Source organism: Leptodactylus fuscus, chromosome 10 (assembly GCF_031893055.1).
Source record: "Leptodactylus fuscus isolate aLepFus1 chromosome 10, aLepFus1.hap2, whole genome shotgun sequence".
Lineage (NCBI taxonomy): Eukaryota > Metazoa > Chordata > Amphibia > Anura > Leptodactylidae > Leptodactylus > Leptodactylus fuscus.
Window position 1 is genome coordinate 87,509,844 of NC_134274.1, and position 144,179 is coordinate 87,654,022.

General features: G+C 46.2%; 6 protein-coding genes and 1 long non-coding RNA gene across 7 annotated transcripts in view; 5 read left to right on the forward strand and 2 right to left on the reverse strand.

The window, feature by feature from the left end:
* Positions 1–15,238: 15,238 nt before the first annotated feature.
* On the reverse strand, positions 15,239–16,486 carry LOC142219247 (uncharacterized). The gene is made up of 4 exons (XM_075288191.1): positions 16,392–16,486; positions 16,011–16,266; positions 15,577–15,671; positions 15,239–15,493 (listed from the first exon to the last, which is right to left on the reverse strand). The coding sequence occupies exons 1-4, from the start codon at positions 16,467–16,469 to the stop codon at positions 15,239–15,241; spliced, it is 684 nt and encodes a 227-aa protein (XP_075144292.1). The 5' UTR covers positions 16,470–16,486.
* Positions 16,487–23,753: 7,267 nt separating this feature from the next.
* Positions 23,754–33,887, forward strand: LOC142219338 (uncharacterized). Its single transcript, XM_075288316.1, has 7 exons — positions 23,754–23,854; positions 29,631–29,735; positions 29,861–30,052; positions 30,145–30,268; positions 30,459–30,553; positions 30,632–30,731; positions 32,023–33,887. Exons 2-7 carry the CDS (start codon positions 29,664–29,666, stop codon positions 33,342–33,344), a joined length of 1,905 nt encoding a protein of 634 aa, XP_075144417.1. The 5' UTR covers positions 23,754–23,854; positions 29,631–29,663; the 3' UTR covers positions 33,345–33,887.
* A 13,524-nt stretch (positions 33,888–47,411) lies between these two features.
* Positions 47,412–81,368, forward strand: LOC142219330 (uncharacterized). Its single transcript, XM_075288306.1, has 15 exons — positions 47,412–47,453; positions 49,497–49,620; positions 63,078–63,139; positions 63,234–63,315; positions 63,395–63,495; positions 63,614–63,728; positions 68,116–68,177; positions 68,271–68,352; positions 68,432–68,532; positions 68,651–68,762; positions 72,602–72,663; positions 72,758–72,839; positions 72,919–73,019; positions 73,138–73,252; positions 79,435–81,368. Exons 2-15 carry the CDS (start codon positions 49,536–49,538, stop codon positions 81,255–81,257), a joined length of 2,985 nt encoding a protein of 994 aa, XP_075144407.1. The 5' UTR covers positions 47,412–47,453; positions 49,497–49,535; the 3' UTR covers positions 81,258–81,368.
* Positions 81,369–99,386: 18,018 nt separating this feature from the next.
* LOC142219368 (uncharacterized) lies at positions 99,387–102,615 on the reverse strand. The gene is made up of 3 exons (XR_012717550.1): positions 102,558–102,615; positions 101,300–101,356; positions 99,387–99,434 (listed from the first exon to the last, which is right to left on the reverse strand). It is a non-coding gene; the product is annotated as an uncharacterized LOC142219368 (long non-coding RNA).
* A 2,553-nt stretch (positions 102,616–105,168) lies between these two features.
* The window catches only part of LOC142219351 (uncharacterized), a 53,998-nt gene continuing 14,987 nt past the window's right edge, over positions 105,169–144,179 (forward strand). The window contains exons 1-3 of the mRNA XM_075288343.1: positions 105,169–105,288; positions 105,414–105,608; positions 105,701–105,824. Coding sequence (XP_075144444.1) covers positions 105,211–105,288; positions 105,414–105,608; positions 105,701–105,824 — 397 coding nt within the window. The 5' untranslated portion in view covers positions 105,169–105,210. The remainder of the gene's footprint in view (positions 105,289–105,413; positions 105,609–105,700; positions 105,825–144,179) is intronic.
* LOC142183180 (uncharacterized) lies at positions 110,272–113,563 on the forward strand. Its single transcript, XM_075258120.1, has 3 exons — positions 110,272–110,329; positions 110,710–111,100; positions 112,877–113,563. Exons 1-3 carry the CDS (start codon positions 110,272–110,274, stop codon positions 113,535–113,537), a joined length of 1,110 nt encoding a protein of 369 aa, XP_075114221.1. The 3' UTR covers positions 113,538–113,563.
* LOC142183181 (uncharacterized) overlaps positions 121,492–144,179 on the forward strand; it is a 23,176-nt gene continuing 488 nt past the window's right edge. The window contains exons 1-13 of the mRNA XM_075258121.1: positions 121,492–121,562; positions 124,018–124,142; positions 124,223–124,363; positions 124,449–124,527; positions 124,609–124,730; positions 124,823–124,931; positions 125,109–125,962; positions 138,184–138,306; positions 138,706–138,867; positions 138,963–139,047; positions 139,130–139,218; positions 139,301–139,412; positions 140,182–144,179. The exon at positions 140,182–144,179 is cut by the window's right edge and continues 488 nt beyond it. Coding sequence (XP_075114222.1) covers positions 124,029–124,142; positions 124,223–124,363; positions 124,449–124,527; positions 124,609–124,730; positions 124,823–124,931; positions 125,109–125,962; positions 138,184–138,306; positions 138,706–138,867; positions 138,963–139,047; positions 139,130–139,218; positions 139,301–139,412; positions 140,182–141,134 — 2,943 coding nt within the window. The 5' untranslated portion in view covers positions 121,492–121,562; positions 124,018–124,028 and the 3' untranslated portion in view covers positions 141,135–144,179. The remainder of the gene's footprint in view (positions 121,563–124,017; positions 124,143–124,222; positions 124,364–124,448; positions 124,528–124,608; positions 124,731–124,822; positions 124,932–125,108; positions 125,963–138,183; positions 138,307–138,705; positions 138,868–138,962; positions 139,048–139,129; positions 139,219–139,300; positions 139,413–140,181) is intronic.

Below are 144,179 nucleotides of genomic sequence, written 5' to 3' on the forward strand. Positions count from 1 at the left end.
CCCTGTGACTCCGTACTAGTAACAGTGACCCCTCCTATACTGACCCCTGTGACTCTGTACTAGTAACAGTGACCCCTCCAATACTGACCCCTGTGACTCCGTACTAGTAACAGTGACCCCTCCTATACTGACCCCTGTGACTCTGTACTAGTAACAGTGACCCCTCCAATACTGACCCCTGTGACTCCGTACTAGTAACAGTGACCCCTCCTATACTGACCCTTGTGACTCCGTACTAGTAACAGTGACCCCTCCTATACTGACCCTTGTGACTCCTTACTAGTAACAGTGACCCCTCCTATACTGACCCCTGTGACTCCGTACTAGTAACAGTGACCCCTCCTATACTGATCCCTGTGACTCCGTACTAGTAACAGTGACCCCTACTATACTGACCCCTGTGACTCCGTACTAGTAACAGTGACCCCTCCAATACTGACCCCTGTGACTCCGTACTAGTAACAGTGACCCCTCCTATACTGACCCTTGTGACTCCGTACTAGTAACAGTGACCCCTCCTATACTGACCCCTGTGACTCTGTACTAGTAACAGTGACCCCTCCAATACTGACCCCTGTGACTCTGTACTAGTAACAGTGACCCCTCCAATACTGACCCCTGTGACTCTGTACTAGTAACAGTGACCCCTCCTATACTGACCCCTGTGACTCCGTACTAGTAACAGTGACCCCTCCTATACTGACCCCTGTGACTCCGTACTAGTAACAGTGACCCCTCCTATACTGACCCCTGTGACTCTGTACTAGTAACAGTGACCCCTCCTATACTGACCCCTGTGACTCCGTACTAGTAACAGTGACCCCTCCTATACTGACCCCTGTGACTCTGTACTAGTAACAGTGACCCCTCCAATACTGACCCCTGTGACTCTGTACTAGTAACAGTGACCCCTCCTATACTGACCCCTGTGACTCTGTACTAGTAACAGTGACCCCTCCAATACTGACCCCTGTGACTCTGTACTAGTAACAGTGACCCCTCCTATACTGACCCCTGTGACTCTGTACTAGTAACAGTGACCCCTCCTATACTGACCCTTGTGACTCCGTACTAGTAAGTGACCCCTCCAATACTGACCCCTGTGACTCCGTACTAGTAACAGTGACCCCTCCAATACTGACCCCTGTGACTCCGTACTAGTAACAGTGACCCCTCCTATACTGACCCCTGTGACTCCGTACTAGTAACAGTGACCCCTCCTATACTGACCCTTGTGACTCTGTACTAGTAACAGTGACCCCTCCAATACTGACCCCTGTGACTCCGTACTAGTAACAGTGACCCCTCCTATACTGACCCCTGTGACTCTGTACTAGTAACAGTGACCCCTCCAATACTGACCCCTGTGACTCCGTACTAGTAACAGTGACCCCTCCTATACTGACCCTTGTGACTCCGTACTAGTAACAGTGACCCCTCCTATACTGACCCTTGTGACTCCTTACTAGTAACAGTGACCCCTCCTATACTGACCCCTGTGACTCCGTACTAGTAACAGTGACCCCTCCTATACTGATCCCTGTGACTCCGTACTAGTAACAGTGACCCCTACTATACTGACCCCTGTGACTCCGTACTAGTAACAGTGACCCCTCCAATACTGACCCCTGTGACTCCGTACTAGTAACAGTGACCCCTCCTATACTGACCCTTGTGACTCCGTACTAGTAACAGTGACCCCTCCTATACTGACCCCTGTGACTCTGTACTAGTAACAGTGACCCCTCCAATACTGACCCCTGTGACTCTGTACTAGTAACAGTGACCCCTCCTATACTGACCCCTGTGACTCCGTACTAGTAACAGTGACCCCTCCTATACTGACCCCTGTGACTCCGTACTAGTAACAGTGACCCCTCCTATACTGACCCCTGTGACTCTGTACTAGTAACAGTGACCCCTCCTATACTGACCCCTGTGACTCCGTACTAGTAACAGTGACCCCTCCTATACTGACCCCTGTGACTCTGTACTAGTAACAGTGACCCCTCCAATACTGACCCCTGTGACTCTGTACTAGTAACAGTGACCCCTCCTATACTGACCCCTGTGACTCTGTACTAGTAACAGTGACCCCTCCAATACTGACCCCTGTGACTCTGTACTAGTAACAGTGACCCCTCCAATACTGACCCCTGTGACTCTGTACTAGTAACAGTGACCCCTCCAATACTGACCCCTGTGACTCCGTACTAGTAACAGTGACCCCTCCTATACTGACCCCTGTGACTCTGTACTAGTAACAGTGACCCCTCCAATACTGACCCCTGTGACTCTGTACTAGTAACAGTGACCCCTCCAATACTGACCCCTGTGACTCCGTACTAGTAACAGTGACCCCTCCAATACTGACCCCTGTGACTCCGTACTAGTAACAGTGACCCCTCCTATACTGACCCCTGTGACTCTGTACTAGTAACAGTGACCCCTCCAATACTGACCCCTGTGACTCTGTACTAGTAACAGTGACCCCTCCTATACTGACCCCTGTGACTCCTTACTAGTAACAGTGACCCCTCCAATACTGACCCCTGTGACTCCGTACTAGTAACAGTGACCCCTCCTATACTGACCCTTGTGACTCCTTACTAGTAACAGTGACCCCTCCTATACTGACCCTTGTGACTCCGTACTAGTAACAGTGACCCCTCCTATACTGACCCCTGTGACTCCGTACTAGTAACAGTGACTCCTCCTATACTGACCCCTGTGACTCCGTACTAGTAACAGTGACCCCTCCTATACTGACCCCTGTGACTCTGTACTAGTAACAGTGACCCCTCCTATACTGACCCCTGTGACTCCATACTAGTAACAGTGACCCCTCCTATACTGACCCCTGTGACTCCGTACTAGTAACAGTGACCCCTCCAATACAGACCCCTGTGACTCCATACTAGTAACAGTGACCCCTCCTACACTGACCCCTGTGACTCCGTACTAGTAACAGTGACCCCTCCTATACTGACCCTTGTGACTCCGTACTAGTAACAGTGACCCCTCCAATACTGACCCCTGTGACTCCGTACTAGTAACAGTGACCCCTCCTATACTGACCCCTGTGACTCCGTACTAGTAACAGTGACCCCTCCTATACTGACCCCTGTGACTCCGTACTAGTAACAGTGACCCCTCCAATACTGACCCCTGTGACTCCGTACTAGTAACAGTGACCCCTCCAATACAGACCCCTGTGACTCCATACTAGTAACAGTGACCCCTCCTATACTGACCCCTGTGACTCCGTACTAGTAACAGTGACCCCTCCTATACTGACCCTTGTGACTCCGTACTAGTAACAGTGACCCCTCCAATACTGACCCCTGTGACTCCGTACTAGTAACAGTGAGCCCTCCTATACTGACCCCTGTGACTCCGTACTAGTAACAGTGACCCCTCCTATACTGACCCCTGTGACTCTGTACTAGTAACAGTGACCCCTCCTATACTGACCCCTGTGACTCTGTACTAGTAACAGTGACCCCTCCTACACTGACCCCTGTGACTCCGTACTAGTAATAGTGACCCCTCCTATACTGACCCCTGTGACTCCGTACTAGTAACAGTGACCCCTCCTATACTGACCCCTGTGACTCCGTACTAGTAACAGTGACCCCTCCTATACTGACCCCTGTGACTCCGTACTAGTAACAGTGACCCCTCCTATACTGACCCCTGTGACTCCGTACTAGTAACAGTGACCCCTCCTATACTGACCCCTGTGACTCCGTACTAGTAACAGTGACCCCTCCTATACTGACCCTTGTGACTCGTTACTAGTAACAGTGAGCCCTCCTATACTGACCCCTGTGACTCCATACTAGTAACAGTGACCCCTCCTATACTGACCCCTGTGACTCTGTACTAGTAACAGTGACCCCTCCTATACTGACCCCTGTGACTCCATACTAGTGACAGTGACCCCTCCTATACTGACCCCTGTGACTCCATACTAGTGACAGTGACCCCTCCTATACTGACCCCTGTGACTCCGTACTAGTAACAGTGACTCCTCCTATACTGACCCCTGTGACTCTGTACTAGTAACAGTGACCCCTCCTATACTGACCCCTGTGACTCTGTACTAGTAACAGTGACCCCTCCTATACTGACCCCTGTGACTCCATACTAGTGATAGTGACCCCTCCTATACTGACCCCTGTGACTCCATACTAGTGACAGTGACCCCTCCTATACTGACCCCTGTGACTCCGTACTAGTAACAGTGACTCCTCCTATACTGACCCCTGTGACTCTGTACTAGTAACAGTGACCCCTCCTATACTGACCCCTGTGACTCCGTACTAGTAACAGTGACCCCTCCTATACTGACCCCTGTGACTCTGTACTAGTAACAGTGACCCCTCCTATACTGACCCCTGTGACTCTGTACTAGTAACAGTGACCCCTCCTACACTGACCCCTGTGACTCCGTACTAGTAATAGTGACCCCTCCTATACTGACCCCTGTGACTCCGTACTAGTAACAGTGACCCCTCCTATACTGACCCCTGTGACTCCGTACTAGTAACAGTGACCCCTCCTATACTGACCCCTGTGACTCCGTACTAGTAACAGTGACCCCTCCTATACTGACCCCTGTGACTCCATACTAGTGACAGTGACCCCTCCTATACTGACCCCTGTGACTCCTTACTAGTAACAGTGACCCCTCCTATCCTGACCCCTGTGACTCCTTACTAGTAACAGTGACCCCTCCTATACTGACCCCTGTGACTCCGTACTAGTAACAGTGACCCCTCCTATACTGACCCCCGTGACTCCGTACTAGTAACAGTGACCCCTCCTATACAGACTCCTGTGACTCCGTACTAGTAACAGTGACCCCTCCTATACTGACCCCTGTGACTCCATACTAGTAACAGTGACCCCTCCTATACTGAACCCTGTGACTCCATACTAGTAACAGTGACCCCTCCTATACTGACCCCTGTGACTCCATACTAGTAACAGTGACCCCTCCTATACTGACCCTTGTGACTCCGTACTAGTAACAGTGACCCCTCCTATACTGACCCCTGTGACTCCATACTAGTAACAGTGACCCCTCCTATACTGACCCCTGTGACTCCATACTAGTAACAGTGACCCCTCCTATACTGACCCCTGTGACTCCATACTAGTAACAGTGACCCCTCCTATACTGACCCTTGTGACTCCGTACTAGTAACAGTGACCCCTCCTATACTGACCCCTGTGACTCCGTACTAGTAACAGTGACCCCTCCTATACTGACCCCTGTGACTCCATACTAGTAACAGTGACCCCTCCTATACTGACCCCTGTGACTCCATACTAGTAACAGTGACCCCTCCTATACTGACCCTTGTGACTCCGTACTAGTAACAGTGACCCCTCCTATACTGACCCCTGTGACTCCATACTAGTAACAGTGACCCCTCCTATACTGACCCTTGTGACTCCGTACTAGTAACAGTGACCCCTCCTATACTGACCCTTGTGACTCCGTACTAGTAACAGTGACCCCTCCTATACTGACCCCTGTGACTCTGTACTAGTAACAGTGACCCCTCCAATACTGACCCCTGTGACTCTGTACTAGTAACAGTGACCCCTCCAATACTGACCCCTGTGACTCTGTACTAGTAACAGTGACCCCTCCAATACTGACCCCTGTGACTCCGTACTAGTAACAGTGACCCCTCCTATACTGACCCCTGTGACTCTGTACTAGTAACAGTGACCCCTCCAATACTGACCCTTGTGACTCCGTACTAGTAAGAGTGACCCCTCCTATACTGACCCCTGTGACTCCGTACTAGTAAGTGACCCCTCCTATACTGACCCCTGTGACTCCGTACTAGTAACAGTGACCCCTCCTATACTGACCCCTGTGACTCCGTACTAGTAACAGTGACCCCTCCTATACTGACCCCTGTGACTCCGTACTAGTAACAGTGACCCCTCCAATACTGACCCTTGTGACTCCGTACTAGTAACAGTGACCCCTCCAATTCTGACCCCTGTGACTCTGTACTAGTAACAGTGACCCCTCCTATACTGACCCCTGTGACTCCGTACTAGTAACAGTGACCCCTCCAATTCTGACCCCTGTGACTCTGTACTAGTAACAGTGACCCCTCCTATACTGACCCCTGTGACTCTGTACTAGTAACAGTGACCCCTCCTATACTGACCCCTGTGACTCTGTACTAGTAACAGTGACCCCTCCTATACTGACCCCTGTGACTCCGTACTAGTAACAGTGACCCCTCCTATACTGACCCCTGTGACTCTGTACTAGTAACAGTGACCCCTCCTATACTGACCCTTGTGACTCCGTACTAGTAAGTGACCCCTCCAATACTGACCCCTGTGACTCCGTACTAGTAACAGTGACCCCTCCTATACTGACCCCTGTGACTCCGTACTAGTAACAGTGACCCCTCCTATACTGACCCCTGTGACTCTGTACTAGTAACAGTGACCCCTCCAATACTGACCCCTGTGACTCCGTACTAGTAACAGTGACCCCTCCTATACTGACCCCTGTGACTCTGTACTAGTAACAGTGACCCCTCCAATACTGACCCCTGTGACTCCGTACTAGTAACAGTGACCCCTCCTATACTGACCCTTGTGACTCCGTACTAGTAACAGTGACCCCTCCTATACTGACCCTTGTGACTCCTTACTAGTAACAGTGACCCCTCCTATACTGACCCCTGTGACTCCGTACTAGTAACAGTGACCCCTCCTATACTGATCCCTGTGACTCCGTACTAGTAACAGTGACCCCTACTATACTGACCCCTGTGACTCCGTACTAGTAACAGTGACCCCTCCAATACTGACCCCTGTGACTCCGTACTAGTAACAGTGACCCCTCCTATACTGACCCTTGTGACTCCGTACTAGTAACAGTGACCCCTCCTATACTGACCCCTGTGACTCTGTACTAGTAACAGTGACCCCTCCAATACTGACCCCTGTGACTCTGTACTAGTAACAGTGACCCCTCCAATACTGACCCCTGTGACTCTGTACTAGTAACAGTGACCCCTCCTATACTGACCCCTGTGACTCCGTACTAGTAACAGTGACCCCTCCTATACTGACCCCTGTGACTCTGTACTAGTAACAGTGACCCCTCCAATACTGACCCCTGTGACTCTGTACTAGTAACAGTGACCCCTCCAATACTGACCCCTGTGACTCTGTACTAGTAACAGTGACCCCTCCAATACTGACCCCTGTGACTCCGTACTAGTAACAGTGACCCCTCCTATACTGACCCCTGTGACTCTGTACTAGTAACAGTGACCCCTCCAATACTGACCCCTGTGACTCTGTACTAGTAACAGTGACCCCTCCAATACTGACCCCTGTGACTCTGTACTAGTAACAGTGACCCCTCCAATACTGACCCCTGTGACTCCGTACTAGTAACAGTGACCCCTCCAATACTGACCCCTGTGACTCCGTACTAGTAACAGTGACCCCTCCTATACTGACCCCTGTGACTCTGTACTAGTAACAGTGACCCCTCCAATACTGACCCCTGTGACTCTGTACTAGTAACAGTGACCCCTCCTATACTGACCCCTGTGACTCCTTACTAGTAACAGTGACCCCTCCAATACTGACCCCTGTGACTCCGTACTAGTAACAGTGACCCCTCCTATACTGACCCTTGTGACTCCTTACTAGTAACAGTGACCCCTCCTATACTGACCCTTGTGACTCCGTACTAGTAACAGTGACCCCTCCTATACTGACCCTTGTGACTCCTTACTAGTAACAGTGACCCCTCCTATACTGACCCCTGTGACTCCGTACTAGTAACAGTGACTCCTCCTATACTGACCCCTGTGACTCCGTACTAGTAACAGTGACCCCTCCTATACTGACCCCTGTGACTCTGTACTAGTAACAGTGACCCCTCCTATACTGACCCCTGTGACTCCATACTAGTAACAGTGACCCCTCCTATACTGACCCCTGTGACTCCGTACTAGTAACAGTGACCCCTCCAATACAGACCCCTGTGACTCCATACTAGTAACAGTGACCCCTCCTACACTGACCCCTGTGACTCCGTACTAGTAACAGTGACCCCTCCTATACTGACCCTTGTGACTCCGTACTAGTAACAGTGACCCCTCCAATACTGACCCCTGTGACTCCGTACTAGTAACAGTGACCCCTCCTATACTGACCCCTGTGACTCCGTACTAGTAACAGTGACCCCTCCTATACTGACCCCTGTGACTCCGTACTAGTAACAGTGACCCCTCCAATACTGACCCCTGTGACTCCGTACTAGTAACAGTGACCCCTCCAATACAGACCCCTGTGACTCCATACTAGTAACAGTGACCCCTCCTATACTGACCCTTGTGACTCCGTACTAGTAACAGTGACCCCTCCAATACTGACCCCTGTGACTCCGTACTAGTAACAGTGAGCCCTCCTATACTGACCCCTGTGACTCCGTACTAGTAACAGTGACCCCTCCTATACTGACCCCTGTGACTCCATACTAGTAACAATGACCCCTCCTATACTGACCCCTGTGACTCTGTACTAGTAACAGTGACCCCTCCTATACTGACCCCTGTGACTCTGTACTAGTAACAGTGACCCCTCCTATACTGACCCCTGTGACTCCGTACTAGTAACAGTGACCCCTCCTACACTGACCCCTGTGACTCCGTACTAGTAATAGTGACCCCTCCTATACTGACCCCTGTGACTCCGTACTAGTAACAGTGACCCCTCCTATACTGACCCCTGTGACTCCGTACTAGTAACAGTGACCCCTCCTATACTGACCCCTGTGACTCCGTACTAGTAACAGTGACCCCTCCTATACTGACCCCTGTGACTCTGTACTAGTAACAGTGACCCCTCCTATACTGACCCCTGTGACTCCATACTAGTAACAGTGACCCCTCCTATACTGACCCCTGTGACTCTGTACTAGTAACAGTGACCCCTCCTATACTGACCCCTGTGACTCCATACTAGTAACAGTGACCCCTCCTATACTGACCCCTGTGACTCCATACTAGTGACAGTGACCCCTCCTATACTGACCCCTGTGACTCCATACTAGTGACAGTGACCCCTCCTATACTGACCCCTGTGACTCCGTACTAGTAACAGTGACTCCTCCTATACTGACCCCTGTGACTCTGTACTAGTAACAGTGACCCCTCCTATACTGACCCCTGTGACTCCGTACTAGTAACAGTGACCCCTCCAATACAGACCCCTGTGACTCCATACTAGTAACAGTGACCCCTCCTACACTGACCCCTGTGACTCCGTACTAGTAACAGTGACCCCTCCTATACTGACCCTTGTGACTCCGTACTAGTAACAGTGACCCCTCCAATACTGACCCCTGTGACTCCGTACTAGTAACAGTGACCCCTCCTATACTGACCCCTGTGACTCCGTACTAGTAACAGTGACCCCTCCTATACTGACCCCTGTGACTCCGTACTAGTAACAGTGACCCCTCCAATACTGACCCCTGTGACTCCGTACTAGTAACAGTGACCCCTCCAATACAGACCCCTGTGACTCCATACTAGTAACAGTGACCCCTCCTATACTGACCCTTGTGACTCCGTACTAGTAACAGTGACCCCTCCAATACTGACCCCTGTGACTCCGTACTAGTAACAGTGAGCCCTCCTATACTGACCCCTGTGACTCCGTACTAGTAACAGTGACCCCTCCTATACTGACCCCTGTGACTCCATACTAGTAACAATGACCCCTCCTATACTGACCCCTGTGACTCTGTACTAGTAACAGTGACCCCTCCTATACTGACCCCTGTGACTCTGTACTAGTAACAGTGACCCCTCCTACACTGACCCCTGTGACTCCGTACTAGTAATAGTGACCCCTCCTATACTGACCCCTGTGACTCCGTACTAGTAACAGTGACCCCTCCTATACTGACCCCTGTGACTCCGTACTAGTAACAGTGACCCCTCCTATACTGACCCCTGTGACTCCGTACTAGTAACAGTGACCCCTCCTATACTGACCCCTGTGACTCTGTACTAGTAACAGTGACCCCTCCTATACTGACCCCTGTGACTCCATACTAGTAACAGTGACCCCTCCTATACTGACCCCTGTGACTCTGTACTAGTAACAGTGACCCCTCCTATACTGACCCCTGTGACTCCATACTAGTGACAGTGACCCCTCCTATACTGACCCCTGTGACTCCATACTAGTGACAGTGACCCCTCCTATACTGACCCCTGTGACTCCATACTAGTGACAGTGACCCCTCCTATACTGACCCCTGTGACTCCGTACTAGTAACAGTGACTCCTCCTATACTGACCCCTGTGACTCTGTACTAGTAACAGTGACCCCTCCTATACTGACCCCTGTGACTCCGTACTAGTAACAGTGACCCCTCCTATACTGACCCCTGTGACTCTGTACTAGTAACAGTGACCCCTCCAATACAGACCCCTGTGACTCCGTACTAGTAACAGTGACCCCTCCTATACTGACCCCTGTGACTCCGTACTAGTAACAGTGACCCCTCCTATACTGACCCCTGTGACTCCGTACTAGTAACAGTGACCCCTCCTATACTGACCCCTGTGACTCCATACTAGTGACAGTGACCCCTCCTATACTGACCCCTGTGACTCCTTACTAGTAACAGTGACCCCTCCTATCCTGACCCCTGTGACTCCTTACTAGTAACAGTGACCCCTTCTATACTGACCCCTGTGACTCCGTACTAGTAACAGTGACCCCTCCTATACTGACCCCCGTGACTCCGTACTAGTAACAGTGACCCCTCCTATACAGACTCCTGTGACTCCGTACTAGTAACAGTGACCCCTCCTATACTGACCCCTGTGACTCCATACTAGTAACAGTGACCCCTCCTATACTGACCCCTGTGACTCCATACTAGTAACAGTGACCCCTCCTATACTGACCCCTGTGACTCCATACTAGTAACAGTGACCCCTCCTATACTGACCCTTGTGACTCCGTACTAGTAACAGTGACCCCTCCTATACTGACCCCTGTGACTCCATACTAGTAACAGTGACCCCTCCTATACTGACCCCTGTGACTCCATACTAGTAACAGTGACCCCTCCTATACTGACCCCTGTGACTCCATACTAGTAACAGTGACCCCTCCTATACTGACCCTTGTGACTCCGTACTAGTAACAGTGACCCCTCCTATACTGACCCCTGTGACTCCGTACTAGTAACAGTGACCCCTCCTATACTGACCCCTGTGACTCCATACTAGTAACAGTGACCCCTCCTATACTGACCCCTGTGACTCCATACTAGTAACAGTGACCCCTCCTATACTGACCCTTGTGACTCCGTACTAGTAACAGTGACCCCTCCTATACTGACCCCTGTGACTCCATACTAGTAACAGTGACCCCTCCTATACTGACCCTTGTGACTCCGTACTAGTAACAGTGACCCCTCCTATACTGACCCCTGTGACTCCGTACTAGTAACAGTGACCCCTCCTATACTGACCCTTGTGACTCCGTACTAGTAACAGTGACCCCTCCTATACTGACCCTTGTGACTCCGTACTAGTAACAGTGACCCCTCCTATACTGACCCCTGTGACTCCGTACTAGTAACAGTGACCCCTCCTATACTGACCCCTGTGACTCCGTACTAGTAACAGTGACCCCTCCTATACTGACCCCTGTGACTCCGTACTAGTAAGTGACGCCTCCAATACTGACCCTTGTGACTCCGTACTAGTAACAGTGACCCCTCCTATACTGACCCCTGTGACTCCGTACTAGTAACAGTGACCCCTCCTATACTGACCCCTGTGACTCCGTACTAGTAACAGTGACCCCTCCTATACTGATCCCTGTGACTCCGTACTAGTAACAGTGACCCCTCCTATACTGACCCCTGTGACTCCGTACTAGTAAGTGACGCCTCCAATACTGACCCTTGTGACTCCGTACTAGTAACAGTGACCCCTCCTATACTGACCCCTGTGACTCCGTACTAGTAACAGTGACCCCTCCTATACTGACCCCTGTGACTCCGTACTAGTAACAGTGACCCCTCCTATACAGACTCCTGTGACTCCGTACTAGTAACAGTGACCCCTCCTATACTGACCCCTGTGACTCCGTACTAGTAACAGTGACCCCTCCTATACAGACTCCTGTGACTCCGTACTAGTAACAGTGACCCCTCCTATACTGACCCCTGTGACTCCGTACTAGTAACAGTGACCCCTCCTATACAGACTCCTGTGACTCCGTACTAGTAACAGTGACCCCTCCTATACTGACCCCTGTGACTCCGTACTAGTAACAGTGACCCCTCCAATACTGACTCCTGTGACTCCGTACTAGTAACAGTGACCCCTCCTATACTGATCCCTGTGACTCCGTACTAGTAACAGTGACCCCTCCTATACTGACCCTTGTGACTCCGTACTAGTAACAGTGACCCCTCCTATACTGACCCTTGTGACTCCGTACTAGTAACAGTGACCCCTCCTATACTGACCCCTGTGACTCCGTACTAGTAACAGTGACCCCTCCTATACTGACCCCTGTGACTCCATACTAGTGACAGTGACCCCTCCTATACTGACCCCTGTGACTCCATACTAGTGACAGTGACCCCTCCTATACTGACCCCTGTGACTCCATACTAGTAACAGTGACCCCTCCTATACTGACCCCTGTGACTCCGTACTAGTAACAGTGACTCCTCCTATACTGACCCCTGTGACTCCATACTAGTAACAGTGACCCCTCCTATACTGACCCCTGTGACTCTGTACTAGTAACAGTGACCCCTCCTATACTGACCCCTGTGACTCCATACTAGTGACAGTGACCCCTCCTATACTGACCCCTGTGACTCCGTACTAGTAACAGAGACCCCTCCTATACTGACCCCTGTGACTCCGTACTAGCAACAGTGACTCCTCCTATACTGACCCCTGTGACTCTGTACTAGTAACAGTGACCCCTCCTATACTGACCCCTGTGACTCCATACTAGTGACAGTGACCCCTCCTATACTGACCCCTGTGACTCCGTACTAGTAACAGAGACCCCTCCTATACTGACCCCTGTGACTCCATACTAGTGACAGTGACCCCTCCTATACTGACCCCTGTGACTCCGTACTAGTAACAGAGACCCCTCCTATACTGACCCCTGTGACTCCATACTAGTGACAGTGACCCCTCCTATACTGACCCCTGTGACTCTGTACTAGTAACAGTGACCCCTCCTATACTGACCCCTGTGACTCCATACTAGTGACAGTGACCCCTCCTATACTGACCCCTGTGACTCCGTACTAGTAACAGAGACCCCTCCTATACTGACCCCTGTGACTCCATACTAGTGACAGTGACCCCTCCTATACTGACCCCTGTGACTCCGTACTAGTAACAGAGACCCCTCCTATACTGACCCCTGTGACTCCATACTAGTAACAGTGACCCCTCCTATACTGACCCCTGTGACTCTGTACTAGTAACAGTGACCCCTCCTATACTGACCCCTGTGACTCCATACTAGTGACAGTGACCCCTCCTATACTGACCCCTGTGACTCCGTACTAGTAACAGAGACCCCTCCTATACTGACCCCTGTGACTCCGTACTAGCAACAGAGACCCCTCCTATACTGACCCCTGTGACTCCGTACTAGCAACAGTGACTCCTCCTATACTGACCCCTGTGACTCCGTACTAGTAACAGTGACTCCTCCTATACTGACCCCTGTGACTCCGTACTAGTAACAGTGACCCCTCCTATACTGACCCCTGTGACTCCGTACTAGTAACAGTGACCCCTCCTATACTGACCCCTGTGACTCCGTACTAGTAACAGTGACCCCTCCTATACTGACCCCTGTGACTCCGTACTAGTAAGTGACCCCTCCAATACTGACCCTTGTGACTCCGTACTAGTAACAGTGACCCCTCCAATACTGACCCCTGTGACTCCGTACTAGTAACAGTGACCCCTCCTATACTGACCCCTGTGACTCTGTACTAGTAACAGTGACCCCTCCTATACTGACCCCTGTGACTCCGTACTAGTAACAGTGACCCCTCCAATACTGACCCTTGTGACTCCTTACTAGTAACAGTGACCCCTCCTATACTGCCCCCTGTGACTCCGTACTAGTAACATTGACCCCTCCAATACTGACCCCTGTGACTCCGTACTAGTAACAGTGACCTCTCCTATACTGATCCCTGTGACTCCGTACTAGTAACAGTGACCCCTCCTATACTGACCCCTGTGTCTCCGTACTAGTAAGTGACCCCTCCGATACTGACCCCTGTGACTCCGTACTAGTAACAGTGACTCCTCCTATACTGACCCCTGTGACTCCGTACTAGTAACAGTGACCCCTCCTATACTGACCCCTGTGACTCTGTACTAGTAACAGTGACCCCTCCTATACTGACCCTGTGACTCTGTACTAGTAACAGTGACCCCTCCTATACTGACCCCTGTGACTCCGTACTAGTAACAGTGACCCCTCCTATACTGACCCCTGTGACTCCTTACTAGTAACAGTGACCCCTCCTATACTGACCCCTGTGACTCCGTACTAGTAACAGTGACTCCTCCTATACTGACCCCTGTGACTCCGTACTAGTAACAGTGACCCCTCCTATACTGACCCCTGTGACTCCTTACTAGCAACAGTGACTCCTCCTATACTGACCCTTGTGACTCCGTACTAGTAACAGTGACCCCTCCTATATTGACCCCTGTGACTCTGTACTAGTAACAGTGACCCCTTTTATACTGACCCCTGTGACTCCGTACTAGTAACAGTGACCCCTCCTATACTGACCCCTGTGACTCCATACTAGTGACAGTGACCCCTCCTATACTGACTCCTGTGACTCCTTACTAGCAACAGTGACTCCTCCTATACTGACCCCTGTGACTCTGTACTAGTAACAGTGACCCCTCCTATACTGACCCCTGTGACTCCGTACTAGTAACAGTGACCCCTCCTATACTGACCCCTGTGACTCTGTACTAGTAACAGTGACCCCTTTTATACTGACCCCTGTGACTCCGTACTAGTAACAGTGACCCCTCCTATACTAACCCCTGTGATATTCCGCCAGTCATGGTGACCCAGTAATAAGCAGCCATTCCTGGCAATGTTCCCTTTTGTAGAGTCAGGAGGAGACTGGTAGACATGTCATTACTGTAATGGCCAGACGCCTCCTCCATACGACTGTGTGGTGCTGGGGGGTAGCCATAGTAGTCAGGGGTGGCAGTATGGCCTCTGAAATCATCTGATCATGTGCCCCATATTTGTTACTACAACCTGTGCCGATCTCCGCTTCCTCCTCCTTATAATGGCCGTCCTCCCTGCTGTCCGTCTCCTCCTCATCTATAACTTCAACTTTAATATCAAGCAGATCTTCATCCTGAATGGCAGAGAGAGAAGAACAACTTTGGTTTCATGAATGGTGGCAGAAGATCCTCATCATGTTGTCTCCATGGACATTACCTGATGATCCCGAGGTAGACTGAGATCTTCTGGAGAGTCCTGGGCACACAGAGGACTCGGACATCTCCCTGGTGGACTCTGCTCACGGGATCCATCTGTAGGACACACAAAGGGACTCAATGCAATGGGGGGGATTCATCGGAGAACTGGAGCAGAGGAGCGACACTGATGGTGGGGCTTTACTGGCGCCAAATGTGAACCCTAAGCCCCGATCTGCTCCTCACCCACCACATTATCTGAATGGGGGCAGGGCAGGAAGACCAATAGATTGCGTATAACTCATTTCTCATCATAAATCTCTTTTCCTTCTCCAATCTAGAATGACAATGTGCTAGCCCTAATAATTGTGATCCATTGTGTATATGATACAGATAATGGGGGGGGGGGAAGGGACTAGGGGCCCCTCCATACTGCCCCCTACCACCACCTCTTACCTGGTGATGTGAGGGGCCGCTGGTCGTCCATTGTGATGTTCTGATACACATCCTCATCATCCTCTCCAGACAGCAGATCAATCATCTTATTTATTAGTGCTAGGACTTCCTGCATTGTGCTCTTATCAGGTATCAGTGAGTGAGGTGAAGGCTCCATGATGGGGCTCGGGCTCCTGCTCCATCCTCCTGACTCATGGGGGGGGCGGCTGCTGGGGGTCACATACTTATCAGATGTCTTCTTCACTACTGTGTAGTCCTGAGTATGGAGAGACCCTGATAAATATCACTATAGACATTCCCACAATCCCTCACCTCTCCGCTCCTGTGTTATTACTAGAGAGAAGAGTCAGCTCATGGGACAGATTTCCCACAATCCCTCACCTCTCCGCTCAGCAGGTAGATGATCTCCAGGCTCAGGGTTATTAATCTCCCAGTCATGTGACTCTGGTCCTTGTCCATTCTCAGTCATGTGATCTAAAATGTATCAATGAATTTGTCAAAGAACAAGATCTGTCCCCAGGTGCGTTGTTTTACTCTCCGTGTCTGTCCTTAAGTGTCCGTTACAAAAGATGTCCGACTTTTCAAGCAGACAGAAAAACCTGCCGTAGGTTTTTCTGTCTGCTTGAAAAGTCAGACATCTTTGGGAACGGACACTTAAGGACAGACATGGAGTGTAAAACAACGCACCCAATCTCCATTTACAGTCCTATGAAAAAGTTTGGGCACCCCTATTAATCTTAATCATTTTTAGTTCTAAATATTTTGGTGTTTGCAGCAGCCATTTCAGTTTGATATATCTAATAACTGATGGACACAGTAATATTTCAGGATTGAAATGAGGTTTATTGTACTAACACAAAATGCGCAATATGCATTAAACCAAAATTTCACCGGTGCAAAAGTATGGGCACCTCAACAGAACAGTGCCAGTAATATTTAGTAGATCCTCCTTTTGCAAAGATAACAGCCTCTAGTCGCTTCCTGTAGCTTTTAATCAGTTCCTGGATCCTGGATGAAGGGATTTTGGACAAACAATTCAAGTTCAGTTAAGTTAGATGGTCGCCGAGCATGGACAGCCCGCTTCCAATCATCCCACAGATGTTCAATGATATTCAGGTCTGGGGACTGGGATGGCCATTCCAGAACATTGTCATTGTTCCTCTGCATGAATGCCTGAGGATTTGGAGCGGTGTTTTGGATCATTGTCTTGCTGAAATATCCATTCCCGGCGTAACTTCAACTTCGTCACTGATTCTTGAACATTATTCTCAAGAATCTGCTGATACTGAGTGGAATCCATGCGACCCTCAACTTTAATAAGATTCCCGGTGCCGGCATTGGCCACACAGCCCCAAAGCATGATGGAACCTCCACCAAATCTTACAGTGGGTAGCATGTGTTTTTCTTGGAATGCTGTTTCTTTTTGGACGCCATGCATAACGCCTTTTTTTTATAACCAAACAACTCAATCTTTGTTTCCAAAATGAAGCTGCCTTGTCCAAATGTGCTTTTTCATACCTCAGGCAACTCTATTTGTGGCGTACGTGCAGAAACGGCTTCTTTCTCATCACTCTCCCATACAGCTTCTATTTGTACAAAGTGCGCTGTATAGTTGACCGATGCACAGTGACACCATCTGCAGCAAGATGATGCTGCAGCTCTTTGGAGGTGGTCTGTGGATTGTCCTTGACTGTTCTCACCATTCTTCTTCTCTGCCTTTCTGATATTTTTCTTGGCCTGCCACTTCTGGGCTTAACAAGAACTGTCCCTGTGGTCTTCCATTTCCTTACTATGTTCCTCACAGTGGAAACTGACAGGTTAAATCTCTGAGACAACGTTTTGTATCCTTCCCCTGAACAACTATGTTGAACAATCTTTGTTTTCAGATCATTTGAGAGCGGGCTGTCCATGCTCGGCGACCATCAAACTTAACTGAACTTGAATTGTTTTGTAGAAAGAAATGGTCCAAAATACCTTCATCCAGGATCCAGGAACTGATTAAAAGCTACAGGAAGCGACTAGAGGCTGTTATCTTTGCAAAAGGAGGATGTACTAAATATTAATGTCACTTTTCTGTTGAGGTGCCCATACTTTTGCACCGGTCAAATTTTGGTTTAATGCATATTGCGCATTTTCTGTTAGTACAATAAACCTCATTTCTATCCTGAAATAATACTGTGTCCATCAGTTATTAGATATATCAAACTGAAATGGCTGCTGCAAACACCAAAATATTTAGAACTAAAAATGATTAAGATTAATAGGGGTGCCCAAACTTTTTCATAGGACTGTATATCAATGCAAAATGTCATGGACGCAGCGAGTGCCCGATGCTAATGTCTGCGCAAGATTTTGAACAGACATTAGCAGTGGACACCGACGGTAGTGTGAACGCCCCCTAATCAGGAAAGAAGGACACTATATATATATATATATATATATATATATATATATATATATATATATATATACAGTCCTATGAAAAAGTTTGGGCACCCCTATTAATCTTAATCATTTTTAGTTCTAAATATTTTGGTGTTTGCAGCAGCCATTTCAGTCTGATATATCTAATAACTGATGGACACAGTAATATTTCAGGATTGTAATGAGGTTTATTGTACTAACAGAAAATGCGCAATATGCATTAAACCAAAATTTGACCGGTGCAAAAATATGGGCACCTCAACAGAAAAGTGACATTAATATTTAGTACATCCTCCTTTTGCAAAGATAACAGCCTCTAGTCGCTTCCTGTAGCTTTTAATCAGTTCCTGGATCCTGGATAAAGGTATTTTGGACAAACAATTCAAGTTCAGTTAAGTTTGATGGTCGCCGAGCATGGACAGCCCGCTCTCAAATGATCTGAAAACAAAGATTGTTCAACATAGTTGTTCAGGGGAAGGATACAAAACGTTGTCTCAGAGATTTAACCTGTCAGTTTCCACTGTGAGGAACATAGTAAGGAAATGGAAGACCACAGGGACAGTTCTTGTTAAGCCCAGAAGTGGCAGGCCAAGAAAAATATCAGAAAGGCAGAGAAGAAGAATGGTGAGAACAGTCAAGGACAATCCACAGACCACCTCCAAAGAGCTGCAGCATCATCTTGCTGCAGATGGTGTCACTGTGCATCGGTCAACTATACAGCGCACTTTGCACAAGGAGAAGCTGTATGGGAGAGTGATGAGAAAGAAGCTGTTTCTGCACGTACGCCACAAATAGAGTTGCCTGAGGTATGAAAAAGCACATTTGGACAAGGCAGCTTCATTTTGGAAACAAAAATTGAGTTGTTTGGTTATAAAAAAAGGCGTTATGCATGGCGTCCAAAAAGAAACAGCATTCCAAGAAAAACACATGCTACCCACTGTAAAATTTGGTGGAGGTTCCATCTTTCTTTGGGGCTGTGTGGCCAATGCCGGCATCGGGAATCTTGTTAAAGTTGAGGGTCGCATGGATTCCACTCAGTATCAGCAGATTCTTGAGAATAATATTCAAGAATCAGTGACGAAGTTGAAGTTACGCCGGGGATGGATATTTCAGCAAGACAATGATCCAAAACACCGCTCCAAATCCTCAGGCATTCATGCAGAGGAACAATTACAATGTTCTGGAATGGCCATCCCAGTCCCCAGACCTGAATATCATTGACCATCTGTGGGATGATTTGAAGCGGGCTGTCCATGCTCGGCCACCATCTAACTTAACTGAACTTGAATTGTTTGTCCAACATACCTTTATCCAGGATCCAGGAACTGATTAAAAGCTACAGGAAGCGACTAGAGGCTGTTATCTTTACAAAAGGAGGATCTACTAAATATTAATGTCACTTTTCTGTTGAGGTGCCCATACTTTTGCACCGGTCAAATTTTGGTTTAATGCATATTGCACATTTTCTGTTAGTACAATAAACCTCATTTCAATCCTGAAATATTACTGTGTCCATCAGTTATTAGATATATCAAACTGAAATGGCTGTTGCAAATACCAAAATATTTAGAACTAAAAATGATTAAGATTAATAGGGGTGCCCAAACTTTTTCATAGGACTGTATATATATATATATATATATATATATATATATATATATATATATATATATATATATATATCAGCTGTTACCTCCTCACTCACTTTCCTCCCCGTGCTCTCCACTTCCTGGTTGTGCGTTCCAAGCCTCCTTCTGAGTACATTCCTCTCACGTGATGTCATTCTGATGATTTGATTGGTCTCCTCCCTCCGGCTCTTACAGCTCACTGTCACATCCAACTAACACAGGAACATTCCCATGTGGACAGAAGAGGTGCAAAACCTGCCCGCACATACTGACCCCTGACAGGACAGAGATACCAAACTCTAACAGGGAATATAAGACCCCAGGTACGTTCACCTGTAACACCGCATGTAGTGTATGTAATAATGTGCACCAAGTGTCCCACTGATAATCTGTATGATGGAGAGACCGGACAGCAGCTCAGAATGCGGAGGAACTCACATCGCCATACAATGAGAGAACGAAGACTGGACCTTCCCATATCAGAACATTTCTGCAATGAGGATCAGAATATCACCGATTACATGAGAATGTCGGTTTTAAGAGGGAATTTTAAATTAAGGAAAGAGCGACGGATTTATGAGTATAAACTTATGACCCGGCTTCACATACTGGAGAAGGGTTAAATCTGTCACATGGATTTATGGCATCTTACAGAAATCACTGACCTGAGAACTGATAAGAACCTGTAAGTGTTTACACTGTTGACCATCATCTCCTCCTCACTCTGCTCCGCTCAGTCGGCCTCAATGACACTGCGCTCTCCTGGTTCTCCTCTTATCTCTCAGACCGCACTTTCAGTGTATCATTCGCGGGCTCTGTTTCTTCCCCTCTTTCCCTTGCTGTTGGGGTTCCTCAGGGCTCGGTCCTAGGCCCCCTGCTCTTCTCTCTCTACACAGCCCCCATTGGACAAACCATCGCCAGATTTGGCTCCAGGTACCATCTTTATGCTGATGACACCCAATTATACACATCTTCCCGTGACATCATCCCTGCACTCATACAGAACACCAGTGACTGTCTCTCTGCTGTCTCTAATATCATGTCCTCGCTCTATCTGACACTAAATCTCTCTAAGACTGAACTACTACTGTTTCCACCATCTAATAGATCTGTCCCTGATATATCCATTGCAGTCTCAGGCCTTACTATAACTCCTAGGCAGTAGGCCCGCTGCCTCGGGGTCATGTGTGACGCAGACCTTTCCTTCACCCCTCATATTGAATCACTCGCACGTTCATGTCACCTCCACCTCAAAAACATCTCCAGAATACACCCTTTCCTTACCAGAGATACACTAAAGACACTTATTGTCTCTCTGATTCATTCTCGCCTTGACTACTGTAACTCCTTACTAATCGGTCTCACTAAACTCTCCCCTCTACAATCTATTCTGAATGCAGCGGCCAGGCTCATCTATCAGGCTAGACGCTACAGCGAGGCCTCCGGTCTGTGCCGGTCACTACAGCGAGGCCTCGGGTCTGTGCCAGTCACTACAGCGAGGCCTCCGGTCTGTGCCGGTCACTACAGCGAGGCCTCCGGTCTGTGCCGGTCACTACAGCGAGGCCTCCGGTCTGTGCCGGTCGCTACAGCGAGGCCTCGGGTCTGTGCCGGTCGCTACAGCGAGGCCTCGGGTCTGTGCCGGTCACTACGGCGAGTCCTCCGGTCTGTGCCGGTCGCTACAGCGAGGCCTCGGGTCTGTGCCGGTCGCTACAGCGAGGCCTCCGGTCTGTGCCGGTCACTACAGCGAGACCTCGGGTCTGTGCCGGTCACTACAGCGAGGCCTCGGGTCTGTGCCAGTCACTACAGCGAGGCCTCGGGTCTGTGCCGGTCACTACAGCGAGGCCTCCGGTCTGTGCCGGTTCCTACAGCGAGGCCTCGGGTCTGTGCTGGTCACTACAGCGAGGCCTCCGGTCTGTGCCGGTCACTACAGCGAGGCCTCCGGTCTGTGCCGGTCACTACAGCGAGGCCTCCGGTCTGTGCCGGTCACTACAGCGAGGCCTCCGGTCTGTGCCGGTCACTACAGCGAGGCCTCCGGTCTGTGCCGGTCACTACAGCGCGGCCTCCAGTCTGTGCCAGTCACTACAGCGAGGCCTCGGGTCTGTGCCGGTCACTACAGCGAGGCCTCGGGTCTGTGCCGGTCACTACAGCGAGGCCTCGGGTCTGTGCCGGTCACTACAGCGAGGCCTCCGGTCTGTGCCGGACACTACAGCGAGGCCTCCGGTCTGTGCCGGTCACTACAGCGAGGCCTCCGGTCTGTGCCGGTCACTACAGCGAGGCCTCTGGTCTGTGCCGGTCACTACAGCGAGGCCTCCAGTCTGTGCCGGTCACTACAGCGAGGCCTCCAGTCTGTGCCGGTCACTACAGCGATGCCTCCGGTCTGTGCCGGTCACTACAGCGAGGCCTCCGGTCTGTGCCGGTCACTACAGCGAGGCCTCCGGTCTGTGCCAGTCGTTACATTGGCTGCCTATTCATTATAGAATAAAATATAAAGTTCTCCCCCTCCCCCACAAGGCTCTCCATAATGCCGCACCTCCATACATCTCCGTCTACCGCCCAACCCCCGCTCTCCGCTCACTCAATGACCTAACACTTCCATCCTCTATTATCAGAACCTCCCCCGCTCGTATACAAGACTTCTCCCGAGCTGCACCACTTCTCTGGAATGCTCTACCCCGGACAATCAGATTAACTCCCAATTTCTACAATTTCAAACACAAACTAAAGACGCATCTTATCAGACCGGCCGATCACAATGTCTAACGTAAACCCTTCACCCTCCTCTGTCCCCGCCCCCACATTACCCCACATGATATGAGGCCATCTCAGGGTAACTTTATAGGTCCGAGCTCCATCCACATGTTACAGGACACGACTGGTGACGGCTCATAAAGTCTTATGTTTGTGTAATGACAGTCACCTCTATTACAAAAGTGTCTGACCCCTGTATAAGCAATGCCGCCCCTGCTACCTCTTGTGTCACCCCCTCTACCTCATAGATTGTAAGCTCTGGTGAGCAGGGCCCTCAGTCCCATTGTGTGAAATGACTTTCTTTGTAATGTATCTGTCTGTATCTGAACCCTACAAATTGTACAGCGCTGAGGACTATGTTGGCGCTATAGAAATAAAATGTATTATTATTATTAACCCTCTCCCCTTCCTCTTAGAATTCTCTCCCTATGTGTCCTTTGTGTACTGTATATAAATCTGCTCCTTCAGAAATGGTTTTAAATTTACTTGAGAAAGGAGCCAAGAGATCCGAACCGTTGTAATCTGTCATCATTATTAGTCAGCCATTAAAAAGGGATCAACTACTGAAGACTCACAAGATTTTTATATATTTCCTACCCACTGGCTAACACGGTACGAGAACAGACATTTTCCTTATACTTAGAACTACAACATCATGGCCGCTGCCGCTATTTTAAAGATAATAGATTATAATCCTTGGGACGACAAAAAAATGGCGGCAATGTGCAGGGAGACTGACGTCACGGGCGCCTAATTAATATTCATAAACACGCCCCCCCCCCTCCTGTACAAGCTGTGTCGCAGCTCCCACCTCAGCCAGCAGAGGGCGGTGATGACTCCTTACTCGGCTCAGAAACTCTGGCAATGTATCCTGGGACTTGTAGTCTAAGCCGAGGCGGCAACAGAGAGGAGAAAGGACTACAAGTCCCAGAAGGGGGAGCAGACAGTGGGCTGTACCAACTGGATAATGTAACAGGGGAGCAGCTACTGAGGGAGGAATCATAAGGAGGCTCGAAACGCATGAATAGGAAGTAGTGAGAACAGGTACAGTATGTGATATATATATATACAGGGGGAGCAGACTGTAGTGTAATATATATATATATACAGGGGGAGCAGACTGTAGTGTAATATAGATATACAGGAGGAGCAGACTGTAGTGTAATATATATATATATATATATATATATATATATATATATATACAGAAGGAGCAGACTGTAGTGTAATCCTACTAATAATGTTTGCATGTTTGTGAGTTTGGATGTTTGTTCCTCAATCACGCTAAAACGCCTGGACGGATTTGCGTGCAATTTTCCACAAACATAGTTTTCCCTTAGGATTGAGTCACAGGCTACTTTTGGTGCCACTAAACAACATGGCTTCCTAGCAGGAGACTCACAAAAGCAGGACTCCTAGCCCCAGCTATAGATACACACACACTGCCTGGCATTTCCTGCCTCAACCTGCCTGCACACTCCTTACTGTCACCTCAGGAGTCGCCCTCACTCTACTCACTCACATTTACATATAGCTTTCCACTATATAACACATCACATTGTCTGTATCACTACATACACAATACAACACATCACATTGTCTGTATCACTACAAACACAATATAACACATCACATTGTCTGTATCACTACAAACACAATATTACACATCACATTGTCTGTATCACTACATACACAATATAACACATCACATTGTCTGTATTACTACATACACAATATAACACATCACATTGTCTGTATTACTACATACACAATATAACACATCACATTGTCTGTATCACAACATACACAATATAACACATCACATTGTCTGTATTACTACATACACAATATAACACATCACATTGTATTACTACATACACAATATAACACATCACACTGTCTGTATCACTACATACACAATACAACACATCACATCGTCTGTATCACTACATACACAATATAACACATCACATTGTCTGTATCACTACATACACAATATAACACATCACATTGTCTGTATCACTACATACACAATATAACACATCACATTGTCTGTATTACTACATACACAATATAACACATCACATTGTCTGTATCACTACATACACAATACAACACATAACATCGTCTGTATTACTACATAAACAATATTACACATCACATTGTCTGTATCACTACATACACAATATAACACATCACATTGTATCACTACATACACAATATACCACATCACATTGTCTGTATTACTACATACACAATATAACACATCACATTGTCTGTATTACTACATACACAATATAACACATCACATTGTATCACTACATACACAATATAACACATCACATTGTCTGTATCACTACATACACAATATAACACATCACATTGTATCACTACATACACAGTATAACACATCACATTGTCTGTATTACTACATACACAATATAACACATCACATTGTCTGTATCACTACATACACAATATAACACATCACATTGTCTGGATCACTACATACACAATGTGATATGTTATATTGTGTATGTAGTGATACAGTGTGATGTGTTATATTGTGTATGTAGTAATACAGACAGTGTGATCTGTTATATTGTGTATGTAGTGATACAGACAATGTGATGTGTTGTATTGTGTATGTATAGTGGAAAGCTATATGTAAATGTGAGTGAGTAGAGTGACGGCGACTCCTGAGGTGACAGTAAGGAGTGTGCAGGCAGGTTGAGGCAGGAAATGCCAGGCAGTGTGTGTGAGTCTATAGCTGGGGCTAGGAGTCCTGCATTTGTGAGTCTCCTGCTAGGAAGCCATGTTGTTTAGTGGCACCAAAAGTAGCCTGTGACTCAATCCTAAGGGAAAACTATGTTTGTGGAAAATCCGTCCAGGCGTTTTAGCGTGATTGAGGAACAAACATCCAAACACACAAACTTTCACATTTATAATATTAGTAGGATATATATATATACTAGCTGGTACCCGCGACTTCGTCTGTGGTGATTGTAGCAGTGGGTATATACAGGTGCGGGTAAGGTTTTCGTACTGTGTATAAGGTATGGGATATGAAATGTAAGTTTGTATCTTGTTTTTGCTTAAATTCAGAGAATCCGTGAGACTTTTGTGTTGCAGTTACTTTGTATTTGAGCTGCTATATATACGGTGTTGTGAGAAACTTTACATAGTGACTTTGGGACAGAAGTATTTGAAGTTAACCCTTTCCCGCCGATGGCATTTTTTGATTTTCGTTTTTGACTCCCCTCCTTCTAAACCCCATAACCTTTTTTATTTCTCCACTCCCAGAGCCATATGAGGTCTTAATGTTTCTGGGACAAATTTTTCTTCATGATGCCACCATTATTTATTCTATATAATGTACTGGGAAGCAGGGAAAAAATTCAGAATGGGGTGGATTTGAAGAAAAAATGCATTTCTGCGACTTTCTTACGGGCTTTGGTTTTACGGCGTTCACTGTGCAACCAAATTGACATGTCCCCTGTATTCTGTGTTTCGTTACGATTCCGGGGATACCAAATTTATATGGTTTTATTTACATTTTGACCCCTTTAAAAAATCCAAAACTATGTTAAAAAATTTTTTTTTTTGAAAAGTCGCCATATTCCGACAGTCGTAACTTTTTTATACGTGCGTGTACGGGGATGCATAGGGTGTCTTTTTTGCGGGACCGGGTGTACTTTGTAGTTCTACCATTTTCGGGAAATGTTATTGCTTTGATCACTTTTTATTCAAATTTTTATCAGAATCAAAACAGTGAAAAAACGGCGGTTTGGCACTTTTGACCATTTTTCCCGCTACGGCGTTTACCGGACAGGAAAAATATTTGTATAGCTTTGTAGAGCGGGCGATTTCGGACGTGGGGATACCTAACATGTATGTGTTTCATAGTTTTTAACTACTTTTATATGTGTTCTAGGGAAAAGGGGGTGATTTGAATTTTTAATCCTTTTTATTTGTTTTTATTTTTTTTTTACTTTTTTTTAAAAAAATTTTTTTGCATTTATTAGACCGCCTAGGGGTATTGACATGGGTGGGCGGTGTCGCGGATTGTCAGAGCGGTGGGGGTCGGCAAACATGGCTGCTCCAGAGTGTTAAAGAGCGCCTCCTGGAGTATCGGTAAGGTGAGGGGCAAAGTGGTAAAGTATATGTATATGAGATTGTGTGGGGTTAGGGGCGAGGCTGTAGAGGGCAATAGGAATTTTGTGGCTTGCTATGGTCCAAAGTGTGTGAGATTGCAGAGATGGTGGTGTGAGTTTGGGTTTTGTGGGGGTCCTGGCACAAACGTATGTGCGCTATTGTGACGAAAAGTAGCCTATTGCGCAATCGGGTGTATTAACTATGTTTGTGGAAACTTTCAGCCAAATCGGTCGAGCGGGTTTTGCGTGATTGAGGAACAAACATCCGAACATCCAAATCTCACAAACCCACAAACTTTCACATTTATAATATTAATAGGATATATATATATATATATATATATATATATATATATATATATATACAGGAGATACACAGGAAGATGTGTATAATTGGGTGTCGTCAGCATAAAGATGGTACCTGAGACCAAATCTGGCGATGGTTTGTCCAATGGGGGCTGTGTAGAGAGAGAAGAGCAGGGGGCCGAGGACCGAGCCCTGAGGAACCCCAACAGCAAGGGAAAGAGGGGAAGAAACAGAGCCCACAAATGATAGACTGAAGGTGCGGTCTGAGAGATAAGAGGAGAACCAGGAGAGCGCAGTGTCCATGAGGCCGACTGAGCGGAGCATAGTGAGGAGGAGATGATGGTCAACAGTGTCAAAAGCTGCAGAGAGGTCCAGAAGAATAAGAAGAGAGAAGTCACCATTGGATTTAGCCATTAGGAGATCATTGGAGACTTTTGTGAGAGCCGTTTCAGTAGAGTGCAGAGCGCGGAAACCAGATTGTAAGGGGTCAAGCAGAGAGTTAGCGGATTAAACGAAATACAGGAGGAGCAGACTGTAGTGTAATATATATATATTATATAATATATATATATTACAGGAGGAGTAGACTGTATTAAAACCTTCCCGAACACCTGATTTATCTTCGTACCAAATTTGGTGAAGATTGGTCCAGTCATTTGGTGACACCTTAAGAACAGAAAAGAATGGCCCTCATCTTCAGTAGTCTCCAAGATGGCTGACTAAGCTAATCGGAGTCGTTGATCATCTGGTTGGCAATTTGTGGGAATTGCCTTGGATTCTGACACATACGATCTGGACAGTTTTTGTTCGCGCTCCATCAGAGAATATGTCAAGTCAGACTCTTTTTCGCACTCGGTGATACAGTAGGGTTTGGTGCTCAGGGGTTGGGACATCAGCTTTGCAAATATGGCAGAGACCGAAAAGAGGCGAGGGCTTCAAGATGAGGATAGTTCCTCTAACCAGTTATGGTCTCTAAATGGGTGATTGTAAGAATGAGAGATGAGGTCTTCTGTAGGTCAGGAGGGGATGAGGTCTTCTGTAGGTCAGGAGGGAATGAGGTCTTCTGTAGGTCAGGAGGGGATGAGGTCTTCTGTAGGTCAGGAGGGGATGAGGTCTTCTGTAGGTCAGGAGGGGATGAGGTCTTCTGTAGGTCAGGAGGGGATAAGGTCTTCTGTAGGTCAGGAGGGGATGAGGTCTTCTGTAGGTCAGGAGGGGATGAGGTCTTCTGTAGGTCAGGAGTTGATGAGGTCTTCTGTAGGTCAGGAGGGGATGAGGTCTTCTGTAGGTCACGAGGGGATGAGGTCTTCTGTAGGTCACGAGGGGATGAGGTCTTCTGTAGGTCAGGAGGGGATGAGGTCTTCTGTAGGTCAGGAGGGGATGAGGTCTTCTGTAGGTCACGAGGGGATGAGGTCTTCTGTAGGTCACGAGGGGATGAGGTCTTCTGTAGGTCACGAGGGGATGAGGTCTTCTGTAGGTCACGAGGGGATGAGGTCTTCATTGTTGTATGAATGAGTCGCATCTAGCTTGGTATGAGGCCCAAGGGCCATAGAGAGACATGTCATTCTTGTTGGCTGAAAGAGACAATAAGTTCCCTCCAGACTTGGGTCATACCATGAGAAATTTTGGATTTGTCCAGTTTGAGTTGAGGAGACCAGAGGTAGAGAAGGTGAGCCGGTCACCGGAGATATTTTGCGTGTATTGGCCGTGAATTGTTAATAGCTAGGTCAAGCCAACATGTTGTAGTCGTTATGAGGGTCCGGGAGTACAAAACCACCTTGTTCTTTTTGTCTTGAAAGTTTAATGTTAGGTAGGAGGGGCTTATTAAGAGGGTAAAGCCCATATCTTAATCCCCACGACTTTACGGTTGAAGCCCCACGTTGTGAAACGCAACGTTTTTTTATTGCAGATTTTGTAGGTGTTTTTCGTGCCAAAGTCAGGAGCGGCTTGAACAGGAAACCTTAAAAAAGGTCTTTGGCCTTTCCATTGTGGTCAATCCATTCTTGACTTTGGCCCAAAAAATTGCAGTAAAATCTAAAACAAAAGCTGCCAGGCCAAGTGGGCAAAGGACGCCTGGGATAGTCGTGGACGGATCGTAAATAGAACCACCGAGTCATCTGCGAATACATCGGGAACATGATGGAAGGTCGCCAAGGTCGATACTTTATTTTAATTGGTTGTTTATAAATTGTATTCTAACCGTTCTGTTCCTTGGTGTCTCGTACTATTGAGTATTATCACACGGAGCCGAATACAGAGCCGAACACGGAGCCGAATACACAGACGCCGCGGAATGTTCTATTGTGTGGATTAAAAACCAATGTGTATGATGGTACATTATTTTGTTTGTATTTATGGTACAGTCAAGCCGGAAGGAAGATTCCTGTATCCAACCAATGGAGAGGAATCACCTGACCAAGAGGATCCTAAACCTGGCCCTGGAGATCATCTACCTGCTGAGCGGAGAGGTGAGGGATTGTGGGAAATCTGTCCCATGTGCTGACTCTTATCTCTAGTAATAACACCGGAGCGGAGAGGTGAGGGATTGTGGGAATGTCTATAGTGATATTTATCAGGGTCTCTCCATACTCAGGACTACACAGTAGTGAAGAAGACATCTGATAAGTATGTGACCCCCAGCAGCCGCCCCCATGAGTCAGGAGGATGGAGCAGGAGCCGGAGCCCCATCATGGAGCCTTCACCTCACTCACTGATACCTGAGAGCAACAACGAGCAGAAGATCCTGGAGCTGACCAACAAGATGATCTGTCTGCTGAGCGGAGAGGTGAGCGCTGCTGGGAATGCTGGGACATTAGACACTAACACAAGGGATGATGTGTCTGGATGATGATGAGGACGGTATCATTGTGTTGTCAGGTTCCTATAAGGTGTCAGGATGTCACCGTCTATTTCTCCATGGAGGAGTGGGAGTATTTAGAAGGACACAAGGATCTGTACAAGGAGGTGATGATGGACGACCCCCAGACCCCCACATCACCAGGTAAGAGGAGAGATGGTAGAGAGCAGTATGGAGGGGCCCCTAGATCCCCCCATCATCTGACCCCCACATCACCAGGTAAGAGGAGTGATGGTAGAGAGCAGTATGGAGGGGCCCCTAGATCCCCCCCCCCATCATCTGACCATCACATATACTGTACATAATGTATTCAGTCACTGTGTGTGTCCTACAGATGGATCCAATAAGAGAAGTCCACCGGAGAGATGTCCCCGTCCTCTGTATACCCGGGACTGTCCAGGAGATGACTCTGAGCTCCAGGAGGATCAGGTAGGGGGAGTTGAGGTCTCAGGAGGTTTATGACCATTTTATTAAAACAAAGTTATTTAAGTTTTTTTATTCCTTCAGGTTGAAGATCTGATTCATATAAAGGTTGAAGTTACAGAGGAAGATGAGCTGGAGGTGGTGGCCAATGAATATAAGGAGGAGGAGGAAGATCTCAGCCCTGGTTAGTAAGGAGCGTTATATTAGAAGAGACCCATCATCCTCCTCACTATCCTTTTCTACATTTAAGTGAGGTCTGACACTCGGCACCCCCACTAGTCGTCTGATCTCAGAAGCAGGTGGTACCAGGACTATACAGTGTACGGGGCCAGACGCAGATACCTCTCTATGGTATCTATGTTTCGGTTTTGTCATTGAGCTGAATTAGTGCAGCCTTGCACGTCTGCTCCTGACTTACTTAACTGTATAGTTCTGGAGGCCACTGGGAGCAGCCGATCAGTTGGGGGGCCAAGTGTCAGACCTAGTAGGCTGCGGATAGATCCCTCATTCTTCTTTAGTTACTCTGGTTTGGCTATTATACCCCCCCCCCCAAGGCTCCCCCATGTTACTGGGCCCCTTGCACCATTCTGTGGGCCGTCCTTCTTCTGCTGCGGTTGCACCTCTGCTCTTGCAGCAACCCTTCTTCCGTGTCCTCCCTGATTCGTTTGCCGGGCTCCCCCCCCCCCTTTGTACCCCCAAACTGTGTCCTGCGTAGCATCCTCCCACGTGCTACTCAGGGTCCAAAATGCCTTACACGCGGGCTCATACACAGTCGGGCCACCATTCCTGCACCCTACAGTCCCCCCCGGGTTCCCCATGGTCATATACACCTTGCCCGAGGCACGATGGTTGGCTCGCCTGCCGCAGCGTGGCCATGTCTGTTTCTGAAGCAGATTGCAGAGTCGCTGCCACCGTCGACAGAGTCGTTGGGCCCCACAGAGCAGGCGGCATGGCTGCGGCGCTCCGGAGCCCCGAGTAGCCGCCATGTTAGCCGGGTCGCACAGCGGAGAGAGTCCCGCCCACAGACTGCCTTGGACGTATCGGGCCGCACCGCTTCTTCACCGGGCCGCCCAGAGCCTTCCGCGCACCAATGGGAGCGCCGCCGAAAGACCTGTGATAACGCCATCTCAGGTCCTGCAGCGGAAGCAGAATGGCGTTTCGCCGGTCGCGGCGGGGCTGTCGGGGAGTGCACGTCTCGTGAAGTGGCCTATGTTCCTTCCAGCTAAATATCTAGGTGTGTGGAAAATCTGAGCCAAATCCGTTCAGGCGTTTGGCTGTGATAGTGGAAGGAACATAATATTAGTAGGATTCCCTACCGTGCTGTAACATAGTAATGGAGGTATGAGAGCAGGAACGTATATAGCCAAGCCCTGGGGCCAGGGGCAGACCTGCAGAATTGGGAAACTGAGTGTGCAAAGGGTTTGGGATTTCCTTATCTGAGTCAAGCAGTAACTTTTTCGCTGTTGATTTTGCAGGTTTATTAAACCCCTCAGAGGCTTCGCCTTTTATTTCACCACCAGATTGTAAAACAGTCGTGGATTTTCCAGAAGGTTTTCCAGGACAACATTTTTTTCCTCCGGATATATCCTCCGTCCTTCCCAGTAGTGATCTCCTATTTGGTCCCTCGTACCGTGAGGATCCTTCTTTGGATAATTCATTTATTGTCCCCAGTGCAGATGGGAAATTCCACCCCTGTCCCGAGTGTGGCAGGTACTTCAAAAACAGAGCAAATCTTCTTCGACATCTGAGAATTCACACGGGGGAGAAGCCATTTCCGTGCTCGGAGTGTGGGAAATGTTTCACCCAGAAGAGCGGTTACGTCCAGCACATGAGAATTCACACGGGCGAGAAGCCATTTTCTTGCTCTGAATGCGGGAAACGTTTTAGACTGAAGTCTACTCTCGCCCAACATCAGAAGATTCACACGGGAGAGAAGCCGTTTTCATGTTTTGAGTGTGAAAAATGGTTTGTCCGAAAATCTGAACTTTTTCGACACGAGAGAACGTATCACGCAGGCAATAAACTGTTTCTGTGTACAAAGTGCGGGGAAGGCTTTGCTAAGAAATCCGAATTTATACAACATCAAAACGTCCACACAGGCGAGAAGTGTTTCTCGTGTTCTGAGTGCGACAAATGCTTTACGAGAAGATCTAACCTTGTGAAACATCAGAGAGTCCACACCGGGGAGAAGCCATTTTTGTGTTCCGAGTGTGGAAAAAGCTTTGCCAAAAAGTGTAAACTTGTTAAACACTTGAAAATTCACGGTGGGGAGAAACCGTTCTCCTGTTCTGAGTGCGGGAAATGCTTCATGTTAAAGTTTAACCTGGTGACGCATCAAAAAATTCACACCGGGGAAAAGCCGTTCCCTTGTCCCGAATGTGGCAAATGCTTCTCGCGGAAGGCCAACCTTGTGGAACATCAGAGAATCCACATGGGGGTGAAGAGATTCTCCTGCTCTGTCTGCGCAAAACGCTTTTCACATAAAACTGCTGTTGTCCAGCACGAGAGAAGCCACGTGGGAGAAAAACCATTTTCTTGCTCCGAGTGTGGGAAATGTTTTACACGGAAGGCAAGTTTGCTGGAACATCGGAGTATTCACACAGGAGAGAAGCCATTTTCATGCTCCATGTGTGGCAAACGGTTTTCGCACAAGTCGGTCCTTGTTCAGCACGAGCGTTCACACATGGGAGAGAAGCCATTTTCATGTTCCCAGTGTGGAAAGTGTTATACGCGCAAGGCTTACCTTCTCGATCATCAGAAAGCTTGCAAGTTTGTAAAGCCGTCTGTGTCCACGTGAAAAACTGCCATCTGTGTGGACGGAAGATATGAAATGGACTCATTTTGATTTTCAATTCAATGTCTTCTTCTCCGGACAATCTGGACTTCCAGAATCCAGTTCTCATCAAGGACAGACTGACATTCTGCAGGAAGTACGGGGATCTCAGAGGACTGGGGTGAAGGTATCTCCAGACGGTTTGGGACATCTGGAAGAATAGAACAGTGAGCGCTCCCATGAGTCCTGTGTCAGGCCAACAGTAAGATATCCGCACACCATTCATGTGTAGGGTCTCTCACAATTTTACTGATGAACACTGCCATGAATAATTGTTTCTAAGCATCATCCAAGTAGAACTTCTCCCAACCAACCAGGAGACATCTGATGATGAGCATTGCTTTTTCCAGCTTCATGGAGACCATGTCACAAGGTCACAGCGGTGATGAGAACTAAGATGTTCGCTGACAAAACATGGACATTCTGGGACAGTGGCCTAGAAAACGCTCAGACCTTAAAGGGATCCTATCAGTCAGACACAGTTTTTGTAGGTTCCCGCGTCGGAATAGCCTTAAGAAAGGCTATTCGTCTCCTACCTTTCGTCGTCTTCTCCACGCCGCCGTTCGCCTACAATCCCGGTTCTTGTCAGTATGTAAATGAATTCTATCGCAGCACTGGGGACGGGCTCCAGCGCTCAGACAGCACTAGGGGCGTCCCCAATGCTGCCAGAGACCTCTCCAGCACCGCCTCCATCTTCGTCAGCAGCGTCATGTTCAGCTTCTTCCGGCGATGGCTTGTAACTTCTAGGCCTTGGGCCTTGGGCAGCGGAGACTGCGCATGCCCACAGGCCACGAGAAAATGGTTACAATACTGTGCAAGCGGCCATTTTCTCGTGGCCTGTGGGCATGCACAGTCTGCTCTGCTCAAGGCCCGAGGCCTAGAAGTTACAAGTCATTGCCGGAAGAAGAGGCTGAGGATGACGCTGCTGAAGAAGAGGAGGCAGCTCTGGAGAGAGTTCTCTGGCAGCATTGGGGCAGCCCCCAGTGCTGTCTGAGCGCTGGGGCCTGCCCCCAGTGCTGCGAAATAACTCATTTACATATTGACAAGAACCAGGATTGTAGGCGAACGGCGGCACGGAGAAAACGATGAAAGGTAGGAGACAAATAGCCTTTCTTAAGGCTATTCCAACGTGGTACCTACAAAAAATTGCGTCTGACTGATAGGATGCCTTTAATACCATAGAAAACCCGTAGTCAATCCTAAAAAAAGCAGGAAGACAAAAACACAGAAACTGAGAAACTTCAAGCCCTGGTTAGGTAAGAATGGGTTGTCACCAGTCAGGATTTGGCCCAGACGCTGACACAACCTGTTCGGGCCAATTGTAGAAGGCTGGAAAAATAAAGGGTCAAATTGAAGTTTTTAGCACAAGTGCGGGTTATTTCTGCCACCAGCTACGTACTAAAGATCTCCGCCAGGCAAAACAATAATGAGAGACTTCTGAAAAGCTTTACGGGGTTTGTGCCAAAAATTGCCTTTCCATGTTCTAAATTTTGTCTTGTTGAACCTTATGGGTGTCGTGTGGAGGAGAAACCGCTTAAGGCTAAAGCCCGACGTTGCAGAAAAGCAGATTTTTTTTGCAAATTTTGCTGCAGTGTTTTAGGTGGAGCCGTGAGTGCAGGGAGAAGAGCCTGCTTTATATTTCCGATTCCTCTTCTTCACCTCCGGCGTTTGACTCGCAGAAACGCAGCTTCATTTGCTGCAGATTTTGATGCGGTTTTTAGAGCCAAAGTCAGAAGGTAGAAATATAACAGATTCATAGACATTTCCGGGTCTTTTTGTAGCCATTCCAAACCCTCCAGTAAAATCAGCACAAAAAAAGCTGCAATTTACGCAACGCGGGGCCACGACCTAAAGGGGTTTTGTTATCAGATTTGATTGATATCAGATTGGTGTGAGGCCCGGGATCCCCGCTGATCAGCTGGGGGGCCCTACCACTTACGTTCCCTACACAATGTTTCGAGCTGTTCCTACTTCCTGAGCCCTTCTGCCCCTCTCGTCCACTGATCTGATATTAAGGCTAGGTCATCAGTTTTGGTCCGATGGATAACAATTTGCTGTTTGTTTTCTGTCCTCGCTCTGTATCGATGTCTTCCTACATTAAATCATGTTGATCTTTTTATTTCCATCGTTTTCTTTGATTTTTTTGCACCTTTTAGAGCGCACGCTACATGGTTGACAGTCTGTGCAGACATTTCAGCCACTGTCTTTACAGACACGGCCATGCCATCTCCATAGACGTACCCAAGATGTGGATGGTTCATCCTGTGTGTTTAAAGGGGTTATTAAGTTACTGGCATTAATACAAATCACTTCCTAATATATGTCCTGTTTAGGTTCAGCCCCCTTTATCTGATTTATTTTCAGGTCATTGATGTTTTGTTTGTAAGTGCACTATCCCTCCCTGTCAGCAGTTCAACCAGCAAACGAAACCTCACAGCAGCATGTGACCTCGGATGTGGGAGGGATTTATTATTTGTGATTTCATTGCAGGGGGAGAGGGAAGGGGGTACACAGTACACAGTAGTTTGTCCAGAGATTCAGTGCATGTAAATAAAAGGGATATGAGGAGCAGCAAGTACAATAAAGACAAGCAAAGGCTGTGAAGAGTCTATGGAGAGTGTGAGTCTTGTCTTGTGAATCCAATGACAACATGGCTACATCGCGGCCGCTGCAAACAAGATGAAGGACTTTGGTTTCAGCACACCAGGCCTAAGACCCCCTCTTTTTCCAAAAAACCTCCTAGGACCCTGCTGCCCCACCAAAGCGGCTCAATGGACCCGACTATGCCAAGAGTGTGCAAAGCAGTAATCAAAGCAAAAGATGGCTACGTTGAATAACCGAGAATATAAGACAGATTGTCAGTTGTGTCACACTTTTTTGTTACGTATATAATCCCACATGTCTTACTTCTGAGTTTTGATGCCTTCAATGTAAATCTACAATTGTCATAGTCATGGAAATACAGAAAACTCTGCGAATGAGAAGGTGCGGCCAAACTATTGGTCTGTACTGTACATGTTATATATATAATACACAGTGTATGACACTGTCAGGGCTCCTAGGACTATATATATCTATAATACATAGTGTATGACACTGTCAGGGCTCCTAGGACTATATATATCTATAATACATAGTGTATGACACTGTCAGGGCTCCTAGGACTATATATATCTATAATACATAGTGTATGACACTGTCAGGGCTCCTAGGACTATATATATCTATAATACATAGTGTATGACACTGTCAGGGCTCCTAGGACTATATATATCTATAATACATAGTGTATGACACTGTCAGGGCTCCTAGGACTATATATATCTATAATACATAGTGTATGACACTGTCAGGGCTCCTAGGACTATATATATCTATAATACATAGTGTATGACACTGTCAGGGCTCCTAGGACTATATATATCTATAATACATAGTGTATGACACTGTCAGGGCTCCTAGGACTATATATATCTATAATACATAGTGTATGACACTGTCAGGGCTCCTAGGACTATATATATATCTATAATACATAGTGTATGACACTGTCAGGGCTCCTAGGACTATATATATCTATAATACATAGTGTATGACACTGTCAGGACTCCTAGGACTATATATATCTATAATACATAGTGTATGACACTGTCAGGGCTCCTAGGACTATATATATCTATAATACATAGTGTATGACACTGTCAGGACTCCTAGGACTATATACAGTCCTATGAAAAAGTTTGGGCACCCCTATTAATCTTAATCATTTTTAGTTCTAAATATTTTGGTGTTTGCAGCAGCCATTTCAGTTTGATATATCTAATAACTGATGGACACAGTAATATTTCAGGATTGAAATGAGGTTTATTGTACTAAGACAAAATGTGCAATATGCATTAAACCAAAATTTGACCGGTGCAAAAGTATGGGCACCTCAACAGAAAAGTGACATTAATATTTAGTAGATCCTCCTTTTGCAAAGATAACAGCCTCTAGTCGCTTCCTGTAGCTTTTAATCAGTTCCTGGATCCTGGATGAAGGTATTTTGGACCATTCCTCTTTACAAAACAATTCAAGTTCAGTTAAGTTTGATGGTCGCCGAGCATGGACAGCCCGCTCTCAAATGATCTGAAAACAAACATTGTTCAACATAGTTGTTCAGGGGAAGGATACAAAACGTTGTCTCAGAGATTTAACCTGTCAGTTTCCACTGTGAGGAACATAGTAAAGAAATGGAAGACCACAGGGACAGTTCTTGTTAAGCCCAGAAGTGGCAGGCCAAGAAAAATATCAGAAAGGCAGAGAAGAATGGTGAGAAGAGTCAAGGACAATCCACAGACACCTCCAAAGAGCTGCAGCATCATCTTGCTGCAGATGGTGTCACTGTGCATCGGTCAACTATACAGCGCACTTTGCACAAATAGAAGCTGTATGGGAGAGTGATGAGAAAGAAGCCGTTTCTGCACGTACGCCACAAATAGAGTTGCCTGAGGTATGCAAAAGCACATTTGGACAAGCCAGCTTCATTTTGGAAGAAGATCCTGTGAACTGATGAAACAAAGATTGAGTTGTTTGGTCATACAAAAAGGCGTTATGCATGGCATCCAAAAAGAAACAGCATTGCAAGAAAAACACTTGCTACCCACTATAAAATTTGGTGGAGGTTCCATCATGCTTTGGGGCTGTGTGGCCAATGCCGGCACCGGGAATCTTGGTAAAGTTGAGGGTCACATGGATTCCACTCAGTATCAGCAGATTCTTGAGAATAATGTTCAAGAATCAGTGACGAAGTTGAAGTTACGCCGGGGATGGATATTTCAGCAAGACAATGATCCAAAACACCGCTCCAAATCCTCAGGCATTCATGCAGAGGAACAATTACAATGTTCTGGAATGGCCATCCCAGTCCCCAGACCTGAATATCATTGACCATCTGTGGGATCATTTGAGAGCGGGCTGTCCATGCTCGGCCACCATCATACTTAACTGAACTTGAATTGTTTTGTAAAGAGGAATGGTCCAAAATACCTTTATCCAGGATCCAGGAACTGATTAACAGCTACAGGAAGCGACTAGAGGCTGTTATCTTTGCAAAAGGAGGATGTACTAAATATTAATGTCACTTTTCTGTTGAGGTGCCCATATTTTTGCACCGGTCAAATTTTGGTTTAATGCATATTGCGCATTTTCTGTTAGTACAATAAACCTCATTTCAATCCTGAAATATTACTGTGTCCATCAGTTATTAGATATATCAAACTGAAATGGCTGCTGCAAACACCAAAATATTTACAACGAAAAATGATTAAGATTAATAGGGGTGCCCAAACTTTTTCATAGGACTGTATATCTATAATACACAGTGTATGACACTGTCAGGGCTCCTAGGACTATATATATCTATAATACATAGTGTATGACACTGTCAGGACTCCTAGGACTATATATATCTATAATACATAGTGTATGACACTGTCAGGGCTCCTAGGACTATATGTATCTATAATACATAGTGTATGACACTGTCAGGGCTCCTAGGACTATATGTATCTATAATACATAGTGTATGACACTGTCAGGGCTCCTAGGACTATATGTATCTATAATACATAGTGTATGACACTGTCAGGGCTCCTAGGACTATATGTATCTATAATACATAGTGTATGACACTGTCAGGGCTCCTAGGACTATATGTATCTATAATACATAGTGTATGACACTGTCAGGGCTCCTAGGACTATATATATCTATAATACATAGTGTATGACACTGTCAGGGCTCCTAGGACTATATATATCTAAAATACATAGTGTATGACACTGTCAGGGCTCCTAGGACTATATATATATAATACATAGTGTATGACACTGTCAGGGCTCCTAGGACTATATATATCTAAAATACATAGTGTATGACACTGTCAGGGCTCCTAGGACTATATATATCTATAATACATAGTGTATGACACTGTCAGGGCTCCTAGGACTATATGTATCTATAATACATATTGTATGACACTGTCAGGACTCCTAGGACTATATAAACTCACCGGCCACTTTATTAGGTACACGTGTCCAACTGCTCGTTAACACTTAATTTCTAATCAGCCAATCACATGGTGGCAACTCAGTGCATTTCGGCATGTAGACATGGTCAAGACAATCTCCTGCAGTTCAAACCGAGCATCAGTATGGGGAAGAAAGGTGATTTGAGTGCCTTTGAACGTGGCATGGTTGTTGGTGCCAGAAGGGCTGGTCTGAGTATTTCAGAAACTGCTGATCTACTGGGATTTTCACGCACAACCATCTCTAGGGTTTACAGAGAATGGTCCGAAAAAGAAAAAACATCCAGTGAGCGGCAGTTCTGTGGGCGGAAATGCGTTGTTGATGCCAGAGGTCAGAGGAGAATGGCCAGACTGGTTCGAGCTGATAGAAAGGCAACAGTGACTCAAATAGCCACCCGTTACAACCAAGGTAGCCAGAAGAGCATCTCTGAACGCCGCACAGTACGTCCAACTTTGAGGCTACAGATGGGCTACAGCAGCAGAAGACCACACCGGGTGCCACTCCTTTCAGCTAAGAACAGGAAACTGAGGCTACAATTTGCACAAGCTCATCGAAATTGGACAATTGAAGATTGGAAAAACGTTGCCTGGTCTGATGAGTCTCGATTTCTGCTGCGACATTCGGATGGTAGGGTCAGAATTTGGCGTCAACAACATGAAAGCATGGATCCATCCTGCCTTGTATCGGTAACGGTTCAGGCTGGTGGTGGTGGTGTCATGGTGTGGGGAATATTTTCTTGGCACTCTTTGGGCCCCTTGGTACCAATTGAGCATCGTTGCAACGCCAAAGCCTACCTGAGTATTGTTGCTGACCATGTCCATCCCTTTATGACCACAATGTACCCAACATCTGATGGCTACTTTCAGCAGGATAATGCAATGCCATGTCATAAAGCTGGAATCATCTCAGACTGGTTTCTTGAACATGACAATGAGTTCACTGTACTCCAATGGCCTCCACAGTCACCAGATCTCAATCCAATAGAGGAGCATCTTTGGGATGTGGTGGAACGGGAGATTCGCATCATGGATGTGCAGCTGACAAATCTGCGACTGCAACTGTGTGATGCCATCATGTCAATATGGACCAAAATCTCTGAGGAATGCTTCCAGCACCTTGTTGTATCTATGCCACGAAGAATTGAGGCAGTTCTGAAGGCAAAAGGGGGTCCAACCCGTTACTAGCATGGTGTACCTAATAAAGTGGCCGGTGAGTGTATACATATATCTATAATACATAGTGTATGACACTGTCAGGGCTCCTAGGACTATATATATCTATAATACATAGTGTATGACACTGTCAGGGCTCCTAGGACTATATATATCTATAATACATAGTGTATGACACTGTCAGGACTCCTAGGACTATATATATCTATAACTAGCTTTTACCCGCAAGTTCCTCTGCGGTGAGTTGAGTATTGGGCGGACACAGACGTGTGAAACTGTAAAAGTGCTTTAAAAAGTTTGGTGGGCTAGCAAATGTGATTTGATGTGTTATATTGTGTATGTTGTGATACAGACAATGTGATGTGTTATACAGCCTGTGTACAGGAGTATATATGTATCAGGTACTGTATATAGCAGTGATAGGAGATACATGTAATTATATAATATATACAGTCTGTGTACAGGAGTATATATGTATCAGGCTCTGTATATAGCAGTGATAAGATAAGATAAGATAATCCTTTAATAGTCCCACCTTGGGGAAATATGATAGGAGATACATGTAATTATATAGTATATACAGCCTGTGTACAGGAGTATATATGTATCAGGTACTGTATATAGCAGTGATAGGAGATACATGTAATTATATAGTATATACAGCCTGTGTACAGGAGTATATATGTATCAGGAACTGTATATAGCAGTGATAGGAGATACATGTAATTATATAGTATATACAGCCTGTGTACAGGAGTATATATGTATCAGGCACTGTATATAGCAGTGATAGGAGATACATGTAATTATATAGTATATACAGCCTGTGTACAGGGGTATATATGTATCAGGCTCTGTATATAGCAGTGATAGGAGATACATGTAATTATATAGTATATACAGCCTGTGTACAGGAGTATATATGTATCAGGCTCTGTATATAGCAGTGATAGGAGATACATGTAATATATAGTATATACAGCCTGTGTACAGGAGTATATATGTATCAGGTACTGTATATAGCAGTGATAGGAGACACATGTAATATATAGTATATACAGCCTTGTACAGGAGTATATATGTATCAGGTACTGTATATAGCAGTGATAGGAGATACATGTAATTATATAGTATATACAGCCTGTGTACAGGAGTATATATGTATCAGGTACTGTATATAGCAGTGATAGGTAATACATGTAATTATATAGTATATACAGCCTGTGTACAGGAGTATATATGTATCAGGTACTGTATATAGCAGTGATAGGAGATACATGTAATTATATAGTATATACAGCCTGTGTACAGGAGTATATATGTATCAGGCACTGTATATAGCAGTGATAGGTAATACATGTAATTATATAGTATATACAGCCTGTGTACAGGAGTATATATGTATCAGGTACTGTATATAGCAGTGATAGGTAATACATGTAATATATAGTATATACAGTCTGTGTACAGGAGTATATATGTATCAGGTACTGTATATAGCAGTGATAGGAGAAACATGTAATTATATAGTATATACAGCCTGTGTACAGGAGTATATATGTATCAGGTACTGTATATAGCAGTGATAGGTAATACATGTAATTATATAGTATATACAGCCTGTGTACAGGAGTATATATGTATCAGGTACTGTATATAGCAGTGATAGGAGATACATGTAATTATATAGTATATACAGCCTGTGTACAGGAGTATATATGTATCAGGTACTGTATATAGCAGTGATAGGAGATACATGTAATTATATAGTATATACAGCCTGTGTACAGGAGTATATATGTATCAGGTACTGTATATAGCAGTGATAGGAGATACATGTAATATATAGTATATACAGCCTGTGTACAGGAGTATATATGTATCAGGTACTGTATATAGCAGTGATAGGAGATACATGTAATTATATAGTATATACAGCCTGTGTACAGGAGTATATATGTATCAGGTACTGTATATAGCAGTGATAGGAGATACATGTAATTATATAGTATATACAGCCTGTGTACAGGAGTATATATGTATCAGGCACTATATATAGCAGTGATAGATAATACATGTAATTATATAGTATATACAGCCTGTGTACAGGAGTATATATGTATCAGGTACTGTATATAGCAGTGATAGGAGATACATGCAATATATAGTATATACAGCCTTTGTACAGGAGTATATATGTATCAGGTACTGTATATAGCAGTGATAGGAGATACATGTAATTATATAGTATATACAGCCTGTGTACAGGAGTATATATGTATCAGGCACTGTATATAGCAGTGATAGGAGAGACATGTAATTATATAGTATATACTGTCTGTGTACAGGGGTATATATGTATCAGGTACTGTATATAGCAGTGATAGGAGATACATGTAATTATATAGTATATACAGCCTGTGTACAGGAGTATATATGTATCAGGTACTGTATATAGCAGTGATAGGAGATACATGTAATATATAGTATATACAGCCTGTGTACAGGAGTATATATGTATCAGGTACTGTATATAGCAGTGATAGGAGATACATGTAATTATATAGTATATACAGCCTGTGTACAGGAGTATATATGTATCAGGTACTGTATATAGCAGTGATAGGAGATACATGTAATTATATAGTATATACAGTCTGTGTACAGGGGTATATATGTATCAGGTACTGTATATAGCAGTGATAGGAGATACATGTAATATATAGTATATACAGCCTGTGTACAGGAGTATATATGTATCAGGTACTGTATATAGCAGTGATAGGAGATACATGTAATTATATAGTATATACAGCCTGTGTACAGGAGTATATATGTATCAGGCACTGTATATAGCAGTGATAGGAGAGACATGTAATTATATAGTATATACAGTCTGTGTACAGGGGTATATATGTATCAGGTACTGTATATAGCAGTGATAGGAGATACATGTAATATATAGTATATACAGCCTGTGTACAGGAGTATATATGTATCAGGTACTGTATATAGCAGTGATAGGAGATACATGTAATTATATAGTATATACAGCCTGTGTACAGGAGTATATATGTATCAGGTACTGTATATAGCAGTGATAGGAGATACATGTAATTATATAGTATATACAGCCTGTGTACAGGAGTATATATGTATCAGGTACTGTATATAGCAGTGATAGGAGATACATGTAATTATATAGTATATACAGTCTGTGTACAGGGGTATATATGTATCAGGTACTGTATATAGCAGTGATAGGAGATACATGTAATATATAGTATATACAGCCTGTGTACAGGAGTATATATGTATCAGGTACTGTATATAGCAGTGATAGGAGATACATGTAATTATATAGTATATACAGCCTGTGTACAGGAGTATATATGTATCAGGTACTGTATATAGCAGTGATAGGAGATACATGTAATATATAGTATATACAGCCTGTGTACAGGAGTATATATGTATCAGGTACTGTATATAGCAGTGATAGGAGATACATGTAATTATATAGTATATACAGCCTGTGTACAGGAGTATATATGTATCAGGTACTGTATATAGCAGTGATAGGAGATACATGTAATTATATAGTATATACAGCCTGTGTACAGGAGTATATATGTATCAGGTACTGTATATAGCAGTGATAGGAGATACATGTAATTATATAGTATATACAGTCTGTGTACAGGAGTATATATGTATCAGGTACTGTATATAGCAGTGATAGGAGATACATGTAATTATATAGTATATACAGTCTGTGTACAGGAGTATATATGTATCAGGTACTGTATATAGCAGTGATAGGAGATACATGTAATTACAATGTGATGTGTTATATAGTGGAAAGCTATATGTAAATGTGAGTGAGTAGAGTGAGGGCGACTCCTGAGGTGACAGTAAGGGGTGTGCAGGCAGGTTGAGGCAGGAAATGCCAGGCAGTGTGTGTGAGTCTATAGCTGGAGCTAGGAGTCCTGCATTTGTGAGTCTCCTGCTAGGAAGCCATGTTGTTTAGTGGCACCAAAAGTAGCCTGTGACTCAATCCTAAGGGAAAACTATGTTTGTGGAAAATTGCACGCAAATCCGTCCAGGCGTTTTAGCGTGATTGAGGAACAAACATCCAAACTCACAAACATCCAAACAAACAAACTTTCACATTTTCACATTTCGCTCCTAGTACTATATATATCTATAATACATAGTGTATGACACTGTCAGGGCTCCTAGTACTATATATATCTATAATACATAGTGTATGACACTGTCAGGGCTCCTAGGACTATATATATCTATAATATATAGTGTATGACACTGTCAGGGCTCCTAGTACTATATATATCTAAAATACATAGTGTATGACACTGTCAGGGCTCCTAGGACTATATATATATATATCTATAATACATAGTGTATGACACTGTCAGGGCTCCTAGGACTATATATATCTATAATACAAAGTGTATGACACTGTCAGGGCTCCTAGGACTATATATATCTATAATACATAGTGTATGACACTGTCAGGACTCCTAGGACTATATATATCTATAATACATAGTATAAGACACTGTCAGGGCTCCTAGGACTATATATATCTATAATACATAGTGTATGACACTGTCAGGACTCCTAGGACTATATATATCTATAATACATAGTGTATGACACTGTCAGGACTCCTAGGACTATATATATCTATAATACATAGTGTATGACACTGTCAGGACTCCTAGGACTATATATATCTATAATACATAGTGTATGACACTGTCAGGGCTCCTAGGACTATATATATCTATAATACATAGTGTATGACACTGTCAGGACTCCTAGGACTATATATATCTATAATACATAGTGTATGACACTGTCAGGGCTCCTAGGACTATATATATATTTATAATACATAGTGTATGACACTGTCAGGGCTCCTAGGACTATATGTATATATCTATAATACATAGTGTATGACACTGTCAGGGCTCCTAGGACTATATATATCTATAATACATAGTGTATGACACTGTCAGGGCTCCTAGGACTATATATATATCTATAATACATAGTGTATGACACTGTCAGGGCTCCTAGGACTATATATATCTATAATACATAGTGTATGACACTGTCAGGGCTCCTAGGACTGTACATATATATCTATAATACATAGTGTAAGACACTGTCAGGGCTCCTAGGACTATATATATATCTATAATACATAGTGTATGACACTGTCAGGGCTCCTAGGACTATATATATCTATAATACATAGTGTATGACACTGTCAGGGCTCCTAGGACTATATATATATCTATAATACATAGTGTCTGACACTGTCAGGGCTCCTAGGACTATATATCTAAAATACATAGTGTATGACACTGTCAGGGCTCCTAGGACTATATATATCTATAATACATAGTGTATGACACTGTCAGGGCTCCTAGGACTATATATATATATCTATAATACATAGTGTATGACACTGTCAGGGCTCCTAGGACTATATATATCTATAATACATAGTGTATGACACTGTCAGGACTCCTAGGACTATATATGTATATATCTATAATACATAGTGTATGACACTGTCAGGACTCCTAGGACTATATATATCTATAATATATAGTGTATGACACTGTCAGGACTCCTAGGACTGTATATATCTATAATACATAGTGTATGACACTGTCAGGACTCCTAGGACTATATATATCTATAATACATAGTGTATGACACTGTCAGGGTCCTAGGACTATATATATATCTATAATACATAGTGTATGACACTGTCAGGACTCCTAGGACTATATATATCTATAATACATAGTGTATGACACTGTCAGGGCTCCTAGGACTATATATCTATAATACATAGTGTATGACACTGTCAGGACTCCTAGGACTATATATATATATATATATATATTACATAGTGTATGACACTGTCAGGACTCCTAGGACTATATATATATCTATAATACATAGTGTATGACAGTGTCAGGACTCCTAGGACTATATATATCTATAATACATAGTGTATGACACTGTCAGGGCTACTAGGACTATATATATCTATAATACATAGTGTATGACACTGTCAGGACTCCTAGGACTATATATATCTATAATACATAGTGTATGACACTGTCAGGGCTCCTAGGACTATATATATCTATAATACATAGTGTATGACACTGTCAGGGCTCCTAGGACTATATATATATCTATAATACATAGTGTATGACACTGTCAGGACTCCTAGGACTATATATCTATAATACATAGTGTATGACACTGTCGGGCTCCTAGGACTATATATATCTATAATACATAGTGTATGACACTGTCAGGGCTCCTAGGACTATATATATCTATAATACATAGTGTATGACACTGTCAGGACTCCTAGGACTATATATATCTATAATACATAGTGTATGACACTGTCAGGGCTCCTAGGACTATATATATCTATAATACATAGTGTATGACACTGTCAGGGCTCCTAGGACTATATATATCTATAATACATAGTGTATGACACTGTCAGGGCTCCTAGGACTATATATATATCTATAATACATAGTGTATGCCACTGTCAGGGCTCTGCTCACCGTATAGTGGCCAGTAACAGACAGAGCGACCTGCTGAGCCTCTGCTTTATATATAGCACAAGAGCTCCGCCCCCTCAGGTCACATGATCACCACAAGTTTAACCCTCCGTACCACAGCTGAGCTCTGCCCCCTCACATGACTGTGACATCATCACAGGTCCTGCAGACCGTGGAAGTGACTTACGAGAAGGTTGTCGGGTACGTATGTCTGATTGTCAGCGTTGGGTAAAAATCTATATGTGGCCGATAGTTAGTCAGCAGTGTGAACAGACTCCGAAGCGCCTCTTCCCGCTTTGCACTTTTTCTGCCTCCTCTAGGGGTGTATTCACACAGTGCAGTCAAAGCCGCATGGGAAAATATAGCTGATTCACCTGGAAAACTAATACGTTGCGCCAAAGTCTGCGCCAGGACTGCTTATTATGTGCAGAGTTAAAGGGATTGTCCGACCCCAAAGTCGAATGTTCATACTGGTGACGTTTGGGGTTTAGACACCGGGACTGATGTTATGGTGGCGACTGACTATATAGCAGAGACCTATAGCCACATATCACCGTCTCTCGCCCATTACACTCCGCGGCACTCCTATACTGACGCCCTGCGCATGCTTACTCTGCACTTCACCTGTGGTTAGGGCGCTGTTCACACCTGCCACAACTATTTCCTATCACACCATTAACCCCTTCCTGAACTAGTTGTATTTTTAATGACAATATTTACCGTTACAAATAAATTCCTTAAAAACTTGAGAAAGGTATTTGTGCAGTGGAACGGGAAAAATCCCGAAATCCCGACCATTGTTCCTGGGTGTAGTGATTACGGCGCCCCCATCTAGTGAGATGTCTGGGCCTATTACGGCCAGCCTATGTTTTTATACTTTTTGTTACTGATTCTCTCTGGAATCCCCTGGATTCCCTGACCTAAGATGATCCCTGATGTTAGGAGTCCCCGAGGCTCTAGTGTCTCATACTGTAAATAGTCTCAGATGATAGAGCCAGATGGAGGTCGGGATCTCGTGTCCTGGGTCACTGGATCTCTAGTCTGGATTCAATCTGGTAGACGTACAGACGGGATCTTCTGGCCGGCATCCCCCCCATGGACCCGCGGTGTATTGAGCGAGGTCAGCCCCAAAGCCTTCTGACAGCCATTATACATGTACAAGGGTTTGGGCCCTTACGTATCAGTAAGACGCTGCTCCCTCCTATGTGTGGTCACCGGACCCCTGAGTAGAGGGATATGGCAAGTGAACTGTGTGACTTGTTGACCAATTTACTGTATCCATTGACTAACCATGCACCAGTCTCTCTAGCCATCCGTGGTGTTTGTCCATGGGTTCCCAGATGAACCTCCATCAGTCACCATACCGTGGGACTCGGCCCCGGAGGTCCTTCAAGCACAGTTAGGGGGCATTCACACGGAGTAACGCCGGGCGTGTATCACAGCCGTACACGCCGGCGTTACGGCAGACTGCCGAACACTTCCCATTCACTTCAATGGGAGCGCTCGTAAACGCCGCTGTTACGAGCGCTCCCATTGAAGTGAATGGGAAGTGTTTGGCAGTCTGCCGTAACGCCGGCGTGTACGGCTGTAATACACGCCCGGCGTTGCTCCGTGTGAATGCCCCCTAATGGCGCAAACCACACAGCAGTCACACCGAAAATGTTATATAGATTAGGGTTGAGCCGAACTTGAGATTTCAGGAATGATTTTAAAATCCAATTTCCGATCATTTTCCAGCCAATGCCGATCGTGAAGTTTGCTCGATCGCCGAACGGAATCTGATCTTTTCCGATCCCGATCGCTCAACCCTAGTCAATGCTCCCCTATGGGAAAAGTCGCTTTTAGGGTTGAGCCGATCTTGAGGTTTCAAAATGCGATTTCCGATCTTTTTCCAGCCGATCCTGATCGTGAAATTTGCTCGCTCGCCGATCAGGATCTGATCTTTTCGATTCCAATCGCTCAACCCTAAGATAGGTCTCAAAATGACCCCGTTCAGAGGCCTTGTAGAGGGATATAGATATCCCCATGAACTTTCCTCCACTCCAAGATGTCCCTGCAGAGAGTGTCTGATCCATCTACCAAGAACCACATCATCTTACCTGCCCCTCCAAACATCTTGAGACTCCTTGAAGAGGTTCAGCTGGGCACAAAGATTTATGACCTTTCCTTTCCTATGGCCGCCCCCATAATCATGGACAGAAAATAGAATAAAAATGATGTGTTTGGTGATGACTGTGTTGTCAGGTTCCTATAAGGTGTCAGGACATCGCTGTCTATTTCTCCATGGAGGTTTCGGAGTATTTAGAAGGACCCAAGGATCTGTACGAGGAGGTGATGATGGACGGCCAACAGACCCTCACATCACCAGGTAAGAGGAACCTTTTCCAAAAGCAGAGATCAACAACCTCTGGGTCTCCAGCTATTGTAACACTAGAACTCCCAGCATGCTCCAGACACTTCTGTGGGAGTGTTATCACCTGAGCAGGTGTGCATGCTGGGAAGTGTAGTCTCACCACAGCTGGAGACCTCCCGGAATATGGTCGGTAGTGGGTGGGGGGTATTTAATTTAGGTCCTTGCCCACATTTGTACATCTATTTGGTGCCTTTACATATATACGTGTGTGTACTTTGTGACTTTTTGCGCTGTATGATGTCACTTTTGTTGTCTATTTGTTGTCATTTTTGGTTATTTATTAACTGCAATTTTTCTGACCTGTTTGCAGTTGCTTTTTCTTCAGTAGTGGCTATTTATTAAATTGGCGCACTTGTGTTGATCACGTGTTAGTTATTTTAGGAACGCCTTTTCAGCCCCATTGGCTGTTCAGTGAGTGCTGTCTCTTTGGCACCACCAGCTCTAACCTTCAAAAACAGGCTCCGAAATTGCCCGGCACAGATAGAAAGGCATCAAGTTGTAGTGCACAAAGACTGCTCAGCAACAGATCAACATTCAGTCTTTGCCCACTACAGTCTTTGCCCACTACAGTCTTTGCCCACTACAGTCTTTGCCCACTACAGTCTTTGCTCACTACAGTCTTTGCTCACTACAGTCTTTGCTCACTACAGTCTTTGCTCACTACAGTCTTTGCTCACTACAGTCTTTGCTCACTACAGTCTTTGCTCACTACAGTCTTTGCTCACTACAGTCTTTGCTCACTACAGTCTTTGCTCACTACAGTCTTTGCTCACTACAGTCTTTGCTCACTACAGTCTTTGCTCACTACAGTCTTTGCTCACTACAGTCTTTGCACACTACAGTTTTTGCTCACTAGTCTTTGCACACTACAGTCTTTGCCCATAACTTGCTCACTACAGTCTTTGCACACTAGTCTTTGCTCACTACAGTCTTTGCTCACTACAGTCTTTGCTCACTACAGTCTTTGCACATAACTTGCCCACTACAGTCTTTGCCCACTAGTCTTTGCCCACTAGTCTTTGCTCACTACAGTCTTTGCTCACTACAGTCTTTGCTCACTACAGTCTTTGCTCACTACAGTCTTTGCTCACTACAGTCTTTGCTCACTACAGTCTTTGCTCACTACAGTCTTTGCTCACTACAGTCTTTGCTCACTACAGTCTTTGCTCACTACAGTCTTTGCTCACTACAGTCTTTGCACACTACAGTCTTTGCACACTACAGTCTTTGCACACTACAGTCTTTGCACACTACAGTCTTTGCACACTACAGTCTTTGCACACTACAGTCTTTGCACACTACAGTCTTTGCACACTACAGTCTTTGCACACTACAGTCTTTGCACACTACAGTCTTTGCACACTACAGTCTTTGCACACTACAGTCTTTGCACACTACAGTCTTTGCACACTACAGTCTTTGCACACTAGAGTCTTTGCACACTAGAGTCTTTGCACACTAGAGTCTTTGCTCACTACAGTCTTTGCTCACTACAGTCTTTGCTCACTACAGTCTTTGCTCACTACAGTCTTTGCTCACTACAGTCTTTGCTCACTACAGTCTTTGCTCACTACAGTCTTTGCTCACTACAGTCTTTGCTCACTACAGTCTTTGCACACTACAGTTTTTGCTCACTAGTCTTTGCACACTACAGTCTTTGCCCATAACTTGCTCACTACAGTCTTTGCACACTAGTCTTTGCTCACTACAGTCTTTGCTCACTACAGTCTTTGCTCACTACAGTCTTTGCACATAACTTGCCCACTACAGTCTTTGCCCACTAGTCTTTGCCCACTAGTCTTTGCTCACTACAGTCTTTGCTCACTACAGTCTTTGCTCACTACAGTCTTTGCTCACTACAGTCTTTGCTCACTACAGTCTTTGCTCACTACAGTCTTTGCTCACTACAGTCTTTGCTCACTACAGTCTTTGCACACTACAGTTTTTGCTCACTAGTCTTTGCACACTACAGTCTTTGCCCATAACTTGCTCACTACAGTCTTTGCACACTAGTCTTTGCTCACTACAGTCTTTGCTCACTACAGTCTTTGCTCACTACAGTCTTTGCACATAACTTGCCCACTACAGTCTTTGCCCACTAGTCTTTGCCCACTAGTCTTTGCTCACTACAGTCTTTGCTCACTACAGTCTTTGCTCACTACAGTCTTTGCTCACTACAGTCTTTGCTCACTACAGTCTTTGCTCACTACAGTCTTTGCTCACTACAGTCTTTGCTCACTACAGTCTTTGCTCACTACAGTCTTTGCTCACTACAGTCTTTGCTCACTACAGTCTTTGCACACTACAGTCTTTGCACACTACAGTCTTTGCACACTACAGTCTTTGCACACTACAGTCTTTGCACACTACAGTCTTTGCACACTACAGTCTTTGCACACTACAGTCTTTGCACACTACAGTCTTTGCACACTACAGTCTTTGCACACTACAGTCTTTGCACACTACAGTCTTTGCACACTACAGTCTTTGCACACTACAGTCTTTGCACACTACAGTCTTTGCACACTACAGTCTTTGCACACTAGAGTCTTTGCACACTAGAGTCTTTGCACACTAGAGTCTTTGCACACTAGAGTCTTCGCACACTAGAGTCTTTGCTCACTAGTCTTTGCACACTACAGTCTTTGCACATAACTTGCTCACTACAGTCTTTGCACACTACAGTCTTTGCACATAACTTGCCCACTACAGTCTTTGCCCACTACAGTCTTTGCACATAACTTGCACACTACAGTCTTTGCTCACTACAGTCTTTGCTCACTACAGTCTTTGCTCACTACAGTCTTTGCTCACTACAGTCTTTGCTCACTACAGTCTTTGCTCACTACAGTCTTTGCTCACAACTTGCTCACTACAGTCTTTGCTCACTACAGTCTTTGCACATAACTTGCCCACTACAGTCTTTGCCCACTACAGTCTTTGCCCACTACAGTCTTTGCCCACTACAGTCTTTGCCCACTACAGTCTTTGCACATAACTTGCTCACTACAGTCTTTGCTCACTAGTCTTTGCTCACTACAGTCTTTGCTCACTACAGTCTTTGCTCACTACAGTCTTTGCTCACTACAGTCTTTGCTCACTACAGTCTTTGCACACTACAGTCTTTGCACACTACAGTCTTTGCACACTACAGTCTTTGCTCACTAGTCTTTGCACACTACAGTCTTTGCACATAACTTGCTCACTACAGTCTTTGCACACTACAGTCTTTGCACATAACTTGCCCACTACAGTCTTTGCCCACTACAGTCTTTGCACATAACTTGCACACTACAGTCTTTGCTCACTACAGTCTTTGCTCACTACAGTCTTTGCTCACTACAGTCTTTGCTCACTACAGTCTTTGCTCACTGCAGTCTTTGCTCACTGCAGTCTTTGCTCACTGCAGTCTTTGCTCACTGCAGTCTTTGCTCACTACAGTCTTTGCTCACTACAGTCTTTGCTCACTACAGTCTTTGCTCACTACAGTCTTTGCTCACTACAGTCTTTGCTCACTACAGTCTTTGCTCACTACAGTCTTTGCTCATAACTTGCTCACTACAGTCTTTCCACACTACAGTCTTTGCACATAACTTGCACACTACAGTCTTTGCTCACTACAGTCTTTGCACATAACTTGCCCACTGCAGTCTTTGCCCACTACAGTCTTTGCCCACTACAGTCTTTGCCCACTACAGTCTTTGCCCACTACAGTCTTTGCCCACTACAGTCTTTGCCCACTACAGTCTTTGCACATAACTTGCTCACTACAGTCTTTGCTCACTAGTCTTTGCCCACTACAGTCTTTGCACATAACTTGCCCACTACAGTCTTTGCCCACTACAGTCTTTGCCCACTACAGTCTTTGCCCACTACAGTCTTTGCTCACTACAGTCTTTGCACACTACAGTCTTTGCACACTACAGTCTTTGCACACTACAGTCTTTGCACACTACAGTCTTTGCACACTACAGTCTTTGCACACTACAGTCTTTGCACACTACAGTCTTTGCACACTACAGTCTTTGCACACTACAGTCTTTGCACATAACTTGCTCACTACAGTCTTTGCACACTACAGTCTTTGCACATAACTTGCCCACTACAGTCTTTGCCCACTACAGTCTTTGCCCACTACAGTCTTTGCCCACTACAGTCTTTGCCCACTACAGTCTTTGCCCACTACAGTCTTTGCCCACTACAGTCTTTGCCCACTACAGTCTTTGCCCACTACAGTCTTTGCCCACTACAGTCTTTGCCCACTACAGTCTTTGCCCACTACAGTCTTTGCACATAACTTGCACACTACAGTCTTTGCACACTACAGTCTTTGCACACTACAGTCTTTGCACACTACAGTCTTTGCTCACTACAGTCTTTGCACACTAGTCTTTGCACACTACAGTCTTTGCACATAACTTGCTCACTACAGTCTTTGCCCACTACAGTCTTTGCCCACTACAGTCTTTGCCCACTACAGTCTTTGCCCACTACAGTCTTTGCCCACTACAGTCTTTGCCCACTACAGTCTTTGCCCACTACAGTCTTTGCCCACTACAGTCTTTGCCCATAACTTGCTCACTACAGTCTTTGCACACTACAGTCTTTGCACATAACTTGCACACTACAGTCTTTGCTCACTACAGTCTTTGCCCACTACAGTCTTTGCCCACTACAGTCTTTGCCCACTACAGTCTTTGCCCACTACAGTCTTTGCCCATAACTTGCTCACTACAGTCTTTGCTCACTACAGTCTTTGCTCACTACAGTCTTTGCACACTACAGTCTTTGCACACTACAGTCTTTGCACACTACAGTCTTTGCACATAACTTGCACACTACAGTCTTTGCTCACTACAGTCTCTGCACACTACAGTCTCTGCACACTACAGTCTCTGCACACTACAGTCTTTGCACACTACAAGTCGATGCCTGTTATTCACATGAGGCAGAGATTGTGCTCTCACCTTCAGGTCTTCTGTCTGAGCCTTTGTTGCTTTCAGTCCATCTGTGCGATGCGATTTTGGAGCCAGGCCTGTTTTTGAAAGTTGGAGTCAGTGAGAATTAGTCACTGTCATAGTTGAATGTAAACTCTTGTGAGAAGGGTCAGAGCGAGCGCCATCCATAGAGACCATTGTTACTGCCAGGAGATCTGTTCTTGTCACTAAGGTTGATCCTGTTTCCTACTGACATTAACCCTCGTCGCCTTCCTATTGTGGCTCCTAAATTGGTGTCACGACTGTCCTGATTTTACATTACGTTGTTCATATCGTATGTCATCTATACATCTGGTGGTCGCCTATATACCGTATATACTATGTATTCAGTCTAGAGATGAGCGAATACCGTTCGATTGAGTAGGAATTCGATCAAATATCAGGCTATTCGACATATTCCATTTCGAACGAATACCACGCAGTAAAAATTCGTCTCCCCTCCCACCTTCCCTGGCGCTTTTTTTGCACCAATAACTGTGCAGGGGAGGTGGGACAGGAAAGAGGAAATCGTAGGCATCGAAAAAAAATAGGAAAAAGTCATTGGTTGTCGAAATCAGGTGACCTCGGATTTATAAGAATAGTGGCCGCCATGTTTGTGTCTTTTGCGGCTGGGATAGATAGAAAGAGACAATACTAAGGGTCAGAGAGAGATTATAGCTTCTGCTAGGCAGGAAAGAGTCTGAAAACAGCAGCACTGCTTGATGAGTCTATATACACCATCAGCATATACACCATCAGCATATACACCATCAGTATATACACCATCAGCATATACACCATCAGCATATACACCATCAGCATATACACCATCAGTATATACACCATCAGTATATACACCATCAGCATATACACCATCAGCATATACACCATCAGTATATACACCATCAGTATATACACCATCAGCATATACACCATCAGCATATACACCATCAGCATATACACCATCAGCATATACACCATCAGCATATACACCATCAGTATATACACCATCAGTATATACACCATCAGTATATACACCATCAGCATATACTGTACATCATCAGCATATACATCATCAGCATATACATCATCAGCATATACACCATCAGCATATACACCATCAGCGTATACACCATCAGCGTATACACCATCAGCGTATACACCATCAGCGTATACACCATCAGCGTATACACCATCAGCGTATACACCATCAGCGTATACACCATCAGCATACACATCATCAGCATATACACCATCAACGTATACACCATCAGCATATACACCATCAGCGGCGTAACTAGGAATGGTGGAGCCCCGTGGCGAACTTTTGACATGCCCCCCCCCTTCCTGACCGACATCGAAGACCTTGATCGACACCCCCCCCCCACACGCCGCATTCCTGCGTGCTCTATTATGTCCCTCAGTGGCCCCTGCACACAGTATTATCCCCCATAGTGGCCCCTGCACACAGTATTATGCCCCATAGTGGCCCCTGCAACCAGGATTATGCCCCATAGTGACCCCTGCACACAGTATTATGCCCCATAGTGGCCCCTGCAACCAGGATTATGCCCCATAGTGACCCCTGCACACAGTATTATGCCCCATAGTGGCCCCTGCAACCAGGATTATGCCCCATAGTGGCCCCTGCAAACAGTATTATGTCCCATAGTGGCCCCTGCACACAGTATTATGCCCCATAGTGGCCCCTGCACACAGTATTATCCCCCATAGTGGCCCCTGCACACAGTAATATCCCCCATAGTGGCCCCTGCACACAGTATTATGTCCCATAGTGGCTCCTGCACACAGTATTATCCCCCATAGTGGTCCCTGCACACAGTATTATCCCCCATAGTGGTCCCTGCACACAGTATTATGTCCCATAGTGGCCCCTGCACACAGTATTATGTCCCATAGTGGTCCCTGCACACAGAGTTATGTCCCATAGTGGCCCCTGCACACAGTATTATGTCCCATAGTGGCCCCTGCACACAGTATTATCCCTCATAGTGGCCCCTGCACACAGTATTATGTCCCATAGTGTCCCCTGCACACAGTATTATGTCCCATAGTGGCCCCTGCACACAGTATTATGCCCCATAGTGGCCCCTGCACACAGTATTATGCCCCATAGTGGCCCCTGCACACAGTATTATGTCCCATAGTGGCCCCTGCACACAGTATTATGTCCCATAGTGGCCCCTGCACATAGTATTATGCCCCATAGTGGCCCCTGCAACCAGGATTATGCCCCATAGTGGCTCCTGCACACAGTATTATGTCCCATAGTGGCCCCTGCAAACAGTATTATGTCCCATAGTGGCCCCTGCACACAGTATTATGCCCCATAGTGGCCCCTGCACACAGTATTATGTCCCATAGTGGCCCCTGCACACAGTATTATGTCCCATAGTGGCCCCTGCACACAGTATTATGCCCCATAGTGGCCCCTGCACACAGTATTATACCCCATAGTGGCCCCTGCACACAGTATTATGTCCCATAGTGGCCCCTGCACACAGTATTATGTCCCATAGTGGCCCCTGCACACAGTATTATGCCCCATAGTGGCCCCTGCACACAGTATTATGCCCCATAGTGACCCCTGCACACAGTATTATCCCCCATAGTGGCCCCTGCACACAGTATTATGTCCCATAGTGGCCCCTGCACACAGTATTATGCCCCATAGTGACCCCTGCACACAGTATTATCCCCCATAGTGGCCCCTGCACACAGTATTATGCCCCATAGTGGCCCCTGCACACAGTATTATGCCCCATAGTGGCCCCTGCACACAGTATTATGCCCCATAGTGACCCCTGCACACAGTATTATCCCCCATAGTGGCCCCTGCACACAGTATTATGTCCCATAGTGACCCCTGCACACAGTATTATGTCCCATAGTGACCCCTGCACACAGTATTATCCCCCATAGTGACCCCTGCACACAGTATTATCCCCCATAGTGACCCCTGCACACAGTATTATGTCCCATAGTGGCCCCTGCACACAGTATTATGTCCCATAGTGACCCCTGCACACAGTATTATCCCCCATAGTGGCCCCTGCACACAGTATTATCCCCCATAGTGACCCCTGCACACAGTATTATCCCCCATAGTGACCCCTGCACACAGTATTATCCCCCATAGTGGCCCCTGCACACAGTATTATCCCCCATAGTGGCCCCTGCACACAGTATTATGCCCCATAGTGACCCCTGCACACAGTATTATGTCCCATAGTGACCCCTGCACACAGTATTATGTCCCATAGTGGCCCCTGCACACAGTATTATGTCCCATAGTGGCCCCTGCACACAGTATTATCCCCCATAGTGACCCCTGCACACAGTATTATCCCCCATAGTGACCCCTGCACACAGTATTATGTCCCATAGTGGCCCCTGCACACAGTATTATGTCCCATAGTGGCCCCTGCACACAGTATTATCCCCCATAGTGACCCCTGCACACAGTATTATGTCCCATAGTGACCCCTGCACACAGTATTATCCCCCATAGTGACCCCTGCACACAGTATTATCCCCCATAGTGGCCCCTGCACACAGTATTATGTCCCATAGTGACCCCTGCACACAGTATTATGTCCCATAGTGACCCCTGCACACAGTATTATCCCCCATAGTGACCCCTGCACACAGTATTATGTCCCATAGTGGCCCCTGCACACAGTATTATGTCCCATAGTGACCCCTGCACACAGTATTATCCCCCATAGTGGCCCCTGCACACAGTATTATCCCCCATAGTGACCCCTGCACACAGTATTATCCCCCATAGTGACCCCTGCACACAGTATTATCCCCCATAGTGGCCCCTGCACACAGTATTATCCCCCATAGTGGCCCCTGCACACAGTATTATGCCCCATAGTGACCCCTGCACACAGTATTATGTCCCATAGTGACCCCTGCACACAGTAGTATGTCCCATAGTGGCCCCTGCACACAGTATTATGTCCCATAGTGGCCCCTGCACACAGTATTATCCCCCATAGTGACCCCTGCACACAGTATTATCCCCCATAGTGACCCCTGCACACAGTATTATGTCCCATAGTGGCCCCTGCACACAGTATTATCCCCCATAGTGACCCCTGCACACAGTATTATCCCCCATAGTGACCCCTGCACACAGTATTATGTCCCATAGTGACCCCTGCACACAGTATTATCCCCCATAGTGACCCCTGCACACAGTATTATGTCCCATAGTGGCCTCTGCACACAGTATTATGTCCCATAGTGACCCCTGCACACAGTATTATACCCCATTGTGGATCCTGCACACAGTATTATGCCCCATAATGAACACCCATGAACAATTATTATATTCTGGGGTATTTTCAGACCCCAGAGTATAATAATCGGAGACCGAGGGGAGATACAGACATAAACAAAAAGTTACTTACCTGTCTCCGGCTCCGCTGCAGTCTTTGGTGGTGTTGGCCATCTTTAATAACACACGGATGTCACATGACACACCAATTGCAGGCAAGTCTGAATACAAACAATGTGAAGATTACTGATTCATCTACTGACACTGACCTCCCCCTCCTACTACTACACAGATATCAGGACACTGACCTCCCCCTCCTCCTAATACACAGATATCAGGACACTGACCTCCCCCTCCTCCACACCACACATACATACACACTCACACACAGACACACAAACACACACATTCTCCATTCTGCATCTCATATTAATCCCTCCCCTTCATTACCTAGCAGCACATCTCTCCTTCTCTTCATCTCTTGCAGGACTGCATGGGCTATAAAGACACGCCCACCTAGTCATGTGACGGCTGACGTCACACAAGGTCCTACAAGCTTTCCCCCGCTCTTATCTCAGCTACAACAGTTTGTTTGTGATAAGAGCGGGGGTAGTTGTCACCGGGCCCCTAATGTCCAGGGCCCTGTGGCAGCTGCCTCTGCTGCTATGGTAGTAGTTACGCCACTGATCAGCATATACACCATCAGCTTATAGACTCATCCTGCAGAAAGTTCTGAAAACCACTTTTTAGGGCTCAAATTCCGTAGCGCTGGTATACAGTATATAGTTGGGCTGAAGCAACAGAATGGGGCTGAGTCTGTAAACGCTGCTGTGGGAAGTTGAAATTGAAAAGAGGGGTGAAAGAATTATTACTGGTTAGGTAGGGCTGGAATGGCACAGAGGGGCACAAAAAAAGATCTCTGCTTGTGGGCTGAAGCAACAGATTGGGGCATTAACCTGAAATGCAGGTGCACAAATCTAAGTAGCACTGAAAAGAAAGCCTAGACACGCAGGTACTATCATGCAGTTACAAGTAGAAGAGCGGCTCAGCAGGTGACAGTTGGGGTTCATTGTGTACACTCTATGCCAACAAAACGGCTAACTGCGGGGCGTACTTGCACCCCCTCACCAAACTCACCCAAACCTCAGCTGGGGGGAAGCCTCCACTCACCCCAAGGGCCACAGGTCCAACTTCTACATCCAATACATGTAAGGTGCAGAGGGATCGGAGAGGACAGGGCTGTGGTTGGCCAGGTACTCACACAACATGCGCCTATACTTTTCCCTCCTGATGACACTAGGCCCCTCAGTGGCGGTAGTTTGGCCAGGGGGGGGGGCATTAACCCAGACCTTAGAGAGTGTTCCCCTGGTGGGTGTGGACCGGATGGCAGTTGTTAGCCTCTTGGAGGAAATCTCCTCTCTGCCGCCAGCGAGGGTTCACGGAAATATTTCCATCATATTCTGCACCAGTTGCTAGTGGCAATCATTTATGCGATTGTTCCTCTCCCCTACCAGAACAAAAGACGAGATGTTATTTTTATACCGGGGGTTGAGGATTACAAAAATTGAGTATTGGTTGCTCTCCATGATGTGAACTATGCCTTTGTCTCTTGAAAAGCAACCCAACATGAAGTCGGCCATGTGTGCCAGAGTGTTACTTGGCATGACTTTGCTGCCCCCACCGGAAGGGTCACTCTCCATTTCCTCCACTTTCAACTCCCCTTCACACCATCCACACTGAAGCAATGGGGTGCACTGAACTTCCCCCTATTAGCCTCGTGTGGGACAGTGACATCAAATGCCATTTCATCTCCCTCCTCTTCCTCCGTCATCTAGATGTTTTCTGGCTAGCAGAGGCTACTTTAGATGTACGAAAATGGCCGCACTTTCACCAGTATATCCGGCACAATGGGGTAGGTTTTTAAAAACCTTTGCACCAACAAGTTGAAAACATGGGCCATGTGTAGACCATGTTTGAGTCTGGCAAGCTCCAGAGCCACTACCAAGTTCCAGCCATTATCACACACAACCATGCCTGGGCCCAGGTGCATCGGCGAGAAAGACATTGCCGTTTCATCTAGGATGGCATCCCTCACTTCGGGGGCAGTGTGTTTTCTGTCGGCCAAGCTGATGAGCTTCAGCACAACCTACTGACGTCTCCACACGCCAGTGCTGCAGTGTTTACAGCTCACAGGTGGGGTTGATGTTGCAGCGGAGGAAGAGGCTTTCTGAGAACCCCTGGCATGAATTTTGGGCTGGGAGAGGAGATAGGCTGCCCCAATTTGTGAGCCAGGCCCAGCCTCCACTACATTCACCCAGCCTGTCATTATACTGTAGAGAAGCAGTGTCCCTGAGTGCATGCGCTTGTCCAGCTGTCAGTGGTCAAGTGGACCTTAGAGCAATGCCCGCCTGATGTTATGGGACACGTGCTGGCGCAAGGCGGGGCTGGCACACCAAGAGAAGTAGTAACGGCTAGGCGCGGCATAGCGAGGTGCTGCAGCTGCCATCAGGTTACAGAAGGCCTGAGTCTTTATTAGCTTAAACGCCAAAATCTCTAGGGCCAGCAGTTTTGAGATGTGGCTGTTTAAGGCTTGGGCATGTAGGCGGGTTGCACTGTACTTCTGCCTGCGATCAAACACCTGGGAGATTGGGAGTTGCTGGGAAGAGGCGCAAGATGGTACAGGCAAAAGGAGCAGAGGCAAGAAAAGGGAAAGATGAGGGTGAAGTCCCCAAAGTGTCAGAGGCAGATGTGGAGGTGTCCTGGCTGGTGGTCTGGACTGCAGTACCAGCACTGGAAACAGTGGAAGAGTCAGTGTCGGCAACGCCGGCTGACAATTGTCCTGCGTTTGCTCTCTCCCACTGAGCCCAGTGCTTGCCTTACAAATGACGGCACATGCCTGAGGTGGTCAGGTTGCTTTTCTCAGAGCCCCTATTCAGTTTTGAGTTGCACAGTGTGCAAATTGCACTCAGTTTGTCCTCCGCTCATACATTAAAAAAATCTACACACCATGGGTGACTTTTGGGCGAGTGTCTAGTACAGGGAACATCTTGGGCCTTGCTGGCTCTGGCCTGGCTTCTGTGAAGAAGCTGCCCTTTGCCTCTGGACATGCCTCTTCCTCTAGCTACCTTTTTTGGTGCTGCGCTTGCCTCCACATCTACACTGCTTTCCACGCTACACATCACCCCTATCCAGGTTGGGTCCATGTCTCATTGTCCACCACCTCCTCTTCCAATTGCTCACTCTCCTCTTACTGCAAACAGCACATAACCACAGCCTGCCCTGATGGCAACTGTCACGTCATCATCACTGGGGCCGAGAAAGCTTGTTGCAGGTCCACAACCACAAAATTGGCAGGAGGTGGTGGATGCTCCAGTGTTTGGGCATCAGGAGAGAGAAATTAGTCTGTTAGCTTCTTGGATTCGTGAAGTGGTTGAACAGAGTCGAAGAGTGGAAAAGGACCCAAAAACAGCTCCTGGGAGGGGGCAAGGGTGGGATGACTCTGCTGGGAAGATTGAGCATGTTGGAAGGAAGGAGGGGCAGACTATTGGGTATGAACACGACTGCAGGTAGTGGCTGACTGGCTGGTGGAAAAGCAGCTGGAAGCATTATCCGCTAGTCATTGTAACACCTGTTCCTCGTACTCGGGCCTGGTCAGCATTGTAGCCTGCACCCTGCCTAACGCAGCTATCAAGTCAGGAATTGTGATGAGTGCATGCTAATGTTTCTTTAGGTTTAAATTTGTGTTTCTGTCCATATTAATGTAGAGGAAAGAATGTTTCCAAGTATTTTTCCACTTTCATAGATGTTCTAGTGAGCGTGGAAAGTGTCTAGTTGATAGGCTGTGATAGTGGGGTAATCCTGGGACTTGGGCATGTTAGATGCCACCAGACATGCTTCCCCTGCTGTCCCAGTTGCATTCCAGAGGTGTTAGCATAATTTCCTGGGGTGTCATTGTGGACTTGGTGACTCTCCTGAGTCGAATTGTTGTTTCCCCTGAAACGAGCCTTTTTTCCCCATAGACTATAATGGGATTCGATATTCAGTCGAATATTGAGGGGCTACTCGAAACAAATATTGAATATTTCACTACTCGGTTATCTCTAATTCAGTCATTTTGTTTCCTACAGATGCATCAGGTCCCACATCAGAAAGGAGTCCCAGTCCTCACAATATCCTTCACAACCATCAGGTAGATAGAGCCGCGGTCTGCTAAAACATTCCGAGTTAGGTTTGCCGTCGCTTTACCAATGTTCTTTTTCCTGACGTCTGTCTTGTCTGTTCAGGGTGAAGAACTGATTGATATTAAAGCTGAAATCAAAGAAGAAGTTGATGAAGATGAGATGTTCATGAGGACTGATGGGCAGTGTAAGAAGCCTGGTATTAGGTATAATGTAGATATAATAACATATGCACAATGTATTCAGTCACTGTGTGTGTCCTACAGATGGCTCCCATCAGACATGCCCACCAGAGGGATGTCCCCCTCCTCTGTATTCCCAGGATCGTCCAGAGGAATATCCAAGGAATGTCCCGCAGGATCATCAGGTAGACTCAGCCTAGACCCTTACCCAATCTGTATAGGGGGGCATGCACCTCACTGGTATAAATGCCACATAGTCTCATATCATCTGCTGTCTACTGAACTGTAGATCTGTCACATCAGGGTGAAGATCGAACTGACATTAACGTGGAAGTGAAATGCGAAGATGAAGAAGAGACTTATGAGAGGAATGATCTGCAGTGTAAGGAGGAGGAAATGCCTGTAGATATTGGCACAGGTGAGTAATACCGTACGGATTGAGAGGATTATCAAGCGTTAAATATGGATGGCCTAACGCAAGGATAGGTCATTAATATCAGATCGGAGGGTGGACCCAGGGGTGAACCTGCTCCTTTCGCCGCCCGAGCGAAGTACAGAAAGCCGCCCCCACCCCTGTCTGAGGAGGGGGCAGGGCGGGGGCGGGGCTTAGCGGAGGGGGCGTGGTGCCTCAAAAGGGGGCGGGGCTTAGCGCTGTTCGCCGGCAGAGAGCAGGCCCGGAGACTGCCTGCGCTCTGCCTGAGCGTGAAGGGAGGCTGCTGGAGCAGCGCTGCTCCAGTGGCCTCCCCAAACCACCGCTCCGTGCTAAGCCAGTCCAGGACAACTTGTCCTGGACTGGCTTAGGTTAGCAAAAATGCCCCCCCTCCCTGAGGCCCTGGCATAGTGCCGCCTGAAGCACTCGCTTCAGGTCGCCTCATGGGAGGTGCGGCACTGGGTGGACCCTAAAGATCAGGACTGCACTGCAGATAGGCCACAGGAGGAATGAACGTGATGTCACTGGCCAGTAAAGTGGAAGCGGCTGCCCCAACACAGTGTAATGGAGGTGCAGTTATGATAGGCCCCACCATTAAGGAAAACTGAACAGCAAGTGGAGGTATATCAAAATGTGGGGCAAGGACAAGCTGTAAGGCTACAAAGGAAGGTTTATTGGGCTATCTGCTCCCTTGTGTCCTTATATTACCCCATGGTGTGCATCGTGCAACATCCTTTATGGTTTCAAGCCTGGGAGCCTTAAGTAGTCTCTTAACAACTCGACACTGCAGAAGGCCAATAGAGATGAGCGAACAGCGATTGATCGAGTACATGTTCGATCGGACATCACGCTGTTCGCAATGTTCGATTCGATACGAACACCGCGTTGCAAATGCATTTAAAGTTCGATTCCCCTCCTACCTTCCCTGGTGCTTTTTCTGCATCCCCCCCCCCAAACTCAGCCCATATACACTATATACAATTCAATGATTCATCTAGGTTGTCACGGTGTGTACCCACAAAAAATCAGTGGGATATACATTCTAATTCTCAGGCTATAGACGCTTCATCCAGGTTATCATGGTGTGTACCCACCAAAACATCTAAAAATGCGCAAGGCTACCGGTAAGGGATGTGGATGAGGCCATGGGCGAAGCCGGGGGCGTGGGAATGCTGCTGGGGAGCAAGATTGTGGTGAAACCACAGCACATTCCGTGCCTACTCCTCAGGGGCAGCAACCAGTCCCGGCTTGCTGGCCACATTAAGTAGGGTGCAGGGCACAAACCTAACTAGGCCCGAGCACCAGGAACATGTGTTACAATGGCTGGCAGACAATGCTTTCACGACATTATCCACCACTCAGTCAGCCTCTACCTCAACTCCTCCTCCTACACAACATTCTGGTCCGCCTTCCTCCCAAAATGCCCAATCTTGCCAGCAGAGTAATCCCAACTTTCCCTGCTCCCAGGAGCTGTTCTCTGGTCCTTTAACTGTCCCTCTCCCTGTCCCTCCATTTCCCGATTCCACGGAGCTACCAGACAACGTTCTGTGTCCAGATGCCCAAACACTGGAGTCTCCTCCATCTCCTGTTGATTTTGTGGTGGTTAACCAGCAACCCACCCTCAGTGACGATGACGAGACACAGTTGCCATCAGGGCAGCCTGTTGCCATGTGTGGTGTGCAGGAGGAGGAGGCGAGAGAGGAATTGGCAGAGGAGGTGGTGGACGACGAGGACACTGACCCGACCTGAACAGGGTCAAAGCAGGGGAAAGCAGTGTCGATGTTGAGGGAGGTGCAGCACCAAAGAGGGTAGCTAGAGGCAGAGGCATGTCCAGAGGCAGAGGTCAGCTGCTTCGCTGAAGCCATGCCACACCCAGAATGGCCCAAGATGTTCCCTATCATAGCCAGCCCAGAAAAACTCCCCCATCGAAGGCACGTTCCTCGATGGTGTGGAGATTTTTCTCAAAGGTCTCTGCTGCTCACACACCCTGCTCAACATATGTTATCTAGGATTTCAGCGTGTGGTGACCTAGCACAACAGCCGGTGCTTCAGGCAGATGTAGGCATAGCTGGAGGGTTTTCCAGCTAGCAGCCACTACTGTAGACTTACGGAAGTGGCCGCTCTTTCATCAGTAGCTCGTGAACATTGGTGTAAGTTTTTAAAAACGTTAGCACCATCAAGTTGAAAACATGGGCCAGGCGTGGACCGTGTTTGAGTCTGACAAGCTCCAGAGCTGCTACCAGGTTCTGGCCATTATCACAAACAAACAAGCCTGGGCCCAGGTGCGTCAGCGAAAACCACATTGCAGTCTCCTCTAGGATAGCATCCCTCACCTCTGGGGCAGTGTTTTCTATTGGCCAAGCTGATGAGCTTCAGCACGACCTGCTGAGGTCTCTATACACCAGTGCTGCAGAGTTTCCAGCTCGCAGCTGGGGTCAATGTTACGGCGGAGTGGAGGCTTTCTGAGAACCCCTGCCAGGAACCTTGGGCGAGGAGAGGAGATAGTCCGCCCCAGTTTGCCACCCGGTCGCAGCCTCCACTACATTCACCCAGCCTGTCGTTACAGAGATGCAGCGTCCCTGTCCGCATGCACTTGTTCAGGCATCAGTGGTCAAGTAGACCTTCGAGCAATGCGCGGAACTCAGGGCCCGCCTGATGTTAAGAGACACGTGCTGGCGCAAGGCAGGGATGGCACACCAAGAGAAATAGTGACGGCTAGGGGCAGCATAGCGAGGTGCTGTAGCTGTCATCAGGCCTGAGTCTCCACAAGCAGAAACTCCAAAATCTCCAGGGCCAGCAGTTTTGAGATGTGGCCGTTTAAGGCTTGGGCATGTAGGCGGGTTGCACTGTACTTCTGCCTGCGATTAAACACCTAGAAGATTGTGGGTTGCTGGGAAGAGGCACATGATGGCGCAGGCAAAAGGAGCAGAGGCAGGAAAAGGGAAGGATGAGGGTGAAGTCCCCAAAGTGTCAGAGGCAGATGTGGAGGTGTCCTGGCTGGTGGTCTGGACTGTAGCGCCAGCACTGGCAACAGTGGAAGAGTCAGTGACGGCAACGCCGGCTGACAATTGTCCTGCGTTTGCTCTCTCCCACTGAGCCCAGTGCTTGCCTTACAAATGACGGCACATGCCTGAGGTGGTCAGGTTGCTTTTCTCAAAGCCCCTATTCAGTTTTGAGTTGCACAGTGTGCAAATTGCACTCAGTTTGTCCTGCGCTCATACATTAAAAAATCTACACACCATCAAGGGACGTGGCCTCGATGGGTGACTTTTGGGCGAGTGTCTAGTACAGGGAACATCTTGGGCCTTGCTGGCTCTGGCCTGGCTTCTGTGAAGAAGCTGTCCTCTGCCTCTGGACATGCCTCTGCCTTTAGCCACCCTCTTTGGTGCTGCTCTTGCCTCCACATCTACACTGCTTTCCACGCTACACATCACCCCGGTCCAGTTTGGGTCGGTGGCCTCGTCGTCCACCACCTCCTCTTCCAATTGCTCACTCTCCTCTTACTGCAAGCAGCACATAACCACAGCCTGCCCTGATGGCAACTGTGTCTCGTCATCATCACTGAGGCCGAGAAAGCTTGTTGCGGGTCCACAACCACAAAATTGGCAGGAGGTGGTGGATGCTCCAGTGTTTGGGCATCAGGAGAGAGAAATTAGTCTGTTAGCTCCTTGGATTCGTGAAGTGGTTGAATAGAGTCGAAGAGTGGAAATGGACCCAAAAACAGCTCCTGGGAGGGGGCAAGGGAGGGATGACTCTGCTGGGAAGATTGGGCATGTTGGGAGGAAGGACTCTTGGGTATGAACACAACTGCAGGTAGTGGCTGACTGGCTGGTGGAAAAGCAGCTGGAAACATTATCTGCTAGCCATTGTAACACATGTTCCTGGTGCTTGGGCCTCGTCAGTGTTGTAGCCTGCACCCTGCTTAATGCAGCTATCAACTCAGGGATTGTGATGAGCACATACTAATGTTTCTTTAGGTTTAAATTTGTGTTTCTGTCCATATTAATGAAGAGGAAGGAAGGTTTCCAAGTATTTTTCCACTTTCATAGATGTTCTAGTGAGCGTGGAAAGTGTCTAGTTGATAGGCTGTGATAGTGGGGTAATCCTGGGACTTGGGCGTGTTAGATGCCACCAGACATGCTTCCCCTGCTGTCCCAGTTGCATTCCAGAGGTGTTGGCATCATTTCCTGGGGTGTCATTGTGGACTTGGTGACTCTCCTGAGTCGAATTGTGGTTTCCCCTGAAACGAGCCTTTTTTTCCCCATAGACTATAATGGGATTCGATATTCAGTCCAATATTGAGGGGCTACTCGAAATAAATATTGAATATTTCACTACTCGGTCATCTCTAATTCAGTCATTTTGTTTCCTACAGATGCATCAGGTCCCACATCAGAAAGGAGTCCCAGTCCTCACAATGTCCTTCACAACCATCAGGTAGATAGAGCCGCGGTCTGCTAAAACATTCCGAGTTAGGTTTGCCGCCGCTTTACCAATGTTCTTTTCCTGACGTCTGTCTTGTCTGTTCAGGGTGAAGAACTGATTGATATTAAAGCTGAAATCAAAGAAGAAGTTGATGAAGATGAGATGTTCATGAGGACTGATGGGCAGTGTAAGAAGCCTGGTATTAGGTATAATGTAGATATAATGACATATGTACAATGTATTCAGTCACTGTGTGTGTCCTACAGATGGCTCCCATCAGACATGCCCACCAGAGGGATGTCCCCCTCCTCTGTATTCCCAAGATTGTCCAGAGGAATATCCAAGGAATGTCCCGCAGGATCATCAGGTAGACTCAGCCTAGACCCTTACCCAATCTGTATAGGGGGGCATGCACCTCACTGGTATAAATGCCACATAGTCTCATATCATCTGCTGTCTACTGAACTGTAGATCTGTCACATCAGGGTGAAGATCAGACTGACATTAACGTGGAAGTGAAATGGGAAGATGAAGAGATGCGTGAGAGGAGTGATCTGCAGTGTAAGGAGGAGGAAATACCTGTAGATATTGGCACAGGTGAGTAATACCGTACGGATTGAGAGGATTATCAAGCGTTAAATATGGATGGCCTAACGCAAGGATAGGTCATTAATATCAGATCGGAGGGTGGACCCCAAAGATCAGGACTGCACTGCAGATAGGCCACAGGAGGAATGAACGTGATGTCACTGGCCAGTAAAGGGGAAGCGGCTGCCCCCGACACGGAGTAATGGAGGTGCTGATAGGCCCCACCATTAAGGAAAACTGAACAGCAAGTGGAGGTATATCAAAATGTGGGGCAAGGACAAGCTGTAAGGCTACAAAGGAAGGTTTATTGGGCTATCCGCTCCCTTGTGACCTTATATTACCCCATGGTGTGCATCGTGCAATGTCCTTTATGGTTTCAAGCCTGGGAGCCTTAAGTAGTCTAACAACTCGACACTACAGAAGGCCAATAGAGATGAGCAAACCGCGTTCGATCGAGTACATGTTCGATCGGACAACACGCTGTTCGCAATGTTCGATTCGATACGAACACCGCGTTGCAAATGCACTTAAAGTTCGATTCCTCTCCTACCTTCCCTGGCGCTTTTTCTGCACCCCGCCCCCAAACTCAGCCCATATACACTATATACGATTCAACGATTCATCCAGGTTGTCACTGTGTGTACCCACAAAAAATCAGTGGGATTTACATTCTAATTCTCAGGCTATAGACGCTTCATCCAGGTTGTCATGGTGTGTACCCACCAAACCATCTAAAAATGCGCAAGGCTACCGGTAAGGGATGTGGATGAGGCCATGGGCGAAGCCGGGGGCGTGGGAATGCTGCTGGGGAGCAAAGTTGTGGTGAAGCCACAGCACATTCCGTGCCTACTCCTCAGGGGCAGCAACCAGTCCCCGGCTTCCTAGCCACATTAAGTAGGGTGCAGGGCACAAACCTAACTAGGCCCGAGCACTAGGAACATGTGTTACAATGGTTTGCAGACAATGCTTTCATGACAATATCCACCACCCAGTCAGCCTCTACCTCAACTCCTCCTCCTACACAACATTCTGGTCAGCCTTCCTCCCAAAATGCCCAATCTTCCCAGCAGAGTAATCCCAACTTTCCCTGCTCCCAGGAGCTGTTCTCTGGTCCTTTAACTGTCCCTCCATTTCCCGATTCCACGGAGCTACCAGGCGACTTTCTGTGTCCAGATGCCCAAACACTGGAGTCTCCTCCATCTCCTGTTGATTTTGTGGTGGTTGACCAGCAACCCACCCTCAGTGACGATGACGAGACACAGTTGCCATCAGGGCAGCCTGTTGCCATGTGTGGTGTGCAGGAGGAGGAGGCGAGAGAGGAATTGGCAGAGGAGGTGGTGGACGATGAGGATACTGACCCGACCTGGACAGGGGGGATGTCAAGTGGGGAAAGCAGTGTCAATGTTGAGGGAGGTGCAGCACCAAAGAGGGTAGCTAGAGGCAGAGGCATGTCCAGAGGAAGAGGTCAGCTGCTTTGCCGAAGCCAGGCCACACCCAGAATGGCCCAAGATGTTCCCTATCATAGCCAGCCCAGAAAAACTCCCCCATCGAAGGCACGTTCCTCAATGGTGTGGAGATTTTTCTCAAAGGTCTCTGTTGCTCACACACCCTGCTCAACATATGTTATCTAGGATTTCAACGTGTGGTGACCTAGCACAACAGCCGGTGCTTCAGGCAGATGTAGGCATAGCTGGAGGGTTTTCCGGCTAGCAGCCACTACTGTAGACTTACGGAAGTGGCCGCTCTTTCATCAGTGGCTCGTGAACATTGGTGTAAGTTTTTAAAAATTTTAGCACCACCAAGTTGAAAACATGGGTCAGGCGTGGACTGTGTTTGAGTCTGACAAGCTCCAGAGCCGCTACCAGGTTCTGGCCATTATCACAAACAAACAAGCCTGGGCCCAGGTGCATCAGCGAAAACCACATTGCAATCTCCTCTACGATAGCATCCCTCACCTCTGGGGCAGTGTGTTTTCTGTTGGCCAAACTGATGAGCTTCAGCACGACCTGCTGACGTCTCTATACACTAGTGCTGCAGAGTTTCCAGCTCGCAACTGGGGTCAATGTTATGGCGGAGGAGGCTTTCTGAGAACCCCTGCCAGGAATCTTGGGCGGGGAGAAGAGTTAGGCCGCCCCAGTTTGCCACCCGGTCGGAGCCTCCACTACATTCACCCAGCCTGTCATTACAGAGATGCAGCGTCCCTGTCCGCATGCGCTTGTCCAGGCGTCGGTGGTCAAGTGGACCTTAGAGCAATGCGCGGAACTCAGGGCCCACCTGATGTTATGAGTCACGTGCTGGCGCAAGGCAGGGATGGCACACCAAGAGAAATAGTGACGGCTAGGGGCAGCATAGCGAGGTGCTGCAGCTGCCATCAGGCCTGAGTCTCCACAAGCAGAAACGCCAACATCTCCAGGGCCAGCAGTTTTGAGATGTGGCTGTTTAAGGCTTGGGCATGTAGGTGGGTTGCACTGTACTTCTGCCTGCGATCAAACACCTGGGAGATTGTGGGTTGCTGGGAAGAGGCACATGATGGTGCAGGCAAAAGGAGCAGAAGCAGGAAAAGGGGAGGATGAGGGTGAAGTCCCCAAAGTGTCAGAGGCAGATGTGGAGGTGTCAGGTTGCTTTTCTCAGAGCTCCTATTCAGTTTTGAATTGCACAGTGTACAAATTGCACTCAGTTTGTCCTGCGCTCATACATTAAAAAATCTACACACCATCAAGGGACGGTGGCCTCGATGGGTGACTTTTGGGCGAGTGTCTAATACAGGGAACATCTTGGGCCTTGCTGGCTCTGGCCTGGCTTCTGTGAAGCAGCTGTCCTCTGCCTCTGGACATGCCTCTGTCTTTAGCCACCCTTTTTGGTGCTGCTCTTGCCTCCACAGCTACACTGCTTTCCACGCTGCACATAACCCCTGTCCAGTTTGGGTCGGTGGCCTCGTCGTCCACCACCTCCTCTTCCAATTGCTCACTCCTTTTACTGCAAGCAGCACATAACCACAGCCTGCCCTGATGGCAACTGTGTCTCGTCATCATCACTGAGGCCGAGAAAGCTTGTTGCAGGTCCACAACCACAAAATTAGCAGGAGGTGGTGGATGCTCCAGTGTTTGGGCATCAGGAGAGAGAAATTAGTCTGTTAGCTTCTTGGATTCGTGAAGTGGTTGAACAGAGTTGAAGAGTGGAAAAGGACACAAAAACAGCTCCTGGGAGGGGGCAAGGGTGGGATGACTCTGCTGGGAAGATTGGGCATGTTGGGAGGAAGGACTCTTGGGTATGAACACAACTGCAGGTAGTGGCTGACTGGCTGATGGAAAAGCAGCTGGAAACATTATCTGCTAGCCATTGTAACACATGTTCCTGGTGCTTGGGCCTCGTCAGCATTGTAGCCTGCACCCTGCTTAATGCAACTATCAAGTCAGGGATTGTGGTGAGCACATGCTAATGATTCTTTAGGTTTAAATTTGTGTTTCTGTCCATATTAATGTAGAGGAAAGAAGGTTTCCAAGTATTTTTCCACTTTCATAGAGGTTCTAGTGAGCGTGGAAAGTGTCTAGATGATAGGCTGTGATAGTGGGGTAATCCTGGGACTTGGGTGTGTTAGATGCCCCCAGGCATGCTTCCCCTGTTATCCCAGTTGCATTCCAGAGGTGTTAGCATCATTTCCTGGGGTGTCATTGTGGACTTGGTGACTCTCCTGAGTCGAATTGTGGTTTCCCCTGAAACGAGCCTTTTTTCCCCCATAGACTATAATGGGATTCGATACTCAGTCGAATATTGAGGGGCTACTCGAAACAAATATTGAATATTTCACTACTCAGTCATCTCTAATTCAGTCAATTTGTTTCCTACAGATGAATCAGGTCCCACATCAGAAAGGAGTCCCAGTCCTCACAATGTCCTTCACAACCAACAGGTAGATGGAGCCGGGTTCTTCTAAAATATTCCGAGTTAGGTTTGCTGTCGCTTTACCAATGTTCTTTTTCCTGACGTCTGTCTTGTCTGTTTAGGGTGAAGAACTGATTGATATTAAAGCTGAAATCAAAGAAGAAGTTGATGAAGATGAGATGTTCATGAGGACTGATGGGCAGTGTAAGAAGCCTGGTATTAGGTATAATGTAGATATAATAACATATGCACAATGTATTCAGTCACTGTGTGTGTCCTACAGATGGCTCCCATAAGACATGCCCACCAGAGGGATGTCCCCCTCCTCTGTATTCCCAGGATCGTCCAGAGGAATATCCAAGGAATGTCCCGCAGGATCATCAGGTAGACTCAGCCGAGACCCTTACCCAATCTGTATAGGGGGGCATGCACCTCACTGGTATAAATGCCACATAGTCTCATATCATCTGCTGTCTACTGAACTGTAGATCTGTCACATCAGGGTGAAGATCGAACTGACATTAAAATGGAAGTGAAATGGGAAGATAAAGAAGAGATGCGTGAGAGGAGTGATCTGCAGTGTAAGGAGGAGGAAATACCTGTAGATATTGGCACAGGTGAGTAATACCGTACGGATTGAGAGTATCATCTCCGATTCATTTGTGCTTGCACTTAGTTAGAGACAGACATCTGCTGAGGGCTAGTTAGGTTTTAGATTCTGCTAGGCAGGAATAGCAAAGAAGAAGAACCACAACAGCTCTTGTAAGAGCTACACTAAAGGGAGAAGCTGAAACAAGCTTGGCACAGGGTCTACCCACAAACGCTAAAGTGGGATTCACAGCAATTAAACCAGGCTGTATCTGCGCAACCCAGCTTTCCACGGTGGGGATTAAGCTAAGAGAGAAACACTGAAATTGTATTCCCATATACCCTAAATACCCACCCCCCCTCCCCAAAACTCAGCCCTATATACACATCATTCAGGTTGTCACGGTGTGTACCCCCCAAAAAGCACTGGGATATACATTCTAATTCTCAGGCTATAGAAGCTTCATCCAGGTTGTCACGGTGTGTACTCACAAAATCAGTGGGATATACATTCTAATTCTCAAACCATCAAAACCATCTAAAAATGCGCAAGACTACCGGTAAGGGGCGTGGACGAGGCCATGGGCAAGGCCGGGGGCGTGGGAATGCTGCTGGGGAGCAAGGTCGCGGTGAAGCCACAGCGCATTCCGTGCCTACTCCTCAGGGGCAGCAAGCATTGCGCTTCTCCACAGTCCCCGGCTTGCTGACCACATTAAGTAGGGTGCAGGGCACAAACCTAACTAGGCCCGAGCACCAGGAAAATGTGTTACAATGGCTGGCGGATAATGCTTCCACCACATTATCCACCAGCCAATCAGCCTCTACCTCAACTCCTCCTCCTACACAACATTCTGGTCAGCCTTCCTCCCAAAATGCCCAATCTTCCCAGCAGAGTAATCCCAACTTTCCCTGCTCCCAGGAGCTGTTCTCTGGTCCTTTAACTGTCCCTCCATTTCCCGATTCCACGGAGCTACCAGGAGACTTTCTGTGTCCAGATACCCAAACACTAGAGTCTCCTCCATCTCCTGTTGATTTTGTGGTGTTGACCAGCAACCCACCCTCAGTGACGATGACGAGACACAGTCGCCATCAGGGCAGCCTGTTACCATGTGTGGTGTGCTGGAGGAGGAGGCGAGAGAGGAATTGGAAGAGGAGGTGGTGGACGACTAGGACACTGACCTGACCTGGACAGGGGGGATGTCAAGCGAGGAAAGCAATGGCGATGTTGAGGGAGGTGCAGCACCAAAGAGGGTAGCTAGAGGCAGAGGCATGTGCAGAGACAGAGGACAGCTCCTTCGCCAAAGCCAGGCCACACCCAGAATGGCCCAAGATGTTCCCTATCACAGCCAGCCCAGAAAAACTCCCCCATCGAAGGCACATTCCTCGATGGTGTGGAGATTTTTCAAGGAATGCGCGGAGGACAAATATAGTGCGGTTTGCACAATTTGCCACTCAAAACTGAGTAGGGCCTCTGAAAAGAGCAACGTTTCGAACACTTCCGTGCGCCGTCATTGCGAATCCAAGCACTGGACTCAGTGGGAGAGAGCAAACGCAGGACAATAGTCATCCGGCATTGCCGCCACTGACTCTCCCACTGTTGCCAGTGCTGGCGCTGCAGTCCAGAGGACCAGCCAGGACACCACAACATCTGGCTCTGCCACTTTGGGGACTTCTCCCTCATGCTCCACTGTTCCTGTCTTAGCGCCTTCTCCTGCACCATCATTCGCCTCCTCCCAGCAACCCACCATCTATGACATTTGAGCGCAGGCAAAAATACAGTGTTACCCATCCATATGCGCACATCTTCAAACCTCTGGCATTCCGGCTTGTGGAAACTCCGGCCTTCCAGGACCTGATGGCAAGTGCGGCACCTCGCTATGCTGTCCCTAGCCGTCACTTCTTCTCCCGATGTGCCATCCCCGCCTTGCACCAGCATGTGTCACTCAACATCAGGCAGGCCCTAAGTTCCGCGCTTTGCACAATGGTCCACTTGACCACCGACGCGTGGACAAGTGCATGCGGACAGGGACGCTACATTTTACTGACTGCACACTGGGTGAATGTAGTTGAGGCTGAGACTGGGTCACAAACTGGGCCGGTGTACCTCATCTCCCCGCGTATCATTCCTGGCAGGGGCTCTGAAACAACACCCTCCTCCTCCTCTGCCGTTAAATTGACTCCAGCTACGAGCTGGAAACGTTGTAGCACTGGTGTGGGTAGACGTCAGCAGGTCGTGCTGAAGCTCATCAGCTTGGGGGACAGACAACACACTGCCTCCGAGGTGAGGGATGCCCTCCTCGATGAGACGGCAATATGGTTTGAGCCGCTGCACCTGGGCCCAGGCATGGTCGTGTCTGATAACGGCAGGAACCTGGTAGAAGCTCTGGAGCTTGCCAGCCTCCAACATGTTCCATGCCTGGCCCACGTCATTAACCTAGTGGTGCAACGTTTTTTAAAGATATGCCCAAATGTGCACGAGCTACTGGTGAAAGTGCGGCGCTTGTGCACCCACTTTCACAAGTCTACAGTAGCTGCTGCTAGCCTCAAAAAACTCCAGCAACGCCTACATCTGCCCGAACACCAGCTGTTGTGCGGCGTCCCCACACGCTGGAACTCAACATATCATATGTTGAGCAGAGTGGTTGAGCAGCAGAGACCTTTGATGGAGTACCATCTCCAAAACCCTAGGGTGCCACAAAGTCAGCTCCCTCAGTTTCTCAACCATGAATGGATGGGAGACCTATGTGAAATCCTACGGGTGTTTGAGGAGTCCACCAAGAGGGTCAGCTGTGACGATGCACTAGTGAGCGTAACAATCTCGCTCTTGTGTGTGATGCGAGAATCCCTCATTGCCATCAGGGATAACGCAGATCACACTGAGGAGTCAGGGATAGCAGCAGAACCGTCAGAGCAGGAGAGAAGATCCACACATCTGTCCGCTTCACAGCGCTTAATGACAGAGGAGGAAGATGAAGACGTGGCAGATGATATGATTGTGACACAGGAGGCTATCGGGGAAGTTCAATGCGTCCCATTCTTGCAGCGCGGATGCGGCGAAAGGGAAGAGGAGGAAATGGAGACCTTTCCGGTGAAGGCAGCAAAGTCATGCCAAGTAACACTCTGGCACACATAGCTGACTTCATGTTGGGGTGCTTTTCAAGTGACAAGCGCGTAGTCAAAATAATGGAGAGCAACCAATACTGGATATTTGCAATCCTTGACCCCCGGTATAAAAATAACATCTCGTCTTTCATCCCGGTAGAGGGGAGGGCCAGTCGCATTAATGATTGCCACAAGCAATTGGTGCAGAACATGATGGAGAAGTTTCCATCAAGTGTCTTTGGCAGCAGAGAGGACAGTTCCTCCATGAGGCGAACAAGTGCCGTCCGGTCCACATCCACAAGGGGCACACTGTCTAAGCTCTAGGACACGTTAATGGCACCCCCTCGCCAAACTCCCGCCACTGAGGGGTCTAGTGTCATCAGGTGGGAAAAGTATAGGCACATGTTGCGGGAATACCTGTCTGACCACAGCCCTGTCCTCTCCGATCCCTCTGCGCCCTACACGTATTAGGTGTCGAAGTTGGACCTGTGGCTTGAACTTGCGCTGTACGCATTGGAGGTCCTTTCCTGCCCCGCTGCCAGCGTTCTATCTGAAAGGGTCTTCAGCACAATTGGTGGCATAATTACGGACAAGCGCAGCTGGCAGTCAGCTGAGAGTGCCGACTGGCTGACGCTGATCAAAATGAACAGCCACTGGATAGACCCATCATTTTCGTGCCCACCAGTGTCAAACACGCCAACATGAATTGTCATGTCTGCGCTCAACCTCTACAATTCCTCCTCATATTCCTCCACCATCTGTGTTGCAAAATTCTGATCCTTCTCTGCTGAATCCACCCTGATTTCCCCAAACTCTGCTGGTTAGAGGCTGAATCCACCCCGATATCCCCAAACTGTGCTGGTTAGAGGCTGAATTCACCATGATTTCCCCAAACTCTGCTGGTTAGAGGCTGAATTCACCATGATTTCCCCAAACTCTGCTGGTTAGAGGCTGAATTCACCATGATTTCCCCAAACTCTGCTGGTTTGAGGCTTCACAACAAAAAAAAAAAAAATGTGCAAAAGACTAAGCTAGCCCAAGGCTCAACTCCATTGAAGGTGCAACGTTTAGATCGGTTCTTTCCAAACCAAGAGTGATACCTTTCGGAAAGATCTGATGCATCCCAAAACTACGTGGGATACACTTAAAGTGTCAGCCTATATATGCTTAATTCAGGTTTCACCGGTGTCTACCCACCTAAAACTAAGTGGGAGGCACATTATTTGGCAGCCTAGTGGCAGGCTTAATCCAGGTTTAGAGAAGCCATGATTATTTAATTCTGGGAAGAATATGCAAATGTGTTGAGGCTGGGACTGGGTCACAAACTGGGCCGGTGTACCTCGTTTCCCTGCCTAACATTCCTGGCAGGGGCTCTGAAACCACACCATCCTCCTCCGATAAATCGACCACAACTACTAGCTGAAAACGTTACAGCACTGGCATGGGTAGACATCAGCAGGCCGTGCTGAAGCTCAGCAGCTTGGGGGAATGACAACACACTGCCTCCGAGGTGAGGGATGCTCACTAAGCTGATACAAGGCTCCACTCACAGAAAGGGCCTAATACTCTGCCGGATCAACGCTCCACTCAAAGAAAGGGCCTAATACTCTGCCGGATCAACGCTCCACTCAAAGAAAGGGCCTAACACTCTGCCGATGCAAGGCTCCACTCAAACAAGGGGCCTAACACTTTACTGGCGCAAGGCTCCGCTCACAGAAAAGGCCTGATACTCTGCCGGTGCAAGGCTCCACTCAAAGAAAGGTGCAAAACTCTGATTATCCTGGTTGAACTTGTTCAGTAATGAGGCCAGCTCAGCATGAGGATCTTCTACATTAGGTTTTCCACACACACACAATGTGAGTACTGTTGGAGATCCCATTGCCTATTCCATCTGTGGTTGTCATGGGCAATGTAATTTAAAGGGGTGCTTGGTAATGTTTCTTTAGCTTAAAATTTGTGTTTCTGTCCACACAATTGGTGAGGAGAGAATGTTTCCAATAATTTTTCCACTGTCTGAGAGGTTGTATTGAGTGTGTAAAGTGTGTAGTTGTTAGGCTGTGATGTTGGGGTAATACAGGGACTTTGGTGTGTTAGATGCCCTCAGACATGCTCCCCCTACTGTCCCAGTTGCATTCCAGGGTGTTGGCATCATTTCCTGGGGTGTCATAGTGGACTTGGTGACCCCTCCTGAGTCGAATATTGGTTTCCCCCTAAACGAGTATTTATGCCCCATAGACTATGATGGGGTTTGATCGAACAGTCGAGTATTGAGCGGCTACTAGAATCGAACTTCAAACATTTCACTGTTCGCTCATCTCTAAAGGCCAACAATCCCAAACAATGTGGTGGCGCTCGTGCACCGCCGCTCTTTAGTTGCCTCAGTCACCATTCAGTGAGACATCTGAAGAGTAAAATGCCTGCAATGAGAAGACAGGAGCCCGCTCAGCTCCCGGCACCCACCATACTATGACAGTGGATGTCGGGAAGAAGTTCATTTGTGGCTTTATTTTGTGTTTTTTGCTTCCTTTGTTCAGATGTAAGTGTGTAGTTATTTATTTTTATATCCCACACATACATTACTAGTATATTCTGGGAACCCCTTCAAACCTCAGTGTATTATAATTGGAGACCTGGGGGAGGTGAGGAGAAATAATAAAGTCATACTCGCCTTTCATCACCTCTCCTGGACCACCTCGCGGCGGCTGGTGATCTCGCACTTTGTGCAGCCTCCTGGGTGACCTCAGCAACCCCAATCCAAGCCTTAGTGGTCACTTGGGGCACGTCAATATCATGATGTCACCCACGAAGCCACATGGGGAGATCACTGGATGTAGCGAGGGATGGGGGAGTATCAGTGTGTATTATTGTATCACACCTCCCCTGAGCCTCCAATGGGTTCTGAATGACCCCAGAATATAATAATAGCACTAAAATGAAACCGGCAGATATTTGTGCCCAACTCTAGTTCTGTATAATGAGCATAGACCAAAGTTACTTATGACATTATAAAGGGGCTCGTTACACTTTATACATTGAATGAAAGTGTCTATGTCCTTGTGGTTTGTACAAACTGAAGACAATGACATTACATTTGTTTATAATCCATCAGATAATCCCAGCATGAAATCAGAAGATCGCACTTTATGTCCATATGATACTATGGGAGATTTGGATATCATTCAACAGTCTTCGGGAGAAAACCTTACACCCTTCAGTGAACATGGAGGACATCACAGGACAGATCTGCCCTCGAAGCATGAGGAACCATCGCCTGATCAGTCACCGACCTCAAGTACAGATCACAGAAGGGGTGAAATACTTCAATGTGATGAACATGAGAAACAATTTACAGAAAGTGATGATCTTTCTAAACATGGAAAAATTCACACAGGGGTGACGCCATTTCAATGTTCAGAATGTGGGAAATGCTTTACGCAGAAGCCTTCTCTTGTGGAGCATCAGAGAATTCACACAGGGGAGAAGCCATATTCATGTCCTGAATGTGGGAAAAGTTTCATTGCTAAAAGCAGCCTCAGGCTTCATCTGAGAATTCACACAGGGGAGAAGCCATTTGCATGTTCGGAATGTGGGAAATGCTTTGCCCAGAAACCTACTCTTATGGAACATCAGAGAATTCACACGGGGGAGAAGCCATATCCATGCTTAGAATGTGGGAGATGTTTTACTCAGAAGTCAGCGCTGGTTAAACATGAGCGATTCCACTCTGGAGTGAAGCCGTATCGGTGTTCAGAATGTGGGAAATGTTTTATTACTAAAACCAAAGCTAAGTATCATCAGAAAACACACACAGGGGAGAAGCGACATTCATGTCCTGAGTGTGGGAAGAGTTTCATTGCTAAATGCAGCCTCAGGACTCATCTGAGAACTCACACAGGGGAGAAGCCATTTGCATGTTTAGAATGTGGGAGATACTTTACCCGGAAACGTCTTCTTATAGAACATGAGAGAATTCACACGGGGGAGAAGCCATATCCTTGCTCAGAATGTGGGAAATGTTTTACTCGCAATTCAGCGCTGCTTAAACATAAGCGATTCCACTCTGGAGTGAAGCCGTATCTGTGTCCAGAATGTGGGAAATGTTTTGCCAAGAGATCAGGTTTTGTTCAACATTTAAAAACACACACAGGTGAGAAGCCATTTCCATGTTCCGAGTGTGGGAGATGTTTTATTACTAAAGCCAGCGTTAGGAATCATCAGAGAATTCACACAGGGGAGAAGCCATATCCATGTTCGGAGTGTGGGAAAAGTTTTGCTACTAAAGCCAGCCTTAGGATTCATCAGAGAATTCACACAGGGGAGAAGCCATTTCCATGTTCTGTATGTGGGAAATGTTTTATTACTAAAGCCAGACTTAGGAATCATAAGATAATTCACACAGAGGAGAAGCCATTTCCATGTTCCGAGTGTGGGAAATGTTTTAGTACTGAAGCCAGAGTTAAGAATCATCAGAGAATTCACACAGGGGAGAAGCCATTTCCATGTTCAGAATGTGAGAAATGCTTTATTACGGCATCAGAACTTGCTGAACATCGACAAATTCACACTGATGAGAAGCCATTTTCTTGTCCGGATTGTGGGAAATGTTTTCTTTATAAAAGTACACTCAAGACTCATGTGAGAACGCACACAGGGGAGAAGCCATTCACATGTTCTGAGTGTGGGAAATGTTTTACCCAGAAAACAGTTCTTCTTAAGCACCAGTTAATTCACACGGGAGAAAAGCCATTCACATGTTCTGAATGTGGGAAATCTTTTACCCAGAAATCGGCTCTTAATAATCACACGAGAATTCACACGGGGGAGAAGCCATTCACGTGTTCTGAATGTGGGAAACATTTTACCAGGAAAGCAAGTCTTCATCGCCATCATCAGATATTTCACGGGAGAAGCCATAATAATGAGGTCGCTTAGAATCGAGGACATACCGATCTACATTCGGTTCAGTAGGAATAGCAGGGAACCCAGATGTCATGGCTGTAGGTTGGATGCTAAGACGTGGCTATAATAAGCCTTGCTGTCTTTCTGGACTCAATGATTTGACTTATTTGTAATGAAATAAAAATGTTCTCGATATTTTATGATTACTCCAGAAACGAGTTTGTCTTATTTCTTAACCCTTTCCCTGCCGAGGATGTCAGCTCTACGTCCTCCATGAGTGGCACTACAGTAGCGGAGGACATAGCTACTACGTCCTCCCTACTCATGCCAATATCCCTGGACTGCATCAACATATCTTGATGCTTTAAAATTCATTTTAAAGATGAGAATCTCATCTTTACAAGGATTCCAAGGACTTCATGATACAATTTATAGTTTTGGAGCGATTCACTGTTGAAACGCTATTTGGCATTGAGATCCAACTGCAGATCTCAATTCCCGACTGTGTTTCAACAGTGAATCGCTCCAAAATTATAAATGCTATCCTGAAGACCTTGGATTCTCATCTTTAAAATGAATTTTAAAGCATCAAGATATCTTAATGCAGCCCAGAGATGTAGGGCTCTAAAGTGTCCGCCCCCCGCTCCTGTCATGGAAGCATTAGTGAACTATAGTAGAAGAGGAGGGGGAGGAGCAGCGTGCACAGTGATAATGAATGATCATCATTATCTGTGCATAACCTGTATTTGACCCCAGGAGGGGGGATTATCAGGGACTTTCATCCTTCTTAACCCCTCTTATGCCAATCAGAGTGTATACTATACTTTTGCTCTCTGATTGTCACAGGTATAATGTAATTTCCCCCTGAGCTTTAGTAGTGGGGTATTCTTATGTTATACCCCCTGAACATAACCAGGAAGTTTATTGGCGCTGTGACCCAGGCGTTTACCATTCTCCAGGTCGCAGCACCAAAAAAAGTCGCACCAAACACTTACACAATATATACACAAAGTCATGTATAAAGTTTACATTTCACCCAATCCCTGTCCTGTCCATACCTGAGCTTTCTACAGTAAAATACGTCTCTAGCGATATTCGTTACACGCTAAAATAATAGTAATAACGATTATCACTATAGATGACGTAGAGATTGCTAAAATTATTATAGGGGGATGGAAAATAACATTTTTATGTAAAGTCCTATTTAATTTGCATACACAAAATGGGATGGCGCATTTCAGCGATTTTGGCGTTTCTTTTTTTTTTTTTTTTTAATTCTCATTTTATTATGATTTTTTACAACATTTTACAAAGAAGAAATGTTCACCACATATATACTCTAATACAATAACAAGAAGGATTGTACACTGTACTCATAGCGCAATACCTAAAAAGGTAAAGTCTGTAAATAATTTGTGAGGAAATAAAAGACAATAAACATAAAGAAACCGGTGACATAACACCAACCAACGATGGATAACGTGGGGAAGTATGAAGATGTTTGTGAGCCAATCTTATATCAACTGATCTCAAAAATTGGGTGTAGAGTCAGTAGATGGAGGGGGTAAAAGGGGGGGAGTGGGGGGGGGGGGTCATAGGGCAACCATTGACATGAATCAGGTAGAAGAAGACCACCAAGGGGACCAGGTCCACAAGTATTTATCGTGAGTTCTCTCCTTCCAACTGATTAGCTCCTCGAACCTAGCTATTTGATATACTTTTTCCTTCCAGGCTTTTACAGTAGGGGGAGAATCTTGTAACCAATGTAGCGGTATAAGGGATTTAGCAGCTTCCAGTAAGTGTGTGGTCAAATTTTTCTTAGAGGGAATGTACTCAAGAGAGGGTTTAGCTAAGAGGACTTCTGCCGGACCGAAGGCGTGTTTGCTGTTCGTGATAACAGAGATTTGTTCCAAGATGTCACACCAATACTTTTGTATAATTTCACATCCCCACCATATGTGCAGCAGCGACCCTGGGGCCTTCTTACATCTCCAACACACATCTGACTCTGAGAGCTGTCCGTGAAACAGCCACTGGGGTGTTCTGTACCACCTCGATACAACCTTAAAGTGTGACTCTTGCAACCTCACGCACCTAGAGAAACCGTGGGAATGCGTCAAGATAAATTCAGATTCCTGATCTGTGAATGCAGTTCCAAGTTCCAGTTCCCAGGAGCTCAAGTAAGTGGGCTTGGAAGGGCATTCCTGCTGCAATAAAAACATCTTGCACATCGATATCTTTCTACTGGAGTCTAATTTACTTGTCAGGTTTTTCTCAAAATTAGTGGGTGATCTCGAAAGATTTACCTGCTTCCGAGCGGTATTTACAACATGAACAAAATGAGCATAATCCAAGAAGGTGAGATGTGGTACAGATAGCTTGGCTTGTAATTCCTCCTGAGAAAGCGGAGAGCCATTTTGTATTAGATCTGATACTTTCCAGTTGCGGAGCCTCATCCACCACTGAGGCGTCTGAAACCTGCAAGAGGAGGTGAGGTTTGGGAGTAAACTAGCCGGCGTACAAATGGAGGTACCACCTCCCAGTCTTTCTTTATAGAGACACCAAGTCTCTGCTGGGCCCTTCAAGAGAATATCCACATCTGTCTTCGCGAGATCTCTGCGTTCTGGCAACCATAACCAATATAACATGCGAGGGCCGTGGTTAATACTCTCTAGAGTCGTCAGTGAGGGGCATTTTGACGGATAGGTGTAGGCCATCCATCTAGACAATTGTATCGCTCTGTAGTACAAGTGGATATCCGGCAGACTCAGTCCACCATCTCGCTTGTCTCTAGTCAAGAAAGAATAAGGCAATCTAGGTTTTCTCCCTTTCCATAGATAAGAAGAGAAAAGTCTGCGTAAACAGGTAAAGAATTCGGGTGGGACATAGACAGGAAGCATTTGGAGAGTATATAATATTTTAGGGACTATGTACGTCTGTAAGAGGTTCCTGCGGCCTATCCAAGAGATCATGGGAAGATCATATTCCCTTAACAGCTTTTTGATGTTGGACAAAAGAGGGAGATGGTTATATCTATAAACGTTTCTGGGATCGGCTGGAAGGTGAACTCCTAAATACTTAATAGTATCAGCCTTCCAGGTAAAGGGGGAGGTACTGGCCAATCTGTCAGCTTCTGCTTTGTTCAAAGACACATTTAAGATCTCAGACTTAGAGACATTCATCTTGTAATTCGAGAGCTGTCCATACATGTAAATAATTTTTAGTAATTCAGGTAGGCCTGACTTTGGGTTGGATATACAGAACAATATATCGTCTGCGAAAGCTACAGCTTGGAGCGATGCATCCCCAGCACAAAAGCCACGAATCCTATCATTCTGCCTTACAGCTTGCAGTAACACCTCCAGGGTGAGAACGAATAAAGATGGTGATAACGGGCAGCCTTGACGAGTGCCGTTTGAGATGGAAAAATAATCTGACAACACACCATTCGTCCGCAGTCTGGCATGCGGCTGTTCGTACAATGTAAAAATAGCTTTGACAAACTTGGCCGGGAAGCCAAACGACAGGAGAGTAGCTTCCATAAAACTCCAGATCACCCTGTCGAATGCCTTCTCGGCGTCTACACTAAGCAGTAATAACGGGGTGTTTTCTCTTCTAGCTATGGACATCGTGTGCAAAAGTCTAATAGTATTGTCTTTACCTTCTCTATGCGCGACGAAGCCCGATTGTTCGTCGCATAGCACGCCTGGGAGTAGAGATCTCATCCTCATCGCCAGGAGTTTTGACCAGATTTTGAGGTCCAGGTTCAACAAAGATATCGGGCAATAACTGCCACATTCTTGCGAGTCTTTTCCTTCCTTGGCGATGAGGACAACATGTGCCTCCTGCGTTTGCCGTGGCATAGACTGTCCCTGTAGGAGAGAGTTGCAAAATTTAGTGATATAAGGTAGCAATTGCTCTGAGAACTTTCTATAATACAACAATGGAAGGCCATCTGGTCCCGGGGCTTTCCCAATTGGGAATGAATTTATGACTCTAAGGACTTCAGCCGACGAAACCTCTGCGAGTAGCTGAGAATGTTCTGATTCGGGTATCTTAGTGAGAAGTGAGATTGAGCTAAAAAAGTTTGTGAGCGCTTGACTACTATCTGAAGTATGAGAGGCTGTGTCGTTAGAGTCTAAATTGTAAAGATTGTTATAAAATTCGCGAAAGGCCTCCGATATGCGTTCAGCGTCTCTCTCAAGAGCACCCGAGGCAGTTTTTATCGCAGCAATATGAGTTTTTTTCTTTCTCTTTTTTAAGCATGGCAGACATAAGGCGTCCGCCTTTGTTGCCGTGTTTATAAATTCTGAGTTTAGAATATAAAAAACTCTTCATAGCTGTCTCATTCAATGCCTTTTTTAACTTCTCCCTTAGAACTAGCAGCTCAGTGTGAACATTCCGCAACGCTTGTTGCTTGTGTATCCTTTCTAAGGCCGATATTTGGGCCAACAAGGAATCAATCTCTTTCTGCCTAGCTTTTTTCTTGGCTGAAGCCTTCGATATAAGCACTCCCCTAATGAAGCATTTATGGGATTCCCAGAGGATTGGGGAACTCACATCAGGAGTATCATTCAATTTAAAAAATTCAGATAATGAGTCCGCTACTTGTTTCGTTATGTTTGCATCATCTAGCAAAGACTCATTAAGCCTCCATGTCCATTGTCTGGAAGGAAGGTCTGGAAAAGCAATGGTGGTAGTGACAGGGGCGTGGTCAGACACACTAATACAACCTATGGTCGACTTGATTACCCGGGATGCAGAGGATGTGGAGCAAAAAACATAATCTAACCTCTGGTGGGAATTATGCGGAGTGGAGAAGAAGGAGTAGTCTCTCACTTTGGGGTTCACCAACCTCCAGGTATCAATCAACTGAGCATCCTGCAAGGCAATGTGAAGTTTCCGCAATGCTTTCTGGGAGATAGCTGACTTACAGGTGGACGTATCCATGAAGGGATCTAAAGCCACATTCATGTCACCACCCAGGATTATTTCACCTTCCGAGAAAGTCGAAAGGTTCTGAATAGCATCACATAACCACTGGATTTGGCTCTTGTTCGGAGCATAAAATGTAGCTAATGTGACCTTACGAGCGTGAAGAAAGCCCTTAAGAAAGAGGTATCTGCCATCTGGGTCTGTGAGTTGGCTTGTAACAATAAAAGGACAGGAGTTCTTAACGGCGATAGCCACTCCTCTAGAATTAGAAACCAAGCTATTACAATAGAACCACTGGGAATATAGTGATTTAGGGGGTTTCGGAATGCTATTTTGGGAGTAGTGAGTTTCCTGAAGCATCAATATATCAGCTCCAATCTTTTTAGACAGATTCATAACCCAATGTCGCTTATTTGGCGAGTGGAGACCTTTCACATTGAATGAAGTAATTATAAGCTGTGTGGGAGAAGACTCGGTCCTAGCCGGGGGGGACATCCTCTAAAGAACAGTGGAGAAGCTTAATCACAAATAAGACAAATCTGTAATGAGCACGTACCAGACGAAAATCCCCAAGGGATAAAGAAGTCAATGTGTACCCAATAAAAACAAAAAAAGGGGGGGGGGGGAGGGGGGGTAAGAAGAGGCTAAAGGTACGGAGGGGCAAGGAGGGTTGGGGGGTCAGGAAGGGAGCTTGCGATTCCAAGGGGTGCCCTAGTTCTACACCTCAAGGGCCAAAAAAGAGGAACCAAGAAAGTGAGACCCAGGACAAACCGAGGGATCAGCGGTATCAATAAACACAAGTCGGTGAACTATAAGGTGGGGGTAGGAGTATATTCCTGATCGGTATCCAGCCCAAAACACCTCGTCTCAGAACAGGCTCGTGGGCAAAAGAGCCATAAATACAACAAATGGCAATATGCAGTACAATACAAAATAGGGTAGAAAAAGAGCAAACCATAGTGATAGTGAAGTAGCTAAGTAATAAAGCTCTAAACCATAGCATAGAAAAGTGCATGACAGTCCGGAACCATGAGTAATATTCTAGAATGTCCTGCAATACACATAACAAACCAGGTAATTATAAGAAAGAAGGCACGTAGTTTGAGAAAATAAACCTGAGACCAGGGAGTCCATATCAAGACGTAACTTGTTTCAATTTTGAAAGTGCTTTTCTCATTCTCGGCGACTTGGCTGTTGATCCATTCCACGTGGATAACGGAGGAAGGTCTGGAAGCTGATCAATATCAGCAGTAGGTAACCATGACTGAATAGGTAGTGGGTCGATATCTAGTACATGCCAAAGCGGGTCAAGGTCTTCCGGTGTATGGACCGTAATGCGTCTGCCCCGGAGCGTGATAGCAAGTCCAAACGGGTACAACCACGCGTATGGTATATTACGCGCTCTAAGAACCTCCAGTAGCGGTCTCAGCATCCTACGTTTGCTCAAAATGGAGGAGGCTACATCCTGATATAGAGAAATCTCTGCACCTTCATAAAGTATCTGGTCTTTCACTCTGGCTGCAGATAATAATGCCGCAGTGTCCACAAATGACAGCAAGCCACATATAATGTCTCTCGGTGGTTCTCCTTGTTTGGGCTTGGCCCTGAGGGCTCTATGAATGCGCTCTATTACAATCCCCTGGGCCCTCTCTTTCCCCAGCAAATTTGTAAAAACATCGTCCGCCATTTTGGGCAAGTCCTCTGCTAAAACAGACTCAGGGAGGCCTTTTATCCTTATATTTTTACGTCTGGAACGGTTTTCCTGATCTTCAACTAATAATAAAGACTTGTCTATCATGTCCTTATGCTTTTGAAATTGGTCTGCAATAATATCAGAGTGCGATCTTACCGCCGAATATGCTTCTTCTAAGGCCTGCACCCGTTGTCCAACAGATTGTATTTCAGTCTTGATCTCAGACACTGCTTTGTCTAGAGCTTTGGTCAAAGCTTTCTGTAAAAAGAGTTTGGACACGCTGACAATCCCACTATCTCCGCCATCTGTATCAGGAGTGCCGTCTTCCTCCGAATCCTCCAGGAACTCACCGTCTTGCCTGCAAGCCGGCGCCATCTTGTGAGTACTCGCCGGAGGGGTAAGTGTTTTTTTCCGCAGGAACTTCTGCATGTCGCCTTGTTTGGAGACCCTGGGTGTGCTCGGGCCTTCCAGGGACCGATCCCTGTTAGTTTTGCCCATCTGGGGTGGCTATAAAGAGGCTAGACGAGGTGTAATGGGCCCGAATCGAAGGAGCTCTAGCTCCGAGCGTCCTTCTCCATGCGCGGTCAGGCTCCGCCCCCCGATTTTGGCGTTTCTTTAACACCCGCCCCTGTAAATATATACATGTGTGGTATGTACTGTGTGTGTGTGTATATATATATATATACATATACTGTGGTGTGTATGAACTCCTCACATCTTGCAGTTTTATGGACAATACATTCTGTTTGCAGGCAGGGATTGCTTTCAAAAAATATAGAGAGTTTCGGGGTTCACTTACTTTTCACGGTGTGTAATCCCTACATTTTATAGGATGATACTTTTTTAACATTTCCAGCCTTGAAGCAGATTTTTGTTCCTTACAGTTCTGGTGATTTTTTGAAGACACGTGCATGCGGGTGGAGGCCACAGTGATATGTGCATGCGGGTGTAGACTTTAGTGATATGTGCATGCAGGTGCAGGCCATAGTGTTATGTGCATGCGGGTGTAGACTTTAGTGATATGTGCATGCAGGTGCAGGCCATAGTGATACGCGCATGCGGGTGTAGGCCTTAGAGATATGCGCATGCGGGTGTAGGCCATAGTGTTATGTACATGCGGGTGTAGGACATAGTGATATGTACATGCGGGTGTAGGACATAGTGATATGTACATGCGGGTGTAGGCCATAGTGTTATGTGCATGCGGGTGCAAGCCATAGTGATACGCGCATGCGGGTGTAGGCCTTAGTGATATGTACATGCGGGTGTAGGCCATAGTGTTATGTACATGCGGGTGTAGGACATAGTGATATGTACATGCGGGTGTAGGCCATAGTGTTATGTGCATGCGGGTGCAGGCCATAGTGATATGTGCATACGGGTGCAGGCCATAGTGATATGTGCATGCGGGTGCAGGCCATAGTGATATGTGCATGCGGGTGTAGGCCATAGTGTTATGTACATGCGGGTGTAGACTTTAGTGATATGTACATGCGGGTGTAGGCTAAAGTGTTATGTGCATGCAGATGCAGGCCATAGTGATATGTGCATGCGGGTGCAGGCCATAGTGATATGTGCATGCGGGTGTAGGCCATAGTGTTATGTACATGCGGGTGTAGACTTTAGTGATATGTACATGCGGGTGTAGGCTAAAGTGTTATGTGCATGCAGATGCAGGCCATAGTGATATGTGCATGCGGGTGTTAGCTATAGTGATATGTGCATGCAGATGTAGGCCATAGTGATATACATGAACTCCTAACATGTTGAACTCTTATTTTTAGGAGGTTTTGTGCATATCATTTGTATGATTTCCAATTTTAACAACTAATATTCATTTGCATTTTTTTTTTTTTATAAAGCATTCACTTTAAATCAAAATTGCATGAAGGTGCCTGTTCGGATACAATACCAAGTGGCACTCTGACAATGTTGCAGGCGACAGGAGCAAAGGACCAGGGGTCTGTTGTGGAGGACCCGCGCTCTCTGGTATACAGAAGAGGATGGTAGACCCAGATCCGAACTCGAGATACTTATTAAGTTACGTACAGCACAGACGACGCGTTTCGGGCCTTACAATGGCCCTTTCTCAAGTGCAAAAAGAAAGCTGTGAAAACAATACAACATAAAATGGTGCGGGTGTCTACTTTAAGAAAATATATAGGTATGGGGGAGGGGGGTTGGAGTATATTTTAATGTTGTAATTTAGCTTTGATTTGCTCAAAACCGTGAAAATTGCTCCGACTACTGGAGACCCATGGCAGTGAAAGGGTTAAAGGGGTTGTTCAGGGTAAAATGATATTTTTACCCCCTCCCCCACTTAGTTTACGAAAACCGTATATTTACCTAGAACGCGGGGCAGGCACATTTTCAGATTTTGTAAGGGGGTTCCATTTCCCAGCACAACCCCTCGGAAGGAAGTATCGGGACATGAAGGTGGGTAAGGATGATGGGGGGGTCGTTGAGAGAAGCGCAATCCATCATGGTGGTCGTAGGACAGGAAGCTAGCCCGGTAATAACGGAGAAGACGCCGGTACACCCAGGAATCACACAACATGCTGCTAAAGGTGTAACAGCGACCCCACAGCAGCCCAGGTACTACAGGCCGGAGACTACAACAACATGGCGCTGAGGAAATGGCCTAGGCCATCATCATTATCACCTCACAGACATTTACCACACATAACAGACATAAGGCAGGGGCTGTAGACGGCAGCAGCAACCTCAGCTCTGCTATACCGCGGTGTAGTGTCCTGGTGACGTCCTGACAACTCCTGTCCTGTTACCTGACACCCATAGGTAGTATACAGAGGAGGGAATATCCACACAGCGCATGCGCAGTACTGTGCCGCCGCGACTCGCTTGAATCTTGAGGCTCAGACGATACGTCACGTGATACCCCGGGGCAGAAGTCCAGTGTTCAAGTGACTATTGCTTCCGGGGCGAGTCGGCAGCGGCTCAGTGAGTACTCAGTGTAATGTGATGGTGATGTCTGTGGTATATGTTACCATGGAGGAGCGGAAATACCTCACACTGCCCCCCCCCCCCCCCCGCATGTGTGCGAGTATACAGTATATATAGGAGACCTCAGCTGTATACTGTGTGTATATATCACTACTATGTGTAATACAGTATATACAGGAGACCTCAGCTGTATACTGTGTGTATATATCACTACTATGTGTAATACAGTATATACAGGAGACCTCAGCTGTATACTGTGTATATATCACTACTATGTGTAATACAGTATATACAGGAGACCTCAGCTGTATACTGTGTGTATATATCACTACTATGTGTAATACAGTATATACAGGACACCTCAGCTGTATACTGTGTGTATATATCACTACTATGTGTAATACAGTATATACAGGAGACCTCAGCTGTATACTGTGTATATATATCACTACTATGTGTAATACAGAATATACAGGAGACCTCAGCTGTATACTGTGTGTATATATCACTGCTATGTGTAATACAGTATATACAGGAGACCTCAGCTGTATACTGTGTGTATATATCACTGCTATGTGTAATACAGTATATACAGGAGACCTCAGCTGTATACTGTGTGTATATATCACTACTATGTGTAATACAGTATATACAGGAGACCTCAGCTGTATACTGTGTGTATACATCACTACTATGTGTAATACAGTATATACAGGAGACCTCAGCTGTATACTGTGTGTATATATCACTGCTATGTGTAATACAGTATATACAGGAGACCTCAGCCGTATACTGTGTGTATATATCACTACTATGTGTAATACAGTATATACAGGAGACCTCAGCTGTATACCGTGTATATATCACTACTATGTGTAATACAGTATATACAGGAGACCTCAGCTGTATACTGTGTGTATATATCACTGCTATGTGTAATACAGTATATACAGGAGACCTCAGCCGTATACTGTGTGTATATATCACTGCTATGTGTAATACAGTATATACAGGAGACCTCAGCCGTATACTGTGTGTATATATCACTACTATGTATAATACAGTATATACAGGAGACCTCAGCTGTATACTGTGTGTATATATATCACTACTATGTGTAATACAGTATATACAGGAGACCTCAGCTGTATACTGTGTGTATATATCACTACTATGTGTAATACAGTATATACAGGAGACCTCAGCTGTATACCGTGTGTATATATCACTACTATGTGTAATACAGTATATACAGGACACCTCAGCTGTATACTGTGTGTATATATCACTACTATGTGTAATACAGTATATACAGGAGACCTCAGCTGTATACTGTGTATATATATCACTACTATGTGTAATACAGTATATACAGGAGACCTCAGCTGTATACTGTGTGTATATCACTACTATGTGTAATACAGTATATACAGGAGACCCCAGCTGTATACTGTGTATATATCACTACTATGTGTAATACAGTATATACAGGAGACCTCAGCTGTATACTGTGTGTATATATCACTACTATGTGTAATACAGTATATACAGAGACCTCAGCTGTATACTGTGTGTATATATCACTACTATGTGTAATACAGTATATACAGAGACCTCAGCTGTGTACTGTGTGTATATATCACTACTATGTGTAATACAGTATATACAGAGACCTCAGCTGTATACTGTGTGTATATATCACTACTATGTGTAATACAGTATATACAGGAGACCTCAGCTGTATACTCTGTGTATATATCACTACTATGTGTAATACAGTATATACAGGAGACCTCAGCTGTATACTCTGTGTATATATCACTACTATGTGTAATACAGTATATACAGGAGACCTCAGCTGTATACTGTGTATATATCACTACTATGTATAATACAGTATATACAGGAGACCTCAGCTGTATACTGTGTGTATATATCACTACTATGTGTAATACAGTATATACAGGAGACCTCAGCTGTATACTGTGTGTATATATCACTACTATGTGTAATACAGTATATACAGGAGACCTCAGCTGTATACTGTGTGTATATATCACTACTATGTGTAATACAGTATATACAGGAGACCTCAGCTGTATACTGTGTGTGTATATATCACTACTATGTGTAATACAGTATATACAGGAGACCTCAGCCGTATACTGTGTGTATATATCACTACTATGTGTAATACAGTATATACAGGTGACCTCAGCTGTATACTGTGTGTATATATCACTACTATGTGGATATCCTATTAATATTATAAATGTGAAAGTTTGTGAGTTTGTGTGTTTGGATGTTTGCATGTTCGGATGTTTGTTCCTCAATCACGGAAAAACCGCTCGACCGATTCGGCTGAAATTTTCCACAAACATAGTCACTACACTCGATTGCGCAATAGGCTACTTTTCGTCACAATAGCGCACATACGTTTGTGCCAGGACCCCCACAAAACCCAAACTCACACCACCATCTCTGCAATCTCACACACTTTGGACCATAGCAAGCCACAAAATTCATATTGCCCTCTCCAGCCTCGCCCCTAACCCCACACAATCACATATACATAGACTTTACCAACTTGCCCCTCACCTTAACGATACTCCAGGAGGTTCTCTTTAACGCTCCGGAGCAGCCATGTTTGCCGACCCCCACCGCTCTGACAATCCGCGACACCCCCCACCCATGTCAATACCCCTAGGCGGTCTAATAAATGCAAAAAAAAAATTTTTGTAAAAAAAAAGTAAAAAAAAAAAAAATAAAAAAATAAAAAGGATTAAAAATTCAAATCACCCCCTTTTCTCTAGAACACATATAAAAGTAGTTAAAAACTGTGAAACACATACATGTTAGGTATCCCCACGTCCGAAATCGCCGGCTCTACAAAGCTATACAAATATTTTTCCTGTTCGGTAAACGCCGTAGCGGGAAAAATGGTCAAAAGTGCCAAACCGCTGTTTTTTCACTGTTTTGATTCTGATAAAAATTTGAATAAAAAGTGATCAAAGCAATAACATTTCCCGAAAATGGTAGAACTACAAAGTACACCCGGTCCCGCAAAAAAAGACGCCCTATACATCCCCGTACACGCACGTATAAAAAAGTTACGGCTGTCGGAATATGGCGACTTTTCAAAAAAAAAAATTTTAAACACAGTTTTGGATTTTTTTAAGGGGTCAAAATGTAAATAAAACCATATAACTTTGGTATCCCCGGAATCGTAACGAAACACAGAATACAGGGGACATGTCATTTTGGTTGCACAGTGAACGCCGTAAAAACAAAGCCCGTAAGAAAGTCGCAGAAATGAATTTTTTCTTCAAATCCACCCCATTCTGAATTTTTTCCCGGCTTTCCAGTACATTATATAGAATAAATAATGGTGGCATCATGAAGAAAAATTTGTCCCAGGAAAAATTAAGACCTCATATGGCTCTGGGAGCGGAGAAATAAAAAAGTTATGGGGTTTAGAAGGAGGGGAGTCAAAAACGAAAATCAAAAAATGCCATCGGTGGGAAAGGGTTAACTTCAAATACTTCTGTCCCAAAGTCACTATGTAAAGTTTCTCACAACACCGTATATAGAGCAGCTCAAATACAAAGTAACTGCAACACAAAAGTCTCACGGATTCTCTGAATTACAGCAACAACAAGATACAAAGTTACATTTCATATCCCATCCCTTATACACAGTACGAAAACCTTACCCGCGCCTGTATATACCCACTGCTACAATCACCGCAGACCAAGTCGCGGGTACCAGCTAGTATTTCCATATATCTAACTCCTAAACATTTACCTCATATAATAACCTATTAGAGTATACGTTACCTCAGTTATATGTACATCACAGATAGCCCTACATCTATAGTAGCCTCCTATATGTTACCTCACAGCTATAATATGTCTGGTTATCGGCCACCTCATCTTTAGCTTTACATTTACCTCATATTTTTGGCATATATAGTCATTTACCTCAATAAAATTCTACACATATTACCCATATATTCACCTATATACTTCTGACATATATAGACACTTACCTTATTACTATTCACCACACCTATTGTCCGTGTGTATCCACCTACACGGCCATATATTTACCTCAGAGTCTTCCCATCATTTACACGTATATCCATTCAGTAGGATACCATATGACCATATACACACCAGGTTTACCTCACACATCAGACTCTTCTCTCCTCAGCTACAGCGCGGGCCGGTGAGAACCGCGCAATACACAGAATGAAGACTGGTCACGTGAGAGGACACGCCCCCCGGGATCAGCGCGGGAAATTGTGACTGCTCCTGGGTGTGACGTGACAGAGAGGTATGGAGGGGCGGGGCGTGGTGAAGGGGCGGGGCATCGTGGAGGCAGGGGTGAACCTGAGGCGACGACAGAAAGCTGCCCCCCCCCCGGGGAGTAGGGGGCGGGGCCTAGCGAAGGGGCGTGGCCGAGCGGCGTTAGCAGGCAGGAGCAGGCACAAAGAGGACCTGCTCTCTGCATGAGGGGAGGCCGCTGTGTCTGGTGACAGTAACCTATCTATCTGCAGGGCTGGGGTGATATGCTAGTACAGTATATACAGGAGACCTCAGCCGTATACTGTGTATATATCACTACTATGTGTAATACAGTATATACAGGAGACCTCAGCCGTATACTGTGTGTATATATCACTGCTATGTGTAATACAGTATATACAGGAGACCTCAGCTGTATACTGTGTGTATATATCACTACTATGTGTAATACAGTATATACAGGAGACCTCAGCTGTATACTGTGTGTATATATCACTACTATGTGTAATACAGTATATACAGGAGACCTCAGCTGTATACTGTGTGTATATATCACTACTATGTGTAATACGGTATATACAGGAGACCTCAGCTGTATACTGTGTGTATATATCACTACTATGTATAATACAGTATATACAGGAGACCTCAGCCGTATACTGTGTGTATATATCACTACTATGTGTAATACAGTATATACAGGAGACCTCAGCTGTATACTCTGTGTATATATCACTACTATGTGTAATACAGTATATACAGGAGACCTCAGCTGTATACTGTGTGTATATATCACTACTATGTGTAATACAGTATATACAGGAGACCTCAGCTGTATACTGTATGTATATATCACTGCTATGTGTAATACAGTATATACAGGAGACCTCAGCTGTATACTGTGTGTATATATCACTCCTATGTGTATTACAGTATATACAGGAGACCTCAGCCGTATACTGTGTGTATATATCACTGCTATGTGTAATACAGTATATACAGGAGACCTCAGCTGTATACTGTGTGTATATATCACTACTATGTGTAATACAGTATAGACAGGAGACCTCAGCTGTATACTGTGTGTATATATCACTACTATGTGTAATACAGTATATACAGGAGACCTCAGCTGTATACTGTGTGTATATATCACTACTATGTGTAATACAGTATATACAGGAGACCTCAGCTGTATACTGTGTGTATATATCACTACTATGTGTAATACAGTATATACAGGAGACCTCAGCTGTATACTGTGTGTATATATCACTACTATGTGTAATACAGTATATACAGGAGACCTCAGCTGTATACTGTGTGTATATATCACTACTATGTGTAATACAGTATATACAGGAGACCTCAGCTGTATACTGTGTGTATATATCACTACTATGTGTAATACAGTATATACAGGAGACCTCAGCTGTATACTGTGTGTATATATCACTACTATGTGTAATACAGTATATACAGGAGACCTCAGCTGTATACTGTGTGTATATATCACTACTATGTGTAATACAGTATATACAGGAGACCTCAGCTGTATACTGTGTGTATATCACTACTATGTGTAATACAGTATATACAGGAGACCTCAGCTGTATACTGTGTGTATATATCACTACTATGTGTAATACAGTATATACAGGAGACCTCAGCTGTGTACTGTGTATATATCACTACTATGTGTAATACAGTATATACAGGAGACCTCAGCTGTATACTGTGTGTATATATCACTACTATGTGTAATACAGTATATACAGGAGACCTCAGCTGTATACTGTGTGTATATATCACTACTATGTGTAATACAGTATATACAGGAGACCTCAGCTGTATACTGTGTGCATATATCACTACTATGTGTAATACAGTATATACAGAGACCTCAGCTGTATACTGTGTGTATATATCACTACTATGTGTAATACAGTATATACAGGAGACCTCAGCTGTGTACTGTGTGTATATATCACTACTATGTGTAATACAGTATATACAGAGACCTCAGCTGTATACTGTGTGTATATATCACTACTATGTGTAATACAGTATATACAGGAGACCTCAGCTGTATACTCTGTGTATATATCACTACTATGTGTAATACAGTATATACAGGAGACCTCAGCTGTATACTCTGTGTATATATCACTACTATGTGTAATACAGTATATACAGGAGACCTCAGCTGTATACTGTGTATATATCACTACTATGTATAATACAGTATATACAGGAGACCTCAGCTGTATACTGTGTGTATATATCACTACTATGTGTAATACAGTATATACAGGAGACCTCAGCTGTATACTGTGTGTATATATCACTACTATGTGTAATACAGTATATACAGGAGACCTCAGCTGTATACTGTGTGTGTATATATCACTACTATGTGTAATACAGTATATACAGGAGACCTCAGCTGTATACTGTGTGTATATATCACTACTATGTGTAATACAGTATATACAGGAGACCTCAGCTGTATACTGTGTGTATATATCACTACTATGTGTAATACAGTATATACAGGAGACCCCAGCTGTATACTGTGTGTATATATCACTGCTATGTGTAATACAGTATATACAGGAGACCTCAGCTGTATACTGTGTGTATATATATCACTACTATGTGTAATACAGTATATACAGGAGACCCCAGCTGTATACTGTGTGTATATATCACTACTATGTGTAATACAGTATATACAGGAGACCTCAGCTGTATACTGTGTGTATATCACTACTATGTGTAATACAGTATATACAGGAGACCTCAGCTGTATACTGTGTGTATATATCACTACTATGTGTAATACGGTATATACAGGAGACCTCAGCTGTATACTGTGTGTATATATCACTACTATGTGTAATACAGTATATACAGGAGACCTCAGCTGTATACTCTGTGTATATATCACTACTATGTGTAATACAGTATATACAGGAGACCTCAGCTGTATACTGTGTGTATATATCACTACTATGTGTAATACAGTATATACAGGAGACCTCAGCTGTATACTGTGTGTATATATCACTACTATGTGTAATACAGTATATACAGGAGACCTCAGCTGTATACTGTGTGTATATATCACTACTATGTGTAATACAGTATATACAGGAGACCTCAGCTGTATACTCTGTGTATATATCACTACTATGTGTAATACAGTATATACAGGAGACCTCAGCTGTATACTCTGTGTATATATCACTACTATGTGTAATACAGTATATACAGGAGACCTCAGCTGTATACTGTGTGTATATATCACTACTATGTGTAATACAGTATATACAGGAGACCTCAGCTGTATACTGTGTGTATATATCACTACTATGTGTAATACGGTATATACAGGAGACCTCAGCTGTATACTGTGCGTATATATCACTACTATGTGTAATACAGTATATACAGGAGACCTCAGCTGTATACTGTGCGTATATATCACTACTATGTGTAATACAGTATATACAGGAGACCTCAGCTGTATACTGTGCGTATATATCACTACTATGTGTAATACAGTATATACAGGAGACCTCAGCTGTATACTCTGTGTATATATCACTACTATGTGTAATACAGTATATACAGGAGACCTCAGCTGTATACTGTGTGTATATATCACTACTATGTGTAATACAGTATATACAGGAGACCTCAGCTGTATACTGTGTGTATATATCACTACTATGAATAATACAGTATATACAGGAGACCTCAGCTGTATACTGTGTGTATATATCACTACTATGTGTAATACAGTATATACAGGAGACCTCAGCTGTATACTGTGTATATATCACTACTATGAATAATACAGTATATACAGGAGACCTCAGCTGTATACTGTGTGTATATATCACTACTATGTGTAATACAGTATATACAGGAGACCTCAGCTGTATACTCTGTGTATATATCACTACTATGTGTAATACGGTATATACAGGAGACCCCAGCTGTATACTCTGTGTATATATCACTACTATGTGTAATACAGTATATACAGGAGACCTCAGCTGTATACTGTGTGTATATATCACTACTATGTGTAATACGGTATATACAGGAGACCTCAGCTGTATACTGTGCGTATATATCACTACTATGTGTAATACAGTATATACAGGAGACCTCAGCTGTATACTGTGTGTATATATCACTACTATGTGTAATACGGTATATACAGGAGACCTCAGCTGTATACTGTGTGTATATATCACTACTATGTGTAATACGGTATATACAGGAGACCTCAGCTGTATACTGTGCGTATATATCACTACTATGTGTAATACAGTATATACAGGAGACCTCAGCTGTATACTGTGCGTATATATCACTACTATGTGTAATACAGTATATACAGGAGACCTCAGCTGTATACTGTGCATATATATCACTACTATGTGTAATACAGTATATACAGGAGACCTCAGCTGTATACTGTGCGTATATATCACTACTATGTGTAATACAGTATATACAGGAGACCTCAGCTGTATACTCTGTGTATATATCACTACTATGTGTAATACAGTATATACAGGAGACCTCAGCTGTATACTCTGTGTATATATCACTACTATGTGTAATACAGTATATACAGGAGACCTCAGCTGTATACTCTGTGTATATATCACTACTATGTGTAATACAGTATATACAGGAGCCCTCAGCTGTATACTCTGTGTATATATCACTACTATGTGTAATACAGTATATACAGGAGACCTCAGCTGTATACTGTGCGTATATATCACTACTATGTGTAATACAGTATATACAGGAGACCTCAGCTGTATACTCTGTGTATATATCACTACTATGTGTAATACAGTATATACAGGAGCCCTCAGCTGTATACTCTGTGTATATATCACTACTATGTGTAATACAGTATATACAGGAGACCTCAGCTGTATACTGTGTGTATATATCACTACTATGTGTAATACAGTATATACAGGAGACCTCAGCTGTATACTCTGTGTATATATCACTACTATGTGTAATACAGTATATACAGGAGCCCTCAGCTGTATACTCTGTGTATATATCACTACTATGTGTAATACAGTATATACAGGAGACCTCAGCTGTATACTGTGTGTATATATATCACTACTATGTATAATACAGTATATACAGGAGACCTCAGCTGTATACTGTGTGTATATATCACTACTATGTGTAATACAGTATATACAGGATACCTCAGCTGTATACTGTGTGTATATATCACTACTATGTGTAATACAGTATATACAGGAGACCTCAGCTGTATACTGTGTGTATATATCACTACTATGTGTAATACAGTATATACAGGATACCTCAGCTGTATACTGTGTGTATATATCACTACTATGTGTAATACAGTATATACAGGAGACCTCAGCTGTATACTGTGTGTATATATCACTACTATGTGTAATACAGTATATACAGGAGCCCTCAGCTGTATACTCTGTGTATATATCACTACTATGTGTAATACAGTATATACAGGAGCCCTCAGCTGTATACTCTGTGTATATATCACTACTATGTGTAATACAGTATATACAGGAGACCTCAGCTGTATACTGTGTGTATATATCACTACTATGTGTAATACAGTATATACAGGAGACCTCAGCTGTATACTGTGTGTATATATCACTACTATGTGTAATACAGTATATACAGGAGACCTCAGCTGTATACTCTGTGTATATATCACTACTATGTGTAATACAGTATATACAGGAGCCCTCAGCTGTATACTGTGTGTATATATCACTACTATGTGTAATACAGTATATACAGGAGACCTCAGCTGTATACTCTGTGTATATATCACTACTATGTGTAATACAGTATATACAGGAGACCTCAGCTGTATACTCTGTGTATATATCACTACTATGTGTAATACAGTATATACAGGAGCCCTCAGCTGTATACTCTGTGTATATATCACTACTATGTGTAATACAGTATATACAGGAGACCTCAGCTGTATACTGTGTGTATATATCACTACTATGTGTAATACAGTATATACAGGAGACCCCAGCTGTATACTGTGTGTATATATATCACTACTATGTGTAATACAGTATATACAGGAGACCTCAGCTGTATACTCTGTGTATATCACTACTATGTGTAATACAGTATATACAGGAGACCTCAGCTGTATACTCTGTGTATATATCACTACTATGTGTAATACAGTATATACAGGAGCCCTCAGCTGTATACTCTGTGTATATATCACTACTATGTGTAATACAGTATATACAGGAGACCTCAGCTGTATACTGTGTGTATATATCACTACTATGTGTAATACAGTATATACAGGAGACCTCAGCTGTATACTGTGTGTATATATCACTACTATGTGTAATACAGTATATACAGGAGACCTCAGCTGTATACTGTGTGTATATATCACTACTATGTGTAATACAGTATATACAGGAGACCTCAGCTGTATACTGTGTGTATATATCACTACTATGTGTAATACAGTATATACAGGAGACCTCAGCTGTATACTCTGTGTATATATCACTACTATGTGTAATACAGTATATACAGGAGACCTCAGCCGTATACTGTGTGTATATATCACTACTATGTGTAATACAGTATATACAGGAGACCTCAGCTGTATACTGTGTGTATATATCACTACTATGTGTAATACAGTATATACAGGAGACCTCAGCTGTATACTGTGTGTATATATCACTACTATGTGTAATACAGTATATACAGGAGACCTCAGCTGTATACTCTGTGTATATATCACTACTATGTGTAATACAGTATATACAGGAGCCCTCAGCTGTATACTGTGTGTATATATCACTACTATGTGTAATACAGTATATACAGGAGACCTCAGCTGTATACTGTGTGTATATATCACTACTATGTGTAATACAGTATATACAGGAGACCTCAGCTGTATACTGTGTGTATATATCACTACTATGTGTAATACAGTATATACAGGAGACCTCAGCTGTATACTGTGTATATATCACTACTATGAATAATACAGTATATACAGGAGACCTCAGCTGTATACTGTGTGTATATATCACTACTATGTGTAATACAGTATATACAGGAGACCTCAGCTGTATACTGTGTGTATATATCACTACTATGTGTAATACAGTATATACAGGAGACCCCAGCTGTATACTGTGTGTATATATCACTACTATGTGTAATACAGTATATACAGGAGACCTCAGCTGTATACTGTGTGTATATATTACTACTGTGTGTAATACAGTATATACAGGAGACCTCAGCTGTATACTGTGTGTATATATATCACTACTATGTGTAATACAGTATATACAGGAGACCTCAGCTGTATACTCTGTGTATATCACTACTATGTGTAATACAGTATATACAGGAGACCTCAGCTGTATACTGTGTGTATATATCACTACTATGTGTAATAAAGTATATACAGGAGACCTCAGCATACAAAGTATTAACACAAGGGGGCGCTACAAAGTATTAACACAAGGGGGCGCTACAAAGTATTAACACAAGGGGGCGCTACAAAGTATTACCACAAGGGGGCGCTACAAAGTATTAACACAAGGAGGCGCTACAAAGTATTACCACAAGGGGGCGCTACAAAGTATTACCACAAGGGGGCGCTACAAAGTATTACCACAAGGGGGCGCTACAAAGTATTACCACAAGGGGGCACTACAAAGTATTAACACAAGGGGGCGCTACAAAGTATTAACACAAGGGAGCGCTACAAAGTATTAACACAAGGGAGCGCTACAAAGTATTAACACAAGGGGGCGCTACAAAGTATTAACACAAGGGGGCGCTACAAAGTATTACCACAAGGGGGCGCTACAAAGTATTACCACAAGGGGGCGCTTCAAAGTATTACCACAAGGGAGCGCTACAAAGTATTAACACAAGGGGGCGCTACAAAGTATTAACACAAGGGGGGCTACAAAGTATTAATACAAGGGGGCGCTACAAAGTATTAACACAAGGGGGCGCTACAAAGTATTAATACAAGGGGGCGCTACAAAGTTTAAATTTGTTAAAAAAGTTTAAAATATCCAATAAATTTTGTTCCTTCCTTCTTGTTGATTCTTCCCCCAAAAAATTTTAATTTGATATCTTTATGTTTGAAGCCTAAAATGTAGCAAAAGGTTGAAAAGTTCCAGGTGGCGAATACTTTCGCAAGGCGCTGTATATCACTACTATGTGTAATACAGTATACCGTATATCCTACTAATATTATAAGTGTGAAAGTTTGTGAGTTTGGATGTTTGTTCCTCAATCACGCTAAAACGCCTGGACGGATTTGCGTGCAATTTTCCACAAACATAGTTTTCCCTTAGGATTGAGTCACAGGCTACTTTTGGTGCCACTAAACAACATGGCTTCCTAGCAGGAGACTCACAAAAGCAGGACTCCTAGCCCCAGCTATAGACTCACACACACTGCCTGGCATTTCCTGCCTCAACCTGCCTGCACACCCCTTACTGTCACCTCAGGAGTCGCCCTCACTCTACTCACTCACATTTACATATAGCATTCCACTATACAACACATCACATTGTCTGTATTACTACATACACAATATAACACATCACATTGTCTGGATCACTACATACACAATATAACACATCACATTGTCTGGATCACGAAATACACAATACAACACATCACATTGTCTGGATCACGACATACACAATATAACACATCACATTGTCTGGATCACGACATACACAATACAACACATCACATTGTCTGGATCACGACATACACAATACAACACATCACATTGTCTGGATCACGACATACACAATACAACACATCAAATTTTCTGTATTACTACATACACACTATAACACATCACATTGTCTGGATCACGAAATACACAATACAACACATCACATTGTCTGGATCACGACATACACAATACAACACATCACATTGTCTGGATCACGACATACACAATACAACACATCACATTGTCTGGATCACGACATACACAATACAACACATCAAATTTTCTGTATTACTACATACACACTATAACACATCACATTGTCTGGATCACGACATACACAATACAACACATCACATTGTCTGGATCACGACATACACAATACAACACATCACATTGTCTAGATCACGATATACACAATACAACACATCACATTGTCTGGATCACGACATACACAATACAACACATCACATTGTCTGGATCACGACATACACAATACAACACATCACATCGTCTGTATCACGACATACAGTACACAATATAACACATCACATCACATTTGCTAGCCCACCAAACTTTTTAAAGCACTTTTACAGTTTCACACGTCTGTGTCCGCCCAATTCTCAAATCACCGCAGACGAAGTCGCGGGTAAAAGCTAGTATATATATAAAAATGAGTTTCTATCTGTCTGTTCTCTATGCGCGACCAAATGACTGAACCAATTCTCTCCAAATTTGGCACACAAATACTTCAGGTGTCTGGGAAGGTTTTAGTCCGGGTCTCAACTCTCACGTATGTACCGTTCCGGAGATACAGCTTTCCAAAAGCAATGACCTTCATTAGCCAATAGAAGCCTGCAAGTCTGTCACTCATATTCCAGCTGCCATACACATGGTCACATGTCCCTTATCAGCCAATAGAAGCTCACAGGCACTTAGTCTGCACATACACACAGCTTTACTCCAGGTTTCCATTACAACCCGCCATTTTTATACACATTTTTCTGTATATATCACCGTGATCATACTGACCCACAGAATACAGGTCACACAGCGAACATCATAAAAATTAAACCCATAAGAAATTGGCGCAAATGCAGTTGTTTTTCCAATTCCACTTCATTCTGACAGTTTTTCTGGCCCCTTTAAGCAGATGTACGCTTACAATATACAGACACTCACTTTTCTAAATATTCTTATGTCTTATAGTTTACTGCTCAAGAAAATTCTTCTGTCCTTGAGTGTCCAAAGCTGAGGATGGAGAAGAGCAGAAATGAGCTGACCGAGAGGATCCTAAAGCTGGCCCTGGAGATCATCTACCTGCTGAGCGGAGAGGTGAGGGATTGTGGGAAATCTGTCCCATGAGCTGACTCTTCTCTCTAGTAATAACACAGGAGCGGAGAGGTGAGGGATTGTGGGAATGTCTATAGTGATATTTATCAGGGTCTCTCCATACTCAGGACTACACAGTAGTGAAGAAGACATCTGATAAGTATGTGACCCCCAGCAGCCGCCCCCCCCATGTGTCAGGAGGATGGAGCAGGAGCCCGAGCCCCATCATGGAGCCTTCACCTCACTCACTGATACCTGAGAGCAACAACGAGCAGAAGATCCTGGAGCTGACCAACAAGATGATCTGTCTGCTGAGCGGAGAGGTGAGCGCTGCTGGGAATGCTGGGACATTAGACACTAACACAAGGGATGATGTGTCTGGAGGATGATGAGGACGGTATCATTGTGTTGTCAGGTTCCTATAAGGTGTCAGGATGTCACCGTCTATTTCTCCATGGAGGAGTGGGAGTATTTAGAAGGACACAAGGATCTGTACAAGGAGGTGATGATGGACGACCACCAGACCCTCACATCACCAGGTAAGAGGAGTGATGGTAGAGAGCAGTATGGAGGGGCCCCTAGATCCCCCCCCATCATCTGACCCCCACATCACCAGGTAAGAGGAGAGATGGTAAAGAGCAGTATGGAGGGGCCCCTAGATCCCCCCCACCATCATCTGACCCTCACATCACCAGGTAAGAGGAGAGATGGTAGAGAGCAGTATGGAGGGGCCCCTAGATCCCCCCCATCATCTGACCCCCACATCACCAGGTAAGAGGAGAGATGGTAGAGAGCAGTATGGAGGGGCCCCTAGATCCCCCTCCATCATCTGACCCCCACATCACCAGGTAAGAGGAGAGATGGTAGAGAGCAGTATGGAGGGGCCCCTAGATCACCCCCATCATCTGACCCCCACATCACCAGGTAAGAGGAGAGATGGTAGAGAGCAGTATGGAGGGGCCCCTAGATCCCCCCCCATCATCTGACCCCCACATCACCACGTAAGAGGAGAGATGGTAGAGAGCAGTATGGAGGGGCCCCTAGATCCCCCCCCATCATCTGACCCCCACATCACCAGGTAAGAGGAGAGATGATAGAGAGCAGTATGGAGGGGCCCCTAGATCCCCCCCCATCATGTGACCCCCCCCCACATCACCAGGTAAGAGGAGAGATGGTAGAGAGCAGTATGGAGGGGCCCCTAGATCCCCCCCCCATCATCTGACCCCCACATCACCAGATAAGAGGAGAGATGGTAGAGAGCAGTATGGAGGGGCCCCTAGATCCCCCCCCCCCCCATCATCTGACCCCCACATCACCAGGTAAGAGGAGAGATGGTAGAGAGCAGTATGGAGGGGCCCCTAGATCCCCCCCATCATCTGACCCCACATCATCAGGTAAGAGGAGAGATGGTAGAGAGCAGTATGGAGGGGCCCCTAGATCCCCCCCATCATCTGACCCCCACATCACCAGGTATTAGGAGAGATGGTAGAGAGCAGTATGGAGGGGCCCCTAGATCCCCCCCCCCCATCACAGTATAGAGGGATACAGCTGTTGTTCCCATTGTTGAAGTTAGGGTCCCAACCCGTCTTAGAATATAGAGATGAACTTCACACTATTTTAGGTGTTCAACCAATCACCGTTTATTTAATAAACACAAGTAGGAAACGTTTTCGGTCCTTAAGACCTTCATCAGACTCTGGTTAATAGAAGATAAGTCAGGGCCAAAGAGTGGCTTATGGTAAATCAAGCTCTGGCCAGCCTTCCGGAGACCCGACCAAGCCCGCAAGTAGTAACGCAAGATTAGAAGATATGGAGAAAATATCCGTGTTCCGCATAATGAATGGCTTATGGTGGTTGAACACCTAAAATAGTGTGACGTTCATCTCTATACCCCCCCCCCCCCCATCACATATACATAATGTAGTCAGTCAGTGTGTGTGTCCTACAGATGGATCCTATCAGAGAAGTCCACCGGAGAGATTTTCATGTCCTTTGTATTCCCAGGATCGTCCAGAGGGAAATCACAATGTCCTACAAGACAATCAGGTAAATGGCTGTGACTGATCTGTAAGGGTATGTTCACATGTGGAATTTGTACAATCTGAAAAATTCTGCTTTAGGTATTTGAAGCTGAATTTCATTGTATATCTTTGGCTTTTCTATATTGGAGCAGGTTGAAGATCTGATTGATATTAAAGTAGAAGTTATAGAAGGAGAAGAAGAGCCATACATGAGAGGTGGCGGGCAGTGTAAGATGGAGGAGAGCCCTGTAGAGATCGGCCCCGCTGAGTGCACAGGAGTCACGTCTGGCTTTGGTTCTGCTCATTCACTATATCCTTTGCTATACCTGATGTATATGAAGATATAACTCACCGCAGCTCTTATAGTCTCTTGTTCTCGGCCTCGCTCCTCTATGTCCGTTTGGTGGCAATGGCCCGCACCTGACTACTGACACCATACGCTTGGCTCAGTGGTCACATGTGACAGTCGAGTATATCATGGCTGCATTGGAGACCAGTACCAGGACCTGAGACAAACGGAGAGGATTGGGGCCTGCTACCGGGGTGGTGAAGAAGGGACAAGTCTAAGCAGCTTCTTTTTCCTATAACTTGTTTTCATGAGAAGTAAAGACTGTGCAGGGAAGGAGGAGATAAACTCATGGGTAGGGTTGAGCCGATCTTAAGATCGAGAGTTGCGCTTGCGTTCCGTCCGTTGGGGTCCTCATGCGGACTCTTACGGACAGAACACATCAGCATATGTGAACCAAGCCTTAAGCTACTGGAGATGTTAGCTAGTCTCCCATTAGAATGAATGGACGCAGCCGGCGCGCAGGGGGTTAAGCAGCCAGACGCCGGCACAGGCTGTGTGCCGGCAAGCCTTAAGCTACTAGAGATGTTAGCTAGTCTCCCATTACAATGAATGGACGCAGTCGGCGCGCAGGGGGTTAAGCAGCCAGACACCGGCACAGGCTGTGTGCCGGCTGCATCCATTCATTCCTATGGGACCTAGCTAACATTGTTAGCTTTTCCCACAATGCTTGGCCAGTAGCAAAGCATTGTGGGAAATAACCTCCGACCTAGATCCCGCCTAAAAGATCGGGATCGGAATTCCGATCGCGATCGTGACGTTTACTCAATCGCCGATCAGAATCCGATCTTTTCCAATCCCTGAACCCTACTCATTGGAAAAATCTGAAGCAGATGAGTTAAAGATCGGAAGGTAAGGTTGGATAAAGGCGCGGGTCCATCAAGTCCAACCTATAAACCTACCACATTGATCCAGGGGGAGGCAAAAAAAAGCCATGACCTAGTCGCCATTTGCCCCCGTTGAAATAATTCCAACATCCTATCCCAAAAATTTCTCATTCCCATACCCGAAAGAAACCTGTGAGAACTGAGTTCACCCCTCTGAGTTCCGGCAAGTACGGGTTTAGTTTAGTATATTGGAGGTATTTTTTTTTTTCCTTAAACTCATGTTCCCCTATCACAGGCCCCCCATTACGCCTGGAACCAGAGGAGGCGCGGAGGCTCAAAGAGCGGCATTTTATGGCACAAATCCCCTCAAACCGAAGATACCCCCAAAGAAGGTGCCGTGTCTGCACCAAACGAGGCCCCCGGAGGGATATGCGTTATTTTTGCCCCGATTGCCCTTCTATGCCACCCCTATGTCTTTCTAAATGCTTTAAGGTTTATCACACTGAGCCCGACCTCTGACCCCGCTGTTCGAGTCCTTTCGGATGTTCTATAATATACAACGTAGCTACAAAGTTAGAATAAAGCCTCTCCTTTTACAGGATTCCCGGGGTTTTCTTTCTTGCTGGGCGCTTATTATTTGAGTAAAACCTAATTGACATTTCTCTTACGGAATTCCAGGGGTTCAGGGGGGGGTGTGTGGCTGTTTTTGACATATTACTTAGAACCTGTATTGTACAAAATGAAGGGCTCGCCGCTGTTTTGTATGAGAAAGCAATCACTTATAGAGGACCTTTCATGTCCCCGGAGATGTACGGTATTACACACTGCAGCCTGCTTTCCCAGTAATCAGCACCAATATCTTCCACTGTCAGAAAGGCCTTACAATCTAACGTCATCTCTGTGCTATGAGGAATTCCCCTTGTCAGTACAAAGCTATGGAAGAATACTGTCGTGGATGGGGGGGGGGGGGGTTCTTCACAGCCCACCGATGACATTAGGTTGTAAGGCCCGGCTTTCTGACAGTGGAGAGATATTGGTGCCAAAACTAACAGCGCTGACATGAAAGGTCCCAGCAGTTTTATCCATCTTTGCAATATGTCCAGTTATAGAGAGCTGCCTCTCTCTGCTCTTAGCAGGTGGTTTCCTTGACCCTCCCTAGTAAATGACTTTCACTGTGAAAATCACTGCTGTGTCCGTCTCACATGGTTCATGGCTACAGAAGTCTATGGAGAGCCGACAAGGGAGATAAGACAAGAAAGACAGCATTAAGTGTGACCCAAAGTAGATATTTACATCACTACATGTCAGTACTTCTCTTTATATGTCCTGCACAGACAGCCAGTTATGGAGCAGATTCTTCCCTTCTCACTGTGTACAGTGTATGGCATAAGCTCCACCCACCAGCTCAGGGAGAACTGTAAGCTGCACATGTAGCATGCATAGGGGAAAGCTGCTAAGTCCTGCAGAATATCAGTCATATAAGGGGTTAAACACCGGCCGCTTAACCCCTTGCTGTACAGCCGCTCCCATGCATTCCTATGGGAGCAAGGTATTCGAAACTCTAGCTTCGAATACAATTCGCTCATCTCTACTGGCTACAACTTAAAGTGTAACAAAACTTTCGGACAACTTCTGATTTCCTGGCAGTATTTGCATCCCTAATACATTTCGGAATATACTTTATTATCACATTTTAGCTCCTTTTTGTGAAATCCGGCATTTTCTCGCTCTTTCCCTTTGCTTGTCTATCGAGAGCTGTTCCCTGCTGTATCCAAGACCTTACACTGTAAGCATGACATCACCAAAGGTCCTGGAAGATCCTTCTAAAGCTGCACCAACTGCTGCCCATGGCAATGGGGGCATTGGGACCTGACTGTGAGATAACGGGGCTATACAGATCATGTGAGAGGCAGTGAAGGAGAAGGACGACAAAAAATGGGGAACAAAAACAGAAGGGCAAGACTTGAGTCCATGGTGGCTCTTGTTAGGCAGCAGAGAGACTTTCTGTTTGCACAGTAACCCATGCTGTAAAAAACAGGTCCCGACGTCATCAAGATAATGAAGGACACTGTGAGGAGACGACTGTTAATAATGATCACTTGATCTTTTACACAATATAATTAACAAATCAGCGGAGTGTCTCTTCTGTAGATGAAGTATTGGTATGTTCTTTGTACAGATCGTGTGCTACAATAGTTATAATACTCATATTTTTATCTTTTATTTCCAGAAGATCCCGATATCACACAAGATTTTACCAAAAATATAAATGGGGACAAAAACCTTTCATGCTCCGAAGGTGGGGGACGTTTTACTTGGAAGTCTGGACTGGATAAACAAGAGACAGTCCACACTGGAGAGAAGCCATCTTTATGTCTGGATTGTGGGCCATGTTTAATTCATAGGTCGGGATTTACTAAACATCAGAGAATTCACGCAGACAAGAAGACTTTTTCTTGCTCGGAACGTGGGAAAAGTTTTCCAAAAAAACTAAATGTAACGGAGCCTGACAGGACTCGCACAGAGGAGAAGCCATTCCCATGTTCAGGATGTGGGAAATGCTTCACCAAGAAGCGATATCTGGATGAACACCAGAGAAGTCACACGGGGGAGAGGCCGATGTCTGGTTCACGATGCTGTACCCACAGATTGTGTCTCCATGGCCATCACAGCGGTCACACCGGGGAGAGGCCGATGTCTGGTTTACAATGCTGTACCCACAGATTGTGTCTCCATGGCCATCACAGAGGTCACACCGGGGAGAGGCCGATGTCTGGTTTACAATGCTGTACCCACAGATTGTATCTTCATGACCATGACAGAGGTCACACCGGGGAGAGGCCGATGTCTGGTTTACAATGCTGTACCCACAAATTGTGTCTCCATGACCATCACAGAGGTCACACGGGGGAGAGGCCGATGTCTGGTTCACAATGCTGTACCCACAGATTGTGTCTCCATGGCCATCACAGCGGTCACACCGGGGAGAGGCCGATGTCTGGTTCACAATGCTGTACCCACAGATTGTATCTTCATGACCATGACAGAGGTCACACCAGGGAGAGGCCGATGTCTGGTTCACAATGCTGTACCCACAGATTGTGTCTCCATGGTCATCACAGAGGTCACACGGGGGAGAGGCCGATGTCCGGTTCACAATGCTGTACCCACAGATTGTATCTCCATGGCCATCACAGAGGTCACACCGGGGAGAGGCCGATGTCTGGTTCACAGTGTTGTACCCACAAATTGTGTCTCCATGACCATGACAGAGGTCACACCGGGGAGAGGCCGATGTCTGGTTCACAGTGTTGTACCCACAGATTGTGTCTCCATGACCATGACAGAGGTCACACCGGGGAGAGGCCGATGTCTGGTTCACAGTGTTGTACCCACAGATTGTATCTTCATGACCATCACAGAGGTCACACCGGAGATAGGCCGATGTCTGGTTCACAGTGTTGTACCCACAGATTGTATCTTCATGGCCATCACAGAGGTCACACCGGGGAGAGGCCGATGTCTGGTTCACAGTGTTGTACCCACAGATTGTGTCTCCATGGCCATCACAGAGGTCACACCGGGGAGAGGCCGATGTCTGGTTCACAATGCTGTACCCACAGATTGTGTCACCATGACCATGACAGAGGTCACACGGGGGAGAGGCCGATGTCTGGTTCACAGTGTTGTACCCACAGATTGTGTCTCCATGACCATCACAGAGGTCACACTGGGGAGAGGCCGATGTCTGGTTCACAATGCTGTACCCACAGATTGTGTCTCCATGACCATCACAGAGGTCACACGGGGGAGAGGCCGATGTCTGGTTCACAATGCTGTACCCACAGATTGTGTCTCCATGGCCATCACAGAGGTCACACGGGGGAGAGGCCGATGTCTGGTTCACAATGCTGTACCCACAGATTGTGTCTCCATGGCCATCACAGAGGTCACACGGGGGAGAGGCCGATGTCTGGTTCACAATGCTGTACCCACAGATTGTGTCTCCATGGCCATCACAGAGGTCACACGGGGGAGAGGCCGATGTCTGGTTCACAATGCTGTACCCACAGATTGTGTCTCCATGGCCATCACAGAGGTCACACAGGGGAGAGGCCGATGTCTGGTTCACAATGCTGTACCCACAGATTGTGTCTCCATGACCATGACAGAGGTCACACCGGGGAGAGGCCGATGTCTGGTTCACAGTGTTGTACCCACAGATTGTGTCTCCATGACCATCACAGAGGTCACACGGGGGAGAGGCCGATGTCTGGTTCACAATGCTGTACCCACAGATTGTGTCTCCATGGCCATCACAGAGGTCACACGGGGGAGAGGCCGATGTCTGGTTCACAGTGTTGTACCCACAGATTGTGTCTCCATGGCCATCACAGAGGTCACACGGGGGAGAAGACATTGTCTTGTTTTGACTGTGAGACCGATTTCACCAAAGAACTCCAAAGTCTTGTCGATCATCAGAGAATTCACACGGGGGAGAGGCCGTTCTCATGTTCGGTATGTGGGAAATGTTTCACCAAGAAGACCGGTCTCCTCGAACATCAAAAAATTCACACAGGGGAGAAGCCGCACTCCTGTGCCGAATGTGGGGCAAGTTTTACCAACAAGGCGGGTCTTGTCCGACATCACAAAATCCACACGGGGCAGAAGCCGTTCTCCTGTTCACAATGTGGCAAATGTTTTGCCCAGAAATCGAACCTTGTCAACCATCAGAAAACTCACACGGGGGAGAAGCCGTTCCCATGTGCTGAGTGCGGGAAACGTTTTACCAAAAAATCAAGTCTTACCGAACACCAGAAGATTCACCGAGGGGAGAAGCCATTTCCATGTGTGAAGTGCGGGAAGCGTTTCACCTATAAAACGGGGCTCATCTATCACCTGAGGACTCACACAGGCGAGAAGTCCTTCACGTGTTCAGATTGTGGAAAGTGTTTCACCCAAAAATCAAGTCTTATCAAGCATCACAAAATTCACACAAGGGAGAAAACCTGCGTGGAGTCCTGCGGGAACGATACTGTGAACACGACGCAAATCTAAATGATCAGGTTCTGTCGGGACATTCGAGTCACTCCAGTTTCTGTTTCGTTGTATTTGAGTAAAATGACAATAATTTTGTTGTATTCCTAATTCCTACATGTTTGTGATCAGCACGTGGAATTTAAGCAGGGGTTGTAACTGCTGGGCGGAGCCTGTGTATAAGCGTGGGCACATGGATGGCACTCTTGAGAAGACGTAACGTAAATTCAACTCCTATTTATAAGGGGTATCCAAGGCTCCTGACAGTCGGAACCTTGCCGTAATAAGACTGATACCCTATCTTAAAGGGATTCTACCATTAAATTACCTTTTTTTCTAATGAACACGTCGGAATAGCCTTAAGAAAGGCTATTCGTCTCCTACCTTTAGACGTGGTCTCCGCCGCGCCGTTCCGTAGAAATACCGGTTTAACTGGTATGTAAATTAGCTCTCTGCAGCAATGAGGGTGGGCCCCAGCGCTGAAAGGCCGATGAGCGCATCCCCATTGCTACCCGAGAGCTCTTTCCTGCGCTGCCTCCTTCTTCTGCAGCAACTCTGCCTCTTCTGGCTTCTCTTGCTCTTGTAGTTCTATACAAGAGCATAGAGAGGCCACCCTAAAATGGCCGCCGACCAACTTCTGTATTGAACTGCAAGAGCGGCCGGCAGGAGCTGGCCGGTGGCCATTTTGGGGTGGCCTCTCTTGAAGTTCAATACAGGAGCTGGCTGGTGGCCATTTTGGGGTGGCCTCTCTATGCTTTTGTATAGAACTACAAGAGCAGCCAGAAGAGGCGGAGTTGCTGCAGAAGAAGGAGGCGGCGCAGGAAAGAGCTCTCGGGCAGCAATGGGGATGCGCTCATCGGCCTTTCAGCGCTTGGGCCCGCCCTCATTGCTGCGGAGAGCTCATTTGCATACCGGTTAAAAACCGGTATTTCTACGGAACGGCGCGGTGGAGACCACGTCTAAAGGTAGGAGGCGAATAGCCTTTCTTAAGGCTATTCCAACGTGTTCACGTGTTCATTAGAAAAAAAGGTAGTTTAATGGTAGAATCCCTTTAAGGATGGACCATCGATATTGATTGGTTCCAACACTGGGTCACGTGATCAGAACCAGCACCCGGCCACTGGACAATAGTACAGGTAACTAACGACTTGTGGACACAGGAGTGAAGGCAGGAGGCAAAGCAACTCGGGGCGGGTGGTGGTTCCAATCAAGTGACCACGGCTTGGAACCAGTGTCAGGAATCTAAATATCCACACCCCTACTTCTCCATCTACCAGTTGTGGTTCTCTTCTGAGCTGCACCGCTGGTGGAGATTCTGTATGGCATCGGCCACGCGGCAAGTCAGATCAAGGGATGTTAAGTTGGGTCCAGTTATATCAGGACAAGTCAATGGGAGTCGCTCGAGGCCCCGGTCTCCCCCTGACCATGTGCATTAGTGGGATGGAGAAAATTTAAACAAGGGGACCGGGTTTTAAGGTTTTTGTTTTTTCAGAATACTGCCTGTGGTCTAGTGAGGGAAGTGAAGGGAGTTGGTCATAGTATAACCTCGTAATAGTGGTGCTAAACCAAAGCTCGGAGATGTGGCAGCAAAGTCAGTGATGAGTCCTCGCTTCTCATGATCCATACAATGTCAGGGCCATACTAGCAGATGTCCGTAGCTCTGGATGGCTTCTTCATGACAGATCCCATAATGATTCTCCCATTACACGGGACAACCCTCTCAATGTCAGGAGTAACAAGTGGGGACTCAATAGTCCAGAGCAGAGAGTCTCCCTTGTGGGCTAATCTAGAAGCTAGCCAGAAAACCAGAACGTCCTAGACTGGAGCCTGACCCTGAAGAAAGTCATGTACTGCTTCAGTAGGTGAGGATATGCGTATCCCCTCACTGAAATGGTCTAGTATCAGATTATCGGCCCACATGGGGAGGCTCCTGCGTCCTCAGACCGGTGAAGGTTCCTCCATCTGATTGAATCTTTACCAATTGACCATGAGTAAGTGGACGAAGTCTTGTCGTGCTGAGCGCTGTAATGTATTTATAGGACAAGGTCATTCATGTGTCCCAAGGACTGGACGTGTCGGCCTGTGATACAGTAGCTGGAGGTGCTCTTATGTCCTGGATGGGGAGCGGAGTTTAGTATTCGCTGCTCTCGTAGTCGCAGAGATTGGAGAAGATGTATGAACAGAAGCGGACGTGTCTGCGGAATCTAGTGGGATCTCTAATACGGCCTAGACCAGACGTCTTACAGGGAATAACAAGGCAGAGGAGAAGATACTGAACACTGGAGGAATCACTGGAGTCCGTTGTCCTGATCAGGAGAAGCCTCCGACCCGGGGACACAGGCACATCCAAAGTGATACTGCAACATAATGTATGCCAGAGACGAGATGGGCCATGTAAGAGGAGAGAACTACAAGTCCCAGCATGTCCTGGCCGTTATTATGGGATATGAGAGGACTACAGGTCCCAGCATGTCCTGGCCGTTATTATGGGATATGAGAGGACTACAGGTCCCAGCATGTCCTGGCCGTTATTATGGGATATGAGAGGACTACAGGTCCCAGCATGTCCTGGCTGCTATTATGGGATATGAGAGGACTACAGGTGCCAGCATGTCCTGGCTGCTATTATGGGATATGAGAGGACTACAGGTCCCAGCATGTCCTGGCCGTTATTATGGGATATGAGAGGACTACAGGTCCCAGCATGTCCTGGCCGTTATTATGGGATATGAGAGGACTACAGGTCCCAGCATGTCCTGGCCGTTATTATGGGATATGAGAGAACTACAGGTCCCAGCATGTCCTGGCTGTTATTATGGGATATGAGAGGACTACAAGTCCCAGCATGTCCTGCCCCCCCCGACATCACTTATCTCAGCTGACGACTTTGCCTCTTACTTCAGAACTAAAATTGACACCATCAGAGACAGTCTCACCCTACACCCCCGACAACCCCTCTACCCAACTACTCGCCACTCCCCATCCCTGACCTTTCTTCACTATCACTGATGAAAAACTCTCCTCCCTAATCTACAAATCCCACCTCACCTCCTGCGCGCTTGACCCGATCCAGTCACATCTCATCCCCAAACTCACTGAAGTTATCACTCCAGCCCTAACCCATCTCTTCAATCTATCCCTAACCAATGGATCCTTCCCCTCAGCCTTCAAACACGCCACTGTCACTCCTATACTTAAGAAACCGTCCCTCACTCCGTCCTCTCCCGCCAACTATCGTCCCATCTTTCTGCTCCCGTACGCCTCAAAACTTCTTGAGCAGCATGTCCACTCCGAACTCTCCTCCTATCTCTCGTCCAACCTGCTCTTTGACAGACTTCAGTCAGGCTTCAGACCCCGGCACTCCACTGACACTGCCCTAACAAAAGTCACTAACGACCTGCTAACCGCCAAAGCCAAGCGCCATTATTCTGTCCTCCTCCTCCTCGACCTCTCCTCTGTTCTCCTCCTCCTTCTCCTCTCCTCTGTCCTCCTCCTCCTTCTCCTCTGTCCTCCTCCTCTGTCCTCCTCGACCTCTCCTCTGCCTTTGACACAGTTGACCACTCCCTCCTGTTAGAAATTCTCTCATCCCTTGGTATCTCAGACCTGGCCCATTCCTGGATCTCCTCATACCTCACCGACCACACATTCAGCGTCTCCCACTCACACACCACCTCCTCACCTCGCCCTCTCTCTGTAGGTGTCCCCCAAGGCTCCGTCCTAGGACCCCTCCTGTTCTCCATCTACACCCTTGGCCTGGGCCAACTCATAGAATCTCATGGTTTCCAGTACCACTGCTATGTCGATGACACCCAAATATACATCTCTGGACCAGACGTTACCTCCCTGCTGGCCAGAATTCCAGATTGTTTAGCGGCCGTAGCCTCCTTCCTCTCCTCCCGCTTTCTCAAACTCAACATGGAGAAAACAGAGTTCATCATCTTCACCCCACCCTGAATGGCCCCACCACCTGACCCATCTATCAAAGTTAATGGAACCACAATTACCCCTGTTTCACAGGCCCGATGCCTTGGGGTAACCTTGGACTCCGAACTATCCTTCAAGTCACACGTTCAAACCCTCAACACCTCCTGCCGCCTCCAGCTCAAGAACATCCACCGAATCTGCTCCTTCCTCACCCAGGAAACTACCAAGATGCTCGTCCAGGCCCTCATAATCTCCTGCTTAGACTACTGCAACACCCTTCTCCATGGACTCCCAGCAAACACCCTCGCCCCCCTCCAGTCCACCTTATACTGCGCTGCTCGCTTAATTCACCTCACCCCCCGATCTTCATCGGCTGCTCCCCTCTGCCAGTCCCTCCACTGGCTACCAATAGCCCAGCGAATTGAGTTCAAGCTACTAACGCTAACATACAAAGCCATCCTCACCTGTCCCCTCCATATATCTCTGACCTCATCCTCACCTGTCCCCTCCATATATCTCTGACCTCATCCTCACCTGTCCCCTCCATATATCTCTGACCTCATACACACCTGTCCCCTCCATATATCTCTGACCTCATCCTCACCTGTCCCCTCCATATAGCTCTGACCTCATCTCCCGCTACCTGCCCACACGTAACCTCAGATCCTCCAACGACCTCCTACTCCGCTCTTCTCTCATCCACTCCTCACACAACCGTCTCCAAGATTTCTCCCGTGCATCTCCCATACTCTGGAACTCCTTACCACGACACATAAGACTGACCCCCACAATCACAGGATTCAAGAAGGCCCTGAAGACTCCCCTATTCAGGAAGGCCTACACCCCCAATAACACTATCACCGCACCACCATCTGTACAGTCTCCCCCTCTCCTTCTGTCTCTACCCCCCTTCCCTCATAGATTGTAAGCACTCGCGGGCAGGGCCCTCTACCCCACTGTGCCAGTCACTGTTAATATTATATCTACCTGTATATTTTGTGTATTGTATGTAACCCCCAAATGTAAAGCACCATGGAATTAATATAATAATGTACAGAGCACCATGGGATTAATATAATAATGTACAGAACACCATGGGATTAATATAATAATGTACAGAGCACCATGGGATTAATATAATAATGTACCGAGCACCATGGGATTAATATAATAATGTACAGAGCACCATGGAATTAATATAATAATGTACAGCACCATGGGATTAATATAATAATGTACAGCACCATGGGATTAATATAATAATGTACAGAGCACCATGGGATTAATATAATAATGTACAGAGCACCATGTGATTAATATAATAATGTACAGAGCACCATGGCATTAATATAATAATGTACAGACACCATGGGATTAATATAATAATGTACAGCACCATGGGATTAATATAATAATGTACAGCACCATGGGATTAATATAATAATGTACAGAGCACCATGGGATTAATATAATAATTTAGAGCACCATGGGATTAATATAATAATGTACAGCACCATGGAATTAATATAATAATGTACAGAGCACCATGGGATTAATATAATAATGTACAGAGGACCATGGGATTAATATAATAATGTACAGAGCACCATGGAATTAATATAATGTACAGCACCATGGGATTAATATAATAATGTACAGAGCACCATGGGATTAATATAATAATGTATGGCACCATGGGATTAATATAATAATGTACAGAGCACCATGGGATTAATATAATAATTTAGAGCACCATGGGATTAATATAATAATGTACAGCACCATGGAATTAATATAATAATGTACAGAGCACCATGGGATTAATATAATAATGTACAGAGCACCATGGGATTAATATAATAATGTACAGAACCATGGAATTAATATAATAATGTACAGAGCACCATGGGAGTAATATAATAATGTACAGAGCACCATGGGATTAATATAATAATGTACGGCACCATGGGATTAATATAATAATGTACAGAGCACCATGGGATTAATATAATAATGTACAGAGCACCATGTGATTAATATAATAATTTAGAGCACCATGGGATTAATATAATAATGTACAGAGCACCATGGGATTAATATAATAATTTAGAGCACCATGGGATTAATATAATAATGTACAGGACCATGGGATTAATATAATAATGTACAGAGCACCATGGGATTAATATAATAATGTACAACACTATGGGATTAATATAATAATGTACAGAACCATGGAATTAATATAATAATGTACAGAGCACCATGGGATTAATATAATAATGTACAGAGCACCATGGGATTAATATAATAATGTACAGAGCACCATGGGATTAATGTAATAATGTACAGAACCATGGAATTAATATAATAATGTACAGAGCACCATGGCATTAATATAATAATGTACAGAGCACCATGGGATTAATATAATAATGTACAACACTATGGGATTAATATAATAATGTACAGAACCATGGAATTAATATAATAATGTACAGAGCACCATGGCATTAATATAATAATGTACAGAGCACCATGGGATTAATATAATAATGTACAGAGCACCATGGGAGTAATATAATAATGTACAGAGCACCATGGGATTAATATAATAATGTACAGAGCACCATGGGATTAACCCCTTCCCGACATGCGCCGTAATAGTACGGCGCATGTCGGGTCTGTAACTATGGCTTTAAGCAATAGACAACCGGCTCTAATGTCTCCGATCGGTCCCCGGCCATTTTCCCGGCAGCGCATGGGCGCCGCCATTTTGCTGGTGATCGCCGGCTCCTGGAGCATGCTCCAGGGCCGACGTCATGTTGCCATGACAGCCGGGAGCCTGTACAAGGCTCCCAGGTTTGTCTGCAAATTCTCTCTTTTGCAGGCTGGTCTATGCAGCCTGCAAAAGAAAGGATGGTTTTTTTGCAATGCATTGCAATGTATTAGCATTGCATTAGTGATCAGACCCCCTGGGGTTCAACACCCCTAGGGGGTCTAATAAATGCAAAAAAAAAAATTTTTTAAAAAAAGAAAAAAAATATATAAAAAAATATAAAAAGTATTAAAAGTTCAAATCACCCCCCCTTTCCCTAGAACACATATAAAAGTAGTTATATACTGTGAAACACATACATGTTAGGTATCCCCACGTCCGAAATCGCCCGCTCTACAAATCTATAAAAATATTTTTCCTGTTCGGTAAACGCCGTAGCGGGAAAAATAGTCAAAAGTGCCAAACCGCCGTTTTTTCACTGTTTTGCCTCTGATAAAAATTTGAATAAAAAGTGATCAAAGCAATAACATTTCCCGAAAATGGTAAAACTAAAAACTACACCCAGCCCCGCAAAAAAAGACGCCCTATACATCCCCTTACACGCACGTATAAAAAAGTTATGGTCGTCGGAATATGGCGACTTTTAGAAAAAATTTTTTAACAGTTTTGGATTTTTTTTAAGGGGTCAAAATGTAAATAAAACCATATAAATTTGGTATCCCCGGAACCGTACCGAAACACAGAATACAGGGGACAGGTCATTTTGGCTGCGCAGTGAACGCCGTAATACTGAAGCCCGTAAGAAAGTCGCAGAAATGCATTTTTTCTTCAAATCCACCCCATTCTGAATTTTTTCCCTGCTTCCCAGTACATTATACAGAATAATTAATGGCGGCATCATGAAGAAAAATTTGTCCCGCAAAGATTAAGACCTCATATGGCTCTGGGAGCGGAGAAATAAAAAAGTTATGGGGTTTAGAAGGAGGGGAGTCAAAAACGAAAATCAAAAAATGCCATCGGCGGGAAAGGGTTAATGGTGCTATATAAATAAACAATAATAATAATAATAATAATGAGAGGACTACAGGTCCCAGCATGTCCTGGCCGTTATTACGGGATATGAGAGGACTACAGGTCCCAGCAGCACACTGTGACTCTCTGTACACGGCAACGCTGAGCTCCGCCCTATCATGTGACTCGTACTGATGACGACATCACAGGTCCTGCAGCCACTTCTGGGTCTCTCCAGCTGTGCCCCGCCCCCTTGTGTGTCACATGATGATGACATCACGGCAGGTCCTGCAGTGACCAGGATTGATCAGCTGCCTGTCAGCTCCTGCTCGGTATGTATCTGCTCTCATTGTACAGCTGAGGGGGCCACCAAGAGGTTCTGCAGCAGCTGTAATACAGGACAGCCTAGTGCACGCTGATGCAGAACTTCTTTATCTAAGAATTAGCCTTCTATGCCAAGCAGCCACAGGAGGGGAGACTTCTTACCTTACAGTCACCTATATAATATAGGGTAAGATGAGCGGCGGCCGCGGTGCTGCTTATCTCCATACATAGAAAGATCTGCAGCATCTCCTGTGATCACCAGAGACTGCGGGGTTAATACAGGCATCGAAGCCGTTAGGCCGTGTTCACACTGAGGAATCAGGAGGGGATTTCTTCTGCCTCGGATTGCTCTACATATTCTGCCCCTACAGGGGGCGCCGAGCAGTCCTCAGTGTCCTCCAGGGAGTCTGCGCTCACTTACCTGCTCCGGGGAGTGCGATACAGATTTGCAGAATAGAGATGAGCGAACGCCGTTCCATCGAGTAGATATTCGATCGAATATCAGGCCTTGAAGGTATTCGATTGGAATCGAACACCACGAGGCAAACGTGGTAAAAATTTGTGTCCCCTCCCACCTTCCCTGGCGCGTTTTTTGCACCAATAACTGTGCAGGGGAGGTGGGACAGGAACTACGACAACAGAGGCATCGAAAAAAATTGAAAAAACCCATTGGCTGCTGAAAACATGTGACCTCCCATTCATAAGAACGGCCGCCGCCATATTCGCCATTTTTGCACAAGGATACAGAGCAATTAGGTCCGGCTATGTACGCTCAATCCAGATATCCAGGGAGTGTAACCCTAAAACCTAAGGTGGGAGACACAGCAATTCAGTCAGGCTATATCAACTCAATCCAATTTTTTTGTTCAATCCAGTATTGTTTGCTCTCCATGATGTGAAATATGCGTCAGACTCTTGAAAAGCAACCCAACATGAAGTCAGCCATGTGTGCCAGTGTGTTACTTGGCATGCCTTTGCTGGCCCCAGCTGTAAGGGTCACTCTCCATTTCCTCCATTTTCCACTCCCCTTCACACCATCACACTGAAGTGCACCCTCTAGCCTCGTGTGGGACAGGGATATCAGATGCCACTCCATCCCCCTCGTCTTCCTCTGCCAGCCAACGGTGCGAAGATGAGAGGAGTGTGCTCTGAATGTTTTCTGCCTAGCAGAGGCTAGTTCTCACTTACGAAAATGGCCCCACTTTGACCTGTATATCAGGCACAATGGTGTAGGTTTCAAAGAAACATGGCACCAACAAGTTGAAAACGTGGGTCATGTGTGGACCGTGTTTGAGTCTGGCAAGCTCCAGATCTGCTACCAGGTTCCAGCCATTATCACAGGCGCAAAAATGCCAGGCCCCAGGTGTAGCAGGGAAAAAAACATTGCCATCTCAGCCAGGATGGCATCCCTGACCTCGGAGGCACTGTGCTGTCTGTCCCCCAAGCTGATGAGCTTCAGCACGTCCTGCTGACGTCTCCCCATGCCAGTGTTAAAGCATTTGCTGCTAGCAGCTGGGGTGGAGGTTGCAGCGTAGTAGGGTTTCAGTCTACTCCTGCCATGAATTTTGGCCTGGGAGAGGAGATAGGCCACCCCAGTTTGCACCCGGGGACCAGACACCACCACATTCACCCTGCCTGTCATTAAAGATAAGCAGCATCCCTGACCACAGGCGCTTGTCCATGTGTCGGTGGTCAAGTGGACCTTGCAGCAAAGCGCAGAGCTCTGGGCCTGACTGATGTTATGGGACACATGCAGGCGCAAGGCAGGGACAGAACACCAAGAGAAGTAGTAACGGCTAGGCCCAGCATAGGGAGGTGCCCCAGCTGCCATCTGCTGACGGAAGGCCTGGGTATCCAGAAGCATAAACAAGCACCAACATCTCCAGGGCCAGCAGATTTTAGATGAGGCCGTTGAAGGCTTGTGCATGTGGGGGGGGGGGGGGTTGCTCTGTACTTCTGCCTGCAATGAAACCCCTGGGGAGTGGCTCGGAAGAGGCGCATGATGGTGCAGGCCAAAAGGGCGAATGAGGGTGAACTCCCCAAAGTGTCAGAGACAGATGTGTAGGTGTCCAGGCTGGTGTAAACAGCGGAAGAGTCAGTGTCGGCACTGAGCCCAGTGCTTGCCTTACAAATGACGGCGCATGGCTGAGGTGGTCAGGTTGCTTTTCTCAGAGCCCCTATTCAGTTTTGAGTTGCACAGTGTGCAAATTGCGCTCAGTTTGTCCTCCGCTCATACGACACCAGGCGGAGAGGCTGAAACCGCGCACGGGCGGTCACCTTTCAAATGAATGGGTTTTAAAGCCGACTGTTCGTAAGCCGTCTGCTGTCTGGTTTCCCGGGGCAATGTGAACAAAGCCTTATAAGACATTTATGTGCATTAACCTATTTAGGCAAAGTAAATGTGACATATCTTCTGTCCTTCTATGTGGAATGTATTTCTTTATCCATGTTCCTCCTTACTAGGTATCTGCCATATGGCCAGTGTCCCCTCCCCAACTGATCTGCTGAGGATGGACAAGGACAAAAAGGAGAAGACCAAGAGGATATTGAGCCTGACCCTGGAGATCATCTGCCTGCTGACCGGAGAGGTGAGGGATTGTGGGACGAGAGGTTGTGGGATGTCACAGATGGATATATGTAGTGACTGCCGACCCCTCTCCATACACAGGATTACACAATAGTGAAGAAGACCTCTGGTGAGTGCACCACGCCCGACATTGAGCCTCTTCCAAACCTTTCACATGGGAGGACGAACGAGAAGAAGATCCTTGAACTGACCAACAAGATCCTTGACTTACTGACAGAGGAGGTGAGCGCTGCCGGGACTGGGTGAGTGTGTCAGCTTACCACAGAGTCCCTATATGGGGTTAAATTGCCGCTAACCTTGTATACAGGGAGAAGACTATCTAAGAATACACAAGGATATAGACGAGGATGTCACAACGAAGTCTTGTCAAACCCTCACATCTCAGGGTAAGAGGCTTTTTATTCGTTCTGATTTCGGGCGTCTCCCGACCCGTCAGCCTTGGCCCTCATGATCCCTGGTCCTTGCAGATAAGTCCTTTAGAAGATCCCAATCCGAGATCTGTCCCAGTCCCGGTCACATCGAAGAGTGTGAAAAACAGAAAGCCAGCGGCCGACACATCGATGACGTTCAAGTTTCTTCCACTGTCAAGGTAGATCCCGGCCTTCTGAGGGGTGCGCGGCTCATCTTATGTTCCTTCTCCGACATGATTTAGCGATATTTATTGTTTTCGGTTTCTCGTAGGAAAACGGTCTCTTCGTTATTAAGGTTGAGGCTACAGAGGAAGACGAGATGTACCTGAATGGAGGGCAAAAGTGCAAGGAGGAGAGCGCTAATACGGATGTCAGCATGGGTAAGTGGAGTCTGTCTGTCCGGCTAGGTGGCGCGGAGGATGTTCCTCATCTAATCCCCCCTCTGCCCCAGTCGAATTATTAGCAGAGTCCTGATGAAAGTCAGACCTGGTAGGAATCCTGCACAAGATCTACAAATCTGTATAAGCAGAAAATACTGAAATCCCTTTTATTTTCAGAAGAAGGATGTAGCGAGAGCTCGAGCGGACATCCTGTAACTGCAGATTCAGAGAGCGAAGATGAGAACATGACGCAGGACTCTACGGATATAAATCTCGCCAAGACGCCCCCAGAACTTTCCATTCTGCCCTCCGATCCCTCTAATGTGGAGGAACCTCCCGATAAACGGGTTAAAAAAAGTAAAAGTCATAAAGGGGTCGAAATCCTTCCGAGCTGCCAGTGCGGGCGATTCTCCTCGTTCTCGTGTTCTAGTTGTGGGACTCAGGGCACGACCATCACCCACGAGGAGATCAAGAAGAAGAAGCGTTCCTTCTCCTGCGGCGAGTGCAGCAAAACGTATACGCATAAATCGCATCTGGTGCAGCACCAGAGAGTTCACACCGGGGAGAAGCCGTATCCCTGCAACGCCTGCGATAAATGCTTCTCAAGGAAGTCGCATCTAGTGGAACATCAGAGGACTCACACCGGGAAGAAGCCCTTCTCCTGCTCCGAATGCGCCAAGTGTTTTAGCAAGAAATCCAATCTGATTCAGCACAAGCGCAGTCACACGGGGGAGAAGCCGTTCTCCTGCTCCGAATGTGGGAGATGCTTCACCGTGAAAGGAAACCTGGAGAGACATCAGAGGACTCACAGGGACGAGAGGTTGTTCTCGTGCTCCGAGTGCGGGAGGTTCTTTTCCCAGAAATCGCATCTTCTTGAGCATCAGAGAATCCACACGGGGGAAAAGGCGTTTCCGTGTCTGGATTGCGGGAAGGGTTTTAACGACAAGTCAGATCTGGTAAAACATCAAACAGTTCACCTGGCGGAGCAGGTTTTCCAGATTCCCTCGGACGGTATCCTCTCCCATCGTTTGCAATGAGTGTAGACTTTTAATATGGAGGTAGGAATGTGCCCCAATGCTTCAAGTGACCCTCCACCCCCTATAATCTACCCATGTGACGTGTACCTACCTGGTGTCCTCCGTATCGCCACCATGTCCCTCTCTCAGAGATCGGCTCCACCAGTCCTCCATTACAAAATGGCCACTGGCATCTTCAGGGAAACGGGGGAGGGGGGAATAGTGTTTAGACCCATTGCTCCAAAATGAGCCACTTTCTCAATTCTCCAATTAGTTCACCTCTTTCTAAGGCGGGTCAGGACGGGGACTTGTCCTAGAAAATATACTGTAACTCAGGCCAGGAGTCTGTTCCTTATTAGGGGCAACTCAGTGGCTCAGTGGTTAGCGCTGGAGTCCTGGGTTCAAATCCCACCAGGAACAACATCTGCAAGGAGTTTGTATGTTCTCCCCGTGTATGCGTGGATTTCCTCCCATTCTACAAAGACATACTGATAGGAAAAAAAATATGTACATTGTGATCCCTATATCATATCCCTATATGGGGCTCACAATCTACATAAAAAGAAGTCTGTTCCTCACTGGCGTAGATATCAGCCCTGGTGCACTGGAGTGCATGTGTGTTATTAGAGGGATTCTACCATTAAACTACCTTTTTTTTCTAATGAACACGTCGGAATAGCCTTAAGAAAGGCTATTCGTCTCCTACCTTTAGACGTGGTCTCCGCCGCGCCGTTCCGTAGAAATACCGGTTTTAACCGGTATGCAAATGAGCTCTCCGCAGCAATGAGGGCGGGCCCCAGCGCTGAAAGGCCGATGAGCGCGTCCCCATTGCTGCCCGAGAGCTCTTTCCTGCACCGCCTCCTTCTTCTGCAGCAACTCCGCCTCTTCTGGCTTCTTTTGCTCTTGTAGTTCGATGCAGGAGCATAGAGAGGCCACCCCAAAATGGCCGCCGGCCAGCTCCTGTATTGAACTGCAAGAGCGGCTACCCCAAAATGGCCGCCGGCCAGCTCCTGTATTGAACTGCAAAAGCGGCTACCCAAAAATGGCTGCCGGGCAGCAGCCATTTTTGGGTAGCCGCTCTTGCAGTTCAATACAGGAGCCAGGCAGCGGCCATTTTTGGGTAGCTGCTCTTGCAGTTCAATACAGGAGCTGGCCGGCAGCCATTTTGGGGTAGCCGCTCTTGCAGTTCAATACAGGAGCTGGCCGGCGGCCATTTTGGGGTAGCCGCTCTTGCAGTTCAATACAGGAGCTGGCCGGCAGCCATTTTGGGGTAGCCGCTCTTGCAGTTCAATACAGGAGCTGGCCGGCGGCCATTTTCGGGTGGCCTCTCTATGCTCCTGTATCGAACTACAAGAGTAAGAGAAGCCAGAAGAGGCGGAGTTGCTGCAGAAGAAGGAGGCGGCGCAGGAAAGAGCTCTCGGGCCTTTCAGTGCTGGGGCCCGCCCTCATTGCTGTGGAGAGCTCATTTGCATACCGGTTAAAACCGGTATTTCTACGGAACGGCGCGGCGGAGACCACGTCTAAAGGTAGGAGACGAATAGCCTTTCTTAAGGCTATTCCGACATGGTAATTAGAAAAAAAAAGGTAGTTTAATGGTAGAATCCCTTTAAGAGGCCGGAACCTCTTTACTAAATCAAATGCATCGCATGCCAGCGAGGGACTTGATCAAGACTGGCATACAGAATGCTAGTCTTAATTTCCCAATTGTGTAAATCACAGACTCGCTCCTGATCTCCAGCTCTGTGTGAACGCTCGCCTACTTTTCCGCTCAGGCATTACTAGGAGATCGTGGCCTGTGCCGAGGTGAGCATTCCCCTGTACACAGCCTGTGCCAGGGCGGATCATGTGCAGAACGATCTTCTAGTAACAGGGAAAAGAAGCCCTGAATACAAACACCCCGTGTCCCTGACGATACTAGTGGCAGGGGACCAGCGGAAGCCATCGCTGAAATGGGGGGCACCAGATAAGTATACTTTTTTTTTATCAAATCACATATTTTTATTGGAAAATTTTTGTTAGGTTTTTGCAAAACAACTGCCCGACCAAGGTAAATACGGCTAAAGTTGACTCCACCGGTCCATAAGTTAGCATGTAGGTAATGGCCGGGATTGTGCGGGCGATATACGATGACATCATTAGGTAGGTAATAGATGGATGGGTTACAGGGGGGGAGGGGGTCACCTGCATCTTATTACACAGTAAGTATTCTTGTATCCGTTACCTGATATATGCAATTATGGCCGTCACCCCAGGGCCCCTATATAAGCGTGTTGTGTGTTCCCCTCCCATACAGTATGGTTAGCTTAGGAGATCGCAGATGATTGGTCAATGTTGTTTTTGATACTCCGTCTAGCTCATGTATTTTTATATATATAATATATATTTATCTTGTATTTCGAGGTTATGTTTTCTGATAATTAAAGGGGTTTTCCAGGATTTGGAGCGGCCGGGTTGGGCCTACTCAGCGCCGTACCTCCCATGAGGCGACCTGAAGCGACCGTTTCAGGCGGCGCTATGCCAGGGCCCCGGGGAAGGCGGCATTGTTGCTGACCTAAGCCAGTCCAGGACAAGCTGTCCTGGTCTGGCTTAGGGTCACCGTCACTGAGCGGTGGATTGGGGAGGCCGCTGGAGCAGCGCTGCTCCAGCGGCTGCCCCTCACACTCAGGCAGAGAGCAGGTTCTCTCCCTGCCTGCTCTCTGCCTGCTAAAGACGCTCGCTCCGCCCCCTTCCGCTCGGCCCCGCACCCTCCTGGGGGGGGGGCGGGGGGCTTTCTGACATCCACCTCAGGCGGCAGAAACCCATGGTTCACCCCTGGGCCTACTCACCTGTCCCCAGTACTCGGTTTTCCACTCCCTGTGCCCAGAGGTTGCGAGGTCACATGACTAGCAGCTTTTGGGCTCTTTGGTCGCTGTAAACGGACCGGTTACATCACTCACATGTGTCACCAGTTTTTTACCATCAACCATTGGTCTCAATAGTTATGTGAGTCTCGCGGCTTCTGGGCAAGGAGAAGAGAGGGGACAAGCACAGGCACCCACCCTGATCACCCGATGGTTGCGCCAAATCCTGGACAACCCCTGTAAAGGAGAAATACCAAAAGACATCATTTATAGTTCATTGGTAGATTTGGAAATCTTGAAATATGGCCCTTCACTTCCCGCCATCAGTAGGGTTCCTGTAATACACGGGTGTAAGTCGTCCTCCAGAGTCCAGTGTCCTCCAGACATTATCCTCAGCCCCATAGTAGCACAGACCTAGAGTATAGATGTGCTATAAGGTGCTATAATATGTACCAGGCAGCCAATCACAGAGGAGGATAACGGTAACCAATGTAAAAAAGGAGGGAGCAAGTTAAAAAGAAAAAATTTTCTCCATCTTTTGGTAACTCTCCTTTTACACTAGCGCTCCGATGATAAGCTGTAGTGGTCACACAGATGCTATGCAGGTCACGGCTCTTCACGGGGCCAAGTTCAGATCGGAAAATTCAGTTCATCCATGTGAAAGCGGCCGTCTTCAGATCTGATCCCTATGACTTCAGTAAGCCCATTAGTGGACTCCAGCTGGCCACTAGGATGTTGTACTCGTAGGTGAACTCTGACCCCTAGACACATCGGCCCTTTAATACTCTTTATTAGATGTTTTAGACCGGGAGGGGGTCTTATAAGAACACTGAATGTATATACTGGTAGTATATTAGGACAGGGCTGGACAAGTCCCAGGATCCCCCCGAAGCCGTCTGCTGCGGCCGCCTGACTTTTTGGATTATTTTCTACTGTCTGTGAAGTTATTTGGGCTGAGCAGAGAAGTGACTTGGCTTCTGGACTGTTGTAAGACTGGCGACGTCTCCGGGAATCTGTCTATCCTACATTAGGGTATTAAAGAGCAACCACTAGACTTGTGAGCAATGACTGTTATAATGCCATGTGTGAACCGGCCTTAAAAGAAATGCATGGCGGCGTTTTATAAAATGGTTTACAGTGAAATCTATTTTTGTAATAAATGTTCGGCTTTTTGTATTGTAGAATTATTTCACATCGTGTTTGTTAGTAAGAAACATTTTTTTGTCGTTGACGCGTAGGAATAGCCTTAAGAAAGTCTATTCTTCTCCCAACTTTAGATGTTGTTGGGGGCACAAGACCCCTGAGTTATGTTGTCGTAGTTCTGATTGATCAGGAAGAAGTTGACGAGCTTGGGAGACATACAAACTGACACCAGGGTATCATTCAGTATGTTTCCCGAGCTCGTCAACTTCTTCCTGATCAATCAGAACTACGACAACATAACTCAGGGGTCTTGTGCCCCTAACAACATCTAGACCCCTGAGTTATGTTGTTGTAGTTCTGATTGATCAGGAAGAAGTTGACGAGCTCGGGAAACATACTGAATGATACCCTGGAGTCAGTTTGTATGTCTCCCGAGCTTGTCAACTTCCTGATCAATTAGAACTACGACAACATAACTCAGGGATCTTGTGCCCCTAACAATGTCTTCACCGTGCTGCCGTTCGGTTACAATTCCGTTTTCCATCGGTATGCAAATGAGTTCTTGCAGAGCACTGGGGGCGGGCCCCAGCGCTCAAACAGCACTGGGGGCGTTCCCAATGCTACAAGAGAACTCTCCAGCTTCTTCTGGGACGCCCTCTTCTTCCAGCGCAGGCTTCAGACTTCTAGGCCTCGGGCATGCCCACAAGAAAATGTCCACTTTCTTACTGTGTAAGCGACCATTTTTCTTGTGGCTGGAGGCATGTGCAGTTGGCTCTGGCCGAAGCCTACAAGTTTCACCGCCTGCGCCGGAAGAAGATGCACGACTAGGACATTCCAGAAGAAGATGGGGGCGTCGCTGGAGAGTTCTCTCGCAGCATTGGGGACGCCCCCGGTGCTGTTTGAGCGCTGAGGCCCGCCCCCAGTGCTGTGAGAGAACTCATTTGCATTTGAAAACGGAATATCTACCAAATGGCGCAGAGAAGACATCCAGAGGTAGGAGAAGAATAACCTTTCATAAGGCTATTCCTACGTGTTAGTGAGAATAAAAGGGATTCTAATGAAAGGATCCCTTTAATAATGACCCTGTTATTGGGTAATATGGCGGTTATATTGTAAAAAGTAGTTGTTCTAGAAAAATGAGGCCCTTGTGATGTTCACGTTGTCGTCACCTCTCCATTGTTCGGATCTGAGAGCGGCGCAGTCTCTGGCACGTGTGTGGACATAACCCGGAGCCGCACTTGGCAGTGTTGTCGCTGGTTATTTGGGAGTCGCTAGAAAAGTGATGAAGAAGAAAAATAAACCCACCAAAAATGATCCCTTTAAGGGAGCAGATGATCCTTGAAGATGGGCGGCCCTTACTGCAAACCAGTTGTGTGAGCAGAGCCTTCTTTATTACAGTAAGTCCAGTATTAGTCCGGTGCAGGAGCCCTCATAGGTAAGAAACAGCCAGATAAACCCATAACCATACAGCAACCACTGTAATCATCTCAGGCTCTCCTGAGCACAAAAGACTAAGCCAAAATGGCCTCCGCCGACGTGCGCTACAATAACATGGCCGCTGAGTGGATGATCTATCGGGTAGTTACACATTACAAGTTGTACCGTCGCCATATTGGATTCTGGCACTGCCCGCACCCCGCGTACGGAGGAAGCCAATCACATTACGTTTCTAAGTCACGTGCACTGTGCGATGCCGAAGATCCGGACGTAATAGCGGTGGTTGGAAGGATTACTTCCGGGGCGGCATAAGATCGGCTGCTGTGAGGAGAAAGAGGTCTGTTATGTGGCGGGAGTGTCCGGGCAGGTGGTGTGTGGGGGGGTGTATATAATATAGGGGGGCAGGGCTGTGTATGTAATATATATGGGGGGAGGACAGGGCTGAGTGCCATATATATGTATGGGCTATGTCTGAGGGGAAACCGCTGGGCTGTATACATATATATATATATATATATATATATATATATATGGGTGTGAGGGGGGCAAAGGCTGTATACCATATAGATATATGGGGTATGTCTGAGGGGAGAGGGCAGCGCTGTATACCTATATATATATATATATATATATGGGGGTGTGAGGGGGACTAGGGCTGTATACCATATATATATATATATATATATATATATATATATAGTATGTCTGAGGGGAGAGGGCAGAGCTGTATACTATATATATATATATATATATATGGAGTGTGTGAGGGGGAGGACAGTGCTGTATACTATATATATATGGGTGTGTGAAGGGGGCCTAAGGCTGTATACCATATATATATATATATATATATATATATATAGAGAGAGAGAGTATGTCTGAGGAGAGAGGGCAGAGCTGTATACCTATATATATATATATATATATATATGAGGGTGTGAGGGGGACTAGGGCTGTATACCATATATATATATATATATATATATATATATAGTATGTCTGAGGGGAGAGGGCAGAGCTGTATACTATATATATATATATATATATATATATATATATGGAGTGTGTGAGGGGGAGGACAGTGCTGTATACTATATATATATGGGTGTGTGAAGGGGGCCTAAGGCTGTATACCATATATATATATATATATAGAGAGAGAGAGAGTATGTCTGAGGAGAGAGGGCAGAGCTGTATACCTATATATATATATATATGAGGGTGTGAGGGGGACTAGGGCTGTATACCATATATATATATATATATATATATAGTATGTCTGAGGGGAGAGGGCAGAGCTGTATACTATATATATATATATATATATATATATATATGGTGTGTGAGGGGGAGGGCAGTGCTGTATACTATATATATGGGGGTGTGAAGGGGGCCTAAGGCTGTATACTATATATATATATATATATATATATGGAGTATGTCTGAGGAGAGAGGGCAGAGCTGTATACTGTACTATATATATATATGGGGTGTGTGAGGGGGACTAAGGCTGTATAATATATATATATGTATGGAGTATGTCTGAGGGGAGAGGGCAGAGCTGTATACTATATATATATATATAATATGTGAGGGGGAGGGCAGCACTGTATACTATACTATATATGATGGGGGGGACAGCACTGTATACCTTACATATAGGGTGGGGGTCTCCAGGCTCTGTCTCCGGGGGTTTGTGTGATTTGTAAGATTACCTGGAGACCCCTAAGGTTACACACAATGAAGTTAAAGGGGAAGTCCGACCACATCTGCAGCCTCCTATACAGGTGTGTGCCAGGCTATACCCCATCAGCAGGGCCCCCCCTCCCTTGTCACAAGATCCCCCAGGCCTGCTGTACCTCTGGGCACCTCTATGGGGCAGTCACGTAAGCTCGGCGCCATTCAGATGGGGATACAGTCGGCCCCTGTTTTCCTGATCTGTGGGGCCCCTTTGGTCACTCATCCCCTATTCTGTAGATCTTGGCACCGCTCTTTGGGTTTCCAGCCCTTTTAATTGATGGGGTCCGACCCCCTGATCTGTGGGGGTTCCAGGTGACCTGCAATAATCGGATATTGATGACTTCTCTTTAAGGGAACGTGTCAGGTCGGTGTGGGGTTGTGAACCGCTAAGGCTGACTTCCGCTTCAAAATCCTGACCAGAAAAGCGTCTGCCATTGAGATCAGTGTGATCCGCTCATCTCGTTCTCCTGTTCCGGCCTGTTCAGTCTTCAGGAGGACGCCGCAGCCACTTCAGCCTCTGACGTCCACCTGAAGACAATCTCTCCTGACTAGGCCCATTCATTAGGTCCTAATCCAGAGCCGAGTGCCGTGGAATCTGAGGCAGCCATCTTGTCTCCGTCTTGCTCGAGTGACTCCTCTGCTGTGTTAACAGCATTTAGTGATCTGCCTTACAGCACAGTCATGACCATAGACAGGAATAGTCTGGAGCCGACTTGTTATGGTTTATGGGAGAGTTTCTAGACATGCTCTGTACAAGGAGAGGGAGGAGCTAAACTGTGACATCATCTGTTGTCAATAGTGATGTAATGATGGGTCAGTGGTGTTATCTATGAAGGTGTTATCTTCTATTGTAATCTTATCTTTGATGTAAATGAGGTGACTGCTGCAAAGAAAATGTAATAGTGTGGTGGATGTCCAGTCTTTAAATGTGGCGACCACTTAGAAGCAGAGTGGGCACGAAAACCACCGGGTCCCTACTGGTGTACACAGCGCAAACCTGGAAGGCATTAACTCAGTGTCCTCCGCGGCGCCCTCTCCCCTCTGCCATTCCTTAAAGGGATTCAATCACTTTTTTTTTCTAACTAACACTTCGGAATAGCCTTAAGAAAGACTCTTCATCTCCTACCATTCATTGTCTTCTCTGCGCCGCCGTTCGCCTAAAATCCCAGTTTATTCTTGATATGTAAATGAGTTCTTTTGCAGCACTGGGGGCGGGCCCAGCGCTCAAACAGCACTGGGGGCAGCCCCAGTGCTGCCAGAGAGCTCTCCAGCACCGCCTCTTCTTCTTCTGCAGCGAGGTCTTCACCACGTCTTCTTCCGGTGGCGGCTTGTAACTTCTAGGCCTAAGTCAAGCCAACTGCGCATGCTCGCCGGCCACGAGAAAATGTAAGCAGCCATTTTTCTTGTGGCCGCGAGCATGCGCAGTCGGCTTGCCCTAGGCCCAAGGCCTAGACGTTACAAGCCGCCACTGGAAGAATACGCAGTGAAGACCTCGCTGCAGAAGAAGAGGAGGCGGCGCTGGAGAGTTCTCTTGCAGCATTGGGGCTGCCCTCAGTGCTGTTTGAGCGCTGGGCCCGCCCCCAGTGCTGCGAGAGAACTCATTTACATACCAAGAAAAAAAAACGGGATTTTAAGTGGACGACGGCGCGGAGAAGACATCGAAAGGTAGGAGACGAAGAGTCTTTCTTAAGGCTATTCCGACGTGTTAGAAAAAAAAGTGATTGAATGATAGGATCCCTTTAATAGTTATACAGGGATTTTCCCATAGAATGAATACACTCGATCGCAGGTTCAAGTCACCAGAGGGACATAAAAAAAAAAGTTTAAATTTGTAAAAATATTTATAAATAAAAATAAAAAGCAAATCACCTCCTTTTCCCAAAATACTTATAAAAATAAATAGTCATACTGGAGTAGATTTAATAAGACTGGTGTTCCTTATACCAGTCTTTATAAAGGCCCTGACTGGTGAAGGGAACAACTGATTTATGTGGAGGCTCCGGCCTGTGCAACACAATGGAGATCTACACCAGTTACTAACTCATGCCAGAATACTGGAGAGGCCGAGACGTCCCTGCATAATGTGGAGAGCGAGGGACCGGATGGGGTTGTAGAGCACAGAGTAATGTAGGAGGAGGAAGACAGTAATGTAGAAGGAGGAGCATAGGTCTAGGAGGAGGAACACAGAGTAATGTAGGAGGAGGAGAACAGAGTAATGTAGAGGGAGGAGGACAGGTGTAAGAGGAGGAGCACAGAGTAATGTAGGAGGAGGAGGAGGACAGGTGTAGGAGGAGGAGCACAGTAATGTAGAAGGAGGAGGAGGACAGGTGTATGAGGAGGAGCACAGAGTAATGTAGAAGGAGGAGGACAGGTGCAAGAGGAGGAGCACAGAGTAATGAAGAAGGAGGAGGACAGGTGTAAGAGGAGGAGCACAGAGTAATGTAGGAGGAGGAATACAGAGTAATGTAGGAGGAGGAGGACAGGTGTAGGAGGAGGAGCACAGAGTAATAAAGAAGGAGGAGGACAGGTGTAAGAGGAGGAGCACAGAGTAATGTAGAAGGAGGAGAACAGGTGTAGGAGGAGGAGCACAGAGTAATGTAGGAGGAGGAGGACAGGTGTAGGAGGAGGAGCACAGAGTAATGTAGGAGGAGGAGGAGCACAGAGTAATGTAGAAGGAGGAGGACAGGTGTAGGAGGAGGAGCACAGAATAATGTAGGAGGAGGAAGACAGAGTAATGTAGAAGGAGGAGGACAGGTCTAGGAGGAGGAACACAGTAATGTAGGAGGAGGAGGACAGGTGTAGGAGGAGGAGCACAGAGTAATGTAGGAGGAGGAGGACAGGTGTAGGAGGAGGAGCACAGAGTAATGTAGAAGGAGGAGGACAGGTGTAGGAGGAGGAGCACAGAATAATGTAGGAGGAGGAAGACAGAGTAATGTAGAAGGAGGAGGACAGGTCTAGGAGGAGGAACACAGTAATGTAGGAGGAGGAGGACAGGTGTAGGAGGAGGAGCACAGAGTAATGTAGAAGGAGGAGAACAGGTGTAGGAGGAGGAGAACAGAGTAATGTAGAGGGAGGAGGACAGGTGTAAGAGGAGGAGCACAGAGTAATGTAGTAGGAGGAGGACAGGTGTAGGAGGAGGAGCACAGAGTAATGTAGAAGGAGGAGAACAGGTGTAGGAGGAGGAGAACAGAGTAATGTAGAGGGAGGAGGACAGGTGTAAGAGGAGGAGCACAGAGTAATGTAGGAGGAGGAGGAGCACAGAGTAATGTAGGAGGAGGAGGACAGATGTAGGAGGAGCACAGTAATGTAGAAGGAGGAGGAGTACAGGTGTAGGAGGAGGAGCACAGAGTAATGAAGAAAGAGGAGGACAGGTGTAAGAGGAGGAGCACAGAGTAATGTAGAAGGAGGAGAACAGGTGTAGGAGGAGGAGCACAGAGTAATGTAGGAGGAGGAGGACAGGTGTAGGAGGAGGAGGACAGGTGTAGGAGGAGGAGCACAGAGTAATGTAGGAGGAGGAGGAGCACAGAGTAATGTAGAAGGAGGAGGACAGGTGTAGGAGGAGGAGCACAGAATAATGTAGGAGGAGGAGCACAGAGTAATGTAGAAGGAGGAGGACAGGTGTAGGAGGAGGAAGACAGAGTATTGTAGAAGGAGGAGCATAGGTCTAGGAGGAGGAACACAGAGTAATGTAGGAGGAGGAGGACAGGTGTAGGAGGAGGAGCACAGAGTAATGTAGAAGGAGGAGGACAGGTGTAAGAGGAGGAGCACAGAGTAATGTAGAAGGAGGAGAACAGGTGTAGGAGGAGGAGCACAGAGTAATGTAGGAGGAGGAGGACAGGTGTAAGAGGAGGCGCACAGAGTAATGTAGAAGGAGGAGAACAGGTGTAGGAGGAGGAGCACAGAGTAATGTAGAGGGAGGAGGAGCACAGAGTAATGTAGGAGGACAGGTGTAGGAGGAGGAGCACAGAGTAATGTAGAGGGAGGAGGAGCACAGAGTAATGTAGGAGGACAGGTGTAGGAGGAGGAGCACAGAGTAATGTAGGAGGACAGGTGTAGGAGGAGGAGCACAGTAATGGAGGAGGAGGAGGACAGGTGTATGAGGAGGAGCACAGAGTAATGGAGGAGGAGGAGCACAGAGTAATGTAGAAGGAGGAGGACAGGTGTAGAAGGAGGAGGACAGGTGTAGAAGGAGGAGGACAGGTGTAGGAGGAGGAGCACAGAGTAATGTAGGAGGAGGAAGACAGAGTAATGTAGAAGGAGGAGCACAGAGTAATGTAGAAGGAGGAGCACAGAGTAATGTAGAAGGAGGAGCACAGAGTAATGTAGAAGGAGGAGCATAGGTCTAGGAGGAGGAACACAGAGTAATGTAGGAGGAGGAGGACAGATGTAGGAGGAGGAGCACAGTAATGTAGAAGGAGGAGGAGGACAGGTGTATGAGGAGGAGCACAGAGTAATGTAGGAGGAGGAGAACAGGTGTAGGAGGAGGAGCACAGAGTAATGTAGAGGGAGGAGGACAGGTGTAAGAGGAGGAGCACAGAGTAATGTAGAGGGAGGAGGACAGGTGTAAGAGGAGGAGCACAGTAATGTAGGAGGAGGAGCACAGAGTAATGTTGAGGGAGGAGGACAGGTGTAAGAGGAGGAGCACAGAGTAATGTAGGTAGAGGAGGAGCACAGTAATGTAGAAGGAGGAGGACAGGTGTATGAGGAGGAGCACAGAGTAATGGAGGAGGACAGGTGGAGGAGGAGGAGCACAGAGTAATGTAGAAGGAGGAGGACAGGTGTAGGAGGAGGAGGACAAGTCTAGGAGGGGTGAGGCTGTAGTTCGGGCTTTGGCATATCAGTAATGGCTGTGGTAAAGGAGCTTTCCCCAGGGGATCGGTTAAGGAGGTGTAAGTCTTCCATAAATGTTTGGGTTTGTGGGCAGAATATCTGAGCGCTGGGCCATAACTCCTGTGTCTTCCTCCATTCATATTTCTTCACGCAGACTGCTAATCTCCTCCCGGGTGGTATCGCTGTAACTCACCTGAGGGTCTTCTCCCCCTTCCAGGTCGGTCAGTTCTGGCTCCTCCCAGTTAGTCTCCTCATAATCTCCACATGACAATGGTTCTTTCCCCAGCTGACCCTTCAGTGATGGATGAGGACAAAAACAGCAAGATATTGAACCTCACCCTGGAGATTATCTTCGTGCTGACCGGAGAGGTGAGGGATTCTGGGATGTTCACACAACCGATATAACGTCCGTTGCTTACATTCTTCATGGGATGAGCGAAACAGACCCTCCCCGCAATACGGACGGCTGCAGACAGTGCCCCTCCATCTGTGCCCGTTCCCAACATGATGAATGTGATCTTCTGTCATGTATATATAACCTGAGAGTGAATGCAGACGGGACACCCAGTGCATTCTAGGGTTAATGTCCTCTGGTGGATGAGAGCAACAGACATTAAAAAGGGTAGTGTGAACCTACCCCAAGTCACATGACCTGCCTATCAACATAGGGAGAATTGACCAAACTTGACTGTAATGTAACACAACAATGCGGAGAGATGAGGTTTTGAGAATTTATGTGGAATTATCTTTGTCTCTCCCCATATTTAGGATTACACCGTCGTGAAGAAGACATCGGACAAGTCAGAAGGATACGGCAGGATCCAGATCCCCATCAAGGTGCCGCCTTCTGAGACTATATTACAAGATAGAGACAACGAGCAGAAGATTCTAGAACTGACCAACAAGATCATTGAGCTGCTGTCAGGAGAGGTGAGCGCTGCCGGCCATGCTGACTGTCTCCTTGTATCTGCCAGTTTCCTATAGGGCTTCACTATCTAATACTCTCCATCTACCTGCTTTTGCAGAGAGAAGATTATTTTGAAGGACACAAGGACAGGTTTAAAGAAGAAGATGTCGTAATGGACGACCAACAGCCCGTCACGTCACCAGGTACAAGGAGCTTGCCGTATATTCTAGGAGAGGACAGCTTTGTAGCTCAGCTCCATGCCGTCACTGTGTCTGTCTCCTACAGATGAGTCCAGTGACAAAAATACTCCAGAAAGATGTCCCCAGGACTGTCCAGAGGAGAATGGCCCTGAAGAGAATCAGGAAGACGCTGAGGTCCTGCCAGACACCAGAGATCTGCTCTATAGGGTTACATATCTGTATGAAATGACACAAGGCCGTCTTCTTTTCCTTCTAGGCTGGGAACCTTTTTTATATTAGAGTTAAGGACGTGGAGGAGGAAGAGATGTTTGTTGTCAATGATTTTAAGGTGGAGACTGAGGCCAAGGCTGCTATGTCTATCCTAACAGGTAAGATGACACCCGTGACGTTTTTCTGTGTACGGGGATGAATAGGGCCTCCTTTTTTGCAGGGCCAGGTGTACTTTTTGTCTATACCATTTTGAGGTATATCTATTGCTTTGGACATGCCGGTTTTATTGTGTAATTTTTAGAAGGAGTCTTGAACCCCAGGTCAGCTTTGAACAAGGCGCCAGGGCCTTTGTAGCCTCCCTATTTAATTATCCATCATCCGCCGTACTATTATGGCAGATTTCGGGAAGGGGTTAAAGTATATGTAGCGCGAACCTTGGAAGATTCTTGTCATGAGGTTCAGACCAAACTGAACTGAAACTGCGATTATATTCTGGGGTCCCTTCAGAGCCCCAGGGAAGGTGATCAAACATTAAAAAAAAGTGTTACTCGCCTCTCCTAGGCTTTGTCATGACTCCATGTTCTCATCGGGCCTTCTGGCTGATGCACCAGAGCCCAGGAGAGGTGGGCGAGACTGTATCGTGTGTTTGCTCACCTCCTCTGGGCCTCCACTTCTTATACTCTGGGGTCTGAAGAGATCCCACCGTATAACAGCACTTGTGGTTCCAACGTATTTGGTCTGAACGACAGTGCAGATGGAACCTGACGAATATTGCCAGTGGTTATTCCGTTTCACATTCGGTTTTGGTTATTGTTCTATTGATTGTCCAGCCTTCGGTGCTGCAGGATGAGCTGCAAAATGGGGAAAGTTTAAAAAAAAAAAAAAAAATCTAAAAGTCTACTTTTTGTTTTGTTTGTTTTTCCCCAGAACCAGAAAGGAGATATTCCTGTGAGCTTTGCTGCAAGTCTTTTACTCGGAAATCGCACCTTGTTGAACATCAGAAAACTCACACAGGGGAGAAGCCATTTATATGTTCTGAATGTGGGGACTGCTTCACCCTTAAGGGAAACCTCGAGAGACATAAGAGGATTCACCGAGACGATCGGCCCTACCAGTGTCTAGATTGTGGGAAATGCTTCTTTCAGAAATCCGATCTGGTGGAACATCACAGAACTCACACGGGGGAAAAGCCATATGCGTGTATAGAGTGTGGGAAATGTTTTATCAAAAAGTCAGCCCTCGTAAAACACCAGAAGACTCACATAACAGAGAAGCCCTTCTCATGTTTGGAATGTGGGAAACGCTTTAGCCAGAATACAGGCCTCACCGAACATCAAAAAATTCATAGAAATGAGAGACCGTTCACATGCTCGTATTGTGGGAAAAGCTTCACCCAGAAGGGAGGCCTGGCCGAGCATCAGAGAATTCACACAGGGGAGAAGCTTTTCTCCTGCTCGGAGTGCGGGAAATCATTTACTAAGAATTCGGCTCTAATCATTCACCAGAGATTTCACACGGGGGAGAAGCCCTTCATATGTTCAGTATGTGAGAAAGGCTTCACCCAGAAGTCCGACCTTGTCAAACACCTCCGAATCCACTCGGGAGAGAAGCCGTATTCATGTACAGTGTGCGGGAAGAGTTTTACCCAGAAGCCAGATCTTGTAGAGCACATGAGAATCCACACGGGGGAGAAGCCCTATACATGTATGGTTTGTGGCAGAAGTTTTACACACAGATCAAACTTTGTAAAGCATCAGGTTCTTCACTCCACTGTGAAGTCAAAAGTTTCTTTGAACAAATCTATCACGGATGTTACAGAAAATGTGTGGTCGAAATCCGAATCGAATGCGGATTGGTCGGAGAAGCCAAAAGCAGAATAGCCCCGTCATGCGCCATTAAAATCTGCAATGTGTTACTTGTTCTTCAGGATGTAAGAAATCACAGTAACTTCCATTACCACCATAGTGTCAGCAGATTGTCAGGATTAACCCCTGAGGCCCCACGCACAGGCGCAACCTGAACCAGAAAATCTGTTACGTATGTGAGCCAGACGTCCCAGTTAGGACAGGGGTCTACTTGTATCCCATTGATTTACGATGTTTGGTGTCCCTGTGTCCTCGAGGATCCTGCTGTCCTGTACTGGACTATCTGGACAATGTATAGATTTTCCAGTCTGGGTTGCCTCATGGGCCCTAAAAACGCAGCAATTTTTTCTTGTCGTTGTTGTTTAATTTTATTTATTAGGTTATGTCACAGACCAAAAATAATGCAAAGAAATGTAAGTGTCATCATGGCGGACTCATGGAAAACTGCTGCTACGTCCCCCATGACTGCTGACAGTGGAGATGATATTCGGGTGAGACTGCTCCTTTATGGCCAAAGGCTAAGCCATTAGAAGATGCGATATCTAAGTGATCAAGGTGGAAGAGCGAGACCCTGTCAATGCCCCGCAAATTTGTTCCCCCTTTTTCTTCCCAAGTAGAAGAGAGCTGTAGGGGAATGGGCTTTTATATTTTGGGGAACTGGTTGACCCTCAAGACCATAATGTTCACAGTCCCATCTGGTAATGGACGCTGGAGAGGATTTTAGTCCTTTATTTTTCCCCTCAAACTGGAGCAATAAAGTTGAGTCTTTCTTCCAAGTATCTGATGCCGACCCTCCGAACATCCAGAAACTCTGTTTTATTCCCTGGGTTTTGGACTTTTTCAGAAGGAACGGAGTAAGATCCCGTAAAAATTTAACACAACCTTTAGTAAGAAGATAGGATCGAGTTTTAGGATAATTCCATCTTAGATAAGTCTGGAACTTCCCTTAGTCTACATATGTGACGGCCATCTTTAAAGACACGTTTAATGTTAGGGTTCAAAGTGAGGTTGAGAGAGAGCCCTGAGCTGAACGTCCCTGGGTTCTGTTTGCCCCTCTCCTAAATCTAATGACCTGCCTATAGTCTGCAAGCAGGAAGGGAAGAAAATACACCCAGGAAATCTGTACTTTAAGGGAGCAAAACATGACTACAAAAAAATCTGTAGATCTGATGGATATTGGGGTTTCACTGAGCTGGAGAGGAGAAGTAACACGACAATCATGTTCTTACCCATATGTAAATCTAGCTAGACTAGTGGAGATACATCGAGCTGAGAGGTCAAGTAGGGGGGCGGTGACCTGAGAAGGCAGAACTTGACCACGTTTCTATAGGGAATCTCAGAAAGTTCTGGATAACTGATGGATTGGGGTTGTGATAGTCTCATCCTTAACCTCCCGGCCCTTCTGTTGCCTGTATCAGAGATTACAGACTCCATCGTGATCATCCTATAAGATCCCTATGATTAACCTGAAAGTCCCAATTTTTTTGGACTCAGAGGAGGGAGGTGTAGTTGCCCCTTTGTGTTCTGCCGGGGAAAGTTTACGTATTCCCAAAGCCAATGGCGGAGGAAGGCAGGAGATTGGATCACTACGTAGATGTTTTACACGAGCTGGCCTGTCTCAGAATACACTGGATAGTTCTTTGATGGAGGTTTTTTTGGAAGTAGATTTAGGTTTTTGAGCCCCTTCTCTCATTCTAAAACAAGAGAGAAGGAACCGTTACACACCCTGTGATGGCAAACCTTTCTGTGCTGTGAGAGAGTAACAAACTGGATATCGCAGGATTCGGAGAAGGCACCATAGGGGCGGCGTCACCACCAGTGATGGATAGACCAACCTCAGAGCAGTACACGTGGCAAACACTGCTGGTCTGTGCCATGGACAACGTCACCAGGACGTGGTGCCCACCTTCTCCCTAGTCCCTTACAGGCGATGGCTGCCAGTGTGCGGGATGTAGTATACGGCAGGGGTAGCGATGATACAGACAAAGCTCTAGTGAGTCTCCAGACCTGGTCATACAGAATGATAAGGATTGTAGTCAGGAGAAGGGGCCCACAACAGCCCGACCAAGGCCGGCATGGAAAAGAAGATATCACACCAGGTCCTTCCCACTCCAGAAGGGGGAGCGAGAACTGGAGGGGGTGGGGCATTTAATCTCTCTCTGTTTTTGCCCCTACAGAGGTCATGGGTCATCCTCCACTATAGGCCATCATGGGGGACGTAGTAGCAAAAATGTTGTACTGCCCGCCCTACAGAATAAATATGTTCCTCTTAGGCTGCAGTTCAGTCCCATTATAGAAATACAGACAGGTGCGAGCTGTAGGATTTGGTAACTTTCTGGTTTGGGGGGGGGAGTTTGGTGACCAAGAAACTGCAATTCAAGTATTCACCATCGCTCATTCACTGCGGCATCTAAGAGGTCCTGAGCCAGCACAAGCAGAGTCACCTATATATGGCATCATGTGATACAGAACGCCCCCTACAAAGGCAGGAAGGGGTTACGGGATCACATTGGATCATAAGTCCTGACAGAATCCTGAAAGTGTCGACGTGACTGAAATGGTTTATGTTGGGGAAGGGGCAGAAGAGGCCGCAGACCCCAACTCGATTTACCTGTGGAATATAATATGACATGTAGTTGGGGGAGGGGGATATACCATACATATACACCTGTCTGTATTCTCCCCTCCATTCCTTCACGTCGGCCATCAGATCCCTCCTGTATACAGAGCAGCCGCAACATCACCAAACTCCATTCTATCGACCTGATGTCATCGCTGCAACTGATCTACACAAAGTGCAGGAATGGCGCGGTGAATGCGCTAAATGTCAGTATTTCTCGTGTAGCCCTCCAGACTTCGTCATTTTTAATGCTGGGTGACAGTTTTAAGGTTTTTTTCTCCACCATGCTTATCCCCCCCGTCCACAGGATAGAGGACAATGGTCTGATCGTTGGAGATCCCGTAAATCACAGGAATGGGATCCTTTACTCCTCCATTAGAATAGAATGCTACTGAAGATAACGGGGTACATTGTTCGGTTACCCTTGTCACCCCATTGAC

Bases quoted from the DNA above. Each gene is read 5' to 3' on its own strand.
- LOC142183180 (XM_075258120.1), top strand. From the start codon at position 110,272: ATGACATCACCAAAGGTCCTGGAAGATCCTTCTAAAGCTGCACCAACT. The intron at 110,330-110,709 runs GCAATGGGGGCA...TTTTATTTCCAG, and splicing joins TGCACCAACTGCTGCCCATG to AAGATCCCGATATCACACAA. The intron at 111,101-112,876 runs GTCTGGTTCACG...TGGCCATCACAG, and splicing joins CACACGGGGGAGAGGCCGAT to AGGTCACACGGGGGAGAAGA.
- LOC142219338 (XM_075288316.1), top strand. From the start codon at position 29,664: ATGGAGAGGAATCACCTGACCAAGAGGATCCTAAACCTGGCCCTGGAG. The intron at 30,269-30,458 runs GTAAGAGGAGAG...TGTGTCCTACAG, and splicing joins CCAGACCCCCACATCACCAG to ATGGATCCAATAAGAGAAGT. The intron at 30,732-32,022 runs GTTAGTAAGGAG...TTGATTTTGCAG, and splicing joins GGAGGAAGATCTCAGCCCTG to GTTTATTAAACCCCTCAGAG.
- LOC142219330 (XM_075288306.1), top strand. From the start codon at position 49,536: ATGGAGGTTTCGGAGTATTTAGAAGGACCCAAGGATCTGTACGAGGAG. The intron at 63,316-63,394 runs GTAAGAAGCCTG...TGTGTCCTACAG, and splicing joins CATGAGGACTGATGGGCAGT to ATGGCTCCCATCAGACATGC. The intron at 68,178-68,270 runs GTAGATAGAGCC...TTGTCTGTTCAG, and splicing joins ATGTCCTTCACAACCATCAG to GGTGAAGAACTGATTGATAT.
- LOC142219247 (XM_075288191.1), bottom strand. From the start codon at position 16,469: ATGGACAAGGACCAGAGTCACATGACTGGGAGATTAATAACCCTGAGC. The intron at 15,672-16,010 runs GTAAGAGGTGGT...TGTGTCCTACAG, and splicing joins GCGGCCCCTCACATCACCAG to ATGGATCCCGTGAGCAGAGT. The intron at 15,494-15,576 runs GTAATGTCCATG...TCTGCCATTCAG, and splicing joins GTCTACCTCGGGATCATCAG to GATGAAGATCTGCTTGATAT.